At 43.2% G+C, this 119,262-nt stretch overlaps 2 protein-coding genes across 5 annotated transcripts; one reads left to right on the top strand and one right to left on the bottom strand.

The window, feature by feature from the left end:
- The first annotated feature begins 9,848 nt into the window (after nt 1-9,848).
- On the top strand, nt 9,849-61,191 carry COL17A1 (collagen type XVII alpha 1 chain). Of its 3 annotated transcripts, none has more exons than XM_032607794.1 (57): nt 9,849-10,246; nt 17,310-17,372; nt 19,268-19,312; nt 20,562-20,666; nt 21,671-21,805; nt 23,956-24,003; nt 24,889-24,924; nt 25,949-25,996; nt 27,425-27,568; nt 28,798-28,956; nt 29,556-29,627; nt 30,996-31,067; nt 31,888-31,956; nt 33,036-33,197; nt 33,572-33,652; nt 34,792-34,836; nt 35,843-36,055; nt 36,637-36,858; nt 37,222-37,251; nt 37,630-37,656; nt 39,065-39,091; nt 39,194-39,256; nt 40,005-40,109; nt 40,853-40,915; nt 41,791-41,826; nt 42,450-42,503; nt 42,875-42,910; nt 43,443-43,478; nt 44,127-44,189; nt 45,381-45,416; nt 45,685-45,756; nt 46,576-46,602; nt 47,565-47,600; nt 49,410-49,445; nt 49,681-49,761; nt 50,888-50,923; nt 51,430-51,507; nt 52,419-52,472; nt 52,592-52,633; nt 52,796-52,849; nt 53,317-53,376; nt 53,669-53,695; nt 54,022-54,054; nt 54,135-54,209; nt 54,519-54,569; nt 55,042-55,167; nt 55,643-55,780; nt 56,117-56,182; nt 56,494-56,634; nt 57,124-57,213; nt 57,314-57,424; nt 57,908-58,054; nt 58,337-58,681; nt 59,169-59,306; nt 59,550-59,612; nt 59,768-59,848; nt 60,209-61,191. In XM_032607794.1, exons 2-57 carry the CDS (start codon nt 17,321-17,323, stop codon nt 60,256-60,258), a joined length of 4,542 nt encoding a protein of 1,513 aa, XP_032463685.1. In that variant the 5' UTR covers nt 9,849-10,246; nt 17,310-17,320; the 3' UTR covers nt 60,259-61,191. The 3 variants fall into 3 exon arrangements, with proteins under 3 accessions (XP_032463685.1, XP_032463684.1, XP_032463686.1); XM_032607793.1 differs by having other exon boundaries at nt 31,873-31,956; XM_032607795.1 differs by lacking the exon at nt 33,572-33,652 and having other exon boundaries at nt 31,873-31,956.
- A 995-nt stretch (nt 61,192-62,186) lies between these two features.
- SLK (STE20 like kinase) lies at nt 62,187-119,042 on the bottom strand. Of its 2 annotated transcripts, XM_032607797.1 has the most exons (19): nt 118,279-119,042; nt 100,819-100,983; nt 98,577-98,625; nt 98,097-98,246; nt 91,512-91,584; nt 91,155-91,349; nt 90,289-90,370; nt 88,192-88,320; nt 86,480-87,847; nt 84,368-84,498; nt 84,017-84,140; nt 82,394-82,573; nt 79,862-79,954; nt 72,364-72,493; nt 71,642-71,766; nt 70,938-71,126; nt 70,264-70,389; nt 68,986-69,099; nt 62,187-65,868 (listed from the first exon to the last, which is right to left on the bottom strand). In XM_032607797.1, exons 1-19 carry the CDS (start codon nt 118,426-118,428, stop codon nt 65,722-65,724), a joined length of 3,720 nt encoding a protein of 1,239 aa, XP_032463688.1. In that variant the 5' UTR covers nt 118,429-119,042; the 3' UTR covers nt 62,187-65,721. The 2 variants fall into 2 exon arrangements, with proteins under 2 accessions (XP_032463688.1, XP_032463689.1); XM_032607798.1 differs by lacking the exon at nt 79,862-79,954.
- Nucleotides 119,043-119,262: the final 220 nt, after the last annotated feature.

Below are 119,262 nucleotides of genomic sequence, written 5' to 3'. Positions count from 1 at the left end.
GGTACAAAATAAATGAATCACAAGTATGAAATGCACAGTGTGGGGAATACAGTCAATAACTACATAATACATTTGTATAGTGACATTGTAACTAGACTTATGGTGATCATTTTGAAATGCATAGAAATATTGAATCACTATGTTGTGTACTAGGAACTGACATAACCAATCATATTTCAAAGCAAACTCATAAAAAAAGATCAGATTTGTAGTTACTAGAGGCGAGCAGTGGGAGAAGGGGGAAATGAATGAAGGCAGTCAAAAGGCATAAACTTTCAGTTAAAAATAAGTACTACAGATGTAATGTACAGCAAGATAAATATAATTAACACTGCTGTATGTTACATATGAAAATTGTTGAGAGTAAATCCTAGGAGTTCTCATCACAAGGAAAAAATTTTTTCTTCTATTTCTTTAATTTTATAGCTATATGAGATGATGGATGTTTATAGCTTTTATTTTATTTTATATGTTTAATTTTATAGCTATATGAGATGATGGATGTTTACTTTATAGCTTTTATTTTATTTTATATGTTTTATAGCTATATGAGATGATGGATGTTCACTAAAGTTAGTGTGGTAGTCATTTCATGCTGTATGAAGGTCAAGTCATTATGCTATACATCTTTTTTTTTAATTGGAGTGATAAATTGATTTACAGTGTTGTGTTAGTTTCTGCTGTACAGCGAAGTGAATCCGTTACATGTATACATATATCCCCTCCCTCTTGGACCTCCCTGACCCTCCCCCCATCCCACCCATCTAGGTCTTCACAGAGCACCGAGCTGAGCTCCCTGTGCTATACAGCAGGTTCTCACTAGCTATCTATTTTACACATGGTAGTGTATTTATGTCAAATCTATACAGTGCTGTGTGTCAATTATATCTCAATAGGACTAAAGAAAAAAGAGCTAAGGAGAGGTTTCTGATCATAGTCTCATTCACATCTACTCCTAATCAGGGAACTAGGGCTCTGCTAAAGGCAGTGAACCATGAATCATGAAAAAAACTCCTGGTCAGTCCTTTCCAGAATAGTTAGGGACATGGTTAGATAACACAGGAAGCATTGTTCACCTGTGCACCAGCCACCTAGGCACTCATAGGTCCAAGGAGAATCATAACCACCACAGAAGAAGATAAATCCTGTTGGGGCACGAACTACTTCCACTAAGGCGGCACTGTTAATGGATTCATTTGTAAGAATTGTTGCACGTGCCCATTCAAGCCAGGGGTCAGTGAAATTTCTCTTAGCCTGAAATAAAAGTTGCTCTAAATTCCAGGGATTACTCCCCTTATCAACGGCCTGGGAGATACAGATGAGGGTGTATGCCAGAGTAAAGGAAAGGTCAATGCCAGAGTAAAGGAAAGATAAGAAAGGGTTTCGTGTTTAGTTAAAGTAGGTCTTGATCCATCATTTTGGGTGGAAGCAGTCTACCTCAATGGCAGCTCCTCCTCTTCCTCGTCAATTAGATTTGAAGGTCTCTAGCCTTTGTACAGAACCAGATGTCAGCTGTAGCCCTTTCATGTGTGCGATGTGTGCCTGAGGCTCAAGTCCTGAAGTTCGGCTGCCATCTGGGTAGTGAGGAGGACCTGGTACAGTCCCTTTCAAGGAGATTGAAGGGCCATCTTTTGTTGTGTGATTTCAAAGCAGAAGGGTGGGAGAAAATGTGAAACATTTCTTGTGGCCGTATATTTGAGGAAACTAGAAGAATTCAGGATTCAGTCTAGTTTACATTTATATAACAAAACCTCAAAGATAATTAACAAGGCTAGAATCTAATATCTATAAAGGTACAAACATAATTCTTCTCCATTTTTTCCCGAACATAATCTCAGTAAAACTAATTTGTTTATATTAAATTTGGCCTGATTGTTTATATAAGTGCCGCAAGGGAAGACTACAACCCAACCAGAAAACGTACATGCAACAACAAGAACATATTGATAACCCATACTAAACGACAATTGGACAAAGTCCAGGTACAGACACGCAAAGGGCCCAGACGAGGAGTTCTGAGGCCTCTGGAGACAAAAAAAAAATTTTTTTCCTATAGTGGGTTAAGAAATTTGCAAACAAAAAATGGGGCTTGCCAGAGAGCCGGGAAGAACCAAGCCACCATCTTGTTTTTCCCATAGCCTGTCTGTTCCATTTTTTTCTTTCTTGAATTTTATTTTATTTATTTTTGTATACAGCAGGTTCTTATAAGTTATCCATTTTATACATATGTCAACCCCAATCTCTCAATTCATCATACCACCGCCCTCCCCAACTGCTTTACCCGCTTGGTGTCCATAAGTTTGTTCTCTACATCTGTGCCTCTATTTCTGTCCTGCAAACCAGTTCATCTGTACCATTTTCCTAGGTTCCACATATATGTGTTAATATATGATATTTGTTTTTCTTTTTCTGACTTACTTCACTCTGTGTGACAGTCTCTAGATCCATCCACGTCTCTACAAATGACCCAATTTTGTTCCTTTTAATGGCTGCGTAATATTCCATTGTATATATGTACCACATCTTCTTTATCCATTCGTCTGTCGATGGGCATTTAGGTTGCTTCCATGTCCTGGCTATTGTAAATAGTGCTGCAATGAACATTGGGGTGCATGTGTCTTTTTGAATTATGGTTTTCTCAGGGTATATGCCCAGTAGTGGGATTGCTGGGTCATGTGGTAATGCTATTTTTAGTTTTTTAAGGAACCTCCATACTGTTCTCCATAGTGGCTGTATCAATTTACATTCCCACCAACAGTGCAAGAGGGTTCCCTTTTCTCCACACCCTCTCCAGCATTTGTTGTTTGTAGATTTTCTGATGATGCCCATTCTAACTGGTGTGAGGTGATACCTCATTGTAGTTTTGATTTGCATTTCCTTCATAATTAGTGATGTTGAGCAGTGTTTCATGTGCTTCTTGGCCATCTGTATGTCTTCTTTGGAGAAGTGTCTATTTAGGTCTTCTGCCCATTTTTGCTTTGGGTTGTTTGTTTTTTCAATATTGAGCTGCATGAGCTGTTTATATATTTTGGAGATTAATTTACAGCCATTGTTTACCCATCATAATGTCTCTGATTCAGGAGCAGATTGTTGCCATGTTACAAGGACATCAGAATGTCAAAGTCGGGTGATGAGGGCTCATTTTTTGCAGAAGCAGAATGGGCTTCATCCACACGTGCCACAGTCGTTACAGATTCTATTGCTCCTGCTCTTACGTGAAAGTCAGCCAGGGCATTTCCCTGATACTCATGTTCAGTCCTTTTACTGTGAGCCTCCATTTTGATAACAGACAACATTTTATAGCAGGACACATCAGACTTCCAGGAATTTTACATAATTTCTGGAACACTTATAACATCTATCTATGCAGACGAAACATGAACAAGGCTTAATGTTACTTCCTATTTAGCAATACTTCCCATGTAATTTAATGTATCAAGTAAGCCTAATTAGTCTAAGAAATATTTTGGAATGTTCCAGGGGCCCTCTGGAAAAATCCCAAAGTTTTTTCCAGGTCAAAAGGCTTCATTTTTGGAACTTGATTTTGGAAGGTTTGTTGAAGATATCAAAAGGTTTGGACACTTGACTAAATAGGATCACAGATCAGTATGAAAAAATACTTAATTATCTAGTTAGCAAATGAAAGAAAAGTTCTAGTTTTACATAAATATACTATGATGTCAAATCTTAATTTTGAAAACCCTTATAGTAACAATGGGATTTTAGTCAGCTTGACTACACAAGGTAAAATTCTTTTTATTCCTCTTTCTTTCTGTATACATTTAGTCTGTCCTTCATTTTCTTCCCTTCCATTCTGAAATAACCAGAAATTCTAGTTTAGACAAAATTATTCTCATTTCCCTTAACAAAAATCCATCTTCAGTCTTCATACTTTTCTTAGCCAAAACCACACAAGTACTTTCTTTGCATATGGAGATGTTTCATTTTTTGTTTTCAGTAGCTTTAATTACATTAGTATTCTAAACCTTTAGAAACTTTATTTCTAGTGAAAATTTAAGAAGTAAACAATCGTTGACTGTCTCTTATACTAGTGTTCTTTAGTTTGACAAATTCGTGAATACATTTCATTATTTCTAGAAACATGTGCTTCTTCACAGTACAATCTTTCAATGTGACAAAAGACATGTTTTCTAAGAGAACCAAATTTATCTTTAGTTTCTCTAAAAAGAAGCCTAAAATAGATAAACCTATGCTCAATAATTAATGTTTCAGTTTTTTTTTTAATTTGGACTCTAGATATTCAATGAATTCCCATCATTTACCTTAATTTAGCAAAACTCTAAGGTTTCAAATTACCAAAAACATTTTAGTTGCTAGTTTTAAGTACATATACCATAAAATATAATTGTTGTTAAAAAGTTTATCTGTAAACTCTTATCCAATTACACCTATCTAAATCATATGCTCCTATAAGTGGTTTATATTATCTACAAAAACTTCATCATACCTATTTTTCTTGCTGACAAATTTGTAAATCAAGGTAGAATAAAAGTGTTATATTTAATGCTGGTAACTCTAAAGACATGTCTGTTTTAATTAAACCAACAAACAAACTAGATTTTTTTTTATAAAAGGTTAACCTTAGATCACGTGAACTTAAAAAAAAATTGGGTTAGTCTCTATATTCTGAGAGTTGTGGAATACCCAACCCTTAATTTATATAAGCACTTGACTTTTAACCCAATTAAATACAGCTCTTTTACAAATTAAGTTTAGCAACACCAGCCAGAGGTAAAAAAAATCACACATCTACAACATATATATATAGATACACATAGATGCAAATAGAAATCTTATAGCTACTAATATTTGTGGAGAAGACACTTAATTTTTTTTTTAATCTGCCCAATTTCTTCCTCCTTTTTTTCTGATGAGAAACATTTGCATTTCAAAGAATGGCTCTTAGGTCCTAGAGAAAATGAGGGTAGAAAAGGCACAGCGAAGGTGTCCAGGTTTTCTCCAAGATGCAGTTTGGGGATTATATTTGCAGGACAATTCTGTTTCTAATATCCCAATATTTACAACTATTTTGAGATGAATAGAGGAGGTTTGGGGATTGACAAAAAAGAACTGATGCACCCACCCACCTGTTGTTGGAATGTCTCCTTCCCTCTGGATACATTTAGCTAAGGGGAGAACCCTAAAAAAAAAACTCCTAGCAGACCCTGAATAACAGCTTCCAATTTGGCCACATTTCTGATCATAAAGTTATTAAATCCTTTCAAATATCTTGTCGGGTTTCAGTTGGAACAAACTGAATATTTCTGGCAGTATTGAACAACCCAATAAATTTTAACTCTAGTTTCCCCTTGGCTGCTTAAGGGAATAGTATAGCAGTTTACCAGAAAAGCCCTCAGAATTTCGTCAACTCTGGGAGGGGCCTATATCGGGGCACTTAAGTTGATGTTGAAGAATTTGCGAGGGCCTTTGAGGAGAATTTTTTTCCGGTGTTTCTTTCAGTTGATTACAATTGAGGCATCAGCTTCTGGGCCAGTGTTTTGATGACCGCCTAGAAGGGTGTAATGGGGGACGCCTAGGTGTTGTTTTAAATACCTTTAGTGTCTTTAATTTTTCACTAGCCTTTACAACCAATCCTTTTTTTTAGTTCATTTAATACATGCGCCATGGCTAAAGTGTGTGTGCATGCACATGTGTGTTTCTCATGGGAGATGAGGCTGTTTGAGACTATTAGCACATGACTTTGAACACATTACTTTGTACAAAAATGATCCCATCTGTGGGAGATTCTGACAGAGAAGTGACTTAGAGGGAAAGTAACAACACGGTAGCGGCAAAAAATGCAAAAGATGGTGGCACAGGGACTTATGTTCCTGATGAGAAATTCGTTGAAGAATCAAGAGGCATAGTAATGAGGCAGGGTGATGTCGTGAGGAGGCAACAGGACATTCTGCAGGCCAAGGATGGCATCCCTGATCAGACACTTTACAGCTGACTGAAATCAGAACCAGTTGCCAAATGTATCTGAGCCCGTTTCCTTATATGTAAAGTGAAGGTGATATCACCAAAGTAAAACATTGCTGCAAAAATGACAGAGACTGCACTTTCTAGGTACTTAATAAATACTGTTTGATGATGGTGATTAGTAATTCTCAGTTTCCTCTGATTGACTGTAAGTTCCATGAATGGAAGAAACGCATTGATTTCCCTGCTGTATTGAGAGCATCTAGCACAGAGCAGGACGCATATTAAGAATCTCGTAGCTATTTGGTATATAATGCATGAGTGAACAAATAATTGGGACAGAAGTAGACAACAGCAAAAACTAATGGGGTTAGGGAAGACATGCTGTGGCAGCATCTCCAGGTGAATAAGAACATGGCCTTTGGAAAGAGAACTGGCTTTGAATATCAGCAGTGCCTCTTAACAGGCTACAGGCTTTCATGAGGATCATAATCCCTCCCTAAATGGGTTGTGGTGATGAAATGAAGAGCTATATGTAAAGGGCCCTGCACTGGGCAAGGGCAGAGTGCACACGAGAGCACTGACTGTACAACCAATCTTTTAATGAAACTATTTTGAAATTTCAAAAACTTTTGGAGCCTTCATCATGCTAATTAGGTATTCAATTCTGTTTGATTTAGGAGCTCTTGCTTTTAAGTGCACTTTTTTTTTTTTTTTTTTTTTTTTTTTTTTTTTATGCGTTACGCGGGCCTCTCACTGTTGTGGCCTCTCCCGTTGCGGAGGACAGGCTCCGGACGCGCAGGCTCAGCGGCCATGGCCCATGGGCCCAGCCGCTCCGCGGCATGTGGGATCTTCCCAGACCGGGGCACGAACCCGCGTCCCCTGCATCGGCAGGCGGACTCTCAACCACTGCGCCACCAGGGAAGCCCTAAGTGCACTTTTTAAATGATCTTATCTCTTTGGAATTTTCCTCATAATGACTGTTGTAATTCTAGATTGTTTTTAATAAAATCTTGCCATCTTGTTAGAGATCTTCAACTTCCAGGACTATAGTTTTTAAACACAAAGTAAGCAAGTATGCCAGAAGGTGACACACACAACTCTTTGGATATAAAGAATCCCATTTCTTTAGCTAGGTCTTTGGGTTTCTTAGAGTCATACTAATAATCTGGGGAGTGGAGAAAGAACTGAACCTGCAGGTCCCAAAAAATGGGGACTGCAGAATGATTCTAAATAAATGGGGGAACTAGAGCTGCCACCAACAGTTCCCAACATGGAATCTGGGGATCCTGGGACAAACCCCACAGGGGTTTCTTTTGGTTTTCCAGGTACCCACTTAGCAATAGCCTTTAGCTGCACAAAATAAGACAAACACCTTAATGTATTAGCAGTAAGTAAGAGATGTTACTGTGTCCTGGCCAGAAGATGGCCCTGTGCACACCCCACCAATTCCCATGGAACCTTGGATTGGGGAAAGGATTGGACCAGCAAACCCCAAAGAGTGGGGACTGTAGTCTAATTCCACACCTATGGAGAGCTCCAGCTGCCCGCAACAGCTCCCAACATGAAACATGGGGAAAGATTCCAAACAAACAGAGAACTGCAGACCAAACTATCAGCAGTGTCCAATGTGGAATCCAGGGACAGAGCTAAGGGCTGGGTTTTTCACCTGGGGAATTGTGGTCTGAAAACTTAGGGGCTGGGCTGTAGGCAGAAGCGTCCGCCAGCTCAGTTGGGCTCTGGGTAGAATCATCTACAAGCTCAAGCTGACCTGTCCTGTAGGGGAAAGTCAATTAGGTTGGGAGCTTGAGTGCAGAAAAAGCAGAGCTAACCAGAGAGGACCTCGCCAACCTCCCTCAGAAACAGTGAGAAAGGCAGTGAATTCAAAATGGTTCACGGGGTACCATGCCTGAATGTTCTAAAAGCCATCGGAAGTTCACTTTGGATCCCACTATTGCCACCAATCTGTTAAAAAACAAAATTTGACCAAGTAAATTTGAAGGTCTAATTGGCTTTGTTCAAGGATTCATGAATCAGTCAGTATCCTGTCCAATAAATAGAGGGGCTCTCCAAGGGATTGTACAAAATGGCAGGTTTTTAGGCAGAAGGAGAGTTGGGCAAGGATGTTATTAGCAAAAGACAAGAAAGAATTGTTTCAGGCCAGGTCATCATTTTGTGGGGGAAGGGAACAGCAGGGGTCTTATTACGCAGATTACCTCACTAAGTGCTGATCAGGAAATTTCGGATTGTCTACTTAAAAGTTCCATTCCTGGGAGAGGTTGGAATTGCAACTAAGTCTTGCTTTGCTCTTGTGGGGGCAAATGACTCCATTTGGACTTGTTATTTCTGGCTTTTAACAAAACCAGTAGTATTTTGTTACAGCAGCCCTAGCAGACTAATACATGTAAGGCCTATCTTCCTCCACTAGACTCTGGACTCCATAAGGACTGAGAATATGTCTATATTTCACCACCAAATTCTCAGTTCAATGTCTGGCTCCAAGCAGGAGGCAATAAGCCAATATATCTTTGTTTAATTCATGAGCTAATGAGTAAGTGAATAAATGAGGCAGGGTTATGGTCATTTCATGCTGAAAGCTCACCCTCTTCAGATCCTTCATTGCTCTTCTGTGCGATTAACAGCAGACATGTTGAGTAAATATTTATTTAGGGAAGGCAGGAACATCCCAGAAAACAAGAACCCAATAAGTGTCACATTCTAGACCATTGAAAGGGGTCTGAAATGAGTGACTTCAATGCAGAAATATTGGCAGCTTAGGAGTGAGAATCCCACAGGGGTGCCTAGTTGTCTGCTACCCTCCCACGCAGTGTGGGTGCCCACAATAGCACAGTGTAGACATGCATGGGCGCTATGCTACAGGAGTTCCTCAGCTCCCCTCCAGGATCTTGGAATAATGCCTCAGAACAGGGAATCCAAACCTGGCATTGGGTCCCAAGAAGATGCTACGGTTCCAAAGAACCACCTGCGTGAGTTCTAGGGTCAGACTTCCCATATTCCCAACACCAAGAGTCTCAAATTACTCTTTTTTTTTGGGGGGGGGTGCTATGGAGGGATGTGGACCATAGTTAAAGTCTTTATTGAATTTGTTACAATATTGCTTCTGTTTTATGTTTTGTTCTTTCGGCCCAGAGGCATGTGGAATCTTAGCTCCCCAACCAGGGATCGAACCTGCACCCCCTGCGTTGCAAGGTGAAGTCGTAACCACTGGACTGCCAGGGAAGTCCCTCAAGTTAGTGTTCAGGGGTCCCAGAAAGCCAGATGCTATCCAGGTGCTCATGAGAACTTTCTAGATTGGCACAAATTGGCCCTCTTAGAAAAGTCTAATGGCCCCATGAAATGTACCTGGAGTTACAGGGCCTCCGGGAGTCCACACATGTCTTTGCATGTGTAGAGACTATGTGGGTGCTGAATTGAGGGGCAAGAATGTCCTTAACCCTCCCCAACAGTACCTCTCTCCATTACTAGGTGGCTAAATGCCTAAAAACCTGTCACTCACATCACTCCTTAGATTCAGCATTACTATACCTGGTTACTTGTAAAAAATGAACCCTATGCCACCAATTGCTCTATATTTTCAGTCATTAATGTCTTACTCTGAATTGGTTCACCCACTGTTTCCTCCAGGTGAGATTGACATGGGGTGGGTCAGAATGGGGGAAAGAGGGAAAAGGTATGTATAGGGGAAACAGGTCTTGAATATAAATCCTGTCAACTTCACAGTTTTTCTAGGGCTCAGGCTCAGACCTTGACCACAGGCCCCTACATGCCTGGCTACACCATGAGTCACGCACATGGGGATTTTGATTATTGCCATGGCAGCGCGCGAGAAGAATACCGGGTTGTGGCAGCTCTCTAGCTGTAGAAGGTAAGGAGGAGAAATAAGATGTCGTTTTCTTATTCTGAACAGTTGCTCCCTCTTCCCCATGGCCCATAAATGATTGATCCACCTAAACTGGAGAAGGTTTCTGCCTCCTGTAAAGTTTGATCCTGGAGGCAGATTTTTTTTAATCCGGCAAGTGTCAGATAATTGGAAGGGTGGAGTCACACTGTAAATGCCGACACACCTTTGTCAGGACTTGTTTGGAAGCAAAGAACTGAAAGAAACAAGGGCAAGAGAAGAAGTGAACATTTTTGAAAGATCACTCAGCTCTAACACACCTTGACTGGGCCTGGATAAAAAAAAGTGGGAACAGCAAACGTCTAGAAGAAAACGTCAGGGGAAGAAGGAGAGAGGGGGCATTTACTCAAAGTTGTTTCTGATTCCTTCAACACCTCAAACTAGGTAAGTAATAGGAATTTGACCGTTTTCTCTTCTTGTGAGATTTTAATTTGAGGTTTGCCACTGAGAACTTCGGCGTTTGTCAGAGAATCTGAGATGACATTATTTAGTTTCCAGTGTTCTGGTTGAAGTGATTAATTGATCATAAATGATTACTTTGGCTTATGTGTTCTATTTTTAGGGTAGGTCTTTTAAAGGAACAACAAGAAAATGTTGTCAGTGGGAAAGAGAAGAAAAAGGCCAGTTAAGATAAAGTGAGCTCCAGTGGCCAGATTTCTTTGGTATTGTTTTCAGTAGTGTAAAAAGACTTGTGTTAAATTGTTTTATTTAAAATATGATGAGTTTATAATTCCTTCTCTCTCAATCAGTTTCTCTCTCCCCACCCTCCTCTACTTCCCCTCTCTCCCCTTGACAGCAAGAGGACAGCTCAGAGGTGAAGTTAAAGTGTAGGTGAGTTGAGGCTTCTAGAAGTAGCCCCTGAGAGCTAAGAACCAAAGTGTTGCCCGGGTGTCTGTGCTGGCAGGTTCTGATAAAGCTCAAGGGGTGGGTGGACACTGCTGTATATCACGCTTGACAATCACTGCCCCTAATCTAAAGTAAAGTGGAATATCTGAAATGATATAATTAATCCAGAATCTTCCTGGAGGCAAACTTGGAACAAGAAAAAAAAAAATCTGTCTTACTTTTACTGGCCAATTTGGGCCAAAAGGAATTCATTTTGGGGTGAGAATTACCAGTTGAGGTATCTCACTGGACCACATTAACTACTAACCGACAAATTACCACTTTACTTTTTGAAGTGTAGGCAAATGAGGCTCTGGCACCTCACTTCTTTTGAGAAGCGGTCAATTAGTAGCCTTAAGAGTTGGATTTGTTCTGTCCATAAAAGGTAGTGAGCAAGACTTTTAAAAGAAATTTATTTGGAAAGGAGAATTGTTTCTTCTTACACCCACATGCTTTCTCTTAGAGCTAAGGCACAGATCAAAGTCGGAACTAAACGAAAGCACATGTCCAGCCCCCCAGGGAGCCCTTCCGAGAGTCAGAGGGGGCTTGCTTTACTCTCAGCCCCTTCAAAACACTCACACAAATCTGATCAGAGTTGACATGGGGGCAGTTAAAGCAAGGAGTCCTGCTTCAAGCTTGGATAGAAACCCAGATTGGTGAAACCGATTTGACCTAAGGACTAACCACATTCTTAAGTTATGCGTGACCGAAAGAAATTTGCATCTGTCTGGTTTGGCTCATTTGCCATTGTTAGCGGTGGCAGGATTTAACCAAACATGGCTCGAAACAAGCGGCATGATCACAAAGCCAGGGCCCAAGCTCCCTCACCCCTGGGTTATGAAAATGGAGGATGCCAAATGCAGCAAGCTGGAGACCCATTGCTGGGGAGCCATGGGGGTGGGGTGGCATGGAGTCAGAAGCCTCTGAAACAGTTAACTCTAGGGCATGGGTATTCATACCCCCTGCAAACTGCTTGCCCCTTCTCTGTTAACAGAGCAATAGCTAGTGGGTGGTTTTCCCACACTTTGGTTATTCCGTTGTTTTGTTTTACAATGTAAAGTATGCAGAGATTGGAAAGTAGAAAAACACTTAGCGTCTCTATTCCCTTCTTTGTGTCAAAGACCAAGTGTTTCATGAGTTGTTATAATAAGTTCAGTGAGGTGGTTTTCTGTTGGTATCAGCAGTTTGTGCCTGGGTTACACCCCATCTTCATTGGAATAGTCTCAGGTGGATGTGACATCATTTAAATGAAGGGGAAAGGAAAAAACCTCATACAGGTAGAAAAAGGATTTTGCATTGTGTTTTCTTACATAAGAAAATGACACAGGATCATTTTTACATCTTCAAAAGAACATTAAGTATTGAAATAGCCACAAAGCAGCCCCTTAGAACTATGGATGGAAATTAACATAATTTTGGAATTAAGAACTTGAATGACCTGCTTATCCTCGGTTCTAGTTAAGTGGCTCAGACATCCAAGAAGTTTAAAATTATGCTACTTGACTGTGCTTCCATTAAGTAGTGCTTTTGGAGGAAGGTGTACGGATGAGCACTGCTGGGAGAGGCAGGCTCAGACACGTGCCTGGGCATGTAACTTTCCTTTCCCTTAAGTTACACTTTTTAAAACTACCGGCACTTAAAATATTTAAAAAGGAAGTCCTGTGGGAAAACTATAGGCCCCATGGGATGATCCCTGTCCAGATTTGTGCCTCAACCCATCATTTTCCTTTGATTACTCACAGAAAGCTTCCCATTACCTTTGGTTTAAAGGAATCCACCTCCCAAAACATCTCTGCCATTTCAGACTATCAATATGGGAAAGAGCTTTGGCAAAGTCAGCAGAGCTCCGTCCTGTGTACTTCAGGCCCGAGAAATCATTGTGTTAAGGCCATGGGACGCAGCCATTTAGGGGCTGCAGGCTGAGAGAGAGGCAAGAACCAATCTACCTGCACCCACCTAGGGGGCCTTCTATCCCAGAGCACCAGTCAGTGAAGAGCCCCCAGGCCCTGGAGGGGGGCATCTGATTTCTTAGCAGGCTGTCTCCTCACGCCCTCTGAAGTTAGGGAACTCTTGGCTTTTTGCTGCACATCTTAAGGCTTCGTCATTGGGACCTAAGAAAAAGATGGGGGATACCTAGAAATGTCTGTTATATCTCGGGGTACAGAAAGAGCAAGAAAACACTTGCCAGTTTTGCTGCCTAGATGCTGAGACTCTTAACAAATGGAGTGGAGCTATCATCAGTCTGCCTTGATGGCTACAAGTGGAAACAACCCAGCCAAACCCAAATTTATAGCTGCCGGCAGCAACTTTCATTAAAGGATCATAGTAAGCAATAACTTGTGGGAAGTTAAAGTTTCCATGGATTGTTATAAACAGTTCCTTTCAGGATAATATTTCATATCAATTCAGGTGCCATCCTAGGTGGCTCCCCACCAGCGGCCAGGGGCATTTGAACGTTTGATCTCCAAAATACCTCCTGCTTCACAGCTAATAACCAATTGGGGGAAAATTAAAAACAAGAGAGGGATTTCAGAGGTACCAAAGGCAATTCATGCTTCAACAAAGGATTTCAGAGAGGGTGTCAGGTTGTAGATGGGTTGGTGTGACATAAGTCATACAGGTAATAGCTGGAATGCCGACAGTCACAGGCTAGGTTTGGCCCTCTAATGAGGTTGGACTCCATTGTTAAATTGCTTATGGAGCCCCTGCTCTTTGGCTCTGGGAAACATACCTGCAAAGAACTGTGTCTTCTCAGATGCAGCCAGGAGTTTTTCTGTGATGCCTCATTCCTTGCTGCATTTAAAAAACTCTGATGAGCAAAAAGTTGGCACATTCGATCAGGCCCTGACGCTAAGTGTGTGGATCTTGGTGAATTTCCCTGGGTAGTTGACCAGTTGGTCTTGTGTGGTCTTGATTTTCAGTGGGACAGTCACTCGGGGCTGCACTAGGACTTCTGTTGGCCCTAGATAATTTTGCCTTTGTGGATGTCCTGCCTCTAGGAAAAAAACAAGCAACAACAACAACAAACAAAAAAAAAACCTGCATTGAAAGAATATAATTCAGATTGGATTGTGTTCATTTTTCCTTTCGATTATAAAAAAGTTCAAACATTTTTGTGGGCCCCTGAAAGTACGATGGGGCTAGGCACTGTGCCCATTGCACCTAATGGATAAGTAGACCCTAACGTCACCAGGCAGGAGAAAAAGACTAAAAGCGTTCAAGAAAGGGTTGTCCTGGGCAGAAGTAGCTTGCTCCAGAATTCTAGAATCCAATTTGAACTGCATCCAACAAATAAACGAGGAGGAAGGGAAGGTTGGGGTTCTGGGAGGAGAGAACCACAGGGAAAGCCAGATTTCAAGTCCCTGCAGAGCCTGAGACTGGGAACTACAGCCAAATGCACCCAGTTGGTCAGGGATCCTTGCCATGGTCTCCTGTGTGTTCAAGCCTGAATCACGCTCCTCCCCCACCCCCCCAGCCCGGCCCCACCCCTTAAGTCAGCCTTGCCTTATCTCATCCAGGCTTCAGGACACAGCGGACAAGATCTCAATGATTTTTCTACTCAGAACACAGAGTAAGAGTGAAGGGAGAACATAGATGACATGTACAAATATTTTCCTATGTATTTCAATAGATTTTACACTGATTTTCTTCATGTTTTCACTACTTATGTCTGTAAATAAGCATAGTAGGGCTGGTGTGTTACGAAGAGAAAGTTTCATGTTGTAAAAAGTGTAAAGTTCCACACAAGTATGACCATTATGATTTTTATCTTGATTTGAATCCATCAAACATCATTCTCACATCCAAACTCTAAATAATGAAGCATGAATGTCTTGTATATGTAGAGCTCCATATAGAACACTGAGCATTATGGGATACATCAAAATGAATTTTTTGAAAGCACCATGTGCTTTGACAGATATCCTTCAGCTATGTGTTACTTGGGCAAAAAGCGGAAGTTTTATAGTCAGGGCACCAGATCTTCTATGTAAGACCTTTAACATTCAGCAGGGGGCAGCCTGCTCAATTAGACCTTAAAAAAAAAAAGATCCCAATACAAAAGAATAGAATCCAAGGTGGAACTATTAAATTACTATCTCACTGATACAAGAAGTGGGAATGACTCATTAAAAAATAAACACACGGGGCTTCCCTGGTGGCGCAGTGGTTGAGAGTCTGCCTGCCGATGCAGGGGACACGTGTTCGTGCCCCTGTCCGGGAAGATCCCACATGCCGCGGAGCGGCTGGGTCCGTGAGCCATGGCCGCTGAGCCTGCGCATCCAAAGCCTGTGCTCCGCAACGAGAGAGGCCACAACAGTGAGAGGCCCGCGTACTGCAAAAAAAAAAAAAAAAAAAAAAAAATCACCAAAATCTCTTGCATTCCTATACACTAATGATGAAAAATCTGAAGGAGAAATTAAGGAAGCACCCCCATTTACCACTGCAACAAAAAGAATAAAATACCTAGGAATAAACCTACCTAGGGAGACAAAATACCTGTGTGCAGAAAACTATAAGACAGTGATGAAAGAAATTAAAGATGATACCAACAGATGGAGAGATATACCATGTTCTTGGATTGGAAGAATCAACATTGTGAAAATGCCTATACTACCCAAAGCAATCTACAGATTCAATGCAATCCCTATCAAATTACCAATGGCATTTTTTATGGAACTAGAATAAAAAATCTTAAAATTTGTATGGAGACACAAAAGACCCTGAATAGCCAAAGCAGTCTTGAGGGAAAAAAACGGAGCTGGAGGAATCAGACTCCCTGACTTCAGACTATACTACAAAGCTACAGTAATCAAGACAATATGGTACTGGCACAAAAACAGAAATATAGATCAATGGAACAAGATAGAACGCCCAGAGACAAACCCACGCACCTATGGTCAACTAATTGATGACAAAGGAGGCAAGGATATACAGTCGAGAAAAGGCGGTCTCTTCAATAAGTGGTGCTGGGAAAACTGTACAGCTACATGTAAAAGAATGAAATTAGAACACTCCCCAACACCATACACAAAAATAAACTCAAAATGGGTTAGAGACCTAAATGTAAGACTGGGCACTATAAAACTCTTAGAGGAAAACATAGGAAGAACACTCTTTGACATAAATCACAGCAAGATATTTTTCCATCTCCTACAGTAATGGAAATAAAAACAAAAATAAACAAATGGGACCTAATGAAATGTAAAAGCTTTTGCACAGCAAAGGAAACCATAAACAAGATGAAAAGACAGCCCTCAGAATGGGAGAAAATATCTGCAAATGAATCAATGGACAAAGGATTAATCTCCAAAATATATAAACAGGTCATGCAGCTCAATATTAAAAAAACAACTCAATCCAAAAATGGGCAGAAGACCTAAATAAGCATTTCTCCAAAGAAGGCATACAGATGGCCAAGAAGCACATGAAAAGCTGCTCAACATCAGTAATTGTTAAGAGAAATGCAAGTCAAAACTACATGAGGTATCACCTCACACTGGTTAGAATGGGTATCATCAGAAAATCACAAACAACAAATGCTGGAGAGGGTGGAGAAAACGGAACCCTCTTGCATTTTTGGTGGGACTGTAAATTGATACAGCCACTATGGAGAACAGTATGGAGGTTCCTTACAAAACTAAAAATAGAATTACCATATGACCCAGCAATCCCACTACTGGGCATATACCCAGAGAAAACCATAATTCAAAAAGATACATGCACCCCAATGTTCGTTGCAGCACTATTGGCAATAGCCAGGTCATGGAAGCAACCTAAATGCCCATCGACAGACGAATGGATAAAGAAGATGTGGTACGTATATACAATGGAATATTAGCCATAAAAAGAAATGAAATTGGGTCATTTATAGAGACGTGGATGGATGTAGGGACTGTCATACAGAGTGAAGTAAGTCAGAAAGAGAAAAGCAAATATCGTATATTAACGCATATATGTGGAACCTAGAAAATGGTACAGATGAACCAGTTTGCAGAGCAGAAATTGAGCCACAGAAGTAGAAGAAAAACGTATGGACACCAAGGGGGGAAAGCGGCAGGGGTGGGTGGTGGTGGTGGGATGAATTGGGCGATTGGGATTGACGTGTATACACTGATGTGTATAAAATGGATGACTAATAACCTGTATAAAAAAATAAATTAAGAAACAGGTTATGAATTTTTGATTGTTGTGGCTGGATTATGGGAACAGGGATATTCATTGTCCTATTCTCCCTGTTTGTATATATTTTCTATTATAAAAAGTTAAAGTTGAAAGCAACTTAAATCTTTATCAGTGGGGAATGAGATAAATTATGGTGTCTCCATTCAAAAAAAAAAAAATCCCAATACAAAGGAGTAGAATCCAAGGTGGAACTATTAAATTACTCTCTCACTGATACAGGAAGTGGGAATGACTCTTGTTAAAAAAATATACACATGAAAGAATTATGCTTTGAATTCTAGGAATCAAGTTTTGGTTCTCAGCTTGAATAGTAGGGACCTATACTTATGAAGTGATGGTCATAGACATGGTTATTCATGGTTTCTGGCTTTTTCCGTAGGGGGCAATGGTATGGATGTAACCAAGAAGAACAAACGAGATGGCAGTGAAGTCACCGAAAGACGTAAGAGCATGAAACGTGTCATTATAAAAGTAAAAAACATTTTGGAAAGAGTAAATAATTTATTCCTAATTCTACCACAATTACTGTATCTTTTTTTCTATTTCTTATGTTTTTGTTTTTAGTTTTTTTCTTAGCTTTTTCTTTTTGCTTTTTTTCCCCACTGTATCATTTTAAATGTTTTCCTAAATAGACTATTTCTTCCTATAAGAAGCCTTTTGTTGATTTTTTTAAACACACTTGTAATCAAAATGTGTTCTGCTTTTTCTTCAAAGATGAAAATCACCATTTCTACGTTCCAGTTTTTATAACCAGCATTTTTAATGGTTTCATAATATCCTGTTGAATGAATTTACAACAGCTTACTTAACCGTGTTCTTTTTAGGGATACAGGGCAACAGAAATCCAAAAGAATAATATCCCATTATTGCAGGGACAAAGTTGGAATCACACTGGTGTCACAGTTGCAGTCTACACTGAAAACTGAAAACAGACACATTTCTTTTGTGAAATTGCCCAAATAATAAACTCAGAGACATTAAAATAGCCCCTTAACAGCTCTGACTCTTTCATTTATCCTGTGACTTTCATATATTGCCAATAAAAAATTCTGGCTCCACAGACTTGGGACTTTTAGCTTAAGCAAGAATTTATTTTTATGTGTCTTAGGATCCCAAAGGTCCACACAATGAGAGGTTTAGTGGAAGCTCAAGGACTATTATTCAAATCAAGCTGCCATTTTAGTCTGAAAAACCGTTTCCTTTTACGCATGGAATGATGCTTCTGCTCCATTCATAACGCCATGTCGCTGCTAGGACAACCAAGCTAATAGGAACACGCAGGGTGAAGGAAAGGGTGAGGGAGCAGTAAGACGGGTGTGGGATGCAGCCGTTGCCAGCAGCACAAAGTGACGCCCCACAATCCTCCTCATCCTTTTCTCCTTTCACCAACCATACGTGCATACACAACACGCATGTGAATATGCTTGGGCGTGTGCACGAGAAGGGTGCTTCTAGAAACCCGCGACCTTCGCTAGATAGGTGCTCCTTGATGTCCAACCCGGAGGGAGGTAGTGGTTGGTGATGGTCACAGGCAGAGCACAGAACTGGCCCAGTTATGGTTTCGGGAATCTACTCACCTCCCCATGCTGCTGTAGAGGAAAGAGTGATTCAGGAAGGCAAGAGGTCTTTCTTCTAACTGGTGTTTTTCAAAAACACCGGAAGCTTTTGTGACCTCTGTAGACTCACCATCACTTGGAGTCTTCTCAGTTTCGGGAGGCAAAGGGACTGGTGCTTCAAGTCTGTCTTGGATGTTCATCTGTCGAAGCACCAAATGTGACTTACCGGCCCCCCTTCCTTCCTACACCTCCTCACACTCAGGGGTGCCCCTGAAGACTTTAGAATGAATTATGATGTCCTTGAGACACCCCCAAATTCATAAAGAGGTCCAAGGTAATTATTCGCATCACAGTGTAATCAGCCAGGATGGTATGCTGGCCTCAGCTGGACTGGGTGACCATTTAGAAGGGGCAGTGCAGAGAAAGAGAGTGACTTGAGGGCCTGATCCTCCTTCAGGGGCAAATCCAGGCCTGGACTAGATCTAATTGTTATATGAGAGACATTAATGCAAGACAACTCATTGTTCAAATCAGTGGGTAACTAACTACTTTTGGTACCGAAGGGATATAAACCTGTTTTCCAGGTACGTTAAGCCCTATTGTTATTGCACCTATTTGCTTTTACAGTGGGTCAGATCAAATACCTTAAAGCACAAGTGTATAAAAGTCTATATGGAACCTAATTTAATGAGCCGAGCCTGTGAACGATGTGACACCTCGCCAAAGTACAGAGATTTCAGTACATTACTTAAGATCTCATCTTTTCTTTGTCTTTTTCTAGTTATCACGGAAACAATAACTACAAGACTTACGTCCTTACCACCAAGTAAGTGACCATCTTGAGAGCTTTCTTCTCAGTAAGGCCTGTGTGAAGGGCTCCACATGTAACCTTTTCCATGGGTACTCACTCTCCCATCGAGCAAGTCCAAAATATCTGAAATCTTTTATTTATTTATTTATTTATTTTGTGCTGTACGCGGGCCTCTCACTCTTGTGGCCTCTCCCGTTGTGGAGCACAGGCTCCGGACGCGCAGGCTCAGTGGCCATGGCTCACGGGCGCAGCCGCTCCGCGGCATGTGGGATCTTCCCAGACCGGGGCACGAACCCGTGTCCCCTGCATCGGCAGGCAGACTGTTAACCACTGTGCCACCATGGAAGCCCTGAAATCTTTTTTTTTAAACAGCTGTATTGCAATTACCTTATATCCCACAAAATCCACCCGTGCAAAGTATATAATTCAATTGTTGTTAGTGTATTTACAGAGTCGTGCAGCCCCTTTGCAACAATCTAATTTTAGAACATTTCCATCACTCAAAAAAACCCTCCATGGCCATTAGCAGTCACTCCCATTCCCCCTTCCTTCTCCCCAGCCCCTGAATACCACAAATCTACTTTCTGTCTCTATAAGTTTGCCTGATCTAGACACTGAAATTTCAGAAATCTTATCCAGCCTGCGCCTGGGGTGGGAGGAGGGAACCACAGCCAGGCTTCTGTCTGAATCCACTTTTTTCTCAGGAGGTTATTAGGGTTAGTGGATTCTATAATGGAGATCTGAGCCCTCAAACTAGCCCTGCACCTCTTGGGAAGCCTGACTCAATGTGGGGAGTGGGGAGATCCCTCCATCCACACACGAGGTTGGAGCATGATGGGCTGCCAGGTGAAACACCAGCAACCCAGAGCTCTCACTCATCCCTCCAACACTTCCAGTGGCTGCCATGTCCAGTGTACCGACCAGGCATTCAAAAAAAGCAAGCCCAACCCAGGCCTTGGCCTCAAGGAGTTTTCATCACTTGCTGACTTTTCAAATATTTAATTTTCCTAATCAGCAACTTGCTATGCTCCACCCAGGGAACTTTCTTTTTAAATTGGGTAGAATATTTGCTCATGACATTTGTATCAAAAACAAACGAACCGAGAGCACGGCAGCATGTATCGTGCAGTGCAGGTGGGAAAGGGGCCCCAAACCAAGAGCCTCGTGGGTGAGAAGCCAGGGAAGGCTTCCAAGGGGCAGGGAACGAAGAAACCCTCTGCACTGACTCCACTTGTAAATTGTCACCTGCTCCTCCTTTCTGCAGAAGGGGGCACCAGCAACGGCTATGCTAAAACAGGCTCTCTTGGTGGAGGGAGCCGGCTGGAGAAACAGAGCCTGATGCATGGCAGCAGCGGCTACATAAACTCAAGTAGGTGCCTGCTGGTGTGAGGGCTGGGGAAGGGCAGATGGACAGGGAGAGAGAGGGTCCTGAATGGAGGGGGACCATTACCACTGCTTGCCACCCATTCCAAATACCCCAAAGAGCTGTGTAAAGGACACACATCCCACCAAAGGTGAGACTTTCGACTTACCCACATTTGAAGCCTACTTAAAATGGAATCAGTTATCATTCTGTCCCCCAATATAAATAACAATAATTAATTAAGAAGGCTTCCTGGGGAGTTGACTCCTTTTCCACTGAATTACTCTCTTTAAGCCATCTCTTTTAGAAAAGGGTGTGCATATCTGAGGGTTTACAGTTTGAATTAACAACAACAAAAGAAACTTAACGATTGGGTTACTGTGCTAAGGAAATCTGGTGACATATGAACCCACACTTTGTGCGTTTCCACTGGGCAAACGTCCAACACAGGCCTAGTTGTTCCCAAAGAAGCATTCTTTCATGGTAGCTTTCAAACTGAAACAAAACAAAGCAGGGAAAACACACACACACACACACACACACACACACACACACACACACACACACACACTACCGCTGAAGCCATTTTTAAAATCTTGGAATGACACTAAAGAAAAGACCCAAGACAGGCAAACAGCTGGGCTGACCAAGTGCAGCGCCTGCCCTTACCTCTCGAGGAATACTTCCACGTGGGGTTGTATTCTAGTCCACCCAGCAGTGCTCTACGATTGCAGGCCAGGTCCTCAAGAAACATCCCGCTTCTCCATTTCCATGCACTTTGGCCACAGACATAAAGGACCTCCCTACCTTCCAGTAGCAATAATTTCATCTCCCATTTCTGAGCAGCCGCGGGAATGCTGAGGGGTGGATCCTTTCAGACGTGCTCTCCTGAAGTCCTCTGGCCCCTCCATAGGGCCCTCCTTTATTAGGAGCAGTCTGTGTGCATTTAGTGGAACTGTATGTCAATCTGTGAAGTGCTCTGAGGGTCTGTGCTTTTTCCCCTCTTGTAGGTGGGAGCACACGAGGCAATGCCTCTACCTCCAGTTACAGGAGGGCCCCTGGTGAGTTGGCCTCCACTCTGCCCAACTCACCAGGCTCGACCTTTGAGAGAAAAACTCACGTCACCCGCCATGGAACATACGAAGGTACCGGTCCCACAGACTTTGAGAGAGAGCCACTCTCTTCCCTCAGTGACTTCTCTCATCCTTTGAAGACTGAAGCCTCAGCCACCTGTCTTCACCTGGGCCTTCCCACCTTTCTTTCCACTCTTGTTTCGGTTCTTTTATGGACTCAGGTTTCTTGGGGATTTTGTTGATTTATCGACCCTTCATTTATTCATTTATCCATTTAGTCACTTTTTTAGCTGGTATTTTATCAGATATCTACCAGGCGTTTAATACCGTGCAGAATGCCTTGATGGATGCTTAAATGAATCAGACCTGGATCTTGTCTTCAAAGGGCCTAGAATCTAACAGACAAGTTAAGATGACAGATAAACTATAATGTAAAGTAGAAGGGGATTATCATTTCCAGTTGGGTCTTCAGGGAAGAGTCTATGTGGGAGGTGGCATCTGAGCTGGGCCTTCATGATGTGTAAGACCTTTACCCGATGGAGACCTGGCCTGTTCCAGGCTGCAGGAACAGCAGCACAGCGAAGACGGGAGTCCAGGGCTCAGGTACGAGCAGCAGTGGTACTTGTGTGAAGAGAGATGGAAAGACTCAGATTCGGTGCTAGGCCGAGATGTTTGGGCTTTATTCTGCACACAACGAGGAGCCACAGAGATTTCCGAGCAAAAGCGTCCATCATGTCTGTGGTCCAGGACTAGAACTCTGGTTGCCATGCTCAGGACAAATAGGGCGGGAAGAGGCTGAACACGGTGACAAGTTAGGAGGTGATCAGTAGTCCGGGGAGGGGAACCTTGGCCAGGACTGCGGTGGTAGCAATGGGAGCCGACAGGAGGACCTGGAGTGAAAGTTGTTGCAGAGCTGGAATTGACAGGCTTGTTAATTATTCAATTTTGGGGGGAAGGGAGAAAATGGAGTCAGTGTTTCCACTGAGATTTCAGACACAGGTGGTTGGGTTCATTGTGGTGCCAACGACTGAAGCAGGGAAGCCAGGGGGAGGCCTCCCAGTGGATGAGTTCAGTTATTTTGTCCTAAAGTAGAGCTGCTGGCACAGCTTTCTGGTGGGGGTACCACGCAGGCAGTGGGACACACAGGACTCGAACTAAGGGGAGAAGTCAAGGCAAGACATCCGGTTTGGGGTTTTTCACAAGGAGTTGTTAGTAGAGGTTGGAAAACTGAAGGAGTTGGCCAGGGAAAGAGTTTAAAAGCAGAAGGGGGGCTTCCCTGGTTACGCAGTGGTTGAGAGTCCGCCTGCCGATGCAGGGGACACGGGTTCGTGCCCCGATCTGGGAAGATCCCACATGCCGCGGAGCCTGCGCGTCCGGAGCCTGTGCTCCGCAACGGGAGAGGCCACGACAGTGAAAGGCCCACGTAATGCAAAAAAAAAAGCAGAAGGGAGCATAGAAAGATAAAGTTGGGGGAAGATGGAGAAAGAAGAGCCAGATCACAGAAAGGAGGAGGAGTCAATGGTGACGCCACTGAAGTCAGAGAGATAGAGAGAGAGAGAGGGAGGGAGGAAGCTCATGACCGAAAAGGAGAAGGCGAGAGGAAGACATCTGGGTCCTGCTCCTGAGGTTACTGGAGTTCCTGATGATCTGAAGAAACAGTTTTAGTGGAAAATAGACAAGCCAGGCGGCAAATGGGTCTAAGAGTGAATGGATATGGGTACCAATGATGGAGAAGCAGGATTAAGGATGGGTACCCCAGTAAAGGATTTTGACCCACGGCTGCTAGGACTAGGGAGAGCCCCGAATCTCGGCCAGGTGGATGGGGTCACCACAGTGCTTCCTGCTGCTCTGCCGGCACGTGGGCTTGTCTCTTCATTTCACAAGGCCCACATCCGGGACGAGCTGCATGGAGTCAGAGAACCCCTGGTGCTGACAGCACGTTCATTTGATCAGAGCCGGTTCGCTGGTGTCAGCACTGCATAGGGCCAATGCAGTGGAGGACGTGAAAACAAAAAGGAAACGAAAACTTCCTGCTCTCCTTTGCTCAAACCTTGCCCCACCACAGTAGATCAGTGACCAGAAGCGAGTGCCGCAAGCACATCCACTGGGCGAATCCTGGGTGCTGAACACCCAGGCTGCAGAGCTTCAGAAGGGACCCACTCTCTGGGAAGCCATTTGGGCCTAAGGGGCCATTTGTACTAAGTGTTTTCTCCTCTCTCCAGGGAGCTCCAGCGGCAACTCTTCCCCTGAGTACCCTCGGAAGGAGTTTGGTATGTCCTATCCCTATCTTCTGTAGAAATGGTCAAACGTGCCTGGCGGGGATGGAGGGGGAGCGTCATGAGTTGAGCGGATTCTTCTCGAGGAGTCTGACCTCTGCTGACCCCTCTTCCCTGCTCTTTATCCTGAAGCATCTTAAGGGGACTGTCAGCCACGTTCGTTTGCTCGTGAAATGGCAAGTTATCCATACAAGGCTCAGGCTTGGACAGATAAGCCCTCAGGCCAGGCAACAGTCAGGATTTTTCCTTCCACAGGACGAGACCTCCCTGCCAAGGGGAGCAGGGCTTAGAATGCGCAGATGTCAAACATCCCAGCACCTCCTCCAAAGCAGTCTCAAAGGGACACATTTTAACCAAATGAAACCCTAGGCTGTATCTTCTTCACATGACCTTAAATCTTTAGTCCACGTTCTTGGGTTCTCACTGCATGAATTTATGATACGATCATTGATTTTACAGTGATTATAATTTCATGCATTTATTTGCATACAGTGGGAAAACGAAGGCAGTCTCTACAGAAGACCTGGAAAGGGAAAGACCTGGCAGGCTTTCAATACAGTTGATCGGTGGGGTCAGCCAGTCCGAGTGGATCACGCGCCCAAACAATTTCCTTAGTTAACACTTAAGTGTGAGCCAACTTCACATTCATTGGCTAACTTAACACCCTAAATGCACCGAGGCTTACAAAACTTTCTCTGCCCTTTGGCTATGTGGGCATGATTTACTAAGCATCCACCGTACATTAAGGCTTCTATCTGGATATAGATGCACTATGAAAACAACCTCCACCTCCCACCCAAATAGGTCTTCCTCCATGTCACAAATATTTAGCATGCCACCTCTTATATGTGCCTAATATTACTTTCCTCTGTTTCTCAGCGTCTTCTTCAACCAGAGGACGGAGCCAAACACGAGGTGAGCTCTGTTGCTGGATTCAGTTCAGTTCATTCAACCAGTATTTTCTGAGCTGCTAACGTGTGTCCAGCTGTGAGCCAGGAAATGTGAGGTGTAAAGAATGAATAAGTCACGACTTCCACCCTCAAGGAGCCTGTAGCGTCTGGGCATCTTCCGCTGGCTCCATGAGGGTGGGAAGGGCAGATTTTGACAGCGACCTAGCAAGTACACGGAGTGGTTCGCACTGCTGTGGATTGTCTGAAGGTGCTGGCGTCACATCTGGTTTCGCACCCGGTCTCCTGGGTGACTTTAACAAGATGTGCTATAATTGCCTTTGTGCGGCAAAAAGTGAGCACAAGCCCTTCTTTTTCATCGTTCCAGGGGACAAAGGGCTCCCTGAGAGTTTTGCACTCTCCACAACTGCCTGTAGATAAGGCCCTAGGAGGGAATGTGTCCTGGAGAAAGCTGGCCTTGATATATCCGGTGAGGGTGGCAAGGAGCGTGTGAGGGCTATATGGAAGGCAGAATTCTTCACAGGCCCTGGGAGTTCTCAATGACCAGTCTAAACTTCCCAGGGGCCTGGTTGTATTGGAAACTGGAAAGTTAGACACACACCGACCGCCTACAACTTCAGGCTGATAGTCCGATAGAGGCCCATACTCCACCTGAAGCTAATAATGTAAAATCACCCACTTTCTGCCCTAAAGAGGCCAGAATGGCTAAGGAAACACTACAGACTTTAGAATTGTCTTGCTATTGCGGAGTGGGCCCTGTGAGAGGGGCTGGTCATTGCCGATCGTGACGGAGTCTCGGGGCTCAGCCTGGCGTTTCTGCTCCAGGCACCTGGGAGGTTAGCTGTGGGCAAGCTAGGGGGTGGAGAGAAGACGCCTCTTTCTAAGCACTCTTCCTGGGCACACCTAGCTTTTCTGTTCCCAGGACACAGATTGCAGAGCAGCCCAAAAATAATCTGCCGCTCAGAGCTCAGTGTCAGGCACTGCGAGCCAGGCTCCCTCACTCACAGCGTCTCCATCTCTCCCCTGTACAGAGAGCGAGATCCGAGTTCGACTGCAGAGTGCATCCCCATCTACCCGATGTGAGTGCTCAGGTCTTGGGAAGGACCCAGGAATCCAGGGCTACTGCTGTGCGTGTGTGCGCGTGTGTGCGCGTGTCACTCCACCATAAGTGACATGTCTAAGGCCTTCTGTGACGGGGACTCCGGGCTGGGTGCAGGGAGTGAGGAGCTGTGAGTCAGTCATGGTCCCTGATGCTTCACAGTTCACAGACTAAGGGGAGACAATAAACCTACCAACCGTGACAGCTCTGGGAGCTGAGGGAGTGGGGGCCACAGGAGTCTCCCCGGGCTAGTCAGTCGCTTGAAGGGAGACTGAAGGGTGGGTCAGCTAGACTCAGCCAGATGAGAGGGCAGAGACACGGGAGGAAGGTTCGGTGCAGCTGAAGGAAAAAGAGCAGGAGGGGACGCAGTGGGGCTGGTGAAGCTTAGAGAAGGCTCAGAAGCAGAGTGTAAGAGTTTGAACTTTATCTCGAATGTCAAGGATTTCCCGGTCTCTGTCTGTTGACTGTGTTGGACTCCTGTTGTTTGCCGTTTTGAAATGAGCCCAAATGGGTGAGAGCCAAGTACAAAGACTAGGAGGAGAAAGATCTGGGTCGAGTGGCTCAGCAATCAGAGCCTGGGACTTGCCCAAAGAGCTCAGGGCCTGGGCTGGACTCCAGGCCTGATGCTGTCTCACCTGAGTCCTTCCAGGCTCGGGGTGCCTGAGCACAAAGGATGGAGCTCTCGGGAGAGGGGCTGCCTGGGCAGTCCTCCAGCAATGTTGTCTGAAGATGTCCTGTGCGGACGCCTCCCTCCCCTCTGTTGGCCACCTCAGGAGGCACGGGGTGCTCACTCCACTGAACCACCTCGCTACAGATTGTATCAGCCAGAGGGTCTTGCAATTAACCCACAGGAGAGCAGTGTAATATTTAAGAGTTATGGGCCACAAATTCCTTTTGACACTACAGAGCATACAAGGTCAGGGACCCAACACCTGAGGCATCCTGTACCCGGGATGAGACCACTGTTGAAGCATTTGTTTCAAGGGGTCTGGTGCTCCAACTGTCCTGGGTGTAAATGTTCCAGGATGACAGTGCCTTCCAACCACAGAATCTTCCCTGTGCTGTCTGATGAGGTCTAATTAGGAAATATGTACTGAGAACTTTGACCGCCTTGTAGAGGCACTCTATTTATGCAGCCACTAATATTAATCGGTGCTATAAATTGACAAAAGGCAAAAATTAATTGGTGCTATAAATTGACAAAAGGCAAAAATTATAAGGCTATAATTAATCGGTGCTATAAATTGACAAAAGGCAAAAATTATAAGGCTAGCGAAAAATGTCCCGGCGGGTGAGGTGGATGCTTCATCCTCCCTAGTATTCAGAGTGCTGCGAATGTTCCTCCCACTGCACTTGGACTCAGGAAGGGATCCTGGGCCTGATGGAAAAGTGGAGGATTCCTTTACAGGGACGGAATTGGATGACGTCAAGCGTTTGCTCAAGGGAAGCCGATCAGCAAGCGTGAGCCCCACCCGGAATTCCTCTAACACACTCCCCATCCCCAAGAAAGGCACCGTGGAGACCAAACTGGTGACAGCGAGCTCCCAGTCAGGTAAGCCCCACAGCCCCGATCTGCTGTGGAAGGAAGGGAACAAGGTGGCAGATGTGTCCGCGCAGGGCTTTCAGGCCGTGGCAGAGACTTCACAAAACCCTGAGCATTGCTCTTCCTGCAGCGTGAGAATGTGGGCTGCATCCTTCTCACCCCCGTCTGGTCAACCATTCTATGTGCTGGCTATAGTCCGGCTCTAGAGCCTAGAGATTCTCTCCCAGGAGATTCTTGACATGTCCTGGGAATGTGTTGGCCAGGTTCCCTGAATGAAGACTACTGGGGAAAGTTGCAGTGTTTTCTATCATTCACTCATTCATCCAATGAACATTTATTATATGCCAAGCACCGGACACTGAGGAAAGACAGTGAGCAGGATGGACACGGCCACTGCCCGGGTGGATGTGAGGGCCTCTGGGGGGAGTCAAGCAGGATGAATGTAGCTCAGCATTCATATATCACGTGCCTACCAAGGGCAAGGTCTCTGGGGGGAGATGAGGAAAGAAGCCAGTTCTGCTATGAGGTGAAGCTTTCCTCTCATTCACTACTGAAGAAAAACCATCTTGAGATAGTGATCTTGTGTTGTTCAATATAAAACCAAAACCTCAGGGTACTTTGTGACCTGAGTGGCTAACTCCCTCTCAGATGAGAAATAGGCAGAATTGACTTCAGACTTGAAGAAGTACCCATAGCCCCTCTTGGGGGCAGAGTGCCCCTTGGGTCTGGTTGGCACATGGGAATGTTTAAGGAGGGTTCAACCGGAGAAGGCTGCCACCCATGCGGCGTGGCCTTGGGACGGAGGGCTTCCCTACCTGTGCTGCTGTCTGCCTGGAATTCTCCTGTAAGGGAGTCTCGGGTCCATGGCATCTTTGAAGGTGGAGTCAGCAACAGAGGGAGAGAGAGACCGTTGGTGGGGACAATGCACCAGGAGGTGGCAAAGGGGGCTTAGCAGGAGAAATGGGTGGACCGCAGAACAAAATTTACCTACCTCAGATTTCACCAAGAGTCAACAAGAATTTCTAACCCAAGAGGTCAGGTTTTCACCAGCTCTGAGATTTCAAACAGAAGTGATATGATCAACTGTCCCAGTTCACCTCAGACTGAGGGGGTTGCCAGGGCATGGGATCTTCAAGGCTAAAACCAGGAAAGTCCTGGCAAACCAAGCCCACTGGATCCCCCCAGTACAGAGAGGGTTTGTCTCTCACTGGGGTGTGGTCGGGCATGTCTGTTTCCAGTGTTCGGCACCTATGACACAACCATCCTGGATGCCAAACTTCCCTCCCACATGTGGTCCTCCACACTGCCGGCAGGGTCCTCCATGGGCACCTATCACAACAACATCACAGCCCAGAGCTCATCCCTCCTCAACACCAATGCCTATTCTGCAGGATCAGGTACGTGGCTTGCAGTGCACATCCCCTCCCAGTCCTAAGCCCTCCACGCCTTATGATGGAGCTGAATGACCCCTCCAGCATTTGCCATCCCCAAGGCTTCTTAGAGGGGCTTTCTGTGGCTAAGCATCCCAAGATTTTTCCACTGGAACTTCAATTCAACTTCTATGGCATTTCCTCTGGTGGGTCCCCTATGGAAAGGACTACATGGTACAGTGTATCCAAAAAAAAATGTAATGGGAAAGAACATGAAAACAAATGTAAGGAACCTGGTTTCACTCCATGTGGATTAACTGTGTGACCTTAAGAGGTCATTTAACTTCTCTGGGCTTAAAGTGCCTTCTCTGTAAAATGGTCACTAACAAGAGGGGCTTAGCTGGAACTGATGTCCACTCAAACCCCACCGACCTGTGACCGCCCATTGGCTGTTATGACCCAAGGCACACCACACACTAATGGTTGGTTCCGTGCTGCAAAGCAAGAGCCCAGGTTTTTCCTAAAAACAGAAATGTAACACAACGCAGTGCTGGCCTTTCTTCCTGTGCTTCTTTGCCCCTGTTCTGTGTGGACGTCCTCTCACCAGCCTTCTTCTTCCCCCACAGTCTTTGGAGTTCCAAACAACATGGCCTCCAGCTCCCCAGCTCTGCAGCCTGGAATCAGCACCAGCTCCTCAGGTCGGTGCTTGCCAGCTTGAAACAAACAGGGATGCTCTTGCCTAGTGAGGACAATGGAATGGTTTGTAGGGAGGATGTTCTTCCTGACCGAGAGCATGAGGACTTCCTCCACGCCCATGGCAATGTGGAACCAGCAGCCAAGGAGCTGTGTTAGAAGGCACAGAGCCTCCCCTCCATAGGAGACTGGGCTCAGTCCCAGAGGGAAAGGGCTAAGGGGGAGGGCGCCGGAGACCACACTTCCGTGCTTAATTCTGCTCTGGTCTCCTTACTTAATGGGAGAGGTGGAGAGATGGAAATAAAGGGGCCAAGTGAGGCAGAGCTCAGGACATTTTCAGGTGGAAAGCATTGTTAATTTAGAAAGAGCTTAACTTCACATCTTTTTATAAATATCGCAGTTCCTTGGGGGCTCAATAATGTTACTGCTTAATGTCCAAGGCAAACATAGGATCATTTTAAAGAAGGATGTGTGCACTCTAGTTCCACATACATCGTAATAGCCTATACGTGAATAAGTGATCCGCCCACAACTTTTGTTAAAGCAATCTGCCTCCTCTCTGTGAGATCATGACTAATAAATACGGTGATGTGGGCCTCCCTTATTTCCTTGGCTGGTATTCTTGGCTTCTGATTTTAACACCTCCAATTGACTAGAGTCCCACAAGCCCAGAAGACACCAGCTTCATGCTTTGTTCCTCCTGCCTTTGCTATTCAATCAATACTTTGCAAAGTCCTGACTGAGGAGGGCAGGCAAAGGGGATCCTTGATCTTGATCCTTGATCATGCTGGATCCATGATCTTGTGCCCCAAACTCTAGACAGGATGGAATAAGAGAAGCTGTTACCTGGGGAGGAATGAGCTTCTGCACATTGTTAAAAACAAACAAATAACCAGCCTTTGAAATCGTAATGGGGGCGAGGGGAGTTTTGTGTGTTTGAACCAAGAAAAGAAAGGAGGAAAACTAGGGTCCTGACCAGTCAGTGCTTCTTAGCCTCCACTGTGTCTGTATCCACAGTTCCCACACTGTACACCACGGCACCCAAGGGTCCTGCAGGGAAGGGAACCCCTGGGATATTTTAAATTTTTGAGGTATACAGCAACAGACCCTATGCGAACTACCGCTATTAAGTTGTGTGAACCTAACTACTCAATAAATGGAGCTTAGTAACTTTTGCCTGGGGTAGGGAGGTGGGGTATTAAAAACATTGCCACGTCAGTGAGAGTGTGGGAACTGAGAATGTCCGGGATCTCTGTCATATACAAAGGCATTACTTGTGAAAATGGTTTGGGGAGCTCCTGGGACTGGCTGCCTTAACCTGGGGGGACCTCATCTATGTACCTGCACTCACCTGTCCTCAATTCCTCTCACAGTGTTTGGCATGCAGAACAATCTGGCCCCCAGTTCACCCGCCCTGTCCCATGGCATGGCCACCACCTCCACAGGTCCGTAACTGGGGTTTGGAGCCTAGGGGATGGGAAATAACGCCTCTTTGCGGCTATAACTCACAATAGCCCTTTTCAACAAGGGAATTAGAGGGGCAAAAATGTCCCTAAAAATCAATCGACCTTTCCCACCAAAGAAACAACCCTCCACACCTCGACCCGGAGATGCCAAGCTGAATCGTGCTGGCACAGACATGAGTGGGAGCCTGTGCTGGGGGGGGCTCCTGTATATCCCCATGTCTCACTGCTGTCCTTGACAGCCCACTGTCACCGCAAGTCAATCATCTGGCTGACTTTATAGTGCACCTGGCGGGGTGGGGGACAGAAGAGGTGGGAGCCTCAGCCTTTGAACTCAACTTGCTTCCTGTTAAGTTGGAGTAGAAAGTCTAAGACACATGAAACGTCTGGGGGATCCTGTTAGCATGAATCAAGCTGTGCAGAGCAGGTGTTAGCTGAAGGAATTCAGAAGGGAAGGAGATGTGGGAGGGTCTGGGAGGACTTCACGGGGGAGGTGGCCTTTGGAATGGTCCTCCAAGGATGGGGATTATATCATAGACGTTTTCATCTAAACTCACTGCTGCCCCCAAGGTGGGAGAGAGTTGATTCCATTATCCATTATTATTCTGTTCATTATTATCGGGTTGGCCAAAAGTTCGTCCAGGATGCTACCGAAAACCCGAATGAACTTTGTGGCCGACCCAGTATCTTCCTCTCGCCTGGGGAGGCTGCCTGTCTGCCAGGGCGGGTCAGGCTGCTTCCACCCAGCGTGGAGCTGCCCTCCTATGCTGGCTCTGCTCATTCATAGGTTCCCCTCTTGCAGCGTATGGTGTGAAGAAAAACATGCCCCAGAGCCCTGCCGTTGTGAGCACTGGGGTGTCCACCTCCACAGGTGAGTGCTGTCCCCAGCTGCTGGGGGCAGGCTGGCACACAGGAAGAGCTGTTTCTGAGTGACACATGGCAGGAGGGGACATAACCCATTGGTGGTCTGAGGTCTGCAAATGGGACTCACCCCACGGGCCTCTTGGTTGTTTTCAGGAGTGGGCAGGTGGCTATGCCCCTTACCTTACCTTGGCCTTCCTGTCCCAGAGGGCCAGGAAGCTCCGCACCTGCCCAGGGTCAGGCACTCACACCCCAGCCCCCACCCTTGTTGGAAGCCCCTGGCCTGGTTACTGGTTACCCATCACAAGGGCCAGGGCGCCCCCCAGAATCTGCTGCACCCTCCCTCCTTCCCGTGGAATCCATCAACTTAGGCTGCCACGAGTCACGTGTCCATCTCTCCCGTTGCTCTGATTCTGGTGCGTTTCCCTCCATTCAACAACTCATTCATTCAAAAGCTGTTTACTGAACACCTGCTTTGTGTGAGACCGTGTTCTGAGTTCCCGGATTACAGACATAGGCAAGGAGGCTAGATTCCTGCCCTCACCAGGCTGACAGTTCCAGTGGAGGAGGCAGATAACAAGTGGAAAAAGGATACAAGATAGTTACAGGAAATGACACATAATTGAAGGGCCGACATAATGGGGTGGTAGAGACAGGCCTGTGTGTACGCTGGGCGGAGTGGTCAGGAAAAGCGCCCCCAGGCTGCAAACACTTGAGACCTGCAGTTAAAAATGAACCCACCCAGTTGATTAAAGAAAGGCCTGCCTGACACAGCAACTTTTGACCATTCACTGAAGACCCTGTAATGTTCAGGTGGGGGGCAGCCCCTCAGGCCAGCCCCCAGCACTTCTGACATTGACCCGACCTCCTGATGGCCAGGCCCAGCTAGGCAGGGGAGGGTGTCTCTGGTCCCCAAGATGCTTCTTAGTAACCACGGCGAGCAAGAGCAGATGACCCTCCGACACACCCACTAACCCTTTCTTTTCCTCCACCCTCCTCCCCTTCCTCTTCTCCTTCTTCTGGTCATTTCTTCCCTCTTCCTCTCCCTCCACGTTTTCCATCCTCCTCACCCACTTCTTTCCTCTCCAGCCGGCACCACAAGTGTCCAGAACAATGACCTCTTGCACAAGGACTGTAAATTCCTGATCCTGGAGAAAGACAACACACCTGCCAAGAAGGAGATGGAGCTGCTGATCATGACCAAGGACAGCGGGAAGGTCTTCACCGCCTCCCCCGCCAGTGTCACTGCAAGTACGTGGGAGCCCACGAGACTTGGGTCTTGGAAGAAGGACAAACAGCGTAGACCAGTGTCCTAGCAAGATGGTTTGAGACATTTGAATGATGAAACCACAGTCATCCCATTCAAATGGAAAATGGCTGACAAATAGGGTGTCCCAGGGTCTGCCTTGAATGCAGACAAGTCAGGGAAAGTCCAGCAAAGAGCTCCCAGAGTGTCTTTGGGCAATAATAAGTCTCCTAACCACAGGCCCAGACTGGGGGGATTAACCCCGGGAAAGCAGGCCCTCTTCCTACCAGGCTAACTTCTACCTCCACAAGCGGGAAAGGATGTGGGGTGGCGGGAGCGGGGAGACAGTATCCGGCATCACTGTGGGCTGCGCGCACAGCTTCTTTTTCAGAGGACACCCTGAGACAGGAAAAGCAAGCCGCACACAACACTGACACCTACCTAATGTCAGAAGCTAATGGTAAGAGCAAATCTGATGGCTGTCCGCTTTGACTCCGGCCAATCCATCTGTCATTTATTTGTCTCCCAAGACCTCAGTACTCTGCGTGTGGTCCTGGACCAGCAGCACCTGTGAGACCTGGGAGCGCGTTAGAAATGCAGAATCCTGGGCCCTAGCCCAGACCTGCTGTGTCGGAGGTTGCATTTTAACAAGCTCCCCTGTTGATTCTCGTGTGCTAATTATAGAAGCAAAGTGTTCTCATGGTACATCTAAAGTCCACAGTGGTATTTTTTTCTCACCTTACTTGTCCTCCGTAATTCTCAGAGCTAATAGAAAAAGTCTTTTCAAAGCACTTGCTAGCTTTATTTTTTTTCTTCCCAAATACCTGGATTCTGTCTTGGATAACCACATTTCTTCACTGCTCTGCTTCCTATGTATCTCTCCAAATCACTGATTTTAAGGAGGTCAGTAAAGGAAGGGAAAAGTTAAGTCACAGAACAGTTTTTTTTAATGCAGATGACATCAGTTATAGTCCTCTCAAGGTTGGAAGCCAAGTCTTCTAAGTTAGCAGTTCCTTACATTTTAGGGGTGGAGGTGGGGTTTGGAGCCAAAAGATCCTTTGCAGAATCTGGTGAAAGCTATAAACAGTTTTCCCAGAAAATTCCACACATGCCCACAAACTCAGTGGTCAGACAGCATCCAGGACTCATGATCTGCTCTCCTCCAAGCCCATCTTTGCCTTTCTGTTCCCTCCACCCCAGTTTAGGAACCTGTGTGCAGTCTTGTAACCAAGAAATCAAGAGTCATTTCTCACAGGCACATTTATTATTTGAATGCCATGGTCATTCCTAACACGGTCCTCCAAAGAATGTCTCGGACTTTAGAGGTGGAAGGTCACAAGAAGGTTATGACACTGTGCTTTTTCCCACTGTGACTTGTTTGCCAAGCCGTGTCTTCAACAATGTGATTGTTGCAAATATGAGATCTGTGAGGACTTAGTTAATAGATGTTCCTGCACATGCACATGGCTGTTCCACAAGGTCCCTGGGGGCACATCTACTTCAAGCCCTGTCCCAAGTCCACGCACAGGCTGGACTGGACTGGGCTCCTGCAGTTGAAAGGCTCAGTCAAAACATGTATTCTCGGTGTTTGTATTTCAGGAGACGTGAAGACCGTGTCCGCAAAGGGCAAGGCCGCCTCTGCCGGTGAGTAAGACCTGGGCCGTGCAGTGACTGGAGCGGAAAGGGCTGGTTATGGTGAATGGAATAGATAACGGCCTCCTAGCCTGGAGCCAGGGCGTGCATGAGCCACCCAACTCTACAGATCTTCCCCAAAAGCCTTCAGTGGGAGCGGGGTGGAGGGCAGGAGAGGGGCTGGCTGGGGGCTGGAGGAGGGCTGCTGAAGGAGCTTAGCTCAGGAGATGTGCTTATGGGCCACACTGCCCCTGCTGGGTGCCCATTGTCTGCCCTTAGCTGCAGAGTCTGCCAACATGGCAGGAGCAGCACAGCAAGGCTACTGTTGTGTCTTACAAACGCCTCCCCTCCCCCCACCCACACGGGCTGCAAGGTGACACTAAGACCGCACACTTCTCCAGTCCTTTACACTTTCCTCACTTGCTCCCATAATCTTGTGAGAGAAGCAGATCAAGGGGTATCAGCCCATTTTAGATACTAAAAACTAAAAACACTTTCACTGAAACTAAAAAATAAATAAAAATAAAAAGCTTCCTGACCACCCCTTAAGAGCTGAGTGCAGTTCTAGGCACTGTGGGGATTACAAAGAAAGAGCCATGTGAACTGAGACATGAAGAAGAGAATTATTCAGCTTTGGGCATAATAAAATGCAGGAGGTTGTAGCAGATCCACATTCATAACCGAGAATTTTAAGCCTGGTCGTATCTGCTAATTACACTACATGCCTTATTTCATTCAACATCCATCTCATGAAGAAAGGTCGGCTTTGAACTCTGTTTTCTAAAAAATGAAACAGGTTAAGTGACTTTCTCTGGGTCACACAGCTCAAGGCCAGGATTGTCAGACCTCCACTCTTCGCCAGCCACAGCCCTGTGTTTTTTCCAGGAGCCACACAGGAACCTGAAAGCCCCACTCACATTCACTCAGGCCCACAGGAAGGCACCAAAAGTTGGAGAATTTGGAGGGAAGAGGGCAAGAGCTGCCTGCATTCACCTTACCCTTGCCCTCTCTTCCACAGACTTCTACGGCTACAACCGCCACCGTGGGGGCGGCAGTAGCAGCGGCAGGGGCGCCGGCAGCGGGGGCTCCGGTGGAGGCGTCAAGGGCTCGTGGGGGGCAGTGCCAGCCTGGTGCCCCTGCGGCTCCTGCTGCAGCTGGTGGAAATGGCTGCTGGGCCTACTCCTCACCTGGCTGCTGCTCCTGGGGCTGCTCTTTGGCCTCATCGCTCTGGGTATGTGGTGACGGCAGCCCCGCTGCCTGTTCCGAAGGGCGAGAATCAGTGAATGTCCCAAGCGTCAGGGGCCAAGGGTCCCGAGATCATGGGTGCAGACCCCATGTTACTGCAGATGAGAAAACTGGGCCTCCAGGAGGCATCTGGCCAAGGTCCCATGGCTGCTCCGTGGCTGAGCTGGGACTCTAAGGCAGCTCCTCGGTCCTGGCCCTGGGCCCCAACCCCGTGGCGTCCTGCTCTAAGCGCCTGGCTGCCCTTAACAATCAGGCCAGGCCTTTCATAACCTTTTTACTTTCCACGTTCTGTTGGCGCTCACACCAGCTCCCTGGGAGAGAGGGCCAGCTTTGTGACCGTCTCAGGTGATGGCCAGGCGTCTCCAAGGCTCGGTTCCGAATTTGAGTAGCTCATCCTGCTGGTAGCCACGACAGACTGTCTCCCCCAAAATATGCCAACAAAATGTCCCCATGGCATGAAGAAGCCGCCACGGACTCCAGAGCCCCCTTTTCAGGCTCCCCTGGAAGCTTGGAAGGCACTGGCTCGGGGGCCCCTGTGCTGACACTGCCTCCGTGTGTCCATTTCAGCCGAGGAGGTGAGGAACCTGAAAGCGCGTGTGGACGAGCTGGAGAAGGTCAGGAGCAGCGTACTGCTTTACAGCAAGAAGATGGAGAGGACCAGCCAGGACTCCGTGCAGGGTGTCGCGCCGAGGCTGGGCGAGGGTGTCGGCAAATCTGGGCTTGACGGCTACAGTCAAGAAGACCTATGGCAATTCATGAGGGGCAAGCTGATGGCAGAACAGGAAAACGGTGAGCACATCGCCAGGCAAAGGGCCAGTGGCTCCCGGTCCCGGCTCCTGTATGTGGAATGGTACCCATTTAGGGCACTCTCAAGCTCCCCTCATTCAGCCCTCTTGACAGCCCTGGGAGGGAGGGAGGGAGGGAGGACCCGTATTGCTACCCTGTTTTACAGCTAGTAAAACTCAGACCTGGGGAGAATTGCCCATGATCAAGATCACACAACCTGCACACTTTAGAATCAGATTGCTAGTCCTAGCCTCTGTTTCTTCTTACTGTACCACGGTGATCCCCTTCAAATGTGTGTGTGCGTGTGTGTATGTGTGTGTGACGCAGAAGATGTGCGGCTAACTCAGGCTTTGCTGTCTCTTGTAGGAAATCTCCGAGGAAGCCCTGGCCCTAAAGGTATCACAGTGGATGGAGCCCTTTCCCTGCTCTCATTTCCTGCACTTGGAGCTGGGTTTTCTGGGAGGATCAGAAAACTTCTCTTTTTTCCAAATTGAAGGATGAGCAGTGGAAAGATCTTACAGAATCTGTTGGGAGGGTTGAGAATTGGCTGTACAGTCAGAATATCTTAGAATGAGAAGGGAACTAAGGCATCATCTAAGAGAGGCCGAGTGAAGTGCCCGAGAGACGCAGACGGACACTGCGAGGAAGCTACACCACACGCCAGCTCACCTTGAAATGCCATTTACACGCTGTCGGCTGGCCTTAAGATACTAGGAGAGAATGGCCCTTGGGTTCTCACCCCATCTCACAGTTTTCATGTCTTTCTGATTTTAGGTGACATGGGAAGTCAAGGCCCTAAAGGTAAACAAAACCTGGAAAACTTTACCTTAAATATTAGTGAGGGTTGACAGTTTGAAGCAATCAGCAAGTGTCAGAAAACGCACCTCCCACTCCCCTGGCCACGTCCCCTTGTAGAAAGCTCTGCACACCCTCGGGCTTTTGGGACCTGGGGGCTTCATGACAGAGCAAGGCTACATCTCTGGGGCAGCACGGTGGCGCTGGCCCCTTCTCAGGGGTTCCCACGCCAGGGACCCTGAGGAGGCCTGCATCCAGGGCCTGCATCTCCCCCAGCTGCAAAGGGCAGCCTGCGGACCTGCTACTGCACAACCCCTGGGGAGATTTCGAGAAATACAGATTCCTGGGCTCTGCCAGGAATCAGATGCTCTAGGGATGGACCCCCTCCCCCCAGGTTAATTCTGATGAACCAGGTCAGGGATCACCGATCCAGGTGAGAAGCCTGCTCTCAGGGGTTTTAGCCCAGGTAGGCTGGGAATAAAAGCCACCAGTCAGGAATGGAGCACCTGCGGGGGGGCGGGGGGGGGCGGGGGGGAATTCAGTAGGACCAACACCACCTGCCTTCAGGGGAAGTAGGGGCGTCTGGCAGGGAGACAGGACATAGTCACAGGAAAAGGTGCCCCTCAGTGTTGGTTAGCTGGGGGACAGTCACCTGCTAACTTGGGTAGCACAGTGTCGCTGTAGGAAACTGATACATGTCCTCAGAAAAATGGTCTGACAATCACTGGGACAGGCCTAGGGGTGGCAGGAAGATCTTTCCAATCCCAGTGACCACAGAAGTGCCCCTCGATCTAGCTGAGTGGGATCCTTAAGATTTGGGGTATGTAGGAATTGCCGGAAGATTCTGGGCTCTACTCCCAGAGCCTCTGAGGAGCAGGTGTGGGTGGGGCCGTGAGCCTGTGGCCTGGATCAACCCCGGGTGGTTCTGAGGCCAGGGCTGCACAGACCATTCTGAGAATCACTATTGGGAATGACAGGGTCACCCCTCTCTCCTTCCCAGGGGATCCCGGTGCAGGAATTGGGGTTCCTCCACTTGGTGGCCCTCAACTTCAGGATTCCCTGCCCCGACACGCACACCCTGGGTCACCACCTCAGCCCCCCTTCCTCAAGGCTCCAGCTTGCAGGTCCCACACCCCTCCTGACTATAATATAGGATGCCCAGTCAAATGTGAATTACATATAAACACTAAATCACTTGTCACTATAAGTAAAAGTTTATTCAATGTTTTCCTACAATTCAAACTTAACCGAGAGTCCCGTATTTTTACTTAACCGAGAGTCCCGTATTTTTCCTTAACCGAGAGTCCCGTATTTTTCCTTGCTAAATTTGGCGATCCCACCTGAATTGCACTGGTGGCTCCTTAGGTGACCGGCCTGAGTCCTCTGGCTGACTTTTTTCTCTCTGTTCCCACAGGAGATCGAGGGTTCCCTGGAACTCCAGGTGCGTAGCCTCTGATGGTTCTGCTGAGGTTGAAGGCTGCCCGGTCCTTGCTCCTGGGGTTTGGGAGGAAAGCAGGGCTGAGCTATTCTTGTGTGTCCACAGGTATCCCTGGGCCCTTGGGCCACCAAGGTCCGGAGGGACCAAAGGGACAAAAAGGCAGCGTGGGTGAGAACCGCTTTTCTGTTCACTTATTCCCTCATTCCCTCATTCATTCATTCATTCAGTAAATGTTCGTTAAGTGCCTGCTGTGTGCCAGACCCTGTTTTAGGTGCTGGGGAGGTGTGGTGAACAAAACAAAACCCTTGCCTACTTTTGGGTGGAGATAAACAATAGACATGATAAATAAGTGAAGTACACAGAGGGAGGAAGTGGCTCGTGAAATGGGAACACAGAGCCCAGTGGAGCCTTGGGAGGGCTGAGGGGTAATTGAAAATAGGACCGGCAGGGAAGGCCTTGCTGAGAAGGTGCCATTTGAGCAAAGAAGTGAAAGTGGGGCGAGAGCCAGGCCTGAGGACATCTGGGGGAACCCTCTAGGCAGAGGGAGCAGCTACACGCCCTGGGGCAATAGTGTGTGCCCGTGGGTCCAGGAGCTTGCGGGGGAACAGGAGGAATGGGGGCGGGTGCTGGAGCCCACTAAGAAGGCAGAGAGTCGGCAGGGAGGGACCTTGGAGGCCTTGCAAGGGTTCAGCTTTTACTCCCAGTGAGTAGAGAAGCCGTTTGCAGGTTGGGGCAGAAATGGGACACGATCCACTTGCCTTTTCAAACTCTCTGACTTCTGCTTTGAGTCTGGGCTACAGGAGAGAGAGAGAGGTAGGGAGTTGGGTGTGGACGCTCCAGGCAGGTGTCCCGCCAGCGAGGTGCTGCCTGGGGCATCCTTCGCAGCCCTAACTGAGATGGACATTCCTGTCTTTAGGAGAGCCTGGCATGGAGGGACCCATGGGCCAGAGAGGGCGAGAAGGCCCCATGGGGCCTCGCGGTGAACCAGGGCCTCCTGGGTTTGGAGAGAAAGGAGACAGAGGTAAGAGGTGATTCCTTCACCAGGAGGGTTAGCTGCGTCCACACTTCCTTCTTACATCATTCTCCCTCCCTCTGTCTTTTACTAGCATTAGTGGAGCACCTGCCTTGAGCCAGGGGCTGTGCTGGGCCCTGAAGAGACTGTGGTCTAATGAGGGGGCGTGGGCTGTGCTGTGCGTTCAAGCCTGGGGCTAAGACCCCTGCAGTCTGAGTCCACAGAACATGGTCACAGGGAGAAATGATTTTCCCGGGAGGGGGTGGGGACGAGTCAGGGCTGAGGTGGAGAGCTCAGGGCAGGGCCTGAAGGAAGACAGAGTGGCGTGCCTGCCCTGGAGCCTCTCATGACTGGAAGGAGGCGGGGAAAGCTTCAGACACAAGCCCAGCCCTGGAGGGAGCTGGGAAGATGTTGCATTAGATACTTAACCGTGAGCCTGCGTTCATCAGGGGAAATGAAGCACAGACACCAGAAATCCTCTCAAGGCCAAAAGATTCACTCTCTCTTAAAAATATTGCTCTACCAGGCAACAAATACTTATTGAGCACCTACTGAGTGCCAGACTTCATGGAATATAGACTCTGGAGGTAGAAACTGAAGGTGTTTTGCTGATTCTTGGCCTCATGGGGGCCCCAGTGGATCAGAGACCACTGGCAGGGTGGGAAGTGTTCCCTCCACCCTGCAAATGACACCACTGGGCTGGGTGGGCAACCAAACTGGGGTACTCTCTCAAAGTGCTTATTTCTCCCCAGGGGATGCTGGTCAACCGGGCATTCAAGGCCCACCTGGTGTCCCAGGTTCTGTGGGTCCCAAAGGTAAGTCAGGTACCCAGACGGTACCCAAGTTTGCCACAACCAGGATGGATCTCAGAGATCCAGGCGCTGGGATCCCAGATGGTCCTAACCCACGGTCCCAGGCCTGTGTGGGGTCGACGGGCCCACAGAGGGTCCCCCCACAAAGAAATCCCTGGGCATCAGGATCGGAGCTGTATTTTTGGCTTTGTGGTGGATTTGGGAGTCACGTTTCCATCTCTCTTTTTTTATTTTTTCCGGTACGCGGGCCTCTCACTGCTGTGGCCTCTCCCGTTGCGGAGCACAGGCTCTGGACGCACAGGCTCAGCGGCCATGGCTCACAGGCCCAGCCGCTCCGTAGCATGTGGGATCCTCCCGGACCGGGGCACGAACCCGTGTCCCCTGCATCGGCAGGCGGAGTCTCAACCACTGCGCCACCAGGAAAACCCTCCATCTCTCTTTGATGGCCCTGTTATGTGGCCCCTAAGTGGGGGGATGGATCTGGAAATCAGAAGTCAGACAATTTCCTTGCTGGCTAGGGCCGAGATGCAAACGTTTGAGAGCAATATGTCTGGACAAGCCAGGCAAATGGGGCCTTCTCACAGCGTGATGCCCATCTGGTCCACTCTCCGCCCTGCCCCTGCCCCTACCCCAGCTTAAATGTTTGACCGGGAAGGAGCAAAGGGTCTCTTGATCCCAGCAGCTACAGTTTCCTGCCTAAGGAGGACTTTGCACTGGGATCACTCCTGGACCCACTGGCTCTGGGGTCCTGGTGTGCACACGCAGCCCTCACCTGGGGGTGCGTGCCCCACCCCTTCCACCTGCCACTCACCATGGGGTCAGTCTCCCTGGCCTGTACCCGACCCATCTGATCATCGTTGTCGTGTTGTCCTCCTCAGGTTCCAGCGGTCTTCCTGGCCCACAGGGTCCCCCAGGTTAGTAGCCTTCTTTTCATAAATAGATGCTATTTCTGGGGTAAAGAGAGGATGTTAAATGGAGAAACAAACATTTTTAAAGCAAAAGAAGCAATTATAAAGAGAGCCTCTAAGAGACACAAAACACATCTGCACGTGTGTCCCCTGCGGCTGAGGCTGGTACCGATGGGTCCCCTGAGATCTGTTCTGACCCGACTTGGGGCACGAGGCCCTCCAGCAGCTTCAGCAGCAGGCAGCTCCCAGCCTGCCTTGATCTGAGCAAAGCGCCTGCCTCACCTGGTCCCCTGTGGGCCAGAGCTTGTCCCGCTGTCCTGGGAGTCTCGAGCTGCAGCCCACTCTGTGATGCCGGCCAACGTCTCTGCCAGGGTCCCATGAGGGGTCCTCATCCCCGGGCCTGGTAATCTCAGGGACAAGGAACCTGCACCAGGATGATGTAGCAGGGACATGGGGAGAAGTGTGTGAACAGCAGCCCTTGACTTTTACTCCAGGGAGTGTGTGTGCCTATGTGTGTGTGTACATTTGTGTGCCAGATAGGTGTGTGTACGTGTTGTGTGTCGTGTGCATGTCCATCCCTTCCAAAGCTGGGGACACTCATCCACCCATGTGGTCTCCTCTGTGTGCAGGCTCTGTAGGTCGCCAAGGGCTCCGAGGTGAAGTGGGACTCCCTGGCATCAAAGGTAAGCTGGGGGAAGGGGTTAGAGGGAGGGGACATCACCTTGTAGATGCCACTTACTTAAGAAGGAGGTCTGGGGGACTTCCCTGGCTGTCCAGTGGTTAAGAATCCATGCTTCCAACGCAGGGGGCACGGGTCAAACCCTGGTCAGAGAACTAAGATCCCGCATGCTGTGTGGTACAGCCAAAAAAAAAAGGAGGAGGTCTGGGGGGACAGGGTCTGGTGGACATGCCAACAGCCTGTGCAGGCCAACAGGTGCATGAGGGGAAGGGGCAGTCAGGACTGTGGAGGAGCCTGTCTTCAGACACAGACTCTGCCCCTTGTTGGTCGTCCCTACCAAGGCTTTTCACACTAAGGTGTCCATTTCCTTTTCAGGTGACAAAGGACCTATGGGACCACCAGGACCCAAAGGTATGCTTCTCCTACTGCTGCCCAGACAACACCACAGCCTGCCGACTCCTGGGAACCCAGATGTGACCCCTGTCCTGGTGTCCAAAAACCCATATGACTTGGCTCCTGGACCCTGGGGCTGGGAGGGATCTGAGATTCTAGTCGAACCTCTCAGGGAAACTGAGGCACAAAGAGGAGAAACAGTACCAGCGTCACAATGCTCGGGGTGGCCCTCGGGGTGGCATCGATGCAACACTGAGGCTTCTCCCCTCTAGTGTGGTCCCCCTCTTGCCCACAGCACCCACTGGTGTGACAGCAGGGCCTGGGTCAGTTTGTGGGTGGGCCCTGACCCAGCAGAGATCTATCTAGTGTGCCTTTTGGGCTGTGTTAATGCTGAGTTCTTGCCAACACTCAGCTGACAGCAGCTTACAGGTGCAGTGGGAACCGTTCTGCAGCCCGGGGTCCCTCTTACTGGGTGAGATTCTTTTCCTTGCTTCTGACTGACGCTTGTTTCCTCCACACACCCCCCACCCCTGCCCCATTTTTATTTTAGGTGACCAGGGTGAGAAAGGACCCCGAGGCCTCACAGGTCAGTCCCACACAGGAATCTACTGTGATCCACTAAAGACTTTTTGTAAATCCATTGGGTACTGGAGATGGGGGGAAAAAATACAGAAGTAGGAGACAGAATCTCTGTCTAAAACCTTCAGGGGACTTGCAATCTAGAAAAAAGCAGGACAAGATAAAATAAAGCACTGAATGGAGTATAAGCCAGCATCAACATGTATGGTCCAGACAGTAAATGTTTGGGGCAGAAAAGGGAGCTTGTGATTATCTCTGATTCTTTTGAAGAGTTGAGTTGGGAAAATTAAGCTCTTCCCTAAGTGGCAGAAAGTTTGCCCTACTTGTATCCACTTACCTCCTGCCAACTTGCGTGATTAAAAAGGAATTTGACAGTACTAGTGCTTTGGCTACAAGGGCCAGCTTTCTGTTGCCAAGGAAATAAGACTCATACACAGGCCCCTTCAGACCAGGCGTGGCCTCTGGGCCAGTCCGTGCCTACTGCCGGGGATGGGAGGCCTGACTTTAGAATCAAAGCTGACACTGTGTCTCCAGCCTCTGGTTGGCACACCAAGCTCCTCTGGTTGGGGAGGTGGCAGGCTTGGGGGTGGCCGGGAGGGTAGAGTGTTCTACCACTGTCAAGCTCCTCCAAACACCTAGTCCATTTCCTTTGCAGGCGAGCCCGGCTTGAAAGGTTTACCTGGTGCTGTGGGCGAGCCCGGGCCTAAAGGAGCAATGGGTGAGTGTCTCACAGCAGCAGACACCATGGGTCTGCCCCGCCACCATCATCATCATGGCCCTAGAGTTGAGATTCTCCTAGAGCTGCATCTCCCATTCTCTAATCTACCCACCCCTGGTAGAGGCTCCATTTACAGGCTGTTCCTGGATCTGGGCATCCCTCTTGGGGCTCAGAGAGCTGCTGCCATCTCTGACAGTTTCTTACTGCTCTGGAGGGGCTTGGCAGGATATGGTCCATCTGCCCCGGTTCCTGCCTCTAAGACCCTCAGGCCCTTGGGGAGGAGAAACAAGGGCTGAGGTTCTTTGGAACCCACAGAATTCCAGGCACAGCCCTGATACTCCAGGGTTCAGCCCTTTGGCTGACCCTTACTGAGGGACCTGTCAGCCAGGACAAGGAAGACCCCACATGGGGCCAGGCATTTGACACCACATCCCAGAAGGGTCTAAGCCCCACCAAAGGAGATGTGGTGCATTCATGATCTCATTCATTAACAAAGTGCTAGGAAGCGCTGATGGCGTGCAGGATGCTGTGCTGGGCGAGTAAGATGCTTTACCTCCCTCGAGGGGAGATAAAGCTTGTGTGAGATGACAAGGGCAATGAAAGGTACAGGGTGCTATGCGGAAACAGTAGAGAGAGAAGTTTCTTCCAACCGGAAGGATGAAGGAGATGCCTTTTCAGATGGTTCTAAAAAGTAAAGAAGATTTTAATCACATCAATTTAGAAAATGCCACGCAGAGACATGAGTGAGGAAAGACAAAGAGGTGGGAAAAAGCAGGTGGGAAGAGCTGGCCCCGGAAGGACATCACTGTGGATGGAGGTTAGGGTGATGCCTACAGCAGAGGAGACAAGATCTTGGAGAATCTTGACCTCCAGGACCTGGGCCAAATGAGGCCGACGTGTACTGAGCATCTGGTGTGTGTGAGTCCTGTGCCATCGGTGCGGGAGATGCAGTGGGGGCCGTGGAACAGTTCTCAGCAGGAGAAGAGACATTACTGGTTTAGGAGGAGAGGGCAGGAAAGCTTCACCCTGCAGGTGTGACAACGACAGGGCTTCTTCCACGTCTGATGGCTGCAGGAGGGGATGCATGGGTGCCCCACCTAGGAGACAGCTTGTGAGGCTATAATGCAGTGGAGGGAGGGAGTCCCAGAGTAGCTCCCAGAGTCACTGATGAACTTGCATCTGCTTTCCTAGGACAAGCTGGCCCCGACGGACACCAAGGCCCAAGAGGTTGGTCACTCAGCTGCTCTCCTCACTCCCCCGGCCCGCCACTGCCCCCCCTGCCCACGTCCCAGTGCTCAGCCCCCAGCCCCCCCATCACAAGGCCAGAGGGCATACATCACAGGGAGGTGTGCAAGGTCCCGGTCTCATCCCCCTCCTCCCTTCCACCTGCCAGCAAGTTACTCAGTAAAACCCCAAGAGACCATTGGCTCCGATGCGTTGGCTGGTCAGCTTGCCTAAAAGGCAAACGTTTCCACGTTGGTCATGCTTTCTCTAGGGGAACAAGGTCTTCCAGGGATGCCCGGAATCCGGGGCTTACCAGGACCTTCTGGAGACCCAGGAAAGCCAGGTAACAGAGTGGGAAGCGGGAGCTGGCCATGGTGTGTGTGTGTGTGTGTGTGTGTGTGTGTGTGTGTGTGTGTGTGTGTACCTTCCTTAATCCATTTTCCTCTAGCAGCTCATTAGGAAAATGCCACAGCTGCTGGCTAGAGCCGGGCACAGCGGCTGTGAGTCCTGACACCTGAGTCACCAAGTCTGGCAACTTGGAAAAGAGAGATCAACACTGAAAGCAAGGAGTTCTAGAAAGGGGCAAGGAGTCTCCTAAACATGGTAGTTTATCACCACCTCAGTGTCTGGGTCCCCTGTGGACCCCCTTGGGCCGTGCCTGGACCCTCGCCAATAGCCACCAGCCTGGGGAGATAAGCCGTTGTTAGGGTCTCCACCAAAGGCCCAGCAGGAGCAAGATCCTCAGGGCTGCAGGAGGAACAAATCAAAACAAGCCAAGAAAGCCGGGAGGACAAGGTGGCAATCCTCAGGGGCCGATGAGGAACAGGGGGCCTCTGGGCTCCTTTGGTGGGCGCACAGATGGAGAGCACCCAGGAGGGAGCCTGGGGGCAGCATTAGGGGTCAGTGGATGTGTGAACTTTTGGGGTTGGTAGCTCTCAGACACCAAAGGGTCTTGAGCCCAAATGGGCTAAGAACCATCCCCTGATGGAGCAGTGAGTCAGAAAACTGCTCTCATCCAGGGCTGCGAGGACCCTGGAGTCCGGCTGCCCCAGACACGGGGTTCGTCCTCCTGCGCCCACCAATCCCTTCTGCCCGCTCCTGCTGCTGAGGGGTCGGCTCCTCTGCCCTTCAACTCTCCTCTCATGTCTTCTACTCTCCGTAGGTCTCACAGGACCCCAAGGACCTCAGGGTGAGTCATCGGGTCACTGCCACTTCAAATGCCACCGCCAAGCCTCCCAATCCCGGCATTCAGCAGATGCTTCTCCAGTCACCTTAGTGCTTCCTCTCCTTCCCTCACTCCCCCAGCAAAAATGGGTTCAGGTCATTTTGATGTGAGTCTTGAGAAACACCTTAGGAAGCAAAACTAGGCACAGAACAATCTAGAAAGCCATTCTAGGAGAGACGAGTTTAGATCACGTGCGAATGCTGTCTGCCTGAGCCTGGTCCCCTTTGGTGAAGGGACCCCCAAGAGGAGGCTCCAGGCCCAGGAGTCCCATTAGCCCCACAGAGGCCCATATCCCCTGTGGCACGGTAGGGAGTGGACACTCATCTCATGCAGAAGGGCCCGGCCTCCCTGGGACAGCCTCAGTGTCAAAACCTGTCCGACAGTTAGACAGTGTGCACCCACTTGGATTTGAGAAGCTGTCACCACACCAGCCCCAACTCCTAAAGGAAATCAGGCAAGGATGTAAAATAAAACCAGACAGCATCACCCCTCAACAGTTGAGCGCACAGGGATATCTTTCAGATGCTCCCTGGTGGAGCTGTGGACAAAAGCAAGAGGGGTTGTTGCATCAGATACAGGAAGCCCAGCCCCTACTCCCCCAGGCTGCAGGGACGGTGGGTTACAATGGCCGCTTTGCAGGCTGCAGGGGACTCATCACCCAGAGGGACTGGGATCCCCCAAAGCTGGACCTGTGAGCCTCTGCCTCCAGCCCAGCTGTTGCTCCATTTCCTAGAGAGGGAGAAGGGCTCAGAGCAAGAGGCTCCCTCAAGGGAGCTGGGCTAAGGTGGAAGGTCGAGCCAGGTGGGTCTGCAGGTTTCAGTCAGCAGTTGTGGCCTTGCCAGTGACAGAGCGCCAGGTACTACCACAGGGGGTCTGGAATTGCTGGCCCTCAATCATCCTGACTGACTTGTTTTCAATCACACCAGGACTTCCTGGGACCCCCGGCCGACCAGGGGCTAAAGGTAAGTGATTTTCCAAATTAGACAGTCACCGGTCATTTTGGCAGGAGGGGAGGCATTGGCAGGAGGGAGGTCCCTCTGTGGCCAGAGCCTGGATCAATAGTGGCATCTAGTGGCTTCAGTGGAAGGCTGTGAGGCTGGGGAGCCAGGGATTCTTCTGACCATTTGAGCCCAGAGTCCTCAAGCCCCACCCTTCCCCCCACAATCCAGAGCCTCGCTTTGGTGCCTGGCTGTCTCCAAGCCCTTGATGGAGGAGGATCTGCAAGGGTGCTGTCCCCACCGCTGACTCTGTAATGCCCCCCACGAGTGCTCTGTCCCCTCACTTAGGCGTGGTCCCCCCATGATGTGCCTCTTCCCTGGGACAAGTGTTATGGTCCACACAGGCCTCAGTGTAACGGGGACACTGCCACCCCCTTTCTGAGAGGGGGCTTTGATGCAGGCAGGGAGGAGCCTCTCAGATGTTACTAAGAGGCCAAAGTCAGAGTTCTCAGAGGGGCATCCTCAGGACTCAGACTCTTACATGTAGGGCGACATTCGCATCTGGTTCTGGGCCATCAGACCCCAACCCTGAGCCAGTCCAGGAAAGGGGCTGCTCAGGGACGGTCCTTCTCCTTCTGTCCCTGTGACCCCACGTTCCTGAACCCTGAGGTTCGCTGGAGCTGCCCTCTGTCACTGTCACCTTGGGGGGGGGACCTGCTTTCCAGAAACTATGGCTAACAATGGGTTGGGTCAAGGAGTTCTTTCAAGAACATCCCAAGCAGACACGTCTCTGGGTCCACAGATCTGCTCATGGATTGATGGCATCTTTAGTAAAAGATCAGAGGCTTGGGGATTCTCGAGGAGAGACACCCTGCCCTTCTCCAGGGCCTGTGACTTTCTGTCCAGCGTGCACAGAGGTGGACATTGTACCTGACACTGGATTGTGTTCCAACAAAAAGAAAAGTCAAGTGCTTTCTCTTGGCCTTGACCTCGAGGGGCTGGCAGATTGCAAGCTTCCCCAAAGGGGGAAATCAGTATCACCCCTCAGCGTGTGGATGACTGAATTGCCCTCAGGCCTTGGGAAATGACAAAAATGTCCCAGAAGAATCTCCAGTCAAGGGTTTTTCCATCCTCTACTTCACTCACTTGGTTCTGCAGAATGTGGATTTCCATCACGATAGCCTTGGGAAAGTGTGAATCTGACATTCCCTTCTTGGAAGTCCTCCATGCACATTCGCATTTTCAACCCTCTAAGACGCAAGGCAGAGAAGAGATCTGTTAACCTTTACGTGACTCGGAGTTTCCCAGACCACAGAACCCCCTCTTGACTCTGTGCAGACCCTACTACTGTCCCAGGGAATTAGCACCTGAGGGGCACTGGGAACCAGGCTCTACCCCGCAGGCTCACTGCCTCTGCTCTTTGACCTCTCAGTGCTTTTTGCACCTAAAGCAATTCCAAGTAAGAGCCTGCAGTGCCCAGTGTGGGAGAAGATAGAGTGTGGGAGGGGGAACGACTCCTGAGTCAGCTCATTCTGGCCTCACCACAAGGCAAACTCTCCAACATCCACAAATGAAGCCTCTTCGCAGAATCCCAGCTTCTTCCAAAAGCTAATGTGGGCCAAGAAGATTGATGCTCAAGCCTCCAGGGTCTCCAGCGCAGAGATTGGTGCTTAATGCATCCTGTATGCTCCCCTTCAGTTCATCAAAATGCCTTCAGCCTGAGGGTTAGAAGCCCAGGAGTGGGTCTCAAATGCAATCAGAAGCCTTGAAAATGATTCATTGAGCCACTAATTGATCCTGGGAATAACCACTCTCCTTTGCCTCCCCTCCCAGGTGAACCGGGAGCTCCAGGCAGGATCGTGACTTCAGGTAGGTAGACCCTGCACTGTGTACAGGGCGTCCGCCCTGGCTCTGCCTGAACACCCTGCAAGTCCGCGGGCTCCGTGCTTTGGGCAAGGTGCAGTGCTGAACTCTTCCAGTCAGAAGTGAGGAGGGTCGGGGGATTTCAGACGTAATACTGGCCCAACCTGGCCCACAGCCTGGCCTGGGTCCCCTCTGAGCGAGGAGAGTGGGGCTCAGCGTTCAACGTGCCTTCTGTTTTCAGAGGGATCATCGACTCTCACTGTCCCAGGTCCCCCGGGACCTCCTGGAGCCATGGGACCTCCAGGACCTCCAGGTGCCTCAGGTCAGTCTGTTTTCTTGCTTTGCCCCAGATCAGCATCAGGCCTTGGTTGCATCTGACTATAGCAGCATTCGCTCAAATCCTGAAACCCGGGCCGGAACCCGGGGAAGAGTAGGAAGGAGCTGAGAAAGCCCCACCCAGACAGCCTGGTGAGCCCTGATCACTCCCCGGCACGTATCCTAAGCCCTGCATGGCATTGCTTCACTAGGTCCCCGCAGTACCGTTGGAGGCTCGACCAGGTAAATGACACGCCTAAGGTCACACGGATAAGAAATAGCAGAGTCAGGGTTCGGCTCAGGTCCTTCTGCCTCCAGAACCAGTATTGACTCGTCAGAGTCAGTCCTCAAATTGTTTCCTCTTGGAAAACAACTTGATAATATGCATCAAGAGCAACAAAAGTGCGAGGAATCTATTTGAAGCAAATAGCCCCAAATTGTCCAACAATAATGAGATGGCTACAAAAATATGAAGACTTAAAGTTGTTAGCAGATAACAGTGTTATTTAAAAGGGCAGGTAACACAACGTTGTAAATCAGCTATACTCCAATAAAAATTTTTTTTAAAATAAAAGAGCAGAATACTCGATAAGGTGTGCTCTGTAGTTGCAACTATATTTATATAAGATAAAAGAATGCTGGAAGGAAATACAACAAAATGCCTGTAAGTTAAAGAATTGTGGGTGATACTTTTTCTATTTATCCAAAATGCCTGTTTTTTTATATCTATTTTTTAATTATTTAAAATGTTTGTGTGTAAATGAAATACGTTATTTAATATGACAAATGCAAGTATGGATCGGCCTTCCCTCCTGATAAACTCCAGTGAGACTGGGGACACTGGGGGTGTTTAGAAGTCCCTAACCATCAGAGGACAGTGTCAGAGAGGGCAGTCCTGCCCATCCCAGGGGCCCCAGTGCCTGGCAGAGGAATTCTCACTGGAATGGACCACAGGGCTGGTCTCAAATTGCTTATTGCTTTCAAATAAGCAAGATGACCTCTTTGGGCCACTGTTCCATGCCTTGTGAGGAAGGTACTTAATGTACCCAGGCACCTGTCTTTTCTTCAGTTCTTTCTAGAACTCTGCCCCTAGAGGTGTGATAAAACCTTTTCTTCCCCAACCCCATTTCCAGGCCCCATCGGCCCAGCTGGTCTCCCAGGACAGCAAGGTATGTCACACCCTGAAAGAACGCATGACTGTAGGCTGTGGAGAGCTTCCTTCCTGGGGTGGCCCTGCACCCCATCTTTAAGTGAGAGATGTGCACGTTGGGAAGGGAGGTGAGGGGCCACTGGGCTCTTCTCCAAGGCCCCGGCAAGGCCTCCATAGCCAGAGGAGACACCTCCTCCCACCTTCTTCCATGTTTCTGAGAAGGTAGGGGTCCTCCCGAAAGGGAGATTGAAGCTCTTGGGTCAGGATCAAGCTCAGCTATCTTCACAGGCCTCAGGCCTCTGGTGACCAGATCCTGAGAATCGTGTCACTGTCCAGCAACTTATCCAAATATCAAAAAACGGACTCCAGGTCCTCCCGGGGTGTGTCCTGTTCCCAGCCAACACTCTGGCCCTGCCAACAGTCAGCTCCGCTTGGCCCTGCCCCACCCCGAGCACCTGGGCGGCTCCAGAGAGAAAGCACTGACAGCTGCAGGCGGTGTCCCCCAACGCTGTGTCCTCCCCACAGGCCCGCGAGGGGAGCCAGGACTTCCTGGTGAATCGTTCATGGGCAGCAGCAGCTCCATCTCTGAGGTCCTCTCCGCCCGTGAGTGCCACCGTGTTCTCTGGGACAGGTGACACAGGGGTGGGAGTGGGAGAGGTGGCCATGCACTGGGGCCTGCGGCAGCGGCACCAGTGAGTCATCGTGAGCCCCAGTGTAAGGATGGCCAGTTCCTCTGAAACGCAGTGCTCGCTGAGAAGGAACAGCAGGGGTTTTATCAGCTGTGGAGGATGAGTCACAGGGGATGGTACAGCTGTCAGAGAGGCTCTCTGGATTCCAGGAGGACCAGGGTCACGTGAGGCCTCTGAACCCAGCCCTGTGAGTGTGACTGGAGGAGTCCTGAACCCCCCACACCATGAATAACGACGAGGGTCCCTGGGTTCTCAGCCACAGGCCCGGCCTAGGAGCACTGACTCCTGGGTCCTCCGGTTCCCAGAGTCCTTTAAAGAACCCAGGCAGAGATGCCGCTGGGCCTCCCACCTGGGCACCTGGACACTTGAACAGCAAAGACAACGCTAGCCCTCGTCTAACAGTCACCATGTGCCAGGCGCTGTGCCTTGTCGTCCCACCGAGTCTGCACAAGGCCCTTGTGATGTAGATCTTGCGCCTCTGGTTTACAGTGGAGGAAGCTGAGGCTGAAAGGTCAAGAACTTGCCCACAAGCTGGCAGTGATGAGGCAGGATTTGAACTCAGGCTGTCTGACACCGAAGCCATGCTCTTAATCATCACTGCACACCCCCATCAGCCACCAGGGAGCTCGACTCAGCCCTGCCCTGCCTCTGAGCAAAAGGCATCTCTAGCAGAGGGGCCCTTGGAGGGTCCTGTGCCACGACCCATGACCCATGGCCTGGTGTGTGGGTGTAAGCACAAGCACCGAGGATCCTGGTGAGGGGTGAGGCTGGCGGAGAGCAGCCTCATGACAGCTTTTGCTCATTTCTGGTTTCTCCTTTCCACAGAGGGTCTTGATTTACGAGGTCCCCAAGGCCCACCTGGACCACCTGGGCCACCAGGTGAGCACCTCAGGGATCTTTGGAAGGTGGGGAATCTTGGGGGCAGGGGGCTCAAGGCACTTAGTGAGGAAGCCAAGATCCTGGGTTCAGCATTGCCTCTTCCTCACCCTCTTCTACAGGACCATCCATTCCAGGACCCCCAGGACCCCGAGGCCCAGCAGGTGAGAGCTGAGCAATGGGAGATGAGAGGCGATGGGACCCAGAGCCCAGGCATCTTCCGGGCCGGCTCTTAGGAAAGAGCTTCTCTGTCACTTCTGCTCCTGGGCAGAGTGTTCCTGGCCCACCTCTTGGCATTAATAGGTCTTGGGTGCTCTCTTATCTAGGGGAAGGCTTGCCAGGCCCACCAGGCCCACCAGGATCTCTCCTGACCAGCTCAGGTAATGCTGGGGAGTCAAGTCGCTCCTGTTCTCTACCTCAGCCCCAGCCCCAGCACATGCCATGGTCATGGGCACACAGCCTTTCTGACCTACTCACCATGCTTTCTCCTTCTGACTTTCCACCGTGAGTGTGTTTGCATAAACTCCATGCTACCTGTTGCGTGGAGAGAAGGTAACTGATGCCAACCCAGCCACCCTGAGAATCCCTGGTTGCCCAGCCAGGGGGAGATCTGCCTTTGGGAAGCTTCTGGGCCAACTGGGGAGACCTAGTTCCTGTCCTCAGGGAGCCCAGCTCTGATAAAGTGGGTAGGACACATGCTCATGAAATGAGATAAACACTGACAGTATAACAGAAGCATATGGAAATCACTTTAGAACATACTTTAGCCCAGAACTTGTCTCTAGTGGAAAATTCATCCATCCATCCATCCATCGTCCACACTCAAAACTATTTCCTTCCTCTACAGAGACCTTCTTCTCTGGCCCTCCAGGCCCACCTGGCCCCCCAGGCCCCAAGGGAGAGCAAGGTGAGCACAGTGTCTTAGGGAGCGCAGGAGCCTGACCCAGCTGGTGGCCGGGAGAGCTCTGATGAGGCTGGATGAGCGGGCCTTCACCCTGCTGCCCTATCCCATTAGGAGCTCAGCAGCCTGCAGCAGGGCGTGGGGGGTGGTCGGAAGCTCTGCCAAGAATATCCGCCTCTGCCTTGTCCTGATGGGAGGAGAGGCACGAGGGGCCCTGGAGCCCCGACCCCTTCCCCATGGGCCCCTTGCAGTCACAGCATCTGGGTGGGAACTGTCTCATGACTGTCTTCTCCTCCAGGTGCCCCAGGCCCCCGAGGACACCAAGGTACAGTAGAACTGGCATCAAACAAACCTGGGGTAGGGGTGGGAGTGGCAAAGGCTGACCTTCCAAGATCCCTGAGCTTCTTGAGTTTGGTCCAGATGAGGGTAGATCAGTGTGTCTCTGATGGTTGAGAACTTGCGTGCGTGTGTGCGTGCGTGTGTGTGTGTATGTGTGTCTGTGTGGCAGCTCTAGATACTACCCAAGGACCGGTGCTGCCCCAGCCATCATTAATCTTGGGGAGCCTTGGGAGGGAGGTGGTGTCTTGGGCTGGGGCATGGGGAGAGGGAGGCTGACACAGCTGACTGTCCCCTCTCTGCTGTGTCCCTCAGGCGAGCGAGGCCTCCCAGGGTTCTCAGCCTCAGGTAAGTGCTGAGCCCCCTGCTGCCGGCTCTGCCGGAGCCTCTCCCCACCTGGCTGACTGCCCTGTGTTGTTGGCCTCCAGGCTCCAGTTCTCTCGGACTCAACCTACAAGGACCGCCAGGCCCACCCGGCCCTCAGGGACCCAAGGGTGACAGAGGTCAGTGAAGGCGGGGAGGAGTGGGAGCAAGGCTGGCTCCCAGAGCCCGAATAGAGGGCAGCGAGTACTTGCTGATGCTACAGCCTTGGGAGGAAGAAGAGGCTGAAGAGAGGAGAGCCTGGAGGGAGAAAGGGACGGGTGTGGGGATACAGTCTCTGCCCAGGGAAGCTGTGACACCATTGCAGAAATGAGACTGAGAAACATGGGACAGTTGTTGAGCCACAGCTGACAGTGTGGTTGAACTTGAGGAACCAGGGGAGGCTTCCTGGAGGAGGTGATGCAAACAGAGCTGCTTGTTTTGGATTCCAGGTGACCCCGGAGTCCCAGGGGCTCCCGGCATTCCCAGTGGGCCCTCTCGAGGTAAGAACCAAAGGTGCCCAAAGTTCTTCTCTCTTTCTTCAAGCGAGGGTGATCATGCCAGTGAGGATATTAATTAACTAATTCATTCACTTATCCACGATTCAGTGTTGATGAGATACTTTCTCCACGTGCTGGGATCTCTGAACTGCCTTTAAGGAGGTTACAAGTTAGCGGGGGTGGGAGGGAAGGATGCCTGCACGATAAAGATGACTAGCAACGCCGATGATGAATGATGGCGAGAACAGAGCCTGGGAGCTAGGGGTTCAGGGGCGAGGGAGGCCATGTGGGCAGTGAGCAGGTTGCCGAAGGAAAGGGAGGGCTCGGCCTGGGAGAGCTCCTAGGAGCTCTTTGCCACTGTCTTAGTTCTCCTACTGAGAAAGAATCTCCCTCCTCAGACTATAAAAGCATTGCCTGGGCTCCCTTGTTGGACCCCAGGGTGGAGAGACCAACTCAGAGGCTTTCTCTCCTGCAGGGGGATCGTCATCGAGCACCATGTTCATGCAGGGCCCGCCAGGCCCACCAGGGCCCCCCGGGCCTCCAGGCTCCATCAGCAGCTCCGGCCTGGAGATTCAGCAGTACATCTCTGACTACATGCAGAGTGAGTGCCCGGCGTCTGAGTGGGGCAGCGTGCGTGTGTGTGTGTGTGTCCACGTATTGATACATAGACTTGTCCTCACCCCAGCAGAGGCTCGTACACCCTCATGCTCATCCACATGCACGTGCATACACACACACACACACACACACATTCACACTGGTGTGCACTCCCCCAACCTCATCTGTGTGCTGTGGAGGTGAGGGTGTGATTTCCACACGTGGGCACCAGAGCTTTGTCAAATGGGTGGCTGACTGGAGTCTCGTTAGTCCACAGCCATGGAGATCCACCTGGCCCAGCACAGAGTCTGCCTCAGTTTCTCCATCTATAGCAAGGGGAGTCTAGGCTCCCTGCTGGCCCTGCCTTGGCCTGTGTGGGATGGGTGGGTGCATTTCCTCAAGTGCTTCAGGTCACCTCTGTGGGGAGGACACGCCCTCTTGGGGACAAGCCTGACTTTGCTTTATTTCCTTGTTGGCAGGTGACAGTATCAGGTCTTATCTATCTGGAGTTCAGGGTCCCCCAGGCCCACCTGGTCCCCCCGGGCCTGTCACCACCATCACGGGTGAGACTTTCAACTACTCAGAGCTGGCCAGCCTCGTCGTGAGCTACTTACAGAGTAAGCCTCTCCCCACCCCCTGTAATGACACCTTCCTCCCAGGGTTCACGGTTATTCCTGGAGCCTCGTCTCTTAATTGGCTGTTTGCTTTGCCCTTTTTCTGAATGCGATGTTCAATGCTGAATTCACGGTAATCAGGCCACCGAATCTAGCTTCAAGAAAGGTTTGTTCAGATTAAGAAATATAGAAATAAGAAATTATAAATGGCCTGCTAACACCCCCGTGCATTCATTTCCCCCAAACGGAAACAGCTGGTTGACTGGGTCTGTGATTCTGGAGTAATGAGTGCGTTGCTTCAGTACCAGCTAAGCAGGTAACCGGTTTCCTTCCCCACAGCTTCGGGGTACAGCATCAGCACGTCCTCCACCTCCATCTCTGAAGACATCCTGGCTGTGCTCCAGCGTGAGTCGGCTGTGGTGGGCTAGAGGGTGGGGTGCCTTCCCTCTCTCCTGGCCGCACTTGTCAGGAACAACACTTGGCGGTCCCTTGGGACAAGGAGCCACTCCCTCCTCGCTCCCAGCAGCCAGCTGGAAAGGGGGCATCAGCTCTCCCCTCGAAGGCCAGGCAACCAGGCAGGAGCCCCTTCAGCTACCGGAAGCTTGTTGATGTCCCCCTGGGGGTCTGAGAACCCCCCGCTCACATGTCACTCGGGCCAGTCTGTGGGGAGGTTAGGCTGGACGTGTGGTCCATACTGGCGCCTCCTCTCCTTTCAGGGGATGACGTGCGTCAATATCTACGGCAGTACCTGATGGGCCCTCGGGGTCCCCCAGGGCCACCAGGAGCCAGTGGAGGTTGGTCCCTCCAGTCTCTGGACTACGCAGAGCTGAGCAGCCGCGTCCTCAGCTACATGTCCAGTGAGTGTCCGCCTCCGTGGCAGGGCAGGCAGCAGGGCGGGACATCCCGGAAATGGCCCCCTGGCCCGCTCCCGCCAGGCTGCACCCAACCCAGAGGGAGGGGGGGCGCTTCAGAGCTGTTCAAACCTGTGGCTCCAGAGCAGGTCACGGAGCTGGGCGAGGGAAGCCAGAATGAGTGTCCCGGGCACCGTCCCGCACACGACTCACATGCACACACGCACACTCCCACGCACCCAGCAGGAGGAGGGCTGTGGGCACTTCGGACCTGCACTCGTCCCGGCCCTGGGGCCTCTCCTCCGTGGTGCCGTTACCCAGGGTCTCGCGTCCGCGTTACCCTCTGCCGGTCTCTTCCCGCTGCCCCTCTCGCCCCTATCCCAGCCTCCGCTTCTGTTCAGGTTGCTTCTGTCTGGCTTCCTCTCTGACACGGTGTTTCCATCTGCCCTTCCCTGTCTGATCTGCATCCATCGCAACTTGGGATTTGTTCCTCAGGCTCCGGAGTCAGCATTGGGCTTCCTGGCCCCCCAGGGCCCCCAGGCTTGCCGGGAACATCCTACGAGGAGCTCCTCTCCTTGCTCCAAGGTAGGGCCGAGCAGGGCCATCTGACCGAGTGCTTTGGGGTGGACGGCAGAGCTCCTTGGCCCAGACTGTGACCGATCCTTGCTCTTCCTTGGTGTCTCAGGGTCTGAATTCAGAGGCATTGTTGGGCCCCCAGGTCCCCCTGGGCCACCAGGGCTCCCAGGCAGCGCGTGGTCCAGCATCAGCATGGAGGACCTCTCGTCCTACCTGCAGAGTAAGGAGTGAGGCAGGCGAGGGCTGCAGCCTGACCTCCAGGGCTCCCGCGGGTCTGAGCCAGGGCAGCCATGGAGGGCTCAGCCCAGGCACCAGTCCTCCTAGAGCGGGTACAGGGCCGGGCTCTGGGGCCCTGGAGGGGGACACACTTGACGTTGAGGTGCTTTCAGCCCTGGCAGGGGGAGAAGTGGGGGGACACCATGCGTCCAAGTCACGAGAGAACTCAGGGGCCATAGGGTGACCAGGTGCCCAGCCGGGAGCCCCAACTCCCAGCGGCAGAAGGGCTGAGGGGAAGGGATATGATTTGGGTTGAATGAGGCCCGGGACTGGGGGTGGAGAGCAGCGGGGAGCAGTCACCCCAGGGGAGGACGGGACACGCGTGTGGGGGCCTCCCTCACCGCCTCCTTCCAGACGGGCCCAGGCTGGGAGTTCCGCGGTCCTGGCAGGGGATCCCTGATCTTTCTTTCTCTTGCCCCCTGCTCAGCTGCTGGCTTGTCATCCATCCCAGGCCCTCCCGGTCCCCCTGGCCCCCCAGGCCCTCGAGGGCCCCCGGGTGTCTCAGGAGCTCTGGTGACATACGCAGCTGAAAACAGCGACAACTTCCGGAGTGAGCTGATCAGCTACCTCACAAGTGCGTGTCCCTGACGTCACTCTCCTTCCTCCATCCCCTCCCAGACCAGGCATCTCCCTGTGAGAGGGGCAGCCAGCGGGGCTTGAAGGGAACTGGAGGCCAAACACATAAGCCGCCCGGGTCGGTCGAGGAAGCCCGGCTTCCTCCTAGCCCACATGCTCCCGCTCTGTGCGAGTTCACATCCTGCTCAGGGGTGCTGAGGCCCTGGGAGAGACACCCCCAAGTCCCACATCTTTCTCTCCCCCAGACCTGGCTCCCACTAATGCCGCTTCTTCCCCACAGGTCCTGATGTGCGCAGCTTCATCGTCGGCCCGCCGGGTCCTCCCGGGCCCCAGGGTCCCCCCGGGGACAGCCGCCTGGTGTCCACGGACAGCTCCTACAGCCGGGGCAGCAGCTCCTCTTCTCTCGGTCGGGCCTCTTCCTACGGCTCCTCCACGGGCATAGGAGGAGCAAGCGGAGGCTCCCTGGGCGAAGGGGGAGCCTTTGGCCTGGACACGGGCCGGGGCCGAGGCTATGGGGCAGCGGCAGAAGGCGGCACGTATGGCGGTGACGGTGGTTTCGGGGCCAGCTTTGCTGGAGGTCTGGATTACAACGAGCTGGCCGTTCGGGTGTCTGACAGCTTGCAGCGTAAGTGGGGACACGTAGGCTTCAGCGCTGCGGGGTTACGGGAGCATGTGAGCATCTCCACATCCAGTAGGACAGCAGTTCTGGAATTAGACAGGCAGGGACTGAAGACAAGCTTAGTTTAAGGGGCCCAGTTGGGACTGCAACCTATGTTGCAAGGAACAGAGATGCTGGGGTCTTTGTCCTTTGTTTTCCTAGAGGAGTCTATATGACTATGAAGGTTTTCTGGTGGGGCTGAGGGAAGGCTGTTGACTAAGAAGCCCTTTCCCGGGCGGCTCACCAGCACAGCTATGCAGTAAAAGGCCTGTGAAACAAGCCCACGGAGGCGAGACGTGCCTGTCAACAGGGGAGGCTAAGGAGACTCTTCCCTCGCTGCTGCACAGAAGAGTTTGGGATGGGAGCCAGACAGTCAGAGAGCACCGCGCTCCCACCGTGAGGAGGGTGCCGGGTGACCCCTGCTGCCTGTGGCCACCCACTCTGGTTTTTACAGGTCAGGGCCTGCTCCAAGGGATGGCCTACACTGTGCGGGGCCCACCAGGCCAGCCTGGGCCCCAGGGGCCCCCTGGCATCAGCAAAGTCTTCTCCGCCTACAGCAACGTGACCGAGGACCTCATGGACTTTTTCAGAAGTAAGGGCATGCCCCGATTACTTTCCCAACACTTCACTTGCCGTGTAGTCTGCTCCACAGAAACCAGTCTCCCCAAAAATCTTGTTAACACTTGAGATGCTGAAAATCGGATAAATTCTGAACCGTTTTCTTCTTACAAGTCCAAACTCTACCACTACCTGCCTGTGTTAGTCTGAACAAATCACTTTACTTCCCAAGCTCCAGGATGAGCTCTCGTCTAAGGCCAGTTTTTCCCCCTTGCAGCGTATGGAGCCATCCCAGGACCCCCTGGGCAGAATGGAGAGATGGGCATCCCTGGCCCCAAAGGTAAGTGGTGGCAGGAAACAGCCACCAGGATCCCGTGTTAACGACTGCCTCTTGTGGGAAGCAGCTCCCTTGCCAGCGCCGTGCTGGGAACGTGTGTGGTTCCTTCAGGCCCTGCACTGTGCCTCGCTTAGCCGTGCCCCTTTCTGTCCTCCTAGGTGAGAGGGGCCCTGCTGGGCCACCAGGTCAGCCTGGACCACCCGGCCCTCGAGGACACAAGGGAGAAAAAGGAGACAAAGGTAAGCCTCACTTGCCACAGTTCCTGGAGTGCTGGGAAGCAGGCCACGTGTTCCAGAGCAAGCCTGAAAATTTTAGGCAAATGCCAGCTACGAAAGGCAGGCACTGGCAACAGCATACTTTGTGTACCTATCAAATGAACAGCCAGGGAGAAAGGAAGAAGAGTGTCAATGCAGGGAGGAAGAGGAGAACCAGGCTGGTAATGAAATAGGGTAATCAATTTCAATCAGTTGACAGTCTTACAAAAGAGTTCATCTTTCAAGCCGGTTTTGTAGTAGTCACAGTTACTGTAATTACCCAAGCGGAAGTCCCCACAGACCACAGGACATTTTCTAACTTCCCATTCATCTTCCAACTTCTAGGTGACCAAGTCTATGGCCGGAGAAGGAGAAGCATTGCCGTCAAGCCATGAGCGACCCTTGGCGGAGCAGCCGCCTGGACCAGTTCTTGCAGTGGCTTATGTCGCTTATGTCAAGACCTCTCCAGAGGGTAAAAGCTGGAATCTCACTGTCCTACTGAGGCAGCACAGCAACTAGTCAACTAGAACCCTTATCTTAGTCTGGAGCAAAATATATGTATGTAGAATTCAGTCCAAGGTACACAGTCTGAAACAGCTTCACGGGGTAGACCCAACAGTGGCCGCATGCAGTGTGGGAGGATGAAGCTGGCCTCCCTGCTGTCCAGGCCTGAGCTCCTCGGCTTCTTTAACACTGAGTTCAAGCCCCAGCCTAGGAAAGCCAGGTACATAAAAGTTGTTTCAGGAGCCCTTGAGCTTCACCTTAAAAATGAGCCCAGAAAATGGAAGACGGGATGGGGGGGTGCCTTCCTGGGAGCCACTCGATGGGACTGTTCTGGTCAACGCTGCAAGGCTGTGCTCTCACCTCCTCTCTCCTCTCTTCACTCTGCATTCTCTAGTCATAGGAAAAAACTCTCAGCTGAAAAAACTTAAGAAATCCACTTCCCCTGAAGGTGGTGACAGGGTTTCTACTAGTATTTCTCACTATGTATCACATTCCCACTTAGGAAGTTTGTTTGACTGCAGCTATGATCTGTCTCCATAGGTCCACGCTAGAGTTGATAGTATGTTACACTGAACTAGGTTGCAGCCGATAGGAAGAGAAAGGCAGGGGGCAAGGAGGAAAGAAGGGGACGGGAGGAGAGGGGAGGGAGAGCAGACTGCCTGACACTGGAAGCCGGCACCCCTGCTCTGCACTTAGGAAACGCGTGAGGGACTGGGCGCAGTTGGTTTTATTGCACTTTTCAACGTCTACAAACATTCACGTGGTCTATTAGATAAGTCATTTCAATTGCAAAATTTCCAATTAAAGGGTTTTTTCTTTTTTAATATGCTTAATGTGATCCATCCAAAAAAAAAAAAAGAAGGGAGGGGAGGAGGGAAAGAAGGAAGGAAGAAAGGAAAGGAGGAAAAGAAAGAGGGAAAGGAAGAAAACATTTTCGGTTAATTAAGTTTGACATTTTACTGTCTAATGAAAACTTATGTATAATGAATGAACACATCGTGCCTTTCTCATATGTTAGTTTTACCTAAAGGCTGACTCAATTTGTTTTTGTAATAGTAGCTTTAGAAGCTCAAGTATTATATCCCCTTTAATGATTCTTACCTTGATTAACCAGACTTCTGAGTTTTGTCCTAGTTATGAGATCTGCCTATCCAAGCTATCCCAAAGTCTTCATAGAATCGTATGCCCAAGAGAAATAGGGTAAAAGCCCAGACTTGCTGGCTTCTCTGGACAGAACCCAGATATGAGATATGTCCTCAGCTGCATGGCGGTGGATCTTAGCCTCTTTTGTTTCATTAAAAAAAAAAAAAAAAAGTCAAGCATGAGCTCCACAGTATGCAATGCTCCTGGATTAGAAAATGACATGCTGTGCCTCCCTCCATCCAAGCTGACCACGTGCCAAATGGTCAGCCCAGTATGTCTACTGAATCTTGCATGAATGATGAAAAGAGGTTGTTTTTAGCAGAAGTGACGTCACAGTTTGTGAAATGTTTGGTGAGAAAAATAATCCATTCCAAGGGGAAAAAAGGACATAAAAAGAGGTACATATACATATGTCGATGGAAATATTTTAAGCACCACCCAAAGGTGGGGTTTGGGCACTGAAAGACCAGTTACCAGTCCCAAGTTACCAGTAAAAAGAACCCTCTTGTGTGTGATGACTACAGATGGTCTGGAATGCTAGTAAGCCTGAAGGGTCAGAGGATCTGGAGGACTGCGAGTTTTAAAATATAATTAGGATTTTTAAAAATGCTACAAAATGTTCTCATGCAGGACAATCTAGTTTCAAATAGTCTCAATAAAAGACTGCTTCCCAAAGTAGAGTAAGAAATAACTTTATTTTTCATTTGCCAACCCCATGATTGAAAAGACATGTTGCTCCCAAATCGACAAGAGGCATTTTCTGAAACAAAATTCTTCCTGAAAATTTAGCTTGTGAAGTTATTACACGGCAAATCAGAGAAGGATTACAAAAAGCTACAGCCAACATTTAAAACTGGTATCACGTTCTACCCCAAGCTTGGTAACAGAAGTTTTAAAGCTGTATCAAAACCATGTCAGCCACAGGATAGCAACAGTAGTGGCATTAACTGTTGTGCCTTCAACTTAAGAAAAGCATTTAAAATATCCCATTTCCTATAAAAGATCATTTCCCAGGAAAGAACTGATTTATTCAACCAGAAGCCTATTAGAACTGGAACTACAGAGCTCGCCGCCTCCGCCTCACAGCTCTACGTTTCCCTGTAATCAACAATATCTCTAGCTAATCATTTGACAGAATTTGGCTTCTCAGAAGAGTCTTTGTCATTTAAGCACAGTGTGGAATGGGGAAAAAAGTGTGTAGTTACAAGGGAACTAGGAGACTACAAAAGACAATCACTTCTGAAACTCACTGATGCTCAAGAAATCAGAGACCCTCCATCACAGTGGGTCTCATATGCCTGAGAGCTTTGTGCTTGAGGAAACACTACTTAGAGGTAGCTCTGGTTCTGGTTTATATTTAATTACAATTTGCTGTATCCTGTCACAGGAAAGTTTCAACATTTTCAGCAAGGTATAAGCACTCCAAATTTCCTCCTTACCCACCCTATAGCTTCCCCATAGAAAACGGTAAGAAAAAGCTTAACTGTGAGTCCATATAGCATAGCGGCTAATTCAGCAATTCACACCCGACTATGGACTGACAGGACTAGGAAAGGCAACCTGGTGCAACGAGCTCCATGAGCTAGACCTGCAGAAGCGTGGTGGCCTGGCGTGTCCACAGCACGCAGGGAGAGGAGGGGAGGCTGAGTAATTAGGGGGCACACGTGGAGAATTTCTTCTATGCATTTCATAGCACATTCTGCCACAGCAACAAAACCACCAACTCAGGAATGCCTTTGACTGTACTCTGATTTCAAAGATGTCTGTGTCCCTCCCCAACCCCCCCACCTACACTTCACGCAAGAGAGAAGGATTACACTTCTGTACGTGAATACAGGGCCTACAGCAAGAAGTGGGCAGGGATGGGTACAAACAGCATGGTCTATACAACAAAATACCTTTTGAAAAGATTTATGTAACTTTAAGTATTAAAATGAAGGTTTTACCTCTACATGAATATCATTCTGTAGTCCTGCTCCTACATGCACATGGTCTGGTCACTTTTGAAAGAGAACTCGAGCGTGAACAAGGAATCCAAAGGGCAGTTTTACGGGAGATGCAAGAGGTGCTAACAAACGTACCAGCGTGTCAATCGTTCTACTCTGAGCCTCTTTATTCAATACTCTGTCAACTTGAAAGGAAGAAAAAGAACCAAATATTCAGACCAAATTAATTATGTGCCATAAACTATTCAGCACACAGGATATCCTTTAAACGATACTGAAAAAATGTCCACTGCCTGAAGTATTAATTTTTAAAAAGCCAATAAACTGAAAATTTCAAAGGAGAAAGTGGTATGAGAACCTTCTTCCTCTCTCCCTCTTCAAATAAATCATTAAATACACTGGGTAACATTATACTGTCATTTCTATCATAACAATATAAACAATTTCCATCATCACCCTGAACATTACTGTATAAAGATATATATTTTAAAAGGCTTTCAAAACATTCTTCAACCCAGCATTTGAGAATAAAGCATTAAAAGAGTTTTGTATACAGTAACACATTCATGTGATAAGCGTATGAATTTACAACCATACATAATATATATATATGTATATATATTTATATAAAAAACAAACTTGGCCAGAAGTTAAGGCTACCTACAAAGTTGTCCAAGTAAGTTATGCTTGTCAAAACAATTACAAAATTAAAATCACATGCATTTTAAAATCATCTAAACCACTGAAAAAATAAGGTTCAGCATTCAAAGTTTTCAAATTAACTGCAAGAAAGTGCTACAGATATTTACATTTTCTTAACATGAATCAGTGTTCCCACAAAGTTTCATTTGCATTCTTCACGAGCCTCAAATGTAATATAACTAAAAACTGAAATTTCTACAATTTGGTACCTGGCACTCATGACAGAACAGGCGCACATGGCAGGCAGCAAGCTTCGTCTACAAATGTACTGTCTCACACCCCGAAATATGGTTTATAATACTGTTTCGACCTGACACGTGCTTGAAATTCTAACCCTCAAAAGGGACTAGAGTGAACATTTCATTAATAATTACACGTATCAGCACCCTCATGATAAAGGTTTCAGGCTTTTCCCACTCAAATCAAAGTAAATAATTTAAACATGGAACAAAACAAAACCAAAATATAAATGACTCGATCTCAAAACAACGAAAAGTCATTTCTGATATTTGCCTAAATATTTTAAATTCTTAAAAACTACTCTGAACAAATGCCTCTTTTAAGATTAATTTCATAAAAATATATTCATAAATATAACTCAGAGCCTGCCAGCCTCCAACAGTTTTAAACAGAATTTGCTAAGATGGGAGAATTCATTTTACCAGCTCATGTATTATTTTCAGGAAATAAGCTGAGATAGCTATATCTGTATTTTTTTTAATTTGGTGAGTTTTACATTTCCAATTTGGACATCTAAAAGCTACCGTTTATTTTTTTCATCTTTCCAACTTTGTACAACATATACTTTAGGATGAAATTTTCTATCAATTGGTAATAGGAGCAAGATTTAAAAAACAATAATGCTTAATGCTAAGGGTGTTTTGTCCCTGTTGAATCAAAAAAGGAAATGCCATTTTAGACTCAACTGAAATTTAGTGTTTTAGGCACTATTTTAATAAAACTAGCACCCTTAATTATTAGCTCATGTCTAAACAGGTAAGTATTTTAGACAAATTATTGAAATAATTTTTCTCTTTTAAAAGAGTTTGATGCTAACATTTAAAGGTAACAGATTTATTTGCTGAATCAGTATCATATTTTGAGCAACTCATAGTTTTTTCATGAGAGCTGATTCACCAAAAAATTAATCCAACTCTCTACAGCAGTTTCAACTATAGATTTTAGGCATCATTGAGAAGTTAAGTCAGGAAAAAAGATATTTAGTAATACTTAAGTGACGTAACGGGGTTTTTTTAAATAACTTTAAACATTATCTCTCTACCAGTTTTTCAGGTAACAGTATCTAAACAACACAATTTTTAAGATTATATACAAAAATCACCTTAGGGAATTACTGCAAGATGCTACTTTGCCAGCATGGCCCAGCATCTGTCTTAGTGCCTTTCCCTTTATCTTTGCTGAACAAAACAAACAAAAAAACATCTAGAAGGTGAGGCAGGTGATTGTCTTCGTGAGCTCTCTGATACAGACTACGGCAGAAGATGAAGAGAACAGAATGACATACTTAAGAAGACAAACCCAACCACAGAATGCTTCCCATTGTTACGATCCAGTGGAATGCAAGCTAGGAATAGGATAGAATTTGGAAATCCGGCTCTGTGTTGATGGGTTAAGGCATTCAGACTCCCCGGTCATTTTAAAGAACACTTCCTGTTCCTGTAGTTTCCTAGCAAACTCCTCTTCCAGTGTCTTAAAAAGGAAGGGAAAAAGAAATTATGCACTGGTATTAAAAACAGAATTTACTCTGACAGCCCAGATAAAATTATTTGCCCCAAAGACTTTGTTATCCTAAGGAAGAAGAGACTGCTCAACAGCTAGGACCATAGGCTGTACAGCCAGCCCTGGGTTCAAGTCCTGACTCAGCCACATGAATGGATAACTTGGGGGTAATTACTTAACTTCTCTATATTATAGAATCATTTCATTCTTCTGCTATGAAACAGCGATAATACCATCTACTTCTACTGGGTTGCTATGAGAGGATTAAATGTGATAATGTACTTAACACACACTAGGTACTCAACAGATGGCACCTATAATTAACTATTGATATTAACTGTCTCTTCCACATGGAACTTACCATTTTCTATTTTTTTATTTTGATTACTGATGTGCATGTCTTTTCTTTCACATTGAACTATACACTGTTTGAAGGTAACACCTAAACCAGATTCATCTTTACAACCCCACAATATGGAACAAATATAATAAGTGCTTGATAAATATCTGAGGTATCAATTACTTTGTGGACAAGTGACTCAGGAGAAGTACTGCTGTAAAAATACAAAGTACAGGAAAAGATGGAAGTATAGGAAGGTTTCTCAGAGGAGGAAAACCATGAGCTTAGTTTCAAAGGAAAGATAAGAATTTGATAGACAGGATGGGGAAGACACGCCAGACAAAGTGAGCTGAAACAATGCACAGAGGCAGGAAACTGTGGAGTTGCTGTGAGTAACGGTGATTATACCCAGTACCGGAACATGAACTGGGAACAAAGTGGCTAGTGGGAGACAAAGCTAGAAGGGCTGATATGGGCAAAGTGTGGCACTATGAAGGCTTCAAAGTCAAAGTGAGGCGTTTATATTCTACTCTGTTGGAACTGAGGATTTATCAACACCACTATGACAGTAACAGAGATGCTCTTGAGGATAAACACTCTGGTGATGGCAGGCAAGTAGGAGGAAAGGGAACAAGAGACCAGAAGGACCATTAGGACATTACTGAACAATTTTAAGCCACTAGTAGGAAGACAGTAAAGAGAAATATTATGAAATAAGAGTCAAAATTATTTGTCATCTGATTGAATGTGGGGTGTGATGGAAATGAAAGGTAATTCAGGTTTCTAGCCTAGATGTCAGTTAAGAGAATAGAAATGTTAGCAAGAACACCTGATGGTGGGTAGGACTGGAGAGAGGGGGAAAGATGAGATGGAGATGAAAGAAAAAAGATTTTGAGTTTAGTTTTATCTCCACTGAGTTTACAATCTTTAGTCAACGTTCAACAACATTCAACAGGTATGTACTGATCATTTACAATGTGCAGCGAGCTTACATTCTGGTGGGAGAAGACACACAATAAAGAAATGTGTCTGGTGGTGATGAATATTATGAAGAAAAACAAAGAAAGGTTGAGGGGATAGAGAGTGTTCGAGGTAGGCATTGAAGCTATATTTTATATACAGTCATCAAAAAAAGAAACCTTTGATGAGATGACAATGGGACAGAATGAATGAGGAGGAATGGAACATCCATATGGAAAATGAGAGCTGAGAGCACGAACCTATAATAAAAACAATAAAATAATAACCATAACAACCATTCATTGGATCCTGACCACATCTCAAGTACTGGGACAAGTACTGTACACGCATCACTTCCGTTAACTGTCTTAACAACCCCAATTAGGGAGGTAGTAACATCCTCATTTTACAAATGAGGAAAGCTGGGCTCAGAAGTGTTAAGAGACAAAATTAATCAGTGTCAGCACTGAGATCTGAACCCAGACCTGTATGACTTTATAATTCATGTTCTATACAAGTTTTGGAATTGTCCTTAAACATGCAGCTGAAGCCATGACAATCTACAAGATCATCAAGATAAAGAGCAGAGGTAAGAGTGTAAAACTGGAAAATGTCTACATTTCCGGTGACTAGATGACAAAGAAAGAGCACAGAGAAAGAAGAGAGTATGTCACAAAAGTCAGGTGAGAAGAAAATTTTAAGAAGATTTTAAAGAAGAACAGGTAGATAATGCCACTGGTGACCACTGTCACCCAATTCAACTGGGGAGGAATTTGAGGCGAAAGCTAGACTGCAAAGGGTCAAAGGAGGAACTGGAGAAGGGACTTCTCACTTTCACCCCTCTGTGTACCCTTTGAATGCAGAAACACATGAATGAACTACCTATTCAAAAATGTAACAAAAAAACAAAATTCAAGTTAAAAAGCTACACTATTAGCACATGGTAGGTGCTAAATACATATTTCTTTGATTAAGCCATTGGGTGAATGGAAGAAAGGAATGGGTGAAATGTATAGCAGGCAGGAAGCCCAAGAGAAAATAAAGGTTTAAATTTGACAGTTGGCAAAGAGAGAGAATCATACAGTAATAGCAAAGACAGAGTTGAAATGGTTGACCAGTTAGACCAGGCTAGCAGGGAGTCAAGTGCAAACAAAGAAGATAGCTGGCTGGCTGGCGCGGTGTAGGGAGCCATCCCTATTTTAGTAAATTGTCAATTAACACAGCACACAAGGGCCGTGTAATCTGGCTCCAGTCGACCCATCCAGACAAAGCTGTCATCCCTTCCCTCTCTCCCTCCCTAATGCCTACACACAGGCACACACTCCCTCTAATGCTACAATGACAAGGAGCTACTTATGATTCCTGTACATATTGTCTTCACTCATTCTCTTTTCTGTACTTAAATTGCCCCCACTCCACTCCGATCTGTCTGTCCTCCTAGCAAGCTCTTACTCATCTAACAAGCCTCATTGGCTTACAAGGCGTCTCCTCTCTAACCCTTCCTGACTTCCCTGAGCAGACTTATGCACTCCTCCTCCTTTGCTGGCACACTGTGCTCCTCTGCTCTGTATCTTGCGCTTACCTCCTTCAGACAAATGCTGCTACTGATCTGCAACGGCTTATCAACTAGATTCTGAACCTTTCGGGGACAGGGACTTTGACTAGTCATCTCTGCGTCTCCTGTCCCTGACACTGTTCCTGACACATATTAGGTAAAGAGCCAATAGCTGGGAGGATGGAGGGATGGATGAATGCAAGCATATTTTAATTAAAGCTTTTAAAATTACCTTTTTCCTAGGTCTCAATTTCTCTCTCCATTCCTTTAATTCTTGGCTGTGTTCCTCATCTAACTCCTTTAGTTTCTGAGTCTCATGCTCAACCAAGAGATGGCATTTTTCATTCTGAAAATAAAGTTTGGATTTAAAAAATTTCAGATCAAGTTAGCAATTTTTCACAAATACAATTATCTTCCAAAATAATAAAGTATTCATTAAACATAAAGCTATTACTGAGGTTGAAATTCTCCTCTAACAACCAAAGGCCAAAATTATGAAAAGAGTCATAACTTCATTTTTGCAAGTTTAGAGGCTAGATCTGTTATCCATATGAAAAGAACTTGAATAGAAAGAAGTAGTTTGATCCTGATTTTCCTTCTAAGGTTTACTCACAAAACTGACACTTCAGAGGGCAACTTGCAAGCATTTTATCCAATGGTACCAGAACATGGGGTTAGAAACTATTCCACTCTAGTAAATTAAGCAAATATGTAGCATATCCACAATGTATACACTACTCTGAAACTGTAAACATTTTAGAAATTATACTACGTTACAATACATTATATTATATTATATTAGAGAGCTGCATACTCCAGGTAAGGTTCAAAAACAGTCCTCTCTAAAGTAATGTTTAAATTCCTTAGGAAAAGAATTCTCATATACTTATCACCTTTTTCAAAAACCTTGAAGAAAATGAACTATTTCTCCTTAAATAAAAAGAAATTTTAAATTCAGAATGATAAAAAAAATGCCTACATCATTTTTAAAACTTTGTTCATCTTCTTTGCAAAATACACTAAAAATTCTCAATAGTACTTTTGAAAGATGTAACTTCTTTTTTTTTAACCGGTACGCGGGCCTCTCACTGTTGTGGCCTCTCCTGTTGCACAGCACAGGCTCCGGACGCGCAGGCTCAGCGGCCATGGCTCACGGGCCCAGCCGCTCCGCGGCATGTGGGATCTTCCCGGACCGGGGCACGAACCCGCGTCCCCTGCATCGGCGGGCGGACTCTCAACCACTGCGCCACCAGGGAAGCCCGAAAGATGCAACTTCTTATATCATAAATTAGCTTCATGTTTATACTAATCACGGCTGTGTAAGTTCTAAACAAGTGCCTGTGATACTAAACTGATCTTCCTTTGGGTCTACAGAGGAAAGAAAACCTTTAAATCCCAGCATCTTCACAAGCAATGTGCAGCTTACTCTGAGTAGCTATTATTTCCTCAAAACCAGCCACCTGTACTGTGCATCTAGTACCATCTTTGCATTCATGCTTCTGCAGCTAACCTGCAGCTGATGCAGTTCTCGGACATTGGCTTCACACTGCAACTGAAGATCCCGCATTTGATTTTCATGTTTTTGATGCTGAGCCATTCTCTCATTTTTCTGCCTCTTTTCTTCTTGAGAGGCAAACTATAAGTAAGAAAAACAAAAGATAAATATGGTTAACAAGTAATGTAATTCCTGCATCTTCCAAAGGTGTAATCAAGGAATGTAACAACGCTTAAAGTACAATAAACTAAAGCTTCAAGTAGTAATATGCTGGGACTCAAAGCTGGAGTCTACGTCATGGCTTTGGTGGAGTGTAGGGAGGTGGAGAGAGACTTCTGATTAAAACCTTGTTCCTCCTACCTGCTTAGGGACCTCAGTTAATTTGCATGTGGGATCTGTGACTGTAGAAGTATAGTGAGACCACACGTTTGACTGAAAAGCTGGCCAAGTCATCTTATTCCCAGAGCTGATCTTAGGACCAGCCTAGCCCTGGATCTGGTGTGGGGCGTGGAAGAGAGCAGCTCTCCGTGGCCAGCACCTGGGGGAGACTGAGTTGGTATGTGCCATATGTGTACAGAGCCACGGTGAACATCAGCGAGCCCAAGGTAGCTCCAAATGTTTACAGCACAATTATGTGGTACCCCTAAAGGCCACTCAAAACTTTTAAAGAGAGTAATTTTCTTATTTACTTGTTTAATTTTTTCACGATCCTGATCCGGTGTTGCTGTTGGGTTAATTCTCAAACTCTTCTTAAACATGGCCATGCGAGTCTTGGCTTCACTGCGCTGAATCTTAGGCAGTCTTGCTCTTTCTTGAGTCTGTCTGTTTTTCAACTCCTCAATAAGTCGTTGATTGTAACGCTGCATTTGTTCTGTTTCCTAAGAAAGTTTCAGAGTCCAGTGATGTAGATATAATACTCTGTACCCAAATGTATGCTCAAACATGTCATTTTGCTGTTGCTTCCCCAAATTACTCTCTCCCTTGTTGCATACCAACCAGCAAAATACTAGGCAAAAAATAATTTCTAAGAAAAATAAGCTATTAGTAATAGGAGATTCATATTGACTCTCGTATACTAAGTATAGGGAGTCCACATTTTTAAGATACCTGAACCATAAATGGAGCCAAAATAGCTAACTCTGAGAGACAAGATGAAGATTATAATGTATGAGAGGTCTTTAAGCATTGTAATTAGTTACCTTCCTTGGAATTTGTAGAAAAGAGTTTGCAATCGTGACCAACATACAACTAATTACTCCAAATTTCAAAGAAATTTTATGATAAAAGAAAGGAAACCTGAACTTTATTCTGTAAAAAATATAAGTTTCAAAAATAAATAGCTCTGCACACTTTAAAATGAACAAAAAAGTGAACAAATTTTCCTTTCATTAACCTTCTCATGGCGCTTAAGTAGCTGATGTCTTTGCATAAAATACTGATCTTTAAGTTGCTGTTTGAGCAGCTGGTGTTTTTCTTGTAAGTGTCGTTCTTCAAGCTCCCAAATCGCGGCTTCTCTAGCTAGAAGAAGAAAGCAATTTCAAAATGTAACTTTGCTCTTTTTACTAATGTACTTTGGTCTTCGTTTTAATATTTACATACAAGTGTTCTAATACACTAATTAATACACACGGACATTCTGAGCTATAAATGCAATATTACCAACATAAAGATAATATCCATTACCACTTTCCGTTCTGCTCTGATGTCCTGTAAACAGAGAATGCCCTACCCACAACACCAAAATTCCATTTAATCATCTTAATGAGAAAGAAAAAAAATATCAGGTATTTGTTAGGGGAAATAAGTGCTTAAAATTCCATTCTATCATGTAGCCAATTTAAGTATACCAACACTGTAAGGCATAATGAGTACATAAAATTATTCAGGTATATTTCTACCATCATCTGGACAAAAAAGATGTTTTAAGGATTATATGTTTATGTTCACTTCTATTGCAGTATTTCTTAATTTTATAAAGTATTTTCCTCTTATTTAAGTTGCTTCATCTTTCCCTCTACCACTCTAGCAAAAGAAAACATTCAAATAATTTCCAAGGTATATCTCCGCAATGTTTTGAGATATATATATATACATATGCTGCATAATTTCATATACCTCTCATGAGCTGTTGTTTGTTATTCAGGCACTCTCTTTCAATATTGGCTAACTCTGCCTTCTGCTGTTGGATGATCTTTTTCAGAGAGCCATCTAATTCTTGTTGTTGCTTCTGAACAAACTCTTGTTCCTATTAGACATAGTTAACCATCAGTTAATAAGTATCTACTGAGCAAAACATCCATTTATCTATACCTCTGTATATTTTAGTGATTAACAAGATTTCTGAACCAAGTTTCTAAAGTCAACTGGATTTAAAAATCACCAAAATTATATAGTATAGACATAACATAAATGTATTAGTCACCCAATTCAAGCCCAGAAAGGAAGTGCTAGAATACATAATATTCTAAACTATTAAGAATAACACATAAAAAAGAAGCCCATAACCCACTCATAATTAAAATGCCCTACATCTTTGGGAAAAAAATAAATTTACAGTTTCTAAAACTGACTATTCATTTCACTAGAGTGTGGACAAAACAAGAATAAACAAGAAATGCCTTTCAGGAAGAGAGGCAATAAAGAGCAAACAAGAAAAACATATCGGGATTTTAAACTCTCTATTTTTCTATTAATAAAGAGGAAGCCATACCATGGCTACACTAACAGTGAAAGACAGATTCTGTACCTTTAGCCTGTGCCTAAAAAGAACAATACTTTAAGGATTTAATGAGAAATAATGCATTGCTAGAGAAATGTGAACTAGAAATAGGAAAATGAATTAACATTTTATGACTCTACAAACAAAATTCCTTATAATCAGAGAATTCTACCAACATGTAAGGGATTCACTCATTCATTCAACAGTATTTACTGAGTACATACTATTTTTGCCCAAATGCCAAACTTATACTTTCAAAAAAAAATCCTTCAATTACTGTGTAAGGAAAGGGAAGGGTGAAGTGACTTATGGTCATTATGCTAGATTATACATTTGCAGAAGGAAAGGAAGCACACTCAAATTGAAGAAATGCAAATTTTGCCAGTAAACGTTTGGCTCTCCATCCCTCTCTTGGCTGTTACAGCAGTTTGTGATCAGCTCAAGGGTATTCTGATCAATTTGAGTATAGATTTAGAAATTTGGGGTTGAGCAGCACTTCACCTATAATCCCTCCTCTTGCACATCTAAGAGACATAAAACCTCAAGATCCATTTTGGAACTATTTTTTAGGCCTTGGACAGAGTCTGACAGGATCTGGATCACTACCAGCCTGGTCTTCAGTGCACAAAGAGTGAGTCAGCAGTGCTCCTCAAGATGCTTGTCTTACTACTGTTTCTCTGGAGGTGAGAATCAGGTCTTACCATCCATGACATCCTGTTAGTTTGTTGTCACAAATGCTGCTGTCTCATCTACATCATGATTTGTATTTTAGCATAAATACAAATATACAGTTGCTACCGTATAAGACTAATAAACTGTCTCTATAAAATACAATTGCCAGTTGCAAGTGGAATAACATGTACTTTTGTATTTATTGAGCTATGGTCTTATGTACTGGGGACAGGAAATGTACTTATGTGTCGTTAAAAAAAATATCACGCAAGTTGTCAGTTCCGTAGATACAATAAATGCTGAGCAAATTTATACAAAAAAAATTTACAATTGCCAACTTGACTAGAGTCACCTACATCGCTTTATCACAGCAAAGAAAAAAATTAAAACTCAATGAATATTTAAATTCAACTATCTAGAATAAGGCTTTTGAGCTTTATTTAAAGAGATGCAAAAATCTCCATCCTATCTTATAAGCAGTTATAACAAAGTAAGTTGTCAAGCTTCTCTTTTCCTACAGTAAATATCATTTGTAATAAAAATTAAATTGATTCTCTAATTTCATTGTGAAATTTCTATGTGCAAACTTGTTTAATAAAAAATATAACCTGCAGATATATCAAAAGTTTTCTTTTGTTCAACATTTTTACCACTAGTTTGCATAAAGAACTTTTAAAAAATATCTGTGTGGACAGAAATAATGGGTCCAAATTATCATAAATAAAAATATTACATTTATCAAAAAAATCAAGTATAAAAGATGGGGCAAATAAATATTTATATGAAACTAAAAAAGGTAAACACAGTGGACCCTTGAACAACACAGGTTTGAACTGTGTGGGTCCACTTAAACGTGGAGTTTTTCACTAAGTATGTACTGCAGTACTACACATTCTATGGTTGGATGAATGTCCAGATGTGGAACCACAGATGCGGAGGGCCAACTGTAAAACTGTATGTGAATTTTAAATTGCGTGGAAGGTCAGCATCCCAATACCTGAGGTGTTCAAGGGTCAACTGTACAAGCCAGTGCCACTAAAAAAGTGAACGTGATTGCTTGTCGATGCAGTTTTTGGTCATATTATATTTATGTCTAAATTAAACAAGATAAGAGTTCAGGTCAAAGAAAACCTTTATTAAGCACTTAGTAAATGCTGGGGACTGTACTACTTACAGGGTTACTAAAATTAATAAAAGACAGTACTGCCTTCAAGGAGTTTCCACTCTATTGGTCCCAAATTGGTTTTATCTGTCAGCCCATATAAAGAGTAGTGGGTCCCTTCCCTTAGTAACATACTTTGAAAAGTTCAAAAGTAAACCACAGAGAACTCAAAGCAAGGAATAAGGGTCCAGAGATCAAGACTCAAAATGAATGACAAGGAACTACAAAAGCATGCCCTGAAGCGGCCAGTATATGAGGAAAAAGGAGCTAAGACTGTTATATAGAAGCGGGCAGAACTAGCACTGTGCTGCTCCAGAAGATATAAAGATCAACAGGTCAAGGCAGGCAATGTATGGAAGCGTTTCCTAACCATCAGTTTGCAAAGACACCAGCTGCCTTACAGAGCTATGGACTTCAAGAATCAAGCAGAGTGTGGATGATTACACAGTCAAGAATACTGCACATTTGATTTTTTTTTTATATTAAGGCCAAAAACTACCGAAAAGGTCCCTTACACATTAATATATTTTATTACCACAAAAGAAATGAAAATTTAATATCACTGAGCTTTCATTAAATTTCCTAACTTCAAAAGCCAAGTATAATACATTCACAGCGGAATCTGTAATTAGAAATTACTCTTAGGATCTAAAAGAAAAGTGATCTTACATTCCAAAAAGACTGCACAAATTACACTCATTTAAAAAAATAATAACAGATCAATTTGATCACTAAGAGTAACAATTTCAAAATGGACACAGAAATTGTAAAATGAGTGTTCTTTAAATGTACAAGTTTTAATTCTGGTAAGGAATCTTATCCTATTAGTCAGATAACTGTGAACGTTAAAAATACAGCTTTGGGTTCTAGAAAACTCTAAGAAAGGGTTATGATACGTGGCACTATTTGTACATCATCTGGTCATTTTAACTTAAAAGCTAAAAATGGTAATGATCAGAAAAGTGTTCGTAATTCATAATTTCTCCCTCTCGTCAAAAAATAATTAACATTTTGACTACTCTTTCAGAAAACTAGAGTCCAATGGCTGACAATAATATAAATAAAGAAATAAATAAATAAATAATTTCAGGAGGAGGGAAGGAGGGGTTGAAATCAAGCTGTATTCTATCTACTCCAGTTGTGTATATCAAACATCACAAACAAAACTTACAGTGTTAAATAAGCTAGTCATTTCCCTATAGAAACTGTGAGAAAGAATACAGCCTGGAACTCCACACTTAATTTAAAACTGCAACATGAAGAATAGCAACCCACCATTCATTATGGACAATTTGAACAGTGAAAACAAAATGGAACTAAAATCACCACTTTTAACATGGCTTTTCTGACCATATCCATAATTAAAACATCTACATAAACATATATGCAATCAAAATGTCACTTCACACGAAGATAAAAATCTAACCACAGCATTCAATTTCTCACATGTGCAAAGTTCATAAAATACTATTGAGAAGATATTTCTTGAAAAAGGTGAAAATCTCAGATTAAAATTTGTGGTGGTGTAGACAGAAAAAAGAACACTGTAGTAGAAGTGTTCTAGTTCCAGCTCTACCACTAATCTCTTTTGTGACTTTAGGCAAATCACTTAGTCTTCTGTGCCTCGATTTCCTCATCTGTAAAACAGATACACTCCATCCCTATATTAGGGGTTGGCAACGGGAATCAAATGTGAACTCTTCAAAGAATACTGTACTATAAAGTTCATGTCAGGTTATTACTATTGTCATCTCCGACATTATCATCTATCAATCTTCTAGATTTACAACAAATGAAGCTAACAATGAAAAGGCACATGTGAGCCAAAGAAAAAGCAGGTAAAACAGAAGAAGGCACCCTCCTACAAGGCACGCGGGACTTACGTCCTGCATTTGGGCGTTGAAGACTGCACAAGATGACAACTGAAAAGACTGAATCATGACCTGAGCAACGCCCTGTGGATCAGAATACAACGCACTTCCCAGGTAAGAATAGAGCTGAATGACTTTTTGTAAATGGAAAGAATAATTATACAAACGCAGAGTTTCCTGAGGCCTGGAACAAGTCACTTAACAAAGGGGTCTCTTTCTCATCTGTAAAATGAAGGATTTGAACTAGATCAGTGGTTTCCAAACTCTAATTTGCTGCCATTGTTTTTAAACCAGTTGAACTCTCTTTTTAAAAAACACACCAAAACAATCTCAGTTTATAAAACAGATGTAAAGTGGTCCTGCTCTGGAAGCAGGGGCCCAGAGCCCTACTGTCCTTTTTTTTGTTTTTTGGGGGTTTTTTTGCGGTACGTGGGCCTCTCACTGTTGTGGCCTCTCCCGTTGCGGAGCACAGGCTCCGGATGCGCAGGCTCAGCGGCCATGGCTCACGGGCCCAGCCGCTCCGCGGCATGTGGGATCTTCCTGGACCGGGGCACGAACCCGTGTCCCCTGCATCGGCAGGCAGACTCTCAACCACTGCGCCACCAGGGAAGCCCTATCCTCACTTTTTGAAGGATTCTCGAGATGCTTCTTCCAAACTCAAGAGCTCCTGAGAGTACAGTTTGAAAACCACTGGACTAGATGATCAAATACATTCTAGTTCCACGACCATATGGCTATTATTCATGAACTCTTTAAAAAGTTTAAAATATTAGACTCAAGTTATCATGTGTTAACACCTTCATCAAAAGTGGTAGCTAAATAGAAATACTTATGAAATTTGTTAGATTACTAAATTCTTCATTAAATTTACAGATAGAAATTTACTACTGCTTTCAGCTTTAGTTGGAAAATACAGGCCAGCCCCTCAAATTATATGAAAAATCACCAACAAAGTTTTATTAAAGCATTCGATCACTTACCATTCAACACTAAATCCTCAATTTCAACTCTAGAGTCTGACATATTACCTTTTGGAATTAAAAACTTTACATTCCTTTACAAGGCAAAACCAAATTGTTATCTTCTGGTTTGAAATCCAAATTACCCCAAAACTGATGTGTGGCCAGCAAGGACTTCCTCTTCACCTATTAATAAGACACAGCCAACAACCACTGGGCCAAGCCAATAATTTAGGCACAGAAGGGGTAGCTTAAATACAAGAGGCAGTATGATGTGGTGGTTCAGTGTATGAAACATGGAGCCAAACTTGCCTAGATGAGAATTCTGGCTCTACCACTAACCAGATGCGTGAACGTGGGAGAGTCATTCAACCTCCTGTGCTTTAGTTCCCTTACCTGTAGAATGGGGGTAATATGAGTAACTACCTCCTGTGTTGTGAGGTTAAATGAGTTCATATAGGTAAAGCATTTAGCACAGTATGTGCCATACAGTAAATGCTGTGTTTGCTATTATCACCTTAACTACAGGCATACCTTGGAGATGCTGTAGGTTCGGCTCTAGACCACCGCAATAAAGCAAGTCACATGAATTTTTCAGTTTCCCAAATATATAAGCTATGTTTATGCTATAGTCTATTAAAGTGTGCAACAGCATTATGTCTAAAAAACATACACACCTTAATTAAAAAGTAGTTTATTGCTAAAAAATGCTAACCATCACCTGAGCCTTCAGCAAGTCACAGTAGTAACATCAAAGATCACAGATCATCATAACATAATAATGAAAAAGTTTGAAATATTGTGAGTATTACCAAAATGTGACACAGAGGCACGAAGTGAGCAAAGCTGCTGGGAAAATGGTGCTGACAGACTTGCCCAATGCAGGGCTGCAGGAACCTTCAATTTGTAAAAAACACAATATTGCAAAAGCGCAATAAGTGAAGAGCACTAAAACGAGGTGTGCTTGTAGTAATTCCCATACCAGGCCAAGACAAAATTTTTCATTGGCTCACAGGAAGAAAAAAACAACTAAATTTATTCAAATGGGCTAGTTTTATTAAAATTTTAAATTCTGAGATCGTTTCCTTATTTTTCATGGTGTTAAAATCATCTCTCTCTCTTTTGAAATGATGGTGACAAATAAAGGGCAGTTTCAAATAACCTTCCTTGTCAAAAACAAAAAAAATTTTTAACGGCAACCCATTTGTCATGCCTCCCAAAGGGTTTTGTTGCTTCTATGTTTCTTTTCATGAATCTATAAAATTCAAAAGTCTGGGAACCACTTTTTAAATTACATAAAACCCACATTAAAAAGATAATTTAAAGCAACAAATAAATAATCCATGTCTCTTCTTCCTTTCATTAACATCTGTAACTACAAACTGAGCTCACTTCTCTCTTTGCCTCCCAGCTGAGTGCAAGCTTAATTAAAAGAAAGGTGATCCCAAGTATAAAAGACCTCATACTCATGTGAGATACTTCTAGAAAAATCTGTTGAAAATACCAATTTATCTATTTTGTAGAGAATTCACCCATCAATTGGCTCAGCCTCATCATAATCTAGAATCAGGTTTATATAGGTAAAAACTGTCTATTTTTGCAACTGCTGGATTCTGAACCAAAAAGAAAAACAACATACTTAACATTTAAAATCTGGTTTTAAGTTGCTTATATTGTTGAGTTTAACAGTAATAAGTGTTTGATCTACCATTTAACATTACCATTTACCAGGCTTGCAGGATCTCAGTTCCCCCGACCAGGGAAGGAACCCAAGCCACAGCAGTGAAAGCCCGGAATCCTAACCACCAGGCCATAAGGGAACTCCCGAATTAATGGCCTTTTAAATATGCATTCCTTTTGTATGCATAAAGCTTATATACTCACCCTCTATATTCTTTTGCCCTAAAAATCTTCTATCAACCATTGACATTACCACTTAAATACAAGCGTCCATCATGATTAAAATAAGAATACAGTGGATTATACATTAACATACATGTTTATTTCATCTGGAGTCAGCTTTCCAAACATTTCACTTAATTTCACGTTAGCAACTTAAATGTCACCATTAGTGTGAATTTAGTACTACATAAAGAATGCCCTGGGAACCTTTGTATAAGGAGACGTCAACATCATATAAGTACCGAATTTACCCTTTCAACCATGGTTCACTGAACTGTGAGAATATTGCTGCTTTCTGTTTTTAGTAGCATTAAGCTGCTGCTGTTACCTGAGCATGCTGGCTTTGTGCAAGCTCCTCTTTCCTGCGTTTCATGAGCTCTTTTCTCAGCTCTTTGGGTGCTTTCTCCACTTCATTTATAACCTACAGTGTATAAGCATGCAGGAGGTGGGGAAAAACACTTTCTCCACAGCAAGCATTTATGTGAGCAGACAAGCTACAAGTCAAGTCAAGTTGTTAAAAAGCTCCTTTCAACATGCATCAGCACAGGTGTTAGTTTGGTGAAAAAGAATGAAAGGATAGAACATGCTTAATCTCAGTGCAGAAAGGGACATTACACCATATAAGGAAAATTAGTTGCTTAATTATCCCTACGTATCTTTCTCTCTTTAGATCCAAAGACAATCAGTAAAGAATTACTTGCAATGCTAACACTGAACTAAAGGTGATAAACTCAACTGACCTTGAAAGATCATAAAAATATAAACATATCTACTGACATTGTCTGAAATATTGGATATAAGGAAAACAAATGCCATTCATTTATAAATTGCAAAATTTCATAATTGGCTTGATAAAACCAATGAAATAATTCTAAATGAAATCCACTTAATGAGATCAAAAGAAAAACAAAAGGGAAAGTAAGCATTAGAATACACAAAGGAGAGACAAATGGACACTAAGTTTTCTTTTTTCATAATAAACTATTTTATATATGGTGCAATAAAAATGAACACATCTGATGATTTTGGAATTAGATTAGAAAAACATTCTCCTTTGCTGATAATTTAAGCCAAAATCAATTGTCAGCTTTAAAATCAGTAATATAACCCCTCATAAAATAAGTTTATATGCTATGATTTATTATACCAAATAAAGTATATTATAAAATGAAGTGTATTTTAGAGCTCCTTCTTTCAATCATTTCAAAACCCTAGATATGTATTCCACCTAACAATAGATCTGTAATCCAACTACGAAAGACGATCACGTGTTTATAAGTAGAAGCACCAAAAGCAACCAGATTCCAAATCACCACACGCCATTGATGGTCTGTGAAAGAGACTGATTTTGATTTAACATAGTGTATTTAAAATTTCCCATCAGTAATCTCTCATGAAACCAAATCACCATGAAAAAGAAGAGACTCCCCAAATGCAAGAAGTTTAGCGGTAAGGAAAAAAATACAGAATAGAATTATTTAAAATATGCATATCACTATCTCAAACATGTTCTCTGGCTAAACCTCTCCTAGTCCAAAACAGTAACAATAACTAGAAACTTCTATATATCTATAATTAAACCATATACTTACCTACAAAATTTTAAAAATTTAACCTGATATTAAAAAATAACCTCTTAATAAAAACTACTCATGGTTTCAAGAAAATTAATATTTAGTTAATACAGTAAAGGAATACATCATGGTATACAGAGCGATTCTATATAAAATATAATAAACAGTAATAAAACAGTAATTTTTAGAAATGGTAGCCAAGTCAAAAGGCTATATACCATTTCATTTATCTTTACCTAAAGAAATCATAGAATGCACTGTATTTATTAACATTTGATTCTATCCTCTTTAAAGCAGATCCTCAAGTTCAGCAAAATGATGTTCCATTATCTGCATAATTTCATTGTTAAAATCAATGAATCTGAGTACTTGGGACATGCAACAAAAGTGAAAATGTATTCACTAGTTTGGTTGATATTAGTGTGTTCCAAAACTAATAAAACTGATCATAATATTGTCCTGGGGTCTTTCATATCATGAAAAGATAAATTCTCCTCTTACACTAAAGGAACAGAATAAATTATAAAATTATCTCTCAAAACTGCTAATATGTAAAAGCTCTCTTAGTGTTATTTTAATTGGGGAAGAAAAAGACACACTAATACAATATGTAAATCCTCTTTCTGAAACAATGACAATCCTTCATAGTAAATAATACCACAAATAGATTCTATGACAATATGGAACAGTTTCAGGAAAAATGAAAAAATTCATTATAATCAAATGACTTTACAGATATTTTCCACCTGTGATTCTTCAAAGTATCTCACAATTTGATAAAGATATTATTTCAAATTTCAGCTTACTCAGCTTTTGTTTTGACACAAAGTCCAAGAAAGGTAATCAAGCTAATCAAGAGAAAAAAAAATTTTAAGCATGAATTAAATATTACAAATAAATATTAAGATGAATTATTATTGCCACCTGCAAACAGAACATAGTATGCTTTCTTGAAAAAAAACATTACTATGTCAGGCCTTAAATGCTGCATTAATAAAGGAGGAGTGATAGGTTGAAAGGAAAATGGATTACACTCAATTTGAAGACTTGGTTCAAGGGTTAGCTGGACATTTAATAATAGTTTGTGAACTTGAACAGGCCATTAAAACCTCTCCTACTCCAGTTTTCTTGGCAGTAAAATGAGATAACATCTGACCTTACTACTACCCTACATAACTGCTGGGAAGACCAAAGAAAAAAAAGAATGAGTGCCATTTAACTACCAAGTATTATCTTAATTCCTTAGACAGTCTTAAGTGTACATTCAAAACAGTAGTTACACTTACCTCTTTCTTTCGGTTCTTTAACATATTCTGAAATTTGGACAACTCTTTCTCTTGTTCACCTTTAATGCGTTTGGCTTCATCTCGTAAGCGATTTGTGTGTTCTTGTTCTAGACGTTCAATAGTCTGTTTCTGCTGTTTTTCTAGATTCTCAATCTCTTGGTCATATTGTCGTTTCTTGCTCTGCAAAATGATGTAGCTCAAGATCATTTAACTTTAACATTAACGCTCATATCGTTATACTGAAGATGTTTACTAAGAGCACATAACTGGCATTTAAATTGAGTGACGTCATACGTACCCTTTGCAATACTGAACAAGTTCAAATGCACTCAAATATGTTTTAAAAATTTTTCTAAAAGATGTGCATTTCGTTTTTTTCTAATATGGAAAACACTTTTTTCTATTGTACAAGTGTAGAATGTTCAAAAATTTTAGACAATCTAGAAGAATATCCAGTTGCTATGAAATACTAAAGTAAGAAAATTTTCAATATTTATCCTATAAAATTTTTGATAAATCAAAGGTCTCATTTGAAGTCTATTTTAAAAACGTACCATTACTTGTCATTTTCAAATTTACTCTTCCTCATTAAGATTCTTAAACATCATATTTCATTGATACAAACCTTTTAGAATTATAAATCTACTCTCTCAACAAAAGATTCCTGCTTATATAATACTTGAGTAACATTGCAATTTTAGACACAGGTATTTGTAAAGGGTGTTTCCTTTTTAAAAAAATTAAAAAGCAAAATATTTTGGAAAATATGGGGGGGGAAACAGTTTTTATAAGGTTCTGAAAAAACAGAATATAAGTACTGTAAAAATACTCAAAGAGAACAAAAGTTCATAATTTTCTTAGGAATTCTAAGTTATGATCCAACATATGTAATCAGCAATGCCAACCTTCACACAAAACAATCCTTACCACTTAATATTATAAAAATGTAAGTCCTATAATCAACCATGAATCCTATAACATTTCAGATGATCTTTTTTCTAACCTACATTAAGCTACATGTTCAACATAAGTTACTGAAATTTTATATCACATTAATAATTCCTTTTCCAACTTTGGACACAAAGTAAAAATTTAAAGACTCGGTGACAACTACCCTTTACAAGTCAGCACTAACTTCTCTAGCAGCTGTGAAAAGGGATGTGGAAGCTTAACTGTAGTAGCTAGAGAAGTAAGTGTATTTTGAAAAATTCCCCAGGAAGTTCTAATACTCAGCCAAGTTTGAAGACAACTACTCTAGACTGGTTTAAATCTTGGATTCTAATTCTGAGAGGTCAAATTGTAACAATAAAAAGTTATACAGCAACAGGCACACCTAAGAACTTTGCAAACCATCTACTAGCTTCATGATTCCAGGTTTTCATGACAGATTTAATCAGAGAAAAATGAAAACACCTAACACGCTGTAAGTCAGGCAAAAGGAGAAAAGAAGAGAAGAAAAAAGAAAGCATCTAAAACACCAAAGAGATAAAGGTGATAAATACATCACAAAGCCAGAGAAATCTAGTAATCAGAGAACAAGTTCTAAAACCTGCCAGTGGTGTTTTTTTTTCTAAGCCTTAAATTTCTTTATTAACAAAAGGGTACAAAATTCCAAGACTTTACCACCATCTCCTGCTCAAAACGCCGGAAAATTTGCTCTCGCTGTTGTTGCAGTTTGCCATTGAGCTGCTGTTGGGCTCTTTGCTCTTCTTTTTGAAGAAATCTTAATTCCCGAAGTTCCTGACGTCTGATAAAATTTAATGGCAAGGATAGAGAAAGACAGCAAAAGTTACACCTTTGAAGTAATGCTTTAAAAGAAGAAAAACTTTAAAAGTAACATTTATTTTCAAATGGAAAAGTAATACATGAACCCAAAATTAGCCAAGACTTTACTCTTGTTTCTCTATTCTTCAGACTCTGCAGAGACTTGAGAAGTCACAAAACCAGTTTAAATCATGTTGTTTCTCTACTCACCTAAGAAACCTCAATTCTTCAGTTTTGGAATCACTATCTGTAACTATCTTTGATGTTGTTACACTCACTTCGACACCATCAACAATAAATTTGCGTGTTTTCTTCAATGTTTTCTTTTGTCTTCTTGTTTCCTGAGTGAGATTTTATTTTAGTTAGGCTTTATATGGGGAATACTAGAGAGAGAAAACATTTTCTTCTTAAAAAAAAACAAGAAACTGAACAGCTATGAAGACTACACTATAAAGTATGAATAGAAAGCAGTAAGACTCAACTTTGAAGCCAATTATATCATCTCACACCTCATTTGACTTTCACATGATTTTACAGATAAAATCAAATTTTTTTCAAGTGAAATTACGCATTTTGATGATGTGCATGTAGAATTTTTATACCACATCATAATTAGGCACAAGTGGTAACAAGCAATTCACAAAAAAGAGTAATTAGTACAACTTTCACATGTTAACCATTCTTTCCTCTTTTTATCTTGTAGGTTCGCAGATACCTCTGCTTTTCTGTTTTAGAAACACTTACAAAGCAATTAAAAATGAATTCCTGGGGCTCATCCCTTAAAGAATCTAAATCAACAGGTCTGAGGGTGGCTGAGAATTTCATTTTGAAAGGCTCCCATATAACTTTTAAACACTGCCAGGACTGGGATTCAAAATCCATTTCATCAACAATAGTATCACCAGCCCTCTTCCATCTCAGGGCTGGAGATGGATGAGTGATTTTAGAGTTGCTAGAAAGACAGCACCTTTACCGTACTCCCAAAATACCAGATCTGCCTGTTAGCTATTGCCCAAAATTCTTTATCAAGACCAAACTCTTCATTCCTCAGTTGGTTATCCAAATGCTTTTTAAAAGCAAAGAGAAATAACAGAAGTGTAACACTGCTACAAATACTTCTTGGTAAACATGTAAGTATTCAGAACAGATAATTACTTAGTGTTGATAGGTGGAAAAGGTTAGAAAGCAGAGGGAGCAAAAGGGGAATGTGAAAATACTACATTCAAAATGCATTAGAATTTTTAAGTTGATCTTTGGCACTTACTAATCACCTTTCTTCAGCCTCTTACTGTTGTACTCTCTAGGCTTCCAGTATTCTCACACTGCTCTCCCTAAGCCCTGGACTACGGCCACCCTATCCAGACTTCACCTAAAACCTAAAGTGGGCATGCTCCAAAAATAAATATACCTCCCTGTAACCTCCAAATTTTCCATTTCTTCAGTTCCTACTAAAGTATCCACAGCTAATATCACCTTAATTCTCACAGAAGTGTCTACATTTTTTGGAAAGGCTAACTATTAAGTCAGTGAATGAACTTCAGATTAATGGAATTTCAGCAGGGAAACAACCTGAAAACTGAAGACCATCTAGGCAATACACGTAATAATTTGGGGCAGATACGCAGGCTGATCAGTCATGCCCTGGCGTCCTATCCCTAAGGTCAATTTTCTTCAGTTCTTTCTGCTTTTCTGCCACCTGTCAATCCACAGTCTCACCTGTATCAGAATTCCATGGGATCTTTTGCTATAAATACTGATTCTCTGGCCCCACTCCATACTTCTACACAGCCCCCCCTAGTAACTCAGATTGGAGAATTATGCTTAACAGCTCCAAGTGTTCGAGGTTTAGCGTTTGGCTTTCTTCCCAGGATGATTCTCACGGCAGCAGTGATTGCTATGACTGAGGAGGTAAGAGTGGTCACCGCACGTGCCAGTGGTATCAAGGGCTGTTTATACCCTAAACATTCTTAAAAAGAGATCATTCTTTCAAGTCCTCAATTCTTTCATATACTGCTGATTCTTGCTACAATTATACCTAGGTATGTACAATAGGAAAACCCAAATCCCAGTAAGCAACTGTATTATACTATTTCTATCAAGTTGGCAAAAATAGATAGGTACTACCAAAAAATTTAAAGATTACATCCAGAATCTCTTTAGTTTTTTTTTTTTAATTGATTGCCCTCATAGGCCTTAAGAATTTTACAGGGTTAATACTACACTGATTTAGTGTTGTTTTGTTTTCAAGATGTCAGTTTCACATAAACTCTCAACTGCCAAAATAACAAAGAAACACCCAAACAAGGACCCGTGTACACTTACTTGTAAAGATATTGATCCATTGTCTTTAGTTTTGCTTAGGAAGCTAGAGATGGATAAATTCAAGTCAATGCTGCTATTATCAGCAGTGGAACCAGTGCCTGAATCAGTATCATTTTCCTTTTGATTCTCAGATTCTGCTAACATGGTTTCAGTTTTTGATAAAGCACCTATTTCTCCTTTATTTTCTGCATCTTCAGGGTTGATATTAATACTGGGTATTACAACAGGCTGAGGTTCACTGGGCTGTGAAGTGGCAGGAACTTGAGGTTCTGCCTTAATTGGCACTTCGCACAGGATATCTTTCTGCTCTGTGTCCATCTGAGCAGTGGCTTCGTGAGCATCCCGAGTTTCACTTCCTAGAGCCTCTTGGTCACCATCAGTCACCGCACTTCTGACCTCCATTCCTTCAGTGCTACTTGATTCAGTAATCTCAACTTCATTTGTCCCGAGCTCCTCATTGGTCTCCACTCTGTTCTCTGAACTGCTGATTAACTGTTCCTCACCTTTACCTTCTACAGATTTTTCATCTATCTCATTAGTTTCAACTATTTCTTTAATAGAAACTTCTTCAGTACCACCAGCCTCAGGACCCTCTGTGGACTTGATCTCTAGTATCTGGCCTACTTCACCCACTTCTTTCCCATCGTTACTCTGAGCATCCTCAGCACTGTTTTCAGTTGCCTTCTGAGCAACGTCTTCTGCCTCATTTGTTCCTATCACTTTGCTTGTATCACTGATCATATCTTTTTCAGTTTTGTCATCTCTTCCCAATTCCTCGAGGGTGTCTTCCTTTGTAAACTCAACTTCACTTTCAATTGCCTGAATATCTGCCTCTTTTTCTCCAGTCTCTTGAGAAACTAAATCCATTGTCTGAATAGCAGTGTCTTCAATTTCTTCAGATTTTATAAACTCATTTTCAAATATCTGTTGCTTTTCTTGATCCCCTTCTTCCTCAGGTTTCAGATTCTGTTCAATATTTGTTTCTGAAGTTATCATTATGCTATTTTCTTTTCCTTCATTGACTGAATTAATGTCCACTGTTTCATGGTCTTCTGTGTCAGGTAGATTTTCAAGCTTGGGTCTCTTCTCTCTCCCATTTTCCTCAATTACTGTTGCTCTATTATGAAGTTCAGCCATAGCTTCTAAATGAGTATCATTAACATGTTCATTAATGCCTACCACAGTATTTTCAGGTTCATCGGTGGTGGGTTTTTCAGTAAGAATTTTACTGTTAAATTTATCTTCGGAAGTATTACGTTCTGTTTTTTCTGAGACAGATTCCAAAATACAAGCATTTTGTGAAAGCTTATCTTCTTCAGAGCTCGCAATACTAAGGTCAGAGGAGGCACGCTTACTTGCAGGTATCGGCTAAAAAAGATTTTATACAGTTTTAGTGTTAAAACGTAATTTCAAGATGGTAACCAAAATAACGTTTCATATATAAAAATGATTTAATTCATATATATAATGATTTAATATCTTTATTCAGTCAAATTTGATGAAATTATAAAAATAACTTAAAGAATTGACAAATCTTCACATAATAAATATGACAAAAATGGGCAGCAAGGAACAAACAATAAATCTTCACCTCTAAAATTAAAGGTTTTTGTAATGCTACCCATCAATTAATCCTTAGACACAGCTGCAATCATACCTCAAAACTCAACTCTAAAAATGACCTAAATGAAATTTCCTTTCTAAATACTGACCAGAGAATTTTCTGTTTCCTCATCATCATCCTCCTCTTTGCCATCTTCAACTTCTTCTGTTACTTCAGCCTTTGCCTCTGCAATCAATTCTCGAATTGGTTTGTTGGAATCAACAGTCACAAAGGGATGCTGTTTGATCATTAAAAAGAGCATACTCAGTAACAACTGAAATGCTTGTGAAGTAAATTTCAAATATATAAAACACATTGTTATGTGGCAAAAATATAAACATATAAGTAGGAAAAATACAAACAACTTCAGATGATATTACATCTGGGAAAAGAAGGAGGGGGAGGGAATTGAGTAGGAGTAGGGGCTGCCTGCAACTGTATCTGTACCTTTTTTTAAGAATCTGAAAGAAATATGTCAAAAATGATAACATATTACATCTGGGTAGTAGGTATATATACTTTTCTGTGTGTCTGAAAACTTCATAACCTAAAATCTAAATTAAAATTTAAAGCAAGTTTCAAGAACATTACTAGTTTTAGAAAGTAACAATATGTTTACAATATGTTTAATTGTTAGAAAGTAACAATATGTATAAAGCCTCAATAAAAATTACAAAAAGCTTTAAAGTTCCGTTAAAAGTATCTACCTCCTACACTGGTGGTGGGACTGTAAATTGGTTCAGCCACTAGGGAGAACAGTGTGCAGGTTCCTTAAAAAACTACAAACAGAGCTACCATATGACCCAGCAATCCCACTCCTAGGCATGTATCTGGAGAAAACCGTAATTTGAAAGGATGCATTCTCCCCGATGTTCACTGCAGCTCTATTTACAATAGCCAGGACATGGAAGCAACCTAAGTGTCCATTGACAGAGGAATGGATAAAGAAGATGTGGTACATATATACAATGGAATATTACTCAGCCATAAAAAGGAATGAAATAGTGCCATTTGCAGAGACACGGATGGACCTAGAGATTGTCATACAGAGTGAAGTAAGTCAGAAAAACGAATATTGTATAATGTCACTTATATGTGGGATCTAGAAAAATGGTACAGATGAACAAAGTCACAAATGTACAGAACAAACTTATGGTTACCGAGGTGGGGAAGGGGGCATAGGACGAACTGGGAGACTGGGATTGACATATATACACTACTATGCATAAAATATATAACTAATGAGAACCTACTGTTTAGCACGGGAACTCTACTCAATGATCTGTGGTGACCTAAATGGGAAGGAAATCTAAAAAAGAGTGGATATATGTATACATACAACTGATTCACTTGTTGTACAGCAGAAACTAATACAACATTGTAAAGCAACTATACTCCAATAAAAATTTTAAAAAGTGTCTATAAACATCTTTTTTGACATAGCTCAAATATTCTTAAGAGTAAGAAGATATTTTATTCACCTCTGTACACTCAGCACTTGGTGTTTGTCACAGATTAAGGCCTTCAAATGGGGGGGGCAGTGAAATAATAAGAGAAAGTGTGTTCCAAGGATATACTTGTTGTACAGAGAAAGGAAATTTTTCCCGCTTCTCCCCCCAGATAAATAGATCAACCTAAAAAACTATAATGGAGGAGTTGTACTCAATCTAACAGTAACTGCCTCAAGACTTGTCATTCTATTTCTCTACCTATACTATTATTGACAAAATTTTATTTCAAATATTACAAACAAGTCCTGCTATAAAACAAAATTATCCAATCACTTTAACACCATTTTTTAAAAGTTAGCAATATTTACTGAACATTTACCCTCACTGTAAGGGACATTAAAAAAAAAATTAATTAGCTCATGGCCCCTGCCACCAAGGTGCTTGTTTTCTAGTAACTGGAGAGACAAAATGTAAGTAACTGATAAAGTGGAAATAACTAAACAAAATGAAAAAAACACAATTAAACTGAATCAAAAAAGCATACAAGAAATTTAAAAGCTAAATAAATGCCCTTTAATAACAGCAGCAAATGTTTGTAAAGCAAATGTTAACTACTACAATGAACCTTGAGTGAGTCTGCACAGGGAAACTCAAGTGGAGAGAGGGCACACTGAAGGAATCTGAAACTGTATTCTTCTTAAAGAGATGTTACAACAATTATATGGTTTGCCATTGTCATACTACTCTTATCTTACCTGCAGTAGCTGAGATGTAGTCCACCTGGAATCCACATTCTTTTCCAAGCATTTCTTTAGAAAGTCCTTAAAATTTGAAGACCTTCAAAATAAAATTTTAATAGTGACATTCTATTTTTCTTGTTAATAAAATCAAAACTCTGAGAAACTATGGTTAAGTTCCATTATGTATGTAATAGTATTAATTCAACATAAGAAAACTAGTTATGAGAATATTAATATTTCATAAGTCATTTATCTATAAATATAAGTTACATATATGTGAATAGATTCATAGTTTAAGTCATTGAGATACAGCCGTATACCCATAAGTATGCTAAAAATCACAAAAATTCTTCCATTATATATATATATATTTTTTTTTTTTTTTTTTTTTTTGCGGTACGCGGGCCTCTCACTGCTGTGGTCTCTCCCGTTGCGGAGCACAGGCTCCGGACGCGTAGGCTCAGCAGCCATGGCTCACAGGCCTAGCCGCTCCGCGGCATGTGGGATCTTCCCGGACCAGGGCATGAACCCGTGTCCCATGCATCGGCCAGCGGACTCTCAACCACTGCACTACCAGGGAAGCCCCCTTGCATTATATTAAACTCCACAAATACAGATCAATCACATATATGCCTCACTTTCTCATAGTACAGAAAATACCTCTTTCATGTACAACTCAAATCACTGGTATCTTTTAATTTATGGGGAAAGTTAGTTACAGGAGTTTATATGGTCCTTAAGTCTTGAAAAAACACCAAAAATCAGTTTTCTACTTCATACAATCTTTGTACCATGTACCTAAATTTAAATACCCTTGGAAAGTTGGAAGAATAAAGCATCAAGTTTTGCTTCTTAAAAAAAATTGTTTAGGAATACTTTACCATTTTGATGGCTGTGCTAATGTAGGGGGCTCAGATTTTGCTATTTTTAGCAGCACTCGCATTGGATTTAATTCATGATGAGGTGGTTCTATCTCAGCCATTTCTATTAAAGTGATACCCAGGGACCAAACATCAGCTTTGTAGTCATAGGGTCTGTCCTTAGATGTTTCACACATGACTACCTCAGGAGCCATCCTATGAAGACAAAGAACTGAAAATTAAGATGTTTAACTTAAGAGCAGTGATCACAAACCACGTGAAAGATAGACAGTATAATTGATTATGTGGACAAAATTCATAAGTAATAATAACTGTTGACATAACTAACGCTGCAAATCCATAAAACTGAATACATACCAATAGGGTGTGCCGATAAAGGAATCTCTCCTTTGAATTGTCCTTGTGTTTTTAGCTGATACTCCAAAATCCGCTTGAAATAATTATACAAAAGTATTAATGACAGTTTTTAAGCAAAGGACGCTATATTCAACATAAGGGAAAAGCATATCAAGCCTTTAATAAGGCCACTGTTATTAAAGGGTAAGCAAAATAGAAAGATAAATAACTTCTCTATCATCCTAATTTTGACCACCCTCTTTCTACCATACACCCACCCCCCCCCCAAAAAAACTGCCAAAGAAAAGATTCCATCATTAATACACTTGATACCACCATCCTTACACATCTTCAGATCACAAATTCTCCAGAATTGGGAAAAAAAAAAAAAAGTAACTTTAAAATAGATCAGTCTATCCACTTCACCAAAATAAATGCCAACTAGTGCTATATGTGACAATTAAATTAAGGGACATTTTTCTATGGTGTGAAAAACAGAAATTATACCAAAGCAGCCATTATGACAGCATATGTCTTGCTAACTTCCTCATAAAATTATACCACGAAGAAAAAAATTAGGAACGATGCTTTCTAATTTAAATTATAGGGCACAGCAACATTACAGCTTTATCGGTTCTTAACCCCTTTTCAGCTTAGAGCTCAATCATTAATAGCAACATGAAATTGCTATTGCTGCATAAATTACCTCATGCCATATACATTTAACTTTTAAAGTTTCATCTGACATGCCATGATTCTCAAAACTGAATAAATACCAAAAATCCTGTATTTAGTATTCATGCCCCAAGGCCTGGCACAGAATATACACACAATAAACGTCAGCTACTGTTAGTAATCATATGTGTAATTTTAACCTTTGTGATACTTTGGCCATAGAACTCTTAAAACTCATGAAATCCTGCCCTATATTCTAATTATTTATGTCTATTATATAGTTCTTTCTTTTCTTTTTTTGACCATGTAGTTCTCCTGCTTAAAACATCTTGGCAGCTACCTATTGCCTGTAGAATGATGTTTAAGCTTCTTAATATGGTGTATGAAGTCTCTTGTTACACTAGATATTTCATTAATGTTTTATAATTAAATTAATAAATGAATTTGCCAATAGAACATACTATACTTGGAAGATATATCTGCAGAAAATGCAACATAAATAGATGTATTCAGGACTCTCCATCCCTATTACCCCCCTACTTCCTCAGCTTATAACTTGCCATGTTTCCACAGGACGGGATTGAGATCACAATATGAAATTCCTGCCACAAGAGGTTTTCTACTCAGGTAGAGTCAGCTCAGTACGTATTCCAGTGTGTTCCTAGAAGCTACTAATGGTCTATTCTTTTTAACTTTTTCCCCCTCAGAACATGACTGGGAAAGGAGGTTGAGAAACAGGCCTAAACCACTAAGGTCCACTGTCAACATTCGTACCTCTCGAAGCACTCTTATGAGCAGGAGGTAAACTAAGGAGGGACAAGAATCCATCTTCACTTTTGTGCAAAGGGGAAAACTAAGGTCATTATGTGCTTTACAGTTCTACTTATAATGGTATGGCATATATATGCTGGTCTGTTAAAATAGCATTTTACATACTTATTTCCATTTGTAACAATGTGATCTGACAAGACCATAAAAATTTGATTATTGTATATATGGTTCTTGAGGATAGTATGGTTCTACATGCATCTGTGTACACTTAATACAATGTCACAGAATTGGAAGGTTCTCTGTATTTATGAATTAATGAAACAAAGTGCAACTATTTTAAATGTCAACCAACTCAAAACTATTTTGGCATTCCTAAATCTTCAAAAATATACTTATTTTTAATGGCATGCATTATTTTACACAAAAGTATATTCCTGTATTCAAATAAGATTTCAGTACACTTACAGAAAAACATGCACTAAAAAAGATCAAAATTATATTTCAAAACGAGCTACAAGACTAAAAAATGATGACATAAAAGAGTAACAGAAGTCAGAATTTTAAAACTCATAAATGAGGTGACAGAACTCAAGGGAAAATTAGAAATAAAAAACAACTTTAGAAACAAAGGCTAAAGTAGGAGGAATGCAAGAGCAAATAAACACAACAAATGCACACCCATTACCACTTCGCACCCATTAAGATAGTTATCATCAAAAATACAGAAAATAAATGCTGGCAAGGAGGTGGAGCAACTGGAACTCTTGTGCATTGTTGTGGAAACGTAAACTGGCGCAACCACTGTGGAAAATGGTATGGTGGTTCCTCAAAAAATTAAACAGAGAATTACCATATGATCCAGCAATTCCACTTCTGGGTATATGCCCAAAAGAACTGAAAGCGGGGACTCAAATAGATATTGTACACCCATGTTCATAGCAGCATTATTCACAAAAGCCAAACGGTGGAAGCAACCAAAGTATCCATCAATGGATGAATGGATAAATAAAATGTGGTGTATACATATAACAGAATATTATTCAGCCTTAAAAAGGGAGAAAATTAACACATGCTACACCATGGATGAACCTTAAAGACATTATGCTAAGTAAAATAAGCCAGTCACAAAAGGAAAAGTATCGCAGGATTCCACTTACATGGGGTACGGAGAGTAGTCAAGTTCACAGAGACAGAAAGGAGAATGGTTGCCAGGGGCTGGGGGAAGGAGGAAATGGGGATTTAAGCGTTTTAATGTGTACAGAGTTTCAGTTAAGGAAGATGAAAAGGTTCTGGAGAGGCGTGGTAGGGTTGGCTGCATGACAGTGTGAGTGCGCCGTATGCTACGGAACTGTGCACTTAAACATGGTTAGGACGGTGAATTTTAAGTATATTTCGCCACAATGAAAAAAAATGAAGGAAGATAAAAAGAACCTGAGAGAAAGTTATAAATACTGATGATTGTCAAGCCTGACAAAAAGATAATAAAAGTCTCCAAAGGAGAAAGTCAGTGCAAGGGAACAGAACAAATACTCATATCTATAATTACAGAAAACCTTCCTGGGGGGCGGGGGGTGAGCGGGAAACAAAAAAACAACACTTAGAAAAGTTTAGTCAAAGTTTAGTCCTTAAAAAAAAAGTCTTTGGCATCTAGGCAAAAAGATCACATGACTTACACGAGAAAGAAAATCAGATTCTCATCAGACTTTTCAATAACACTTTATAATAGAAGAAAACAGAGGAACATATTTTAGATATTCAAGGAAAGAAATGTGAACCAAGGACTTTCTATCCAGCAAAACTGACCTTCAAAGTATAAAGGGTAGAAGTGTTACCATTATATAAGAACTCAGAGAGCCCTTTCAGAGAAATCTACCAGAGAATGAACTTCAGACAACCAACATAACCAAATAGACATGAACAAGAGCGGTGGTGAGCGCTGAATATAGAAATGAAGGTTAAAATGAGTAATTACGGAATACTCCAAATCTATCTTCAATGTTCTTGAGAAGCAAGATTCTCAGGATAGAAGAAAAGCGATACAGATGTAATACAGAAGGGGCTAAGAGAAGGAAAAAACAAGGCTTTACCCTGAATTTGAATAGGTCATATGTAGGAACTCATGAGAGCCTAGCTCTGTCCTTCGTAAAGGCCTAGAATGAAGGCAAATCCAGAAACTATAAGCATGTCTAATACTAAGATTGTGGTCTTGAAATACCATGTCCTACTAAAACAACTTCTTCAGGGCTTCCTGAAGAAATGGCTAATTACAGGTCTGAGGCAGGAAATGTAAAAGATGAGCCTGAAACATCTCAACCTAACAGACGGCAAGGAATCTACCAAAGATTAGTAGAGTCATGTCAAAAAGATTAACAAGCCAGCTTGAAGAAGCTCCCACTGACCAAGATGGTACAACGTGAGCTTTAATAAGGATAAAAATTGTAATAGATTTGAAACCTATAAAATAAAATTACATTCATGAATTAATAATGCCATTTAAAAAAATACTGGCCACCAACTAAGGATGAGAGAGAACCAATTCATTGTCTTTAAAGCTAAATAAATAAAAGGAAAGAATCAAGCATTTTTCCTGTCCTGTCTATAGGAACTATACTCCTGAATAACCAAACAGTTGAAGGGAAGTGTCTTTTTATATAAGTATTCCTAATTTTTTAATGATGATAAATGAAAATAATGAAATAACTGATGAATAATTACACCAAAATTATTATCAAAAATAATAAACGAAAACAAAATGATGTAATTCATTTTGCCACTCCAATCAAAGAACGGATCCAGGCATTAAACATCAACAGCTGCTAACATCAAAAAAAAGATCAAAAAGCCGGTATTACATGCCTCCCAATGAAAGAACACAAAACCACCTATAGTCTTGCCAAAAAAGTCAAACTTGAGACTGATGAGGCTTTTGGATTCATCTGCAAATTGAGGGAAATACAGAGAGGAACTTACTACAGTCATCAGGAGTACACAGTCAGCAAAATGCAAGATGAGAGAAACTCTACAGGTCCAACAGCCTAGGTCCTACACATCAGTGTTTCTCAACGTTTTTTTCATCTCTCTCCTAAGGAGCCTTTTTAGACATTTTTTCCGAATCCTCCCTCTCCCCCATGAAATTTTAATGCCACAGATATACTGTATATCTGTTTGTGTATATCTATGGGCCTTTGGAGGGTCACAACCATGGTAACACTAAAATTTTTTGTCTCCAAAGAACCAACTTTCTTTGAGAAAGCATGCCATGAGAATGAATGCCATAGATAAAATGTAAAGAGAAAAAAGGAATGACAGGGCGGTGGGGGGCAACCTATAAATTAAAAGAGACTTAGAAGAAAAAGCAGGTTTTAAATATGGGTAAGTCTAAACTCTAAAGTCTAGACATGAACACTGGGTGATAGAGCCATAAAGAAACACAAGGAAGTGATTACTATAAAAGTCAGGATATAGATTACCTGTGGAGAAGGGAGGGACAGTGTGATTGAGAGCGGGCACATGAAACAGCTGCTAGGGTGCCTGACATAGTGCTAGTTCTTTTTTTTTTCCGTTGAGGCATGCGGGATCTTTCACTGTGGCGCACGGCCTCTTTGTTGAGGCTCGCAGGCTTCTTCTCTCTAGTTGTGGTGTGTGGGTTTTTTCTCTCTAGTTGTGGCTCTCAGGCTCCAGAGAGTGTGGACTCTGTAGTTTGCGGCACTTGGGCTTAGCTGCCCCGCGGCATGTGGGGTCTTAGTTCCCCGACCAGGGGGGATTGAACCCACGTACCCTGCATTGCAAGGTGGATTCTTTACCACTGGACCACCAGGGAAGTCCCATTCTATTTATCTAGGTGGTGGTCACAAAGCTATTGTGTACAAAGCTACAAGTCAATAAGCTACACAACTGTTAGTGTGGTTTTCTGTATCTGTAACCATTTCTTAATAAAAAGGTTAAAATTTAGTAGTAGTCACTAAATTTTACTATAATTTTTCAAATTATACCTGTTTAGATGTCATGACAAAGTGAAGTGAAATGACTATGATCACTGGTATCAGCATGGCCTTTGAATATATTTTGTTTTTAATATCCATCCAAAATACCCAAATTTAGACTTCATCACCAGATTTTTTTTAAATTCATATCTTGGGGATACTTACTTCTATTTGTATGCGCATATGAAATTCATTAGTTTCCCATCCAAAATCTACATCTATTTCTCCTTATGAAATTATCATTTATTCCCTCAGTGTAAAAAACAAAATTAAAAATTCTAGTCCTTACATTTGTTTTAGGCATCTTTTTCAGACTTAAGGTTAGTTACTTTGTTAGTTTAGCCAAGATACCATATCTACAAAATAGAATATAAAACTAAACATGGAAAAAAAAAAACCACTAGATATGAGTTTTGGAAATGAACGTAAAACTAAGTTAGTGGTTTTACATACTATAGCATTTTCTAAATGTATTATATTTACAAGTATTAAGTCTACATATAAAAATATAAGGGAAAAATAATTAGCCAGTCTTTTAAAAGTGTGCCATTTTAAAAATAAAAATCCATCCTTTCTTACTTTTTAAAGAGTCTTTATATGAGGTACCTATACTTAGGAATTCTGGGAGTTAATGGATAATTATGTATCCAAGGAAGTTTTGTTTTGTTTTTTGTCTACACTGCATGGTGTATGGGATCTTAGTTCCCTGACCAGAAATTGAACCCAGGCCCTCAGCAGTGAAAGCACCGAGTCCTCACCACTGGACCGCCAGGGAATTCCCTCCAAGGAAGTATCTTAAAAATTAACATTGAGGAGATATGGGGATATATGTCTATGTATAGCTGATTCACTTTGTTATAAAGCAGAAACTAACACACCATTGTAAAGCAATTATACTCCAATAAAGATGTTTAAAATAAATAAATAAATAAAAGCATACAGGAATTGAAAGACCTGTACTCTGAAAACTATACAACACTGTTGAAAGATATTAAAGAAGACCTAAATAAATGGGGAAAAAAATTAACACTGAATAATTCTCCATGTTTCACATATTTGAATACAATTCTCCATGTTTCACATATTTGACTTGTAACAAAACAATATTAAGTTACAGACATACGGGGGAAATCTCAAAGCACAAATTCAAATGTTTTATATAAAGGAATAAACTTACCCAACTTAATATCTCCATCTAAGGTAAAAAGAATGTTTCCAGCCTTTAGATCTCTGTGGATGATTTTATTATCATGTAAGTAGTTCAATGCCTCTAAAGTCTGCTTACAAACTACTTGTATTTGGGACTCAGTTAATGGTCTCTCAAGCTCTACAAGGAAAAAAGTAAACAAATCTGCATTTTTGTACAGTGAAAGCATACCAGCAGGCTATATAACTTTACCATCACTGTCAAAGATCATACACAATGAATTGATTTTTAAAAAACTATACACAAAACTTTCTTCACATATTATACTCAATGTTTAATTTTAGAATTTTATTACAATTATCCAAGAATATAAAAATAATTAGGCTGATTTCTTAACTTACTGAATGTCTCTAAACAATAAGATAAATATATATGTATAAATGTTTGAAATCATTTGACTTTTTAAAGTATAATTTAAGATATAAACATGAAGAACAAAAAACCATTTACCAAGCATCACAGCATCCACTGCTCCACCTGCACAAAATTCAATGAGGATCTGCAGGCAAATAAAAAAGCATGTGTCTAACATGACATTGAGTTTGAGTATTTTTTCTTCAATTTAGCATAAAAGATAAAGAAATAGCTATAAAATAACCTAGGTTACAGAAACAATAGTATGCTAACAACCATAAAGATTTTCTTTGTAAAAAGAGTTACAAGTCTTAATGATATACAACTAAGAAAGCACAAAGAAAACACATTGTGGAAATAGGTGCATTTTTGTTAATCTTCATTTTTAGTGTCCCTGCTTCTGTAAAATTACCAGGTGTAGAATTTTTATTCAGGACAGTATTATATATCCATTTCATCACCACTGAAAGATTTTACACTCTCCTTTTTAAGGTAACTATTGAGAAGTAAGTGATCAAGTATATTTTTTAACTTTATTTCTAGGAATAAACCCTGAAAAGAGAAACTTTTAGTTTTTCTAAAAAATAGGAGAAAAAACATATACAAAAGCTTCAGATCCTAGCTCAATTATCACTTCCTGATGGATGCCTTCCCAGACCTCCCTGGTACATACCACCATGCACCTTTCCTTCTTAACCCTTTATCACAGTTTTAATTTTATATTTATTATGATTCTTTGATTAATTAATGTCTGTCTCTCCCACTAAAATGTCCCTCACAGTTGTCCAGCTTTTTATTTTGTAATAGTCTCAAGTTAAGATCTTATCTATTTATTAAGTTGTCTAGGAATTCATTTTCATCACTATCTCTGGAAACATTCTGCTAGAACTCTGAACAACTATATTAGAAGGCACCACACTAATAATAACTACAGATTTTATTTTTAATTACATACCTTAACAAATTGTGTAGCTTCACACTTTTTTCTCCTCTGTATAACAACACTTTATTTTTTACAGGAGCTTGCCAATAAATTGTTTGGAAATTCATTATATCATATGAAAAATAATTTGAGAGACAGATCATTACTCATCCTAGAGATGAGTAAACAAGTCATAAAGGTTAATTGACTTATTCAAGCGCCTGCCTAGCATCACCAAAATCAAAAAATAAAGGCCTTTTGATTCCCAATCAGGTACAGCTTGTACAATCTACTCTTCTTTCGTAACACTTTGTTTCTTCCTTCAAGGAGAAAAAACTAAAAATCCATTTCAAAAAGTCCTCTTGATTAAATTAGTATCAGTGCAGAGCAAGTGACTGACTGGTTATTATACTAAATATTAACACTTTACTTATATATTTATTTATGCCTAATATTTCCTAAAAATGAATAAAATTTTTACATACAGACTTGGCCACTACATCATGCACTAAAGTTGGGCTTGATAATATATAAAATAAATGTTGGGTTGGCCAAAAAGTTTCCGTAAGGAAAAACCTGAATGAACTTTTTGGCAAACCCAATATTTAACATTTCTAGTAAGCATTTTATAATTTATTACATGATTTATCAAAAGTTTAGTATAAGAAATTATAAACAACTGCAAAGAAAACAAAAGAAACTCTAAAACATTTTAAGTAAATGCTTAAATTTAAATCAAGACACTTAAATTTAAACAAGACACTTCAAACTAACAACATTGTAAATCAACTATACTTCAATTAGAAAAAATAAAATTTTAAAAGTGCTGGAAAAAAAAGACTTCAAAGAAAGAAAGAAGTTCCAACTGGGAAAAAAAATTAATTAAAAACAAGAAAGGCATCTAATTTCATTATTTAGGAAATTTAATATTCTTAACGAAGTTTCTACATTTGAGGCCAATGCCAAACAATCATGAAATACAGTACAATCTGAAATACACATCAAAACATATGCTGAAGGGGCTTCCCTGGTGGCGCAGTGGTTGAGAGTCCGCCTGCTGATGCAGGGGACACAGGTTCGTGCCCCGGTCCAGGAGGATCCCACATGCCGCGGAGCGGCTGGGCCCGTGGGCCATGGCCGCTGGGCCTGCGCGTCCGGAGCCTGTGCTCCGCTACAGGAGAGGCCACAACAGTGACAGGCCCATGTACCGCAAAAAAAAAAAAAAAAAAATCTGTTGAAGCTAAGGATAATTATGTTGTTAATGACCCCTCTCATCAGCAGGTCAATTCTCATTCAAGTAGCATAAGTGACTAAAAAGAAGAGGTAGTACATAAAACAGGCCTACAAAACTTATAAACCTCTTTAGGACAATTAACTCATTTTGGTTATTCCTATAGATTAACAGAAAACACTTACCCAAAGATTGTTCTCATAATAGAAGGCATCTAGAAGCTTGACTATATTAGGGTGATCACAAGATGCTAATATATCAATTTCAACCATGTAATCTTCAAGTTCTTCTTCAGATTTGGTGTCAATCACCTTTGCAGCAGCTAAAACATTGGTCTCTTTATTCTGGGCCTAAAAACAAAAGTATCAGAAGTTCATGCTTATAACTCATACTTGCTTTTTAAATTTTTTTTTAATAAACTTTATTTTTTAGAGCAGTTTTAGGCTCCCAGCAAATCTGAGCAGAAAGTACACAGAGTTCCCATGTACTCTCCTCCCTACACATGCACGGCCTCCCCCGCTATCAACATTCTGCACCACAGTGGTACATTTGTTACAACTGATGAACCTATATTGACACATCATTATTACCAAAAGTCCACTGTTTACATTAGGATTAACTCCTGGTATGTGCTCTGCGGGTCTGGACAAATGTACGATATGTATCCACCATTATAATATCATACACAATAGTTTCACTGCCCTAAAAATCTCTATGCGCTGCCTATTCATCCTGCCCTCTTCCTAACCCCTCCACTGATCTTTTTACTGTCTCCATAGTTTTGTTTTTCATACAGTATGTAGCCTTTTCAGATTGGCTTCTTTCACTTAGTAACAAGCATTTAAGATTCCTCCATGTCTTCTCATGGTTTGATACCTAATTTCGTTTTAGCACTGAATAATAGTCAATTATATAGATGTGCCAGTTTGTTTATCCATTCACCTATTGAAGACATCTTGGTTGTTTCCAGGTTTTATCAATCGTGAATAAGGCTGCTATAAACATCTGTGTGCAGGTTTTTGTGTGGACATTAAGTTTTCAACCCCTTTGAGTAAGTACCAAGGAGCAGAATTACTGGATCATATGGTAAGAGTATGTGTAGTTTTGCAAGATACTGCCAAACTGTCTTCTAAAGCGCCTATACTATTTTGCATTCCCAACAGCAATGAATGAGAGTTCCTGCTGCTCCACACCCCTGCCAACATTTGGTGCTGTTGGTATAAATTTTTGTCATTCTAATAAGTGTGTAGTGGTGTCTCCCTGTTTTAACTTGCAACGCCCTAATGGCATATGATACTGAGCATCTTTTCATATGCTTATTGGCCATCTGAATATCTTCTTCAGTGACGTGTCCAAATCTTCTGGCCATTTTTTAATCAGACTGTAGGTTTTCTAATTGTTGAGGTTTAAGAATTCTTAATATATTTTGAATAACGGTCTTTTATCAGATATATCTTTTGCCAACATTTTCTCCAAGTGGCTTGTCTTCTCATTCTCTTGACATACTTATTTTTTAAAGATAGCCTAAACATAAATATTAACTGATGCATGCTTTTCACTGTGCTAAGTGCTTTATATACACATATGATAGAATTTCAAATTGCAGGCTCTACCGGGTCAGACTGGTAGGGCTCAAATTCTGATTCTGCCACTTGTTAACTATGTTGCTTGGGCAACTTACAAACTCCCTTTTTTAGTTTTAGCTTCCTCATCAATAAAACATACTTATATCTCACGAGTTTGTGAGAATTAATAAATATTTGCCAAGTGAAAAGAATACATATAAACATTTAATACAACGCCTGCCACACATAGTAAAAAAGATTCAAACATCTTATCTGGAATTATTACTATTATTATTTAATCCTCAAAATGACCCCATGATATATCAGCATCCCTACTTTTAAGGAGGATAAATAAATTTAGAGACATTAAAAGGCTTCCCCGAGGTCATGTAGAGCTAGTAAGAGGCTGAATCAGGATTCAAATCCTGGTTGTTTCCAAAGCCCTTTCTTTACTTCAATCATTACCCTTTCCAGTTTCCCTATACTTCCATCAGTTTAATTATTTTTCATTGTTTTTAGTACTTTAACTTTTCCATTTTAATTGAATAACTTCTCACCTCCATTTATTAGAAATGAAAGGTTTCCAAATATGTAGTAGAAGCCAAGATCATTTTTTTTAAGTTAGGAATCAAATCTTAAAATACTAATGGGTTTTTAAAAGACATTTCAATATTATATATGTTACCATCACTTCAGTAAATCTATCACCTTAAAAGAAAAAATAGCAAACTTTCAAAAGCTAGTAATAAGTGTTTTAATAAACAAATAAATGTCCAAATCCCACTTTTAATAATTTATAAGGAGATAATTTTACAAAAAAAATGCATGCACAAAATATTCATCAAAGCACTGTTTACAATAAAGAAAACTTAATCAGCCTAAATGTCCATTAACGGGAACCTACTTAAATCATTCAGTATGCTTCTACAATGGAAAATTATGCAACCATTAAAATTATTTGACTAACCAATTAATATTTCTTAAGATGGGACAAAAGCCACAACATATCACTGAATGGAAAAAAAGTAACTTACTAAACACAAAAGGTATGCAGTTTTACAAAAACTACACATCCATTTTCACACAGGGATAACTACATAAGAAATATCTGGAAAGACATCATCAGTGGGGATGGCAGAGTTTCACGTGCTTTTGACTTTTTCTATATTTTTCATATTGTTTACATTTTTAAATGGACATGTATTATTTTTACAGAGGCAATAAGATATAAAAAAATCAGTCTATGGGATATTTCTTAGGGATCTATTATCTAACCTTTGAGATGATGATGAAAGAATAAACAAACCAGGTATCAGCCTATATATGGGAATTCTCCTAAGTAGATTTTGCTACATTTTACTTCCTTAGGTAGAGGTAAAAATGAATACTAATTACTAACAAAGTAACCCTAATGTTTAGGGTTCACAGAATATGTATGGATAAAAAGATAACTTTATTAGTCATAACTACCACTCTAGAATAATATGCTAACCTACGAAGCCTTTTAAGATGTGCCATTATCTTATGCTCCACTAAGGAAGAAAAACTGCCAGGCACTTTATTATTTAGAATTTTCACATTATTCCTTTTTAAGAGCTCTTCTGGATAAATATAGACAAAAATTGTTAGCGTATATTACCCTTGTGCATACATGAAAAATTAAACACTTCTTCACATTTAACTCCTGAGTCACTTTTTCACTCAGAATTATCTAATGTCTGTGTTTTTCCACACAATATCATTCTCTAGCCATGAAAAGCTTTGGTGATGCAGCATTTCTTTAAAAAGTGCCCCTCTACTGTCTCCAAAATTTTCTTTGAAGCCACTGTCTCCCATTTTGCAATTATAATGCTGATACTTTCTTGATCTTACCACAGGTGCTAAATGAAGTTTTCAGATGACAACCAGGACTCACATTCTTTCTTCAAAACGTTCTTAAATGGTTTATTGATTGAAACATCAAGGGGTTGCAACTGTATGACACCAGAGATACAACTACGTTCACAAAGCATAGGCAATGACAGATACATCACAACTGCCATCTGGCGAACAATACTAGGGCGTCAATCAATAAATTGGGACATATCCCAATTTGAGAGATGTTTAAAAGTTAAAAGTCTGGGCTTCCCTGGTGGCGCAGTGGTTGAGGGTCCGCCTGCCGATGCAGGGGACACGGGTTCATGCCCCAGTCCGGGAAGATCCCACATGCCGTGGAGCGGCTGGGCCCGTGAGCCATGACCGCTGAGCCTGCGCGTCCGGAGCCTGTGCTCCGCGACGGGAGAGGCCACAACAGTGAGAGGCCTGTGTACCGCAAAAAAAAAAAAGTCTATCATAACTGGTAAAATATGACATTACGTTTATCTCCCTAAGAAAGATACTACAGCTGAAAAAATAATAAATAGAACTCGCCCTCCCCCAAGTCAGGAAATAAGCCAGTGAGAAATAAGCCCTTCTGTCACCATTTTAACTTAACACTTTGGGAAGAAAGAGTACAGAGGAACTGTTCTTAAAGAGGAACACTATAAAATACAAGCCCTGGCAAGAGACCAAGGATATTGTGAGTAAAGTTAAAAGTCATCCTGCTTCTGCATGCCTCTACCAATGTCCTGGAAGATTTTAAAGATGTGTATTTTACTTGCGAATAGAATGGCATGAAAGGGGAAAAATAATTAATACTAGATAATCTCTGAAGTTCTCTGTAGTAACAAATTTCATTATTCCATTGCCCTGGGTATACTAATTAAACCAACAATAATACCATTTGGTTTAATATAAATAATAAATAAAATTTACATTAGAAAATATAGTGCTTCTTACATTATTGTTTGAAAATAACTTGATTACTCATCAGGATCTGATTCCAGAGAACTCTAAAAATCAAAACTGAAATAAACGTTGTTAAGTGTGTAAAACTATCAACAAACATAATGCAAATAAAGTGTTAAAAAGAAACAGTCTTGGGACTTCCCTGGTGGCTCAGTGGTTAAGAATCCGCCTTCCAGTGCAGGGGACATGGGTTCGAGCCCTGGTCCAGGAAGATCCCATATGCCACAGAGCAACTAAGCCCGTGCGCCACAACTACTGAGCCCGCGCTCTAGAGCCCACGAGGCACAACTACTGAGCCCACGAGCCACAACTACTGAAGCCTGGCGCCTAGAGCCCGTGCTCTCCAACGAGAGAAGCCACAGCAATGAGAAGCCCGCACACTTCAACGAAGAGTAGCCCCCGCTCGCCGCAACTAGAGAAAGCCCGTGCACAGCAACGAAGACCCAATGCAGCCAAAAATGAATAAATAAATAAATTTATTTTTTTAAAAAAAAGTCTCATCTACCACCTAAAGCATGAAAATTCTTCACATAAAGATGTAATTATAACTAAACAAATGTTAATAAAAACAAGAATGAAATAAATACTCAGATATTAATTTAAAGGAGACATAACTTCAATACATAAACAGTTTTCAGAGATCAGTCGTGATCACTTAAAAATCACTATGTTTTTATCTTCACGAATCACAGGAGCCAAGGAAAGAGACTGGAATAACTAAAACTCAGAAACCTGGAGGAAAGATTCTGCAGAGCTGAAACTGAGCTCCCTGAGGAGAGAGTGCTGCTCTGCTCAGCTGTTGCTGGCGGCTCTGAACTTGGAAGAGGATCTTGTGGGGCTAGGGTACCTTTTGAAGAAGAGGGGACTAGCCAACTGGAGCTGGTGTTAGTAAGGGCTGTGATGAGGCTGGCTCTGTGAGTGTTGGAAAAACTACAAACTGAATTCAGGACTACTGTTGCTGGAGTGAAGAATTTCCACTAGGATGATGGTCATAGTAACAGGAAAGCAGACAAGGGAGCCCACAGGAAACAAAGAGAAAGGTGTAGGTTCTTTCTTCCTCCTCCTCCTTGCAGCCTCCCTCTAGTGCTCCATACATCTGAAACCTAAAAGTGAGCAGCTGGCAAGTCAGAAATGTGATTGGCAAAATCTTAGAAGAGCATCACAAAGTAGAGCTATAGAAGGGGGTGTCTGGAGCTGAAAGACACGAATTTAATAAGTGGCATAATCCTTCTAAAACAGATGAGGATTACAGATGGGAGAACTAAGACACATAGTATTAAATATTTGGTTATGCAGAATCTAAAAAGAAATGATACAAATGAACTTATTTACAAAACAGAAACAAACTCATACTGGGAAGGATGGGGGGAAGGGATAGTCACGGAGTTTGGGATCAACATGTACACGCATGTACCAGGCCCCAGGTTCATTCCCCGGCACCTCCAGCTGTTAGTTGGCTTTCAACAAGCCCCTTAAAGGCAGACTGAGCTATTCTTGGGGCTTCCCTGGTGGCGCAGTGGTTAAGAATCCGCCTGCCAATGCAGGGGACATGGGTTCGAGCCCTGGTCCGGGAAGATCCCACATGCCACAGAGCAACTAAGCCCGTGCGCTACAACTACTGAGCCTGCGCTCCAGAGCCCATGCTCAGCAACGAGAGAAGCCGCTGCAATGCGAAGCCTGCGCACCGCAACAGAGAGTAGCCCCCGCTCTCTGCGACTAGAGAAAAGCCTGTGCACAGCAACAAAGACCCAACACAGACAAAAATAAAATAAATAAAACTTTTAAAAAGATCTATGCATTTAAAAATAAAGAAATAAAATAGATAACCAACAAGGACCTACTGTATAGCACAGAGAACTCTGCTCAATGTTATGTGGCAGCCTGGATGGGAGGGGAGTCTGGGGGAGAAGAGATGCACGTATATGTATAGCTGAGTCCCTTTGCTGTGCACCTGAAACTATCACAACATTGTTAATCAGCTATACTCCAACATAAAATAAAAAGTTAAAAAAATTAAAAATAACTATTGGTTAATAAACATTCAAAGTTCCAAAGAGCAGTTAAGTGAGGGGAAAAAAAAAAGAATAGCACTAGAGAAAGCAGATAGTTTTAGATTGTTTAGCTATTGTTGCTACCTGTTTTACATTATATGCTAATTCTGGTGATCTTCTCAGAGCCCTGATAAGATTTTGCTAGGAATGAGTATGAATATCAAATGAGAATAAAACTACTCAACATCACTTGGCAAAGATATACAGTTGCTTTCCATTATTTGTGCTAGTTATGTTCTATATAGGTCACTACAAATCCTGAATTAGTGAATACTGAACCACTGCTCCTAAAAGAAATACACACACACACTCCTCCTCATATAGATTATAATCTTCAATCTCAAAAACAACTCATCCTGGTAGATTCTATTTTCTTTGTTTTACAAAAGAGAAAATGAGGTTCAGAAATGTTAGGTGGCTGCCCCAATTAACAGGTGCCAGAGCTGGGATTCAAACCCCATCCAACTCGTCCCAAAGCAGGAGCTTCTTGCACTTCACTACATTGCTCTCTACTGTCTCCATCCTTTGGAAATCTCTGTATGAGAGCTGAGACAAGAAGACGTAGCATCACCTAGTTCAATCTCAGCATGTAATGTGTGGGTCTAGGGACTCACATTTTACATAGCTTTGCACACGTACACAAATGACTGTGAAAGTAATGCATGTATAGACTTGGGGACTACAAACAGATTTTAGCAAGTAGACAAATTCACAAATACAGAATCCGCAAATAATGAGGATCAACTATACTCTTCCCATCTGGAAAATATTACAGAAATCCTTTTTTAAAAAAGCATTTTTCGGGGAATTTCCTGGCAGTCCAGTGGTTAGGGCTCTGTGCTTCCACTGCAGGGACCATGAGTTCATCCCTGGCTGGGGAACTAAGATCCCACATGCCTCTTGGCATCGCCAAATAAATAAATAAATAAAAATTTTTTAAAAAGAATTTTCATGTCATTTCCTGAATTCTGCAAAAGAGAAAGGAATATACTCTATAGTCTATATTCCCAAACACTATTTTATTTATATTGTTCTGGTTATTTATTGAAAACTGAGTTACTGCCGGTCAAGATACCAACAGCAAAATGTCAGTAATAAGTTAATGTTGGCTAAATCTGCAGTTTCCAAAATGTTTTACCAATTCTCAGATCACACAGTTTTCCCACTTATTTCAAGGACTTGCTTACTCGGAGCAGCCTGAATAAACTGAAACATTATTGACAATTGTGTGAAAGATAAGCTGTGGAAATTTGCATAGGCTGCGTAGTTGAAAAGATGAAAAAGTGAGAACACGAAAAGACAATTTCAAAAAAATATTTAAAAATATGACAAAGATGTACTACTTCTGGACATTAATTCAAGAAGAATAAAGGCTTTTAAATGGTAAGGAAGGTCACTGCCACACAACTATTCTCAACGTTAAATTATAAAAGGGCCAGAACATGCTGCTCTCAAGGCAAGTTATTCCACACAAATACTAAGATCTTTACAAAGAAGGACAAAAGAAGAGCCAGCACGTTAAAGCTATTTTTGCAATCCAAAGTTTCAGTTACCTCTTTTAAAACATAAATGTATACATGCTAGGAATTTGGACTTCATGTGGTATTGAGTACAAAACATAATGTGGTATTTAATAAACACTATAACTTTAGTAATAGTACAGAAGTAGTTGCGTACTCTGAAAGGAGACTTTCTTTCTCCTTTCATAGAAAAAGAGAAAGAGAAAAATGATGACTATATAGAGGGAGGGAAAAAATGTGAAAAGGAGAACTGTTAAGTGAAATAAAGCAATGTGTAGAAGAGTATTTTAAAATACGACCCCTTACTTTTTTATTTTGAAAAAGTCAAACCTACAGAGAAGTTGCGTGAACAGTGAACACCCATACACCCCTCACCCAGAGTCACCAATTGACATTTTGTTATATTTGCTTTTCTCACTCTCACATACACACACACAAGATCCACACACATATCTTTTACATATCTATGTAAAAGATATGTGTGTATGTGCATAAATATGTATATACTAACACACACATACATGCATTTCTTTTTTACTATGCCACTTGCAAAGTAAGCTGCACTTCACACATAACCACAATATAATTAACATACCCAAAGAATTTAACTTTGATACAATATCTAATATATACTCCATATTCAAATTTCTCAAATAGCTAAAAAACTCCTTTATTGCTTACATTTTTAAAAGTTCAAACCATGGATTTGTCTGATTGTTTCCTCATTAACAGATTCAGGTTAAATATCTTTAACAAAAATACTACATTAGGTGATTATACAGTTCCCACTGAATTATATCAGAAAATACAGTTCCTCCTGTTACTGTTGATTAACGTCAGGTTTGATCACTTGATTAAGATGGTATCCATCAGCTCTCTCTACCAAAAAGGTACATTTACTGGGTGATACTTACTTATGATACTTACGGGGTGAAACCATGTTCCTCCACAGCCTTCCACACAATGATTTTTTTAGCATCCATCAATAATTTTTGCCTGAATTATTATACTGTGGTTGCAAAATAGTGGTTTTTCTAATTTTATCAATCTTTACATATTAACTAACTAGCATTCCTCTATTAGGCTACTATTTTGTTGATATTTTTGTTGCTCAAAACTAACCGGTATTCTTTGGGCATGTCCCCATTAATTTTTGAGCATATCTTTGCTTTCTGGTCCAAGATATCCAGGCTCCTTTGGTAAAAAACGAGTAGTGGGGAGGCTTTTACTTTTCAATTTTTATCACTTTTGTACTTCTCTAGCCCAGACCTGGATCAGACTTTTCAACGAGCCCTGGTTCCTTTTAGTGGGAAATGGTATTTAGAAACCAAGAGCTAGGAGTACTAGTTATCATTACTTCTAGGCCTTTTCAGTGGAAAACAGGAATATGTATAATATGTATTGTGTGTGTGTGTGTGTGTGTGTGTGTTGGGGGGCATGAGTGCATGTGTTATCACGAGTTCCAACTAAAACCTCCAGTTCAAAAATCAACGTCATAGGGTTCTTCCTTACATTTCAAGCTTATAACCCCTTTCTCTGAGTTACAACCCTAGTTTCTAAAACAGCACTATATTAATTAATTTGCTCTATCCTATAGTACATATAAAGTATTTTCAGAATTATAAGATTAGTTATCACTACTAGTAACAAACCTATTTAATAAAGTTCAAGCATTCTTTGCTGTTCTTTTTATCCTTTAAATATATCCCACGAGTCAGAGCACTCTATTCAAAAATCATTTGGGACTTCCCTGGTGGCGCAGTGGTTAATAATCCGCCTGCCGATGCAGGGGACACGGGTTCGAGCCCTCGTCCGGGGAAATCCCACATGCCACAGAGCAACTAAGCCCAGGTACCACAACTACTGAGCCTGCACTCTAGAGCCCATGAGCCACAACTATTGAGCCTGCGTGCCACAACTACCGAAGCCCACGCACCTAGAGCCCGTGCTCCACAACAAGATAAGCCACCATAATGAGAAGCCCACGTACTGCAACGAAGACCCAATGCAGCCAAAAATAAATTAATTAATTTAAAACATCATTTGAAGCACTTTTCCAGTATGATTATGCTATCAATTTGATAGGCAGTTAAGTTCACCGGTATATACTAACGTGCATGTGTCGATATATTTTCAGTTTTACAAACAAGCATTTGTATATATGCTCATACAGGCATAAAATTTTACCTGAAAAGATACACAGATACTATTATAGTGGTTAAACTCAGGAAGAAAGACTGGCGGGGATGGCTTTCATTTTTCAATTTTATCATTTTTTGTACTGTTCAAGTTTCTAACCACATGAGTATACCCTTGAGTTCTTTTAAATTAACAGGTTATCTAAAAGGTAGAATTATTTTTATATATTCTTCTTTATACTTTGCTATATTTTCAAAATAATAGTATTTACATTTCTAGAAATAGAGAAAATATATATATTTTTTTTAGGATAGAATAGAGTGTCATGTCAATTAAAATTAAAATTTTAATTGTCAATTAAAATTAAAATTCTTCATAACTGAACTATTAAGAAGTTTAGAAGAAAATATAGATAAATATTTATCTAATTTCTGGGTAGGGAAGGCTTTTCTAAGCATGAAAGTGAAGGAAAAAAAAGCAAAGTAACACACAGACAGATTTTGTAGAATGAAGAACATTATATGTCTTTATATCAAAAAAGCAGCATAAACTAAAGTAACTAAAATAACTGCATCATTATTATAAAGTGCTCATTTTCATAGTACATAAAAAGTACTTTCAAATCAACAAGAAAACAACTCTATTAGAATATGAATAATTCAATTAATTTTTAAATGGCAATCTCTTTAAAAATGAGAGAAATGGAAAATGAAATAAACAGATACTCTTTTTGTCTACTGAAAAAGTAAATAAAAGTAAAACTTTTTTAAAAGGATAAAAACTAACATTGAAAAAGATCAAGGAACAAAGGCACAGAAATAGACCATTGTTGGGTTGTTTAAATAGGTATAACCCATGTATATATACGTAAGTACACAGAAAAATATCTAGAAACATATACATGAAACTGATGATGGGGAGTTCCCTGGTGGTCCAGAGGACAGGATGCAGCGTTTTCACTGCTGTGGCCTGGGTTCAATTCCTGATCAGAGAACTGACATCCCGCAAGCCAAGCAGCACGGCCAAAAAAAACCCCCAAAAACAAAACAAACAGAAAAAGAAACCGATGATAATAGTTACATTTATGGAGAGAAGAGCAGGAACAATAATTAGAGTAACGGTCAAAGAAACTAACATTAATCTCTAATAAGTTAATTTTCCCAATAAATAGAACTTCTTTAATTATTTGTATTGGATTGGCCAAAAAGTTCATTCAGGTTTTCCCATAACATCTTACAATATAATTAAAAATTAATTTAAAAATAAATTTATAAACCTTTCTAGAGTAATTTCACAGTAAACATTAATAAATGATCATGTATTTTGCCCTAACAATTCTATTTCTAGGAATTTATCCTAAAGAAATAGGAAATTCATAGAAATATACCATGTGTATATGGACATTTGACATATGATGGAGGCATTGCAAAGCAATACGGAAAGGGTGGTCTTTTCGGTCAATTGTGTTGAGACAACTGGGTATCTACATAGAAAAAATGAAACTGGACCCCTACTTCACACTATAGACAAAAACCAACATCAGTTTAATTACAGACCTAATGTATAGGAAGAAGGCAACACCATAAAACTTTAAGAACATAACACAGGAGGACATCTTCATCACCCTGGGTAAGGAAATTTTTTTTTTTTTTTTTTTTTTTTTTTTTAGTACGCGGGCCTCTCACTGTTGTGGCCTCTCCCGTTGCGGAGCACAGGCTCCGGACGCGCAGGCTCAGCGGCCATGGCTCACAGGCCCAGCCGCTCCGCGGCATGTGGGATCTTCCCGGACCGGGGCACGAACCCGTGTCCCCTGCATCGGCAGGCGGACTCTCAACCACTGCGCCACCAGGGAAGCCCCTGGGTAAGGAAATTTTAAGACAAAAAGTTAATAAATTGAACTACATTAAAATCTGAAATGTCTATACAAAAGAAGGATATCATAAAGAGAAAGAAAAGACAAACCACAAAGCAAGAGAAAATAATGTGCATCATATATAACTTGAGAGGGTTAGTTTCCAGAATATACAGACTCCCATAAATCAATGAGAAAAAGAAAAAGAACTCAAAAGACTTTAACAAGCACTTCAGAGAAGAAGAAATCAAAATGGCCAATAAGTATATAAAAAGGAACTCAACCTCATTAGTAATCAGACAAAGAAAACCCCTGCAGGAACAGGAATTGACTGTAAATGGGCACAAGGGAACTTCAAGTGGCCAAAAGAGGATTCTAAAGCCAGATTGTAGTGATGGTTGCACAACTGTGCAAAGTTATTAAAACTCATCAAGTTATAAACATAAAATAGGTGAATTCTGAGTTATATAAATTATATCTCAATACAGCTATGTTTTTAAATGGGCAAACAAACAGGAAATTTCACAGAAAAGAAAATACCCAAATATTCGATAGGCACATGACTCAATTTTTTTAGTCATAAGGAAAATGTAAATAAAACCACTTCACACTCACCAGAATGGCTAACATAAAATATTAATAACAGTATTAATAACAATAGCAAGTGTTGGTGAGAACAAAGAGCAACTGAGAAAATCCCCATCCCTTACTTATGGGGGTATAAATTCATACAATCACTTTGGAAGACTGGCCATAAGTAAGGGATGGGGATTTTCTCAATTGCTCTTTGTCCTCACCAACGCTAGTTCAAAAATGTATTTTTGACCTAGAATTCTACGACCAAACTATACATCAAGTATGACATTATAATACAGACATATTCAGACAGGCCTGGTCTTAAAAACCGAACCTTCCATTCATCCTTTCTCAGAAGACTACTGAAGGCTGTACATAACCAAAACAAGGAAGAAATTCCAATAGGAAAAACAAAGCATTTAAGACACTCTTGAAGTAGTTTGAGCTCCTAAGACTTCTGGGGAGGAAAATTATAAGCCATTATTGAGAGATATTAAAAAAAAGACCTAGAGATAAAACATATGCATAGGTAGGAAGACTCAGTATCAGGGAGACGTTAATTTTTCCAAAGTTGATCTAAATATAAATTCAATTAAACCCCTTCAAAAAGGCACAACAGGTTTTTTTGTGGAACTCAATTAAGCTAATTCTAAAATGTACATGAAAGCACTGAAGGCCAAGAATATACTAGACACTGCTGAATAAGAACAAGGGGAAGTCTTTCTCTAGCTGAGATTTGTTTCAATGCTTCCCTAATTAAGACAGCAGGATACTGACAAAGGAATAGACTCATAGATCAATGAAGAGACTAGAAACAGACACATGTTGCAGACAGCACTGCAGAGCAGTGGAAGAATAGTTTCCCCCAGTGATGAGTCTTGGGACAATTGTGTATCCATGGGATAAAAAAATGAAATTGGACCCCTATATCATACCATTTGCAAAAATCTATTCTAACATTTAGGGTTGTAGACCTAAATGTTAAAGGCAAAATCATAAAGCTCTTAGAAGATAAAATAGAGGATTATCTCCATGATCTCAGGTTAGGAAAGCCTTTCTTTTCTTTTCTTTTCCAAAGATCTAATTAGCTTTATTAGGTGATTTATCAATCGGGCAGCATCCCATCCAACAACTGGAAGGACGCTCCAGGAAAGAATTTCTCAAATACAATAGAGAAAGCATTAACTGAAACAGAAAAAACAAAGTTGGAGTATATTAAAGTCAAGAACTTCCTGTTCATAAAAAGACACCATAAAGAAAATGAAAAGACAGGCACAGAATGAAAATGTATTTGCAATAACCATAACCAGCAAATGGTTAAAATCCAGAATACACTACAAATAAACAAGAAAAAGACATCCAAGAGGAACATGAACAAGAAACTTGAACACAAAAAGAAGAAATTCAAATTACTAATAAACCTATGGAAAGAATCACTTATTAGCAGTCAGAGAAAGATGTATTAAAAGCACAAGGAAAACTATAACATCAGATTGTCAAAACTTAAAAATTCTTACAATATCAAATGTTGGAGAGAATGCAGAGCAAGGAAATTACCATACGCTGCTGGTGGGAGTGTAAACTGGTATAGTATGGCATCATCTAGTAAAATTAAAGATACACTACCCTATAACCCAGCAATTCTACTCCTGAGTCTTAGTGAAACTCATACATATATGCACCAGTACTGTGTATAAAAGCCAAACACTGGAAACAACTGATATATCCATTAACAGTACAATGGTAAATAATTGGTGATGTAACCATATATTGGAATTCTATGCAACAGTTAACTACATACCGCTTTAGCGATAACAAAGACAAACCTCACAAACATAATGCTGATTTCAAGAGGCAAGACATAAAATACACTCAATACATACAAAACTAAAGTTATCATGTTTAGTTATACACTCCTAGATAGTAAATTATGAAGAAAGGAAAGAAATGAAAAACTTACAGATAGGATAGCGGTTTCCTTTAGGGGGAGAGAGGAAGTAATTCAGAAAGGAGGTGGGAAGGATTCTGGGGTACTGGCAGAATTCCTTTACTCTGATGGTTGTTAATATGAGTTCACTTTACTATTGTTTGCTAAACGTACATATATGTTTTGTACTTTTCAATACAAAGATTATATATTTCACTACTTTTTTTTAAAAAGGTGCATGCCCATCAGGGACATAAAAAGAATCACTTTCATCCAACACACAGTCAATAGTTCAGCTTCAATTCAACAGATCATTTCATGTCATTCCTTCTTTTTTTTTTTCTGTTAAAAGCAACAGAAATCCAAACATAAAAAATTGTGAGGGATACTACATATCTTCATTTATGTGTCAAATAATACTATTAAAAAGAGAAAATAAATTTAAAATCGGGAAGATCTTTCAGGCAAGAAAGTAACTGTTAGAGTTGTATATAGTGCAGGACTGAGTGGAGAGCATACAACAATACGACGGAAAAATGATTGTCTATTTAGAAATTTAACCTTTGTAACAGCTACTAATTTCCATAAGCAAATGACAGTTGGAATCAACTTTAGAAATAGTTTTCTATTACATACTAATACATACAATTGTAAAAAAAGCTATCAAAGTTTTTTCTCTTACACAGAAGTTTATAAATTTAAAATTTCTAGAGAATCTTGTACAGTAAAAAAGGTTACACAAAAGGCAGAACAGGTAAGATAAGTTTAAATTTAAAATTCTCTTTTTAAAAAAATCTCAGAGCTTACTCCTTGAAAGCATAAAAAAATGAAAGATGAAAAGAAAAAGATGCAAAGAACTCACACTCTTCAAGTATCACACTAAAATAGATATCAAGCCCACAAAAATTATCCTTGACACAATCTTATAGTGTTCAACTACATAGAGTAAGTCTCTTGTTTTTCAAAAATTTTTCAATTGGTGTCCCACTATAGGAAGATACATTCACTCTGCAGAGTCATTAAAGAATTAAATCACATAGCATTAGCATGTCCACACAATCTGCTTGTGCCAGAAAATGGTTTACTATCTTCGTAGGTCCCTTTTCCTGTCCCATCCCATATTTTGTTTCCAAGCTGTAAATGTAACAACAGTAATTTTCTGCCATTTTCTGAGCCCTTTTTTGTGTCTTACATTTTTTATCTCCTTTAATTCTCACACACTAAGGAGTAGGTCTTACTGATGAGAAAAATGAGACATGGAACGATTAAGTAACTTGTCCAAGGTCACAGGCTGCTATTGAGGGAGCCAAGATATAGTCCAACTCTGGAGCCAGTGTCTTAATATTACACTGTTTCTGTTCAATAAAACATTTATACCATGAAAACTGCCCATAATCACCTACTGCCTTCTAACTACCAGATCCCAGATGCCTTGAGGATTTATTTTTGCCTTTCCTAGATAACTGCATACTCACAGAACATTAATGGGTAAAAGAATCTAAACATTTAGGGAAATCTATGATTTCCCACCTCAGAAAAAAGAGGTCCAAAGACATTAAATTTCTCGAAGATCTCGAAGCTGGTTTGTGACAACCAGCAATAAAACACAATTCTTCACTCCCAGGAGTGATCTTCCCACTGCACTAAAAGCCCTGTCTACCATACATTCTGTACTGTAAGCTCTTGTTGAAATCCATAGTCTACCCTCCACATTAGGCACTGAAGTTTACTTTGTCAACTTTCACAGCACATAGTAGCTTCAATAGCGCTCACAAGCAGGTAACACACATTCCTTCATTTCCACAAATATAAAGAGAAATGCACTATGTGCTAAGGCAATAGAATTAACCCAAATGTATATAATTTTGGCCCCTAGTCTTATCATAAAAACATAAATACATTAACATGTGACAAGTGCCATAGTAAGCAAGGTGAACAATGTGTTTTGAAAGCACACAGAAAAGAGTAGATATTTCAGACTAAGAATGAGGGGCTTTGAGATGCATCAGAGGCAGGGCAAAGGCAGACAGTGTGATGATGCTTAGAAAGAAGGGAAAATGCTATCACTTCTACCAATAGACATTAAAGTAAAAAAAAAAAATAACAGTAAATATGGGGTCAGAAGACTTGAGATCAAATCTAGGCTGTGACTGGTGTGAATGTGAACAATTTGAGCCTCAGTGTCCTCATCTATGAAATGTAGACACTACCGACCTGCAGATCTCGCAGAACTCTCATGGGGGCCAAATTATGGGAAAGTACTTTAAAAACTGCGGAGTCCTGTATAAACTTAAGTTACTTATATTTTCACTTCTAGGCGACCCTGTGGGTCCTTCCCCTTAAACTGTCTCATAAAATCCTCACCCTTCAGGATTAAAATATTCCGATGACATCATTCATATACTCCTTACAAGACAGTAAACAGTTAACCCATGCCTTCCTATTGAAACGGCAAACCTCTTTCTACTGAAATGAATATCTGTATGTAAAAATATGTGTATATATGTAGGTGCATGTTTTTTTTTTAATTTCTTAAGCCCTGAAATTGACTTCTAGTCAATGCTTATTATAATTATATTTAGAAACTAATACCAGATGCAGGTTTTCTTCCAAAAATTTTCTATCAGAAATTCCACTCCATTTTACAGTATGCTGTCAAGCCACCAAGTCAAGAATAGTCTGCAAGTAGCAATCACTTTGCTCTCATCCCCAAGAGACTGGTTATGTATGAGCAATAGATACAACCAAATATATACTCTGGACCCCAAAAGGGAACTGCTTTAGTGTAAGTATATATACGAAAGCAAACAGCTAGTACACAAATAGAAATCCACTGAAAAGTATAATGAGTTTCTGATTTGAAAATGCTTGAGGGCCACAACCAGACCCCTCCTTTAAATTAAAGAACACTCTCATTTCCTTTAACGTTTAACAGAGCAGACGGTAAACCTTGCCTCCGTTTGGCAACCACTCTTTAAACTACATCCAGGCCCCATTTTGTTCAACCTTAAACCCTACCTCTTAGCTACTGCTTGGATGATAACCTAAATAAAGTTCCAACGTACGTTTACGAAATCAGAAGAAGGTCCAAGAGACAGGAACAGGACGCGGGAGCGAGAAATCCTCGTGCCACTCCGGGCCAAGGGCTGTTTGATCTCACAAGTGCAACTTCCCGTTTCTCCCTCTTACCTTGTACACTTTCCCAAAGGCTCCGTCGCCCAATTCTCCTATAATTTCCCAAAACTCCTCGGGGTTTAGGTCCCTCTTCACATGTTCGTACTGCTTCTTCTTCTTCTCGCTCCCCAACTTGAAGATCTTACGGAAATTGAAGAAGGACATTCTTCCTTCCAACAGAGTTCCTTACACTTAAGAAGTAAAAACAACAATAAGAGGCAAAGTTTCTCCTCCCCGCTCTCCCGCGCAAGCCCGGCGGGCGACGGCGGGCGCTGGCTGTCCGGGCTCCCGCCGCTCCGGCCCGGCAGTCTCCGGAGAAGGCGGGGCGCGACTCCCGCTCCGGCCCGCGGGGTGGGGACGCTGCGCGGGCGGCCCCTCTGCCAAGCCCGGGCCGCGCGGCTAAGCGCCTGGCCCCCGGCCGGCCCTCGGGGGGCGGCACCTGCCCGGACGCTCGTCCCTCTACCGGCCCGGCCCGACGGGCCCGAGTGGTCCGGACGCCCGCGGCCACCGCGGTTAGGCCCGTGTCACGGCGAGTCTCCAGGGGCGTCGGCCACTCCGGGATAGGGACGCGGCCGGCGGCCTCTGAGGCGGGCAGTCGTCTGGCCGAGCTCTCCCGCCCCGGGCCGGGAGCCCGGGGTCTCCTCCGCAGCCGTCTGCACCCGCAGTGCGAGGTCCGCGCGTCCCCCTGGGCTCTGGGGCGCAGCCGCCGCCGCTGCCGCAGCCGCTGCCGCCGCCGACGCCGCCGCCTAGCTCCCTCCCGAGCCCACGCAGCCTCGGCCTAAAGCGCGCGCCAACGCCGACTCCGCAGCGCGCCCGCGCGCTCCCCCGGCCGCGCGCCAGGCTCTCCGCGCACTCGCGCGGGGGTGGCCCCTCTGGCCCCGCGCACGCGCGTTGAGACCCGCAAGCTGGCGGCCCTAGGAGGCTTGCTTGCCCCCGGCGCGGGGTGCGCTGTTGGTGCTTGAGCTGGTAGCTGGTTGACGGTTGCTCCGGGTTTGTCCT

Source organism: Phocoena sinus, chromosome 16 (genome assembly GCF_008692025.1).
Source record: "Phocoena sinus isolate mPhoSin1 chromosome 16, mPhoSin1.pri, whole genome shotgun sequence".
NCBI lineage: Eukaryota > Metazoa > Chordata > Mammalia > Artiodactyla > Phocoenidae > Phocoena > Phocoena sinus.
The sequence above is the reverse complement of the archived record's forward strand: the minus strand, read 5'-3'. Positions and strand labels throughout refer to the sequence as shown.

Coding starts and splice junctions, on each gene's coding strand:
- COL17A1 (XM_032607793.1), top strand. CDS start 17,321: ATGGATGTAACCAAGAAGAACAAACGAGATGGCAGTGAAGTCACCGAA. Junction 54,210..54,518: donor GGGACCCAAGGGTGACAGAG/GTCAGTGAAGGC, acceptor TTTGGATTCCAG/GTGACCCCGGAGTCCCAGGG. Junction 58,055..58,336: donor GCTGATCAGCTACCTCACAA/GTGCGTGTCCCT, acceptor TCTTCCCCACAG/GTCCTGATGTGCGCAGCTTC.
- SLK (XM_032607797.1), bottom strand. CDS start 118,428: ATGTCCTTCTTCAATTTCCGTAAGATCTTCAAGTTGGGGAGCGAGAAG. Junction 90,371..91,154: donor TTAGCACAGCCATCAAAATG/GTAAAGTATTCC, acceptor TTTATTTTGAAG/GTCTTCAAATTTTAAGGACT. Junction 84,141..84,367: donor GAAGAATTGAGGTTTCTTAG/GTGAGTAGAGAA, acceptor AAATTTTATCAG/ACGTCAGGAACTTCGGGAAT.